At 31.6% G+C, this 121,896-nt stretch overlaps 5 protein-coding genes across 18 annotated transcripts; 1 reads left to right on the forward strand and 4 right to left on the reverse strand.

Moving 5' to 3' along the window:
• Positions 1-50,949: 50,949 nt before the first annotated feature.
• Positions 50,950-51,942, reverse strand: LOC139906622 (piggyBac transposable element-derived protein 4-like). Its single transcript, XM_071891801.1, has one exon. It carries the CDS (start codon positions 51,940-51,942, stop codon positions 50,950-50,952), a length of 993 nt encoding a protein of 330 aa, XP_071747902.1.
• Positions 51,943-76,206: 24,264 nt separating this feature from the next.
• On the reverse strand, positions 76,207-79,903 carry LOC121128988 (uncharacterized). 2 transcript variants are annotated; one of them, XR_005868326.2, is made up of 5 exons: positions 78,964-79,224; positions 78,383-78,898; positions 78,185-78,321; positions 77,659-78,057; positions 76,207-77,348 (listed from the first exon to the last, which is right to left on the reverse strand). XR_005868326.2 is itself a non-coding variant. In XM_040724621.2 (4 exons), the coding sequence occupies exons 1-4, from the start codon at positions 79,138-79,140 to the stop codon at positions 77,889-77,891; spliced, it is 999 nt and encodes a 332-aa protein (XP_040580555.1). In that variant the 5' UTR covers positions 79,141-79,903; the 3' UTR covers positions 77,521-77,888. The 2 variants fall into 2 exon arrangements, 1 of the variants encoding a protein (XP_040580555.1); XM_040724621.2 differs by lacking the exon at positions 76,207-77,348 and having other exon boundaries at positions 77,521-78,057; positions 78,964-79,903.
• A 3,147-nt stretch (positions 79,904-83,050) lies between these two features.
• Positions 83,051-86,911, reverse strand: LOC121128999 (TATA box-binding protein-associated factor RNA polymerase I subunit B). 12 transcript variants are annotated; one of them, XM_040724654.2, is made up of 5 exons: positions 86,725-86,911; positions 85,888-86,131; positions 85,438-85,800; positions 83,745-85,359; positions 83,051-83,682 (listed from the first exon to the last, which is right to left on the reverse strand). In XM_040724654.2, the coding sequence occupies exons 3-4, from the start codon at positions 85,596-85,598 to the stop codon at positions 84,945-84,947; spliced, it is 576 nt and encodes a 191-aa protein (XP_040580588.2). In that variant the 5' UTR covers positions 85,599-85,800; positions 85,888-86,131; positions 86,725-86,911; the 3' UTR covers positions 83,051-83,682; positions 83,745-84,944. The 12 variants fall into 12 exon arrangements, with proteins under 12 accessions (XP_040580588.2, XP_071749157.1, XP_071749145.1 ...); XM_071893056.1 differs by having other exon boundaries at positions 83,741-85,359; positions 86,725-86,898; XM_071893044.1 differs by having other exon boundaries at positions 85,871-86,131; positions 86,725-86,868.
• A 1,518-nt stretch (positions 86,912-88,429) lies between these two features.
• LOC121129042 (uncharacterized) lies at positions 88,430-89,967 on the forward strand. The gene is made up of 2 exons (XM_040724712.2): positions 88,430-89,009; positions 89,076-89,967. The coding sequence occupies exons 1-2, from the start codon at positions 88,712-88,714 to the stop codon at positions 89,507-89,509; spliced, it is 732 nt and encodes a 243-aa protein (XP_040580646.1). The 5' UTR covers positions 88,430-88,711; the 3' UTR covers positions 89,510-89,967.
• Positions 89,968-90,045: 78 nt separating this feature from the next.
• On the reverse strand, positions 90,046-100,718 carry LOC121129032 (uncharacterized). Of its 2 annotated transcripts, XM_040724699.2 has the most exons (4): positions 100,615-100,718; positions 100,278-100,540; positions 93,042-93,145; positions 90,046-90,402 (listed from the first exon to the last, which is right to left on the reverse strand). In XM_040724699.2, exons 1-4 carry the CDS (start codon positions 100,662-100,664, stop codon positions 90,046-90,048), a joined length of 774 nt encoding a protein of 257 aa, XP_040580633.1. In that variant the 5' UTR covers positions 100,665-100,718. The 2 variants fall into 2 exon arrangements, 1 of the variants encoding a protein (XP_040580633.1); XR_005868338.2 differs by lacking the exons at positions 93,042-93,145; positions 100,278-100,540; positions 100,615-100,718 and adding an exon at positions 90,942-91,020 and having other exon boundaries at positions 90,262-90,402.
• Between the last annotated feature and the right edge of the window lie 21,178 nt (positions 100,719-121,896).

A 121,896-nucleotide genomic window follows, 5' to 3' on the forward strand; every position in this document is an offset into this window, starting at 1 on the left:
GAGAGTATCTTGTTATTCAAGTGGTTGACGAGAGAGAGAGAGAGCGAGACTACTGCATTCCAATAACAAAAAAGCAGCAGTGGAAATACAGAAAATGAAAAAAATAAGAATAAGACCATACAATGTGGGTTTGTGAGATTGCAATTTCAACCAATTTGATCCCAAGCAAGTAAGCAAGCAAAGGCAAAAACTGAGTGACAGCAGCACATTGCTCTGCTTTACATACATGTATATATATGAGTCAAGGGATCGCAGATGGTGACCACAAAAATGGGAAAGAGTATGTGACGAACTAACAAAAAGTAGGGACCTATGAGAAAGAACAGATGTACATATGTACATGAAAGATCCTTTTTTTGTACAACACATATTTGGTATCTTTTCCCAAATAAGGTTTATATTCATAACTTAAGAATACTTTTGATTCGATGATGGTTCTATCCTCTTGGCTAGGGATTCTCAAACGCGGCATTTCATAAAGCCCTTGAAAATTATTAAGTAGCAGTTATGCAACATAAATGTTAGTATAGTTACCTTAAATTATACTACACTATAATATCGGTAAGGTGTGAATCAAATGCCACCAATTGTTTCTACCGATACAAGTTAATATCTAGCGATCAAAAAAAGAAACCTCAAAATGGTAACCTTAGCAATTTGAGGAATGTTTTGAAGGTCATCAGCTACAATCAGCTGTTAGAAGGGAAAATGGAGAGAATGAAATAAATAAGGAACATTGGAAAGAATTACTCCGATTTCGATCCCCGATACTACTCTAAGTCTCACTAGAACTTACAATTATAACTCTGCAACATTGAATCAGTTTTTGAATATAATTGAATCTATTTAGGAAAGGACGTTCACGACTCAGGAATTAAATAATAATGACAAATCCGAAAGAAAAGGAAAATCATTGTTCAGATTACCAATTCCAAAAAAAACGGGCCAGCTAAAGAATAAACACGATTTACATCAATACTAATATCCTCTTTTTTCATCGAAAGTCTTTATAATTCAATCAACCACCATGAACTCCACGCTAAATTATCCAATACTAAAATTGATCCAATGACCCATTTCAGAGTTCCCTGGTTTGATCCTATATTTATATTTTTTTTAAATAGGCACAATTATAATTATACTAATCTCAATCATGAGCAATTAGATCAGATAATGAAATTGTCATAACTAGTCTTGATGCAAACTTTAAAAAGAAAGCTCAGAATTCACGAGTAAATTACAATCATGAGAGTTCCGATATATGTACATAAAAATATTTAAACATATCTGATTTTTATCACGTTTATATTATTGACTTTGAATTAAAAATAAAGCAAATGTTTCATTATTAAGGCATGCAAGATGATCTCTTCATAACATTTCAGATAGCACTCAAAAACTGTTGAGAACCCCTGCTTCCATATTCCCAATCATTTAGTATGCACAGTCAAGATTGGTCTTTTGACCACCTCTTTTTTAGTTTGTCGCTACACTAATATCTAGCTTTCAAATTTAGAATTATTGTAAAATAGGAAACCTAGTTTTAGAGGTCAACTGCACTAAGTCGTCACTTTTTCAGTTTCCTTGCCAGTCTACTTAATACAAATTTTACTAAAAGTATTTAACTTAATAGTATATATATATTAGTTTTTCCTCTTTCAAAACAAAACAGAAAAAACCTTGCAACCTTTCTTCTAAAAAGAAACAGAAGGAAAGGCCCACTTTGGAATTTAGTCAATTCTCCCCAACTGTGAAGTTGGGGAGTAAATATTTTTTAAAGAACTCGTTGTTCAAGGGCTAACTTTAATTCAACCAATCAAAGTTCAGAACACTAATTTTAAGATGAAATGAATTAGAACATTCGACAGCTTTCAGCAAAATACACTCTAAATTTGTGTGTTAGTTAATTAACGCTCTGGCAACTATTGAATTATTTTTTTATCATTGTTGAGGAATGTTCAAAACTTAACAATGGCTTATTCAGATACAACAAATCCATTTTTATAACAACACTGATACGGGAAAAAGAAGCAAGAAAAACTGACATTCAACTACAAAATAGAGTGTAATTGTTAATGAGATAACATCCTGTATGAATGATTTTAAACTAGGTACATATAATAAATGGAAAAGACTCAAAAAGACCAAGACCGGCACTAGAATTTTCTTTGTGAGGGTTTAATATTATTCTCAAATTTTCAGACTAATAATTTTTCCTGACTGACATTTCATTTTTTCCGACTCAAATATGAAATGAATTTCTTGGGAAAATAAAATTTGGCCCTTGTATTTTTCTTGGAGAATAATAAGTGCCTTTTATAACATCCTTTCTTTTTTTTTAATATTTATAGAATGGCGTTATTTAGTAGTTATTTTTTTATTCAATCTTTAAAAATCAAAAATTTAGACGTAACACCCCCGTTTTCCCCCGACTCTAATAGTCTATGGGGGGAGACTCACAAACACCACCCGTTTCATCGGCCCCTCCTTTGACGTCACTACTTCGTAAACACTTCCTTATTGTTCAATTTCATTTTTCTTCATACTCTATGATGCTGTGTTACCTCGCTAACACAAAAATTTAGATAGTATTTTGTTCTCAGTTGTGAATTTTTCTGCTTCTTTCCCTCTAAGTAGTTGAACGTTGATTGGTTGAATTATAATTAGCTCTTATTAAGCTGTCAACAATTTCAAAGAATGTTTGAATTATAATTCCATAGTTGGGAAGAATTGGCGTACAACCAATTGATTTTGGTTCTTCTTCATTTTTTTAAAAGAGATTGTGAGATAGAATAAAGGTAAAGACGTAATGAGCCTTCCCATCTAACTAAAACCCAACTTCATTGTAAAACCACTCTCAACCAAGAAACATATACATAATATACATAGGTATATAAATCTAAAATAAAAAGGTGTCCAATTATATACACCATGAAACGTTCTATCAATTATTTTTTTATATAAATTCCAGGAGAGATTGTATAATGTACAAAATATTTATTTCCTAATTACAGACTGTCAGAGCCTTAATTTACGTCATTGTAAATGTTTTAATAAAAATAACAGCTTCTAAAATATTAAAAAAAATTAAAAAGATTAGAAAATCTTAGTTATACAGTATACACTGTTCTATACTTCATTTACTTACAAATGTACACTGTATTTTGTTATCAGCTGTATACAGTATTAAGTTGTGATCAATTCCCAACTTTTAATTGAACTATGGTTCCATAGTTGAGAAGAATTGGCTAACTATAAATTTTGGAGCTTTTTCTCTTTTTAAGGGAAGGTTGTGAGGTACAATTAGTTAACGATGTGTTAATATGGCGTTTCCCCTGACGTCAAAGATTCCCAGATTTAAAAAAAAAACAACGCCATGTTGCTGATATACTAATAACTTATTAGTGCGTTGTTCAATATCACCAAAACCGAAATTTTGTGGGCTTTAGACAAAGAGAAAATTATTATAGGTTTTTTATTTTTTAGAAAAGTAAAATTTTAGTTTGCTTTGGACGTAGAGTTCATTATAAACATGATATCAAGACAAAAAGAATAATTTGCAGAGTCGAGACTGAGACTTGACTATGAAACCTGCAAAAATTAACCCGAATCTGTATCAATAACCAGATTATAAATAATGATTAAACAATAAAGAATAAAAAAACTAAACTTCCTTACAGACACATTATAATATATTATGGTATTCATTCGTATAAAACTTGGTTATTTTTGCCTCTTTCAAGACTTATAGAACGATGGCACCAAATCAAAACACATCATATGTACCACAGCATTACTTGACTTACTTTAGGCTTACATTTTTCAATTATTTGTCTATTTTGCCTTTTAATTATCAGTTTTTAAACGTTGATTGTTTGAATTCAAATCAGCTCTTGAACAGTTAACAACACTTATTTAGTAAAAACTCAATTGTTTGGAAGAATTAGCTAAATACTTATATTGATACTCTATCTGAAATCGCTTTTTACTTCTTTCCCGTTTCAATTGAAGATCTTGACCGTGGTATACGAATACGAACTTTCTTTTCTAAAATTTTGATGGTGGGACTGATACATACTGATATTTTTAGTCTAGCCTTAGAAAAAGAAATAGCAGATTGTTCTAGGATTTCTAGACTGAACTCCAACACTACTAATTGGTTTTTGGAACTTTTTTCCCTGTTTATTTTTGAGAGGAGGAAAGGTTGCGAGAAACAATTGTGATGAAACGTTAAATAATTCAATGAAACTCAAGAGATTTTAAATAATATGTATGCATATGTGTTACCAAAATATATATGCAGAACAACTTTATCATTACACTAGATAATAATACCAAATCTTGTTCCATCACTTCAGCTTCCGTATTATAAGCCCTCCCCCGGAAAAAATAAAATGTTTATTAGTTTTAGATTAAGATCTTGTCAAAGTCAGTGGCTTAAAATTTTTCTGTGGCTGCAAGGTCGGAAATACCAAACACCAAAAATAATTTAAAAAAAAATAAAAAATCCATTGCTATCTTTAAAAAATTAAATCTTGGAATTTTTTTCAAAAATCCAGAATTGTTCGAAAAAATTTTGAAAAAAAATTTCAAGTATAAAATTTTAAGAATCGATATCAATTCACAGATAATTAAATTTTTGGAAAAAAATTGAAAAATTTAATCAAATTTTCTAGTAAGAATCAAAAATATCTTAATTTGGGGGAAGGGGGGGGGGGCTACATCCCTACAGCCTTCCAGCCCTCCCCCTGCGGATTTACGCTCTAAAATTGGGGTCAAGAGCTAAATATCTAATATAAACACTAGTTGCAATATTAGAAGAAGGAGTCATGTTTTTTGAGAGTTTATAGAAAGATGTTTTATCATATCCTTAGACCTACGATACAATACAAAGATGTGAGCATCAAAAAATTACTCCACAAGAAATAGATGAGAGAGGAAAGAACAATTTTCTTCGTATTTGATCTTTTTTTTCCTTCTTTGTCGGCGATTTTTTATGTTTTCATGTTTAGGATTTCTCATTTTTTTATATTTTATAAGTATATAGTATAGAATGTATATATTGTATAGTAATAAATATGCAAATCAATGACGTCATATTATATTGATTCTCTTTTTTGATTTGCCGAATCTTTTTACAACCCAATGGATGGTTATATATATTATTATTATAATAATATACATATTATGTATAGAAGAAAAATGAGATGCAAAATACCCTTTACAAAGCTCTAAGAAATATTGTATAATTTGTTTACATACCCACATAAATATTATTGAATAATAATGGATGAAGGATTCTCGGATCTACATAAATAATTATATATGGTGTGTTAACACAAAAACATCATTAATAAAGAAAAGTAGAAATTTTCAATTTATTCTTGTTTTAATTGATATAAACATACAATAGGGCCGGTTTAGATGATGATAGATGGCACTTACTACGGATTTCACACTAGATTGGGACATTAAAATTGATACTCATTTTAAACAGTTGAAATATATGTAGAGTGCAGACGTACAACTTGCTATAGCATGAATAAATTTAGCAAAACGTGATTTTTATGGAATCAAAAAATATAACTCAAAACCCATTTGTGATATGCTTAAATGCTATATTAAGCTATATTTTCTTCGATATATCCTCTTTCACGAGCAATAACAGCCCCGACACGCAGGCGAACAGATTGACAACTTTTTCGTATTCATGGCGTACAACGCTGTCATGATAACAGCTTGTTAAGCATCCAAATTTAGATTAAAGATGATAATTCCTTCTCTAAGACGCACAAAAATGCAAATTCCAGGGGCTGAGGTCAAGATTGGAAGAGGGGCACATGGAGACCGCCATATTGTTGCTACAGAAGTTTTGGTTCTTCTTGGATGTATGGGGCTGTATTGGACTTTTTGATCCGTCTGGATGGAGATGCAAACAGTCTCTGCAGCTTCTTGGCACTAACCCCATTGTGGAGGAGATGGCATACGCGTAGCCTTTTTTATATTGATTAGAAAAATTTATAAAAAGGATTGACTTTCCAAAAAAAGGTAATTTTAAAAAATTAATTAAAATATTATTTAATAAGAAAACGTTATTCGCTGAATATGGGATACAATTTCTATAAAAAAGGTCATTTGAAAGAAAGAAAACGAAAAAAGAGCCCTGCATTTTATTTTCTAAAAACATTGAAAATATTTTTTTATCTAAAAAGATAGAAAACAAACTGTCTTATAGACATATTTTGCTCAATTATAGGCTTTATTTTCAAATTTATGGGATGAGTTGAGATACCAAAGAATGTAATAATTTAAAGTCTTCATTTTATTTATGTTACTCTATTTAGCTCCAATATAGCCTTTTTTTTTAAAGAATAAAGTATATTAATTTATAATTATTTCTTCACGACAATGAATTTTGGCCGCATTAAAAGCAATTTGCTATACCAACATCAAAGGATTCATCCAAAAAATAATCCTATTCGATAGAAATGAAGGATTATAATTAGTTGGAGAAAACAAAATATGTTTGTAATCCAGCCTCCTTTTTGCTAGAAATATGTACTCTTCTAGCTTTTTTTGTGTTGACTGGTCAGATACCTATATAATGGCGACAAATGATAAATAAATACGAATCCTGAGAAATTCGTTCAAATGGAAAAATAAAGAGATCAAAAGAATAGATTATAATTATTGTTACTATTAAACAAGAATGTGCGTTAATCAGCTCTTTATTTCAGCTATGTTCGCTCTATCCGATTAGCTATTCAGATTGACCGATCAATTTGTTGAAAGTATACCTATATATATATGTATAATCTTTATACATTTCAACTAACTCTCATTCCAGGTAAAAGTATAACATAAAATAATAAATAAAAAACTAGAGTATTAATATAAATAAATATAAAAAAAATAAGTAAATATATTTTCATGTCTCGCTCGTTTAAATTGATAGGACTATATTATATATTTGAGTGCGTTAATCCCACCATTTTGAAGAGTAAGTACCTACAAACTATCAGGAAAAGGTAGAAAAGATGAGAAAAAGTGAAACAAACCAATTACCTCTCGGATTCCCTCATTTGTAAGGACTAAGGATCATTAATCATGAGGAATTTGTCAAAAAAAAAGAAGAAAAAAAGACTTAAAATGCAAAGTTATTTGGCATTTTTACGAAATGCAGAATAATTTGAATAGATGGAATAACGTGCATATCGTATAAGCAAAAATAACTTGGATACGTTGTTACTTTTATTATATCACGGAATCTTTCCTTGAAAAAGAAACACAAAAGGCTCCAAAATCAGTTGGTAATAGGTTAAAAAATGATTACAATTATGTCAATATTATTAAATAACAGTGACTAATTGTTCACAACTTACCTAGAGATCATTTGAGCTCAACCAATCAACGTTAAAAACACTAATTAGAGGGAAATAATGAGAAACATTGACAGCTGACAAGACATCAAAGAATGGCTTGTTATAAACAAAAAAAACGCAGTCAAGGGAATGTCCTATAAAAAAGGTCATTAAGAAATTTCTAAAAAAAGGTCTTCAAGGAATGTATTTTATTTTCTAATAAAAGGTCATGAATGAATGTTTTTTTGGTAAAAAACGTCGTCAGAAAGGTTTTATAAAAAAGGTCATTAAGAAATGTTTTATCAAAGAAGGTCATTAAGAAGTATCATTTCTAAAATAAGTTCAAGGATTTTTGTTTAAATACTGTCGCAAAGATTCCTGAAAAATTTGAATGGCTCCTCAAAATCTATACTTTCTATAAATGTATATCCGCTTCACTATACAAAAAAAGACCGTAAGGATTTAAAATGAATAATTGGGGATCAAAGAAGACCACGTGGTGAATGTCTTCATACAAGGATAATAAAAAACAAAAGAATAGTATTTAAGATGTTGTTGACAAAAATCTTCAGAGATTTAATCCAAATTACAAATATTTTTTCCCCATCGCGGATCGATTTTTATTAGGGCTATAGTGAAGAAAGGCTACATGATAATAATCACAAAAGCGGTAGTTGTAGTCACGAATTTAGAAGCCCTAATCCTCTGTCGATATTCATAAATTTTGATTGGAAATCATGCAGATGAATATAGTATTTTCAGTAGTTAGATTATCTGTTTCAAAATTTTAATTTTCCAAAATAAATTCAAAGATGCAATCTAATTAAATGCAAACTTTGACGTCATCATGCATATCAATTATTTATATCATCATCAATATATCTCGGATATCTTAGAATCAGAACCGGTGGTAGACATAGGCAAATGCTAAGGTCGCCAAAACTAATAAGAGATATTAAAAAACATTCTCCATAATTAAATATGGAATAAAGAAAAAAGGTCTTTATATAATTTCTAAAAATCTTACCAAGGGCGCCAAAGTGAGTAAGACACTGACTTAGACAATTAAAACATCCAATGTTTTTAAGAATGATAATAAATACTTTAATTAAGTCAGCTTATCAATTGTATAGTTTGCTCTTTGATGTTTTATTGATGGACTAAATTACTTTACTCCACTTAATCCAAGTAAAAACGAGAGTGTGTAGAATGTACATACAATAGACCTTTAATTGTAACGAGACAGGAAGCAATCGATTTTAAGGATCAGATTAAGGGAATGAAACAATTAGGCCCATCAAAACTAGGGGGTGCGAATGGGAAAAAGGTTGTTCCACTTAAAAAAAGGTATTTAAAAATTTATAGTTTATAGTTCTCAAAGGCAAAGATGAGATTTTTAAACTCCGGAGCGACCAATTAAGGGTGTCACTAAATAAATACAGTAGATATATATAGGGTCAGAGGAATGAATGTTCCCTCGCCCCAACAACCATCTGCCCCCATGTACCCTTTTTCTCTTGAAAATGTCATCTTTTTTTGAAATTGTATCCCCTCTTCATAAACCCTCTCAATATTTGTTCCTCTTAAAAAAATTTACTAGGTAGTGATTAAGTCTTGCACCATGTCGCATGTTCTTCTTCATTTTAATCTGAATTAATTCAAATGAAATCGGACATGGTAGACATCAAAACGATATTTATTCAATATATAGAAAGAAACATAATTTGCTATCTTGGCCGTCATTGGCGGTAATCACCGGCTCCAAGCAGAATCGAAAGACCATGGCACAGATGTAAGATGTAGCTGCAGCACATTTCCTTCCACTCTTTATTCACAGAGGACTTGACGTCGGTTATGTTGCTGTTAAGGGCTTCAAAAGTTTTGAACTCCAGTAAACACAAGATGCTGTAATTCAACAGGTTGAAGTCCGTGCTCTGAGGTGGTCAGAAGTTAATTAAGAAAACTCAAACAATGCTCCATACGTCATTGATTCAAGAATTGGCTCTCCTCAAATCTCTTGTGTTGCTGTTGATCATGAGCTACTTGTTCCTGTCTGAGGTGTCATGATCGACACGGTTCAAAGTTGAAATCTCCAACTTTTTGTGTTCATCTTTGCCCAAAAGTGAGATACATTCGTTTGAAAAGATAAAACAATAGCCTTATAAATGTGTCCAACCCTAAATGTTTGAAGCTCTTTAAACCTCTCAAAACTATAGTTAAAGAGGTGGTACAACATTTATTCACTATCAGGTATATGGTAGTAAGCCAATTCGTTCCGACCGTTAGACTGTTTTTCAATTAACTGCAAGCAACTGTTGGCAACAGTGGTACTCAAACTATTTACCGTGTATACCACTGAGAAAATATAAAGATCCAAGTATGAACATCATGACCGAACTGAATATGTAATAGCGGACCTATTGATGGCATTCCTCCAAGCATTGTGTTTACAGTTTGAAAACCACTAGTTTACAGCTTATTCCAGCCCAATGTTTAGAACATTAATATGCAATGACGAAGAGTTACAGAAAATTGACAAAAAAAAAATGTATGATTATAATTATTTTCTTCCACTCCCGACTTTTAAAAAAGTATGTTGCCCCTGGATGCAATTTTAGATTCTATTTTGGAATAATAGCACAAGTCAACAAATTTTAATTCTTTTTTACTCTTTGATTGGTGTGGCGTATTTCTGGGGTTTTTTTTGGTTTTTTTTTCTAAACATAAAAATGACCTCAATAGCCCAAATTTACTTGTTTTGTGGACTACAGAGTGATTTTTCGAAAAATATTTTTTTTCAACACCTACTGTCTTTGGGTTATATTTTGCCTTAAAAGATCTTTAAATAAAAGAAATAAACATATAACATAGTTTGTCATTACAGGTTACCAAACATAAAAATATTTTAATTATTTCTGTATCTTTTTTTACCCCTTATTTCAATCACACTAAAAAAATAATTTTGACTTTCCATTACACTCTAAAGTAATATTTTAGAAGAAGATCACCTTTTTTCTTACCTATGACCATAAATCTATACTTTTTTATTTTAAAATATTATAAAACCGCTGCTTGAAGTATAAAAGAGCTTCAATGATTAAGACATTCTTGAGTTTTTTCTTATTACTTTGAAAATAGACTATAAAATCACGCGTTCAGGGTTGAAAAAGTAATGAAACAAAGTAGCTCAATGGACAACGCACCAAGGAGAAATTATTCTCTTGAACTAAATGGGCGTAGATTCGTGTCTTGGTCATTCCTAGAGAAGAAAGTATACTTAAGGGATATGGACTTCAAGGACATATTCTAAGGTCAGATAAAGTAACTGTAATAGTATAATGTTTTTCTAATCTTGATGAGTGCAACTTTATCGAACCAATTAAAGGTATATAAAAAAATCGGGGATGGGGTGGTGACTGTTTGGCAGTCGTTTTTTTTTTTTTTTTTTTTTTTCAAATAATACTTAGAAAGGTGGACATTAGAAAAGTTGTGCTAAAATGGAATTATCTCATTATTTCCATAAATTAACACCTGTCCTTACCATATAACAAAATCAAGGGATGATGTTGTTGTGTCGTGTTTTTAAGTAAAATAAGATGGGATGTGTTACATGAAAACAGGGGATCCATTCCTCCTTGTTTTTGTAAATAAGACTTGACAACGTGGGAATTTAGTTTGAAAGTAAGGAAGGGGGAAAATGTTATACTAGTGTGCATGGAAAATAAAGATGAAACGCAAGTAATATCCCCCCCCCTTCTTTGTCCTCTTTTTGTTCTGCTAAAATCCCTTGGAGCCTCAGCAATACATATGAATAGATACATACATACTTAAAAAGAAAGTGCTTCATTTGTACAGTTTGTGTAGTTTATAGCTATATAAAAAGTGTATTCAGTCGTTACATAAAAGAATTCTTCAATATAAATGTATAAAAAATGTGCCTCTGGAGGAATAAATTCTTTATGTAGTGTAGTATTCAAATTGCTAAAAATACCGATTAATAGTAATCTATAAGATATTATCACATTATCATCATTAATTTTAAAAAAAATTACAGGTAATCAAACAAACCTTTTCCTTGGTATGGAAATCTTTGCTAAATGACGGCAAAAGATTCGTCTTGCGGCTTTTAACAGGACCATGCATGACAAAGAGTTTTTGAAAGAAGGAGGAGTACTTTTTCAAAAAAAAAACGTTTAAATATTAGTTGTACCAAAAAGAAATTTATTATTTTTAATGGATTTCTTTTTTCATTAATATTTATTTTCTTGACAATCAAAACAGTGCTTACATGAAGTTTGGACTCGACGATGTCCATTATTTTATCCACATTTTTAACAATTGCCCTTGCATCTTTGACATCAAAACTACCGGAACAGAATCGGGGAAACCAAAATACTTCGTGATGGGTTGTTACAGTATGAGAGCCATAAGCACTATTCAGATTTTCAGCCACCTGGCTTGCGTTTTCGCCCTTATAGAAGAAAAAATGTTTAATATGTAGTAGTTTTCTTTGCTGGCGTCCACATTTGAAGTGTGCTCAAACAATTTTGATCAAAAAGTCACAAAACTGTTTGCAAATTTTTTTTAGAACAAAATTTTATCTTTCTAATGGCACCTGGCGTAAACCGATCTCACTTATGCAACGTGAGATACATATTACTAAAGCCATGTATTGGAAAAATAATGGATTTATTTTTATTAAATCTAAAATATCAATAATTTTTGATAGAATTATAAAAATAATATTGTATGCTTACATTATAAATGCAACTAAATAATTATTTAACAACTAGGAATTATTTCAAGTAACGATAAAAAATAAAAATTTTAACAACAACAAATCACTGTATTTCAAATTGGAAACAAAATTTTAGTCAGAGAGACGGGCGTACTTCCTCCCTTCACATACATACATCTATTCACGGGCCTGGTATGTAATTTCCATGCCATAATCGTATACCAGTCAGAGGTGTAATACACTATTTCGTACTTGAGCTATTTTTTATGGGCACTGACTCGAAACCCTGTAGGGATGACATGGACACGAAGCATCATAATGAGGACTAGACACGAAACCATATGGATTAAGTCATGAATCTATAGATCCTGGAATAAAGACGACATTTTTTATTTTCCCAAATAAGTCATTTTATTCATTTTTGTATAATTTTTTTAGACATTTTTTAAATATCTAACTAGAAATTTTCTTACATATATTTATTTCACATTTTAATCTTAACAATTATTTTTGACAAATTTATTAATTCTTGAAATTTTAAATAAAAAATTCATTATCACGGATACCATTTAGTATGTTTATTTCCAAAGAATTACTAACAAAAAATGTAACTAAGTATGTACAAGTTATGCACTAAGAACTGTCAGAAAAAAAATGACGTTGATAGACTTCCATGATTTAGTACACTTAGTGGTTTTAGAATAGTAATTCATTGATTTGGAAAAAACCCCGAATAAACTCTATTCCTCTTAAACTATATGAAATATAGTGATTGGTGATGTACAATACAGATTTTTAATTCAAACTCCATTAAAAATATGGGGTTTCAATAGGCCAAAAAGATCTCTCAAAGGATTTTTAAAATGGAGCACATATGAATCCTAATGTTTTAGGAATTTATTATTTGTAGAACAAAGAATTCCCAATCTTTTAACTCTATTGCAATGAAAATTAACGATTTATTGCATAAAATATATGGATATTTGTACTTAATATTGAATAAACTCAGAGCGACTATGCCTAATTAGTACTCAATGCTGGAATCTTTCTTGATTTTTTTATTTTATGGATTTTGATTTAATTCCGACTCAAAAAAAAATTAGAATCAAATCAAAACTGAAATATACTTAGACAAGATGGACTCGAATCTATCCACAATGCCCTAATTAACTACGTTTGATAGAGGTTAATAAATAAAATATTCCATATTAGTCTTCTGGTCTTTGATCTACTGAACTTAAATTCTGCCTTGATAAACTATAAACGTATCTAACTACAAAATCAGCATGTTGAAAGGGCAGTAACAACTCAATTTTCGCAAAATAATCATCCTTCTTCATATAAAAGCTATTACATAAGATTTCTTTTAAAAAAAATTATGCCACTAACCTGATGTTTCTTTCGATTTATCAAGCAACAATTAAAATGCCTAATTGTCTCACTATTATTGTTGACATTCTTGAATAAAAGGTTGAAATATTTATTGGGCATATTGCCTTGTGACGGATATCGTTAATGTTGTGTCAGTACTCATTTAATTATTTTAGACTATAGTCAAATCAGTAATCGGACTTATTGACCGGAAAAATAATGCTTAAAGATGTCATAAATAGTTTTATCTTTTCTTATCTTCAAAATAGTAAAAAAAATATATCACTGTCTGCCTTAATCTAAATCATTTTTCAATTATTTAGACTGTTATTTGTATATTTTTTTTAATTTAATAGGATTTTGATTATGTATCCTAAGTTAGGGTTTGTAAAGTTATTAGATATTTACATTATTTGATAATGTTGTAAAGTGGGTTCAAAATTGATAATAAAATTGAAATAAACAACCAGTTCCAATTGATTCAGCTTGGATCATAAGGAAAAAAGTACCAATATTAAGGATATGTTACTATTTTTTGACGGGATTGACAATTTTGAGATCGACCTTACACTGAATATATTGTTACACTAGAATTAAATTAATTATACCCTAGCTTTAGGAACCGAGTGATGTGAATTTTTTGAATATAATATTTTTTTAAATTCATATAATTCTTTATTTCTTTTTAAATTTCAACGCCATTTTTGATAAATATAATTGCTTTTTACACAGCTAATTCTGGGCCTTTTGTTCTATTTATTTTTGATAAAAGGGTAACAAGATACAATAAAGATAACAACGTATAAGATAAATAAGTTTATGGATAATTATAAAGTATTTTTGTGGGAACAGTATTCATTAATTAGGAATAAGAACAAATGATTTAATTAGTTTTATTATCCTTTCAATAAAGTCATTATTACCCCCCCATAAAATATTTACATAGAATGTCTGAATGAATTATATTTTATAATTCAGCCACAAGCTTTGTAGGAAATAAACATCTTTGTCGTAAATGACATACATCAGAGGGAAGAAAAACGAATTATTTAGTTAAATAGATAGTGATTTATATCTCATCCTTCATAGAATAATGAAATTAGAACCCCAAATAAAAAACAGAAATTTAATATATTGATAGTTCATTTTTTTAAATTGTCAACATAAAGACAATCGGGTTTGAAAAGTCTTGGAATGTTAATAAAATGAGAATTTTAATTTGTTTCGTAGGATTTTTTTGTAAATCTCCGGTTCGAACTTTTTGGTGCGATAGTCTTAGAAGTTATATAACTGTCATGCCAGTGACAATTTCTAACCTTGATTAGAAGTTTATACCATAACGTGCGTACAACTAATGTTTGACTTCCACCCCGCTTTTAATATTGACGTCATAGTAGATGAGTGGTAGTGTGTTTTGTCAAAATCTGTCTGTCTTGCCTAGCAGTCGTTGCAATACATCAGATTGAAAATTCTAACAAGCCAGATTACATGATGGTCTTACCTGGTATATCTATTAACCTTGCTTGATTATAAGAAATTGGCACCCTGCACTGGGTAGATTATTTAAATGAAAGACTATATATTCAATTTACTATATAATTTATAGAAGTCTTTCTTTTCTCTTCTTTTTAAGCAATTTAATATTTTTCTTTTAATATAAAGGAAAGGGCCTACATATTTATCTTATCTCTAGGCCCACTGGCGTTGTTGCTCCATGCCCGTTCTTAGGAGATTTATAAAAAATTATATCATTTATATTCTGACAACTTTTTAGATGTATAAAGATCCTAACTAGGGCTCCTTTTGTCACTCTATAATTTAATGCCTATTAATTATGAGTTGGTTGATCCATGAAATTTTGGGCAAATGGAATTCCATAGACGAAATTTTGTTTTCCATTTTTTTTTTCAATTGAATCATAGATCCTTCTTTTAATGTATAATTTATATGGTTTTTCCTTTGGAAATTTTTTAGAAATAAACATATTAAATTATATCCGTAATAACTAATGATTCTTTTATTTAAAATTTAAAAGAAATAAATTTTTTGCTAAAAAAATTGTTAAGATTCAAATGTGAGGAAGGCCAATCTTAGCTGAAATTTGTAGTTTCACATTTGAAAATGTTAAACACAATATATTCGGGTCTTATTAGACTCTTGTATATTATTGTATATATGAAAATAAAAATATTTTCCTTACTGAAAGTATCTAGAGTTCCATGAATAATATATGAAAATTATACGATTATTTTTAAATACATTGGTAACTTCGTTCCCCAGAGAATATGTTTGATTGATAGAAGGCGATATAATATAAATTTAAAGATTAATTCATTCAATATATATCAACACTTTCATCTATTTAAAAAGTAATAAATACATGATCCAGTCAAAATTTAGATATTTAAATATCAATTTTGAAGGCAAATGATTAGTCACTTAATTTCATTCTTACTCATAAGTTATCAATGGAAGTAGTGAAAATGAATGTAAAATATGAAAACCTACTTCCTTTTAACTTTTTTTAAAGCATAAAATGATTTGTTGGATTGTAATATTAGCAATAAAGTAGTGGACTAGGTTAAAATATTAAAAAAATCATGAATTCTATCATGAATCTGATAACTACATATAATATTCCTAAACAAATGAAGATTTGCTTAAGATTAAGAAAAGTTGTTTATATATTTATTTTCTATTTTTTTGAAGATCATAAGGAGTTGAACCCTGACATTATCAATTATAAATTTGGTGATCTAGAGAAATTCTTGGATAAGATAGGTAATATTGAAATCTGTGAAATTTTATTAAATTATTTTGAGTACCCGGCTTTGCCCCGAGTTATAAGGGTCGACAAGCATACAAATTTTGCTTTAATAATATAGAAGATCACTCCCCAACAATGCCTTGGTGTCACTCTCCATTTCTCATAAACATGCTCACTCGTAGCTACTCACTCAATACTAAGACGATCTCTCCTCAAAAATAAAAATAATACCAACTTGAGAAATTATATTTAATATAATTTGATAGGCTCGTTACCAAACCTCATCTAAAGTCACATTCATATTTAGATTTTATGGAAAGTACTTCCTTTTCTTTTTCTTTTTTAATATGAGTGTAACTCCATGCTTGCCAGATTTCCTTCATTTTGTACAGTGCTTCCTGTGTAATAAACTCCCTTCTATTCTTTATGTTTTTCATACATACAGTCATTCTTACATACATACAGATACTCTGTGCTTTACTAATATACATATATATTTTATAAAGAAAACTAGTTTTACCCATCTATTATTGAAAAATCATAAATCAATCAATAGAAGGTGAAGTTGCAATTAAATAACTATTTTACGGATTTGTTTGTGTAGGTCCTTGTTGGGCATCCTTTCATCCTGAGGTAAATTGCACATCATTCGCAAAGCAAACATTATTAATAATATTATTTCTAGTAAATTTTCAATACTTTTTCAACTTTGATTCATTTACTTAATGAATTATACAAGTCAATAATAAAAAATCTGAGGAATTCCACTTCATATAGACGTTTAACCTATAAATTGCATTTTCTCAGGAATGATCATAATAGTAACACTTCTTTGTAAAATAGCAAGAAAATTTTGTTAAATGTAAGCAAATTATTAAGTATTTTTATTGTTTTTTTTTTTCATTTGCAAATGTTGACTCAAACCTGTTAAAAGGGTAAAAATACTCAAAAAGTTCCAATAAAAAATTCTCGAAAAGAAGATTACAGATTCGTAATCAACGACTTTGGTACTACTATGATTGAATATAAAATACAAAACATTATTGAATAAGACATATTTTGTTAATTTGAGTCCTATTAGGAAATAATTTGTGCAAAGGCTTTCCAGGAAAAATCATGAAGATGGCAATCTGTTCGACAAACCCTTCCAAATATATAAATAAAATGATGTAAATCCAGTGTGTTTTTAGCTGGCCCGTTAATTTGTAATTAGTGATATATAGAAGGATTTTTTCCCCCTAGCAGTTGTCTTTATTATTTAATTCCTGAGTAGTGAGCATCCCCTCCTAAATATATTCAATTATTTTCAAAACATGGTTGAACATGTGTATATGCTTATAAACAACGGAGTATAACCCAGAAAGTTTGTTACAGAGTATTAATTTTAAGTCCTTGTTGTACTCAGTGTATAATTAAGAATCGACATCGGAGTAATTCTAGCAAATATTATTTTCTCCTTCCTAGCTTGTCACAGCTGATTGTAACTGATCTAATATAACGGCAAGAGCATTATTTTTCTCTCCTCCAAAACATTTTTCAAATTGCTTCCGGTTTCTTTTTTCTTTCACATATCCGATAAGACCAACTCGACAAAACTTTTAACTATGAATTTATGAAGTCTCAATGTAGTGTGTATTTAACCCTCTGTTTGTGAACATCCTTTTTTGACCAAGTTAAATATTTACCGAAATATTAAGCAAACTTTATTTCTTTGAAGTCAGTTGAAATAAACTCAAAATTATGCAAATTAATCATATCAACATTAGATTTGGGAATCAAAAAGATATAATAGGGGATTATTATAATTGAAATAGTCTCATTTTAATTCCTTTAAAAACTTTTAACAAATATTAATTACTTATAACGAACTTTTGCAAATCAAAGATGTTGTCCTTAACTTTGATGAGATTGAGTTATGATCTATGGAATAACATCAGATATTACATTTGTAGCAACGCTAATTAAAAGTGAAAAGATTAATCAAATTAACCAAACCTTAATTAGAAAGTGTGAATAGTGTCAAAAAATATATTTATGCAACATCAAACATTGCATTTAATCTAAAAGATGTTTCAGGAGCATATTAAAAATTTCCATCATTAAAGTCTAATTCAAGGCAATTTTATCAAATTTGGGGTGCAGAAAATCCCAGTCAACTAAAAAGGATTTAGCATACAATTATTTAAGTTTAGTTGGTGCAAAATAACTATATAATTTGTGACAAGATACCAATGACAGCGGGGGCCACACTTACATTTTTGGTCCCTACGCAACGGATTTACAAAAGTTTATACAAGGTACAGCAAACAAAACTTCATTTTTTATAATGTGTGGTAATCGAACTCCAGAACTAGTATCAGTATAAGCGTGGTTTACTTTTTGAGGCAACATTCTAATGTTTTCTTAGAAATACAGTAAGTCACTATCATGCAATGGTTTGACAAAATATTATTTGAGATCTAATATATTGCAATTTAGTTTTTGAGTTTCATTCGTGAAATTTATAAAAATTTGGTTTGTTGCTTCAATTTATAATATTCTGATATTTTTTCAATTCATTTTCATAAACTGAAATTTTCAAAGTTCTTTGAAAGAAAATAACTCTACTGATAGCAATGTTAGAGAGCTAAAATTGATTTTAAATTAGTATAGTTTGTTCAAATCAAGCCACTGAAACTGGATTTATTCCGGAAAAAGTCACATTTATAATATCTGTGTATAATTGCCAATAATCAATTACTTAATCAATCCATTATCTTCATTAAAAATAAATATGTCGTCAATTAAATTTTGCAAAATTTTGTATAATATTATCTATAATTACATGAGAAACAAAAAACTATTAAGTGCCTTGTTTAAATCGGATAAATGAACTTAGTACATTCCGAAAAACCATACTTTGAAGAACTTTGCAGAATACCCCATAACTAATTATTTAATCTACTAATAATCCATAATTATAAATCAAGATATGTTGCTTTTCAATTAATTTATTGTTTTTGTATAAAAATAATTGTCCTTCGAAAACCTCTCAATGAAAAGCTATTTAAAGAAAAATGAAAAAATATCCCGGTAATAGAATAACGACGTTTGGTTTATTCAGTTTATTTACAAAAGGAGAACGTCATCTCTCTGATATAATTTTCAAAACTTGAAGTCTAAAGGTGTACTATCATATGTAACAAAATAAAAGTTTTCTAATTTATAAAACTAGTTTTATTGAATTTAGAAAAAAAGAACTGATGTATCCGCAAATTGGAGTTCTGTTATGGAAATTTAGGATTTTCTCATTCCTGTAGAAAATAAATTTCATATATCTTTTTTGGATTCGGCAACCTTTTTATTTGTTAATCCTAAGACGACTGATTTTTTTTTTGGTAAAAAAATATTCGAATCTTGTTTTTTTCTTCTAAAAAACATATTTTATTACTTGCTTTTAATTTTTGTCATACTTTGGCGCCCTATTTTTCTTCAGGGAAGGCCACAACCAGTATACCCTTGGAAAAATTCATTGTCTTCTCTAATGTCGTATGAGGTGCTTCTATATTTTTCGCACAAATTCTTCTTTATCAATCAATTTCACAAATTACCATCGAAAGAGATTCTTTTTTGACTATAACGTTGATGTAGTTACTCAAAATGGATGGAACAGATCAAATATGATGGAGATTTCAGTTGAATACCTTTATATAATTTATGAAATAAAGTTCTGATTTGACATAGGTGAGTTTCTATTAATTAAATGTTTTACTTTTTATAGAAAATATGCATTCCCCATGGTGTGTAATTCCTTTACAAAGGCAGAAAATGAGAAGATATCCACCGCTCAATTTCATTTTCCAAATGTATTACAAGTATAGGTACTTAATTCGATATTGATTTATATCAATTTTGACTTTACAAATATAAAAAAAACTTTGTTGGATTTTATTTTTTTTCTTTATCAATGGACCTCCCAGCAAAAAGAAATTAAAAAGATCTATAATTTGATATTTTGACTAATTGAAAAAAAATGCAAGAAATGAAATCAATGTTGATGAAAAGAAAACTGATCATCTCACTTCGATGTATAACTTTTTCTTTTAATTATCATGATTATACAAAGAACTTTTGTAGGTACATACAAATATTTGTATACCGTAACACATATACACATTATACTGTACCGTTGTTTGTTTTTTTGGCTAATATTTTTTATCCGTTCACAAAGACCTATTCAGATGGAAATACTTAAAAAACTGTCATTGGTAATGTTTGAGGCCTCTCATGTCATTTTGGCGCGGTAGAGGACATTGTAATTTGGAAAAATAGGAATATTTGGTCGACATGGGGAATTTTTAAGACTTTTGAATCTCGAGTCATTATATTTATTAGTAATTAATTTATCAGTAAAAAATAGTATAAATTTTTTAATTGATTTAAAAGGTCTAAGACGAACTCAATGATTTGTAGTTTTTGTTGTTATATCAATACAAGTGGTAGTACTGGCATTAATCGGAGTAATCGAGCGTCGCCTAAAAGACAAATATTGCTTTAATATAGCTCCCAAGAAATCATCAGTGTTACTGCCCGTTTCTTATGAGCACACTCTCACGTAACTACATAATACGTAGTCACTATTATATCAATTCATATGTATTCTGTCCTCAAAAATGAAAAATAATAATAAGAGTTTGACAAAAAAATAAAATAATGATAATGGATGACTGATGGGTATTTTAGTCTTTAGTTCACTTATTAACAAATAAAAAATAATATTAGCATACCTGCCTTTATAATTTAATTTTACTGAAAATGCACCGTAATTATGATTTATGATATATATAAGAGATGAATAACAAAAACAAACAGAAACATTGCTTTTATTCTACATGCAAACGCCTGCAATATTTCAATAATTCAACTGTACACTGTTATTTCTTAGATTTCAAAATGCACTTGATATACATAAGGGTGCCCTATATACAGTAAAACCCCTGGATACATGTTCGATACTATATGCCCATATCTTCAATACTTTATCAATACACTGTTATTTCTTAAATCACAATATGTATTTGATATATATCAGGGTGAACTAGATTTAAATTTTTCTGTATTACTTCTCTTTATCTGTGGTAAAACAGGGAGGCTGCAAATCATTGAGCACAATTTCGCATAAAAGGGTATTTTTGAAGTGTGTTTTTCAAAGTAATAAATGTATTCGTTTATTGAATACTAGGGGTAGTACTCGGCATTATCTAGAGTTATTAGGAACCAACAGACAGACAAACTTTGCTGCAATAATATAAAAGATAATTCCCTGTGAATTTCTCAGTTATACTCTCTATTTTTCATGAGCACACACACATAGCTACTGAATATGCGTTCTGCTGTTATAAGCTTATTTAAACATCGTTGCAGATCTCTCGAAGATGCCCACATTAACGACATCCAAAAACTGCCACCACACCGAAAACCATAGAAGATATCCATAAAATGTGTTGGACAATGGATGAGTGAAAGATAGTGAGACAGGTGGATGCCAAAAATGGTGAGAAGAGACCTGGCTTAAAGAAGTAAAACGTCATATTTTACCAGGAGAACGCACCTAAACACACAAGTGTGTTGGCAGTCTTCCCTTCTTAGAAACAAATTTTATTTTCTAATAACAGCCTTGGAGTATTTTTTAATGAAATGATGAGATAGGGAGTACTTTATTCTACAGACTTAAGTACTCTGTAAATATCTACTTATTTTTTTTATTTTCCTCTTAATATTCGTTTCCCTTCTCTCTCCTTCTCTCTGTCTTTTCAAACTTCTTTTCTCCTCGTGTCTCTTTATACATATCTCTCTCTTATTCTAAATTCATTCCTTGTTTCTTTTCCCTCTATTCAGTCTCGTAGGCGCCTTCCACTAGATACAATATATTTTAAAAGTTGTATAAAATATGAACTACTCTCCCAATTTGAACACTTAAAAAACTTCTGAACCTTAGAAACTTTGAGGCCAAATTTGGAATCAGGGGATCAAATTTTAATAAATTGAGCATATGCTGTTCAGTGTTCTTGTACCATTTTCGCTGTTCAACAGTGTTATTTTTTCAATCAATACTAAAACCATCGTATTATTATTTTATTATATTTTAACTCCTGTTTTCAGTAAAACAATTTATAATTAGCTAGTATGGGAAACATTTTATAATTTATTCATTTATTTGGAGATCATAGATCTTCGCAAGAGTAATTCTCCAATAAAGTGACATCAATTTGGCTGTTTAGAAAAGGCGTGTCTGTTCTCCCAGACAGAGGCCAAGGGGTCCCACTCACTCGACCGATGCACACTGTTAGATCAGAGCTCGTTCAGCTCCCCACCACGTCCCGTAGTTTATACAGGCAGCTGAGCACATTTCCCACGAGAGCCATCGGACTTCGGAACAGAAGTCACTCATAATCTGATACCAATTGATTGCACAGAGAAGCAAACAGTCTAATATTAAGTGGATTTGTTTTTATGTAGTTTACAATTTTTGATGCAGTGTCGAGAACATGTTTAAGGCCTGGTTCAAGAGTTTTTGAAAGACAAATTGAATCATTTCCACTACGACTATGTCGAAACTAAACAATTTCTTATGGATAAAATGATGACAATTATTCAAAGTAAATACCCTAATGAAACTCCTAAAGTTATAAAAAAATTTATTTATATACTCAAACATTTATTTAAATCAAATATGTTAATAATTTGAACAAGAGCCGTATAAAAAATAAATTAGCTAGGAAAATAAGAAATATTACTCATTTTCTCTGTTAACTTTTAAAGTAATTAAATATCAAATTTTTATTTTACTCTAATTTGTTTTTATTGCAAGTTTTGAAGTAATTTATGTTTTGTTTTTTTATGTTTTCGAAATATAAATAATTTCCCTCTATAATATTTTATTTTTAAGGTATATTTATTTTTAATAACTTCAAAGCATTTTAGTCTTAATTATTAAGATTCATAATAATGCATGAATTTAATAGGTTATCGACTCTGACGTCATGTTCCATCGACAAAGGAAGAAACGAAAACGCTTGGTGGAAGACACACATCAGTCCAAATATGCGTAATTGACATACCTTGTATTTCTAGTTACCTTAAGTCAACTCATATTTTATACAACATATGCTCCTTTCCTTTTATGTTCGAAGGAAGGTCAGCAATACGTGGACTATTAATGTTAATGTTTCTTTTCTCATTACTATGAAAAGGTTTAGTTATTATTTTTTATAGTCTGTTTCCGCCGTCCTTTTTCCATAAACAAACTATACCAATCACTCATTCATTTCCTCATCCTGAGCGAGCAACAATTAAAAAGGTAGCACATCTCCGATCTTCTAGGTACTGGAGTTGTTATGATGAAGATTACGGACATTGTTATGTGTTCTAGAAGCCTGGTTTTTTAAGTTGGCCAAGATGAAAAAAATGGTAGAAGACCACTCCAGGATGTCAGGAAGTGGAGGGCATAATTTAAAGAGGGATACGAAGTTCTTCTTAAGTTTGGAGAAGAATATAAAGGAGATCCCACTAAGTCGATCCATCACCTCGCCAAAGACTTCTCTGTGGCTCCTAGGACCATCAGGAGGGTTATGACTTGGGATTAACTTCATTCACAAAGCCTCTACGCTACACTTTGACATAAGGCATGAAAGCTAGGAAGCTCGAGATGTGCAAGAAAATCTCACATGGATCAAGGTAATTGGGTCAATTTTGAAAATTTTCTCGGAAAAGAAGATTTTCACAGTTGATCAACTCCACAACCCCCGAAATGACCACTGGCTTGGGGTCACAAAAGGAGAGTTCCAAGGGGTCTACCACACCAAATATCCGCCACCAAACAATGGTCCTCGGTGTTGTGGCCTCTGATGGAAAGAAGATGCTTCCGTTCTTTTTCAAGGCTGGACAGAAAATCGGCCATGAGGCTTACTATAAGGTGCTTAGGTACACAATCTTGCTATGACTGAAGACCAACTACCCGGAGGGTAACTACGTGTGGACTCAAGACGGCACCCCCTCTCACACTTCCACCAAGTTCCAAAAATTATGCGCAGATAACATGGCTCGATTCTGGTCCAAAGAGATATGACCCCCTTCCTCACCAAATTTGAACACACTTGACTTTTCTGTATGGGGCACTTTGGAAAGGGAAACCAACAGGATCTCACACCCAAATGTGGATTCACTGATGTCTTACATAGTGGCTGCATGGGACAACTTGTCAGAGGATTTTGTTATCCACTCTTGCATGACCTTCAGGCAACGTGTAAAGGCTGTGATTGATTATGAACGTGACCATATTGAGTGAAAAAAGTTTTGCAAAAACCTTGTCTACATGTTTTGTTAACATTATTATTATTTTTTTTTTTTTTTTTTTTTTTGCCTATTATTGAAAATATAAAATTATCGATGTATTTCTTAATCCATCTTTCGAGTACACGTTTTGCTACACTATCCTGTAGTGTATATATAAGACGGCACACCCGACACTTTAAGAAAGATTGGACAATTAGAGGAAATTCATTAATTAGTACATATACACATACAGATGAACTTTGTCTTATTAATATAGAATAGATGATATCCTGTATAACATCCTACTAGGATAGTACATTGCTCCGGGACAGTTTAATTGTATTCCTCTTGGTGGAGTACCATCCAAGAATATCAGATGTAATACTTAAAAATCCTAAAATCACTACATGTCTTTATGTCATCAATAATTATAATATTAACAAATCGTATCATGACAAAAAGAAATAGAACTGTACATATGATTAAGCTTGTATTTTTCTTTGTACCATTTTTTCACTTATACGATCTTATGTTATACATAGAGGACAAAAAGTAACTAAAAAAGGTATTATAATTAATTATCAGCCTGACACAGAGATATATGCTTTAATCGGTAAAAAATTATGTTTCCTACTCGGTGGAAGAGTGATAACTTTTTTGGCTAGTTTCAACTGGTTTGCTCAAGTCGTATTCGTATTTTTTGTTAAAATGGATTAAATTTAATCTAGCGTAGTTATAAATTTCTTCGTTTTGAATGGACAAATCCCTTAGGAAATTCAGCCTAAGTTGGCAAAAGTTTAGAGAGACTCTGCTCCTTCCTTGTAAAATATTAAAAAATGGGAAGCTGAATTTAAACAGGTGTCAGAAATGACCCATGAGTAGGACAGGAAAAACTACAACCACAACGGAAACTATCCAAAAAGTGCATGATATCGTGTTGGACAATGGAATAGGGAAAGTGAGTGAGACATTTGGACGCCAAAATTTGCGAGAAGAGGCCTGGCTTACAGAAATAAATAGTCATCTTGCACCAGGATAACGCACTTGTAACAAGACTGCGTTGGTAAAGGGAATACTGCGTGATTTGGCCTATGATATGCTCGGTCATCCCTTATTCTCCTAAACTAGCACTTTCAGACTTCCGTCTATTCACAAACCTAAAGAAATTTGTTATTAGGAAGTGTTTCGCATAAAATGAACAAGCTAAGAGGACTCTTCAAAGATTAATATTTTTACAACCTTCCAGATTCTTACTTTTCAGGAAAAAAATCTGATATTGGAGAGGCGCTGGATACAGTATATGGAAGTCAAGGGAGATTATGTAGAAAAATTAAATCATTTTTTAATAAATGTCGTAGTTTTTAATTGTCCAGCCGATAACTTTTTACCTTACCCTCCTAACAATTCTTTATTTTCTAATTTTTTCATAAAAAAAAATCAATTTAGGGAATAACTATTTTAAAATTGTTTAAAGGTTTTTTATTCATCTAAAATGTGTTTTTGTACAAAACGCTCTATTTCGACTTACATTGACTATTTTCAGGTAAAAGTGATCACTTTTATAAAAGTTATAAAATTAACAAACTTTAAGCACAATACGCGTCACCTCTAAATATTGACCAATATGCCTTAAAAATACTTCTTCATCAATTTTTACAAAAAGGAATTTTTGAAACTAGTTACTTACTCCTAACATTGTCAAAAGGCATATTTAAGAACCAGTCTAATGTATATATATATATATATAGAGGTATAGTCATAATGTTTTTGACTAAAAATAAACCCGAATGTCTTTTTTTAGCGGTATTTTTCAAATAGATTTATTTATTTAATTTAATTTAATTTTTTTTTCTTGTTTTCATGGTTGAACTGTTTTCTGAAGTAAAATAATAAGATGGAAATGAAAAAGAAATATTCCAATTTCGTGAACAAAATGCAAATAATAGTTTTAGTAGACATATTATATACATATATAATTATGTTAAGTTTTTGGATATATACATTCATATAACATTTTTGTATGTATGTATTCGCGAGTGAAAAATAGAGCATCTTATAAGACATATGAACGTTCCTCTCCCGTATTTATCATTAGGTAGGGGGGATTATAGATAGTTGCAACAAAATATACTCTAAGGAATTAGGGTAGAAATCGGTAGAAGTAATAATGAAACTACTAAAAAACCAACCGGGTGCTCAAAAATTGTTAAGTGACGTAACAATTACTGGTAGTAAGTACCCTTGCCTTTAAAGTCTAAAAAAAAAAACACTCGTCTCGAGTGATGATGTAAATGCATCCTGAATTATCTTAAATATTATGGAAACAGGGTAATTTTCTTCAGTGATAAAAAACCTTCAGTGTGCATTCTGTTATTAACTGGCAAAATGATAAACATAAAAACTTTGATAAATCCAGAGAAACCGGGATCTCGAGTGATAAACCAGTTTATTTACATTCCAGACCGTCTGGTTGCCGATTGAGAGCAGGTTTTTTTAGGAAACCTAATATATTCAGCACCTTTTTTAGGCAAATAATATTTGGATAACCCTTTTTTAGAAAAATGCATAGCTATATTTTTGTTTTTCAAATAAATTGTTTAATTTGGGCATACAAAATATCAAAATCCATATCCACGGATCAGTTAGGTATTATGTAGCAATACTACAAAGTTAGAACCCGAAACTTGGAGTAGCATTAAATTACGAGGTTTAATTACACAACAAAACGAGAGCTGAAACAAAAAAAAACGCATGTTTTTTTTAATCCCAAGTCTGTAAGTGTAAAAATGTCTGAGCAGCAACAAAAAAACCAAGGTGTGTGCAATATCCTCCGTAGCAGTGTCAGTGCCGAGTAGGTCGCCGAAACTGATCGCGATCCATTTCGCCTACAACATCAAAAAGTCTATAACAGTACCATATAACCAAGAAGAATCAAACCTTAGGTAGAAACAATATGAATGACTTCTGACCTGTCTCCACTTGGCGGTCCTCCAGGCCTGACCTCAACCCTTTGAACTTTGCAGTTTGGGGTGTCTTGGAAAAGAATGTCCGTCTCATTTTTCATTCAAATTTGGATTTGCTCTGAGGTGACAATGTGGTACCCCCATGGACTCGGCCTTCACCCCCAAAAGCTTCCAATCTGTTTGCCGGCGTGTTGAGGGCGTTTTTAGATGTGAAGAAGGCGATATCAAATAAAAAATATAGCTAAACATAGTATTTAAACATATCAAAAATTGTGGATTTTCTTGATTCCTTAAAAATTACGTTTTTTGTGACTTATGCATACTACTGGGAGTGCAGAGTCTCCATTCTGTAGTATTTGATTATTCTTCCTTTTACTCACATCTCTGGTTACAATAATTTTTGTTTCTGAATTATTTTTAAGCCAGTGCGTAAATATTCCAAATTTTTCAGACTGATATCTCATTTTTCCGACTCCAACACTCCATAGGGGAAGGGGTCACCCCTTTCCATTTAGGCATCAGCCCTGTATCTAGGACTACAATGGTCAATTTTTTTCATTGAAAAAGAGATTGATGTGGTCCGTAATATGGAACTCAAAATAGATCCAATATCATATCCAGTCCCAGTACCTTATAAAACGTTACAAATTATAATGCACCCTCTAAAATGCTCCATTTTCTTTAATATTATAGTAAAGTACAACTCTGTTTATCAATTGAATTAATTCAGTAAAACAATTAGTATCTTTAGTTCATGAAAATAGTCTCATATTATTCTTAACTTAGACCTAATTTAAGTATTTATTTGCTTATAAAAAATGGATTGATGATGACGTCAATGGCCGATAATATGATGACGTCGTTTAGTATGGATTGTTATGTTTGACAGCTTTTGCATCCGATTACGACGAGTCCTTTGTACTTTTTTGGGCACTACAATAACTAATGATACGCCACAAGCATAAAGCTCGTCATTTAGTACTTTAGTTTATAAAGTAAGTAAAAAGACACCAAAAACTCGGCTTGTGTACCTAAAAGACTATTATTTACTCATAACTCGTTAAAAACTCGCAACTTGTGCAAACTTGGGATTCCTCTTTCTTTCTTTTCCGAGTACATTATACCATGTAATTCTTCCTAGAACGGTTTGGTTTTTTTTTTTTGCTGTGCAATTAAGAATTTATTTTTCCCATCAGGTAACACCTTGCCAAGGTATGTTGATTGTTGTACAATGTTTACTTTTAGGCCCAAGGTTGTGCCCTCAGCGTTCTTGCAGATCAAGCGGTTCTGGTTCTTGAACTGCTAGAACCGGAACAGACAAAGTCGAACCGAGGCCGTTATATATTATGTCGCCAGGGTAATACAGTTTTATCTGAGTTGCAAATAGCTAAGGGCTTCTTATGGATCCGTAAAAGCGGTTTTAGGCACCAGACAGTGTAAATACAAGAGATAGGGGGGAGGGGGTAGATTTTTCATCCAGGTCCTCTACTAAGCTTGTCGGTGCCCTATAATATGATCCCAAACTTCACTATGCCCAACTTTCCCTTACATCTAGATATTTTAAAAGGAGGCTCCCTTTATACGAATTTCGGGGACCCTGTTTGAGCTTGAAGCACTATGCACTCTGTGTATTAGGAAGCTACGGCCCTGTTTGGATCTAATATAATATTCTGCGCCCGAATTGCCTAGCAGCAGCCCTTTTTTAAGTGTATGTTACCAAAATGAGCCTGTATAAAAAAGAACCCAGACCGATAAAGTTGAACCGAGACCTAAACCGTTGAATTGAAAGAACCGATACTGGGACCAATAGAAACGCTGAACCTGAACCGAGCATAACCTTACTTAGGCCTAATCCAAACGGCAACATTTTTAAAACGATGCAGTATTTATTTTATTTGGATTCAAAAAGTTAGGTGTTATGTGGGAGTAACGAGTATGGCTCGTAATTCCACGAAGTTTTTTTAGAAGCTCGACGATACTAGAGCAGCAAAATTCAGCTTGCAGCACATCACTAACTTTAGCTATATTTAGGATGCAAAGTTTGTCTGACTTTAAAGCCTCCTCATTTTTTAGTTTAAGCTTAATAGCTTAGAACTGTGTGACTGCTTAATCTAGGAAATAACAATGTAGAAATGAGTGTGTGTAGCTCAACCTCAAGGCGTCGTATTGAAAAAAAAGTATCCATCACGTCATAAATATTCTATTCTAAAATTTGCCTCATGTTGGTCAAAAAAAAAAAAGTGAAAAAAAAAGTGTGCAATGATTGAAAATTATGTTAGTCCTTTGTCACATATTATGTTACATATGTTTATTTAGTGTAGGCCTATATATGTAATAAGTTTTATTAAGACTATATACTACCTTAAGGGGTCGTCCAACTTACTTTTAGTAAGACAATTATGAACAAATAACATGAAGATGCATAAATGATATAAGTCGATCTTTAAATGTGTTGGCATCTAGAAGCTGGTGAAAAATATAGCACACAATAAAGATAAAAATAAGTATTTCTTAGTTTGTCAAAACTAGAACTGAGGAGTTGATTCAAAGTTTTGTAACTTTACAAGGTAAAATGAATCTCTTTTATGGGTTCAATAGGATATGATTGATATTAGTATTGTTAGTTTACCAGACTCAGGTTATTTGTTCCATTTTGCAAATGTTTTGTTAGTTTACTCAAGCCTGTAGAAGCAAATTTTGTAGAGGTAAAGGAAATGGTGGAAGAGAGACATATAATTAGTTCCTTTTCGGTATAAATAATTTTAGAAAGAAACCTAAAATAAACATGGTAACTCTGACGATTCGATTTTTTTTTTAATATATATTTTCACAGTTCAATTGTATGTTAATTCGTAAAACTGGAGCTAATATGTATACATGAATAAAGATTATATTTTAAATTTTTATCTTCGGGGTTGAACATACATCAAAATTCTAGGTTTTGTACATTTAAAAGTAAAATCTGGATAAAAATACAGAAGTAAAACGGTTTTTAAAACTAGAATAAAATTCATATCACAATGTAAAATTAAAATTTCAGCAACGCATTAAAAAAACAAAGCAAAAAACAATCAAGCAATTAAAAACATAAAACGGACTAAATGGGTTTGTTCATTTCCTTTTTTAATTTTCCTTATAATCTAATGGTATTGCAAAGGGAGAGTTGGGAAGTATTTTATCACTATCCCAGCCATTGTCCAGAAAGAATCGTTTCCCAGAGCAGGTATTTTCGGGGATAAAGCTGTATATCTTGTTTCAGCTGCTAGTAAAATACTCCTCAATTGGTCGGGATCTAACGGTTCGTACGTTGTCATCGTCTTTGCATTAAGACCCTTTGCATTATGAATGGCGAACTCTATTGCTTTAGCATCTGAGGTAGTCCCGTTTCCTCTGAGTACAAAAAGGATAATACCCTTCAAAGCATTGGACGTGCATTTTGAGAGGTCTTTCAGATTATATGTTATAAAACGTTTTAAAATGCTGACCGCTTGACATTTAAAAAACGCATGGACTGTCGAATTGAAGAATTTGTCACAAACTTTACACGGTCTTATGAATTTGATACAGTCCGCAGAGATCTGGAGTTGTGTCGTAAACTTCCTTCCGTTATTGATTTTTGCTAAGAGCCCAACGATATTTTTTTTTCCAATTTTGAAGGAGACTAAGTAATGCTAAGTATTTTTTACATATCCTATCAATTTCGAAACTGTAGTAGGGTCTGGACATTTTTAGATGCCACGGCTTCGACAACTTATGCTCTTTCAGAGATTTTAAAAGAGGGTATCTGAATCTACCACCAAGAAAAGGTAAGGTTGTGCAAAATCGTGTCAGGTAAAAACTTTTATCCCGATTTGTGTTAACTTCTAGATCTTTTGGATTTGGTAGATTTTGGAAGAAAAACTTTTCCCCAATATTTTTTTTTGAATCACATCAATCGCTCTGATAAACTGAAACGCAATTCTAAAGGATTCTTTACCCTGCACCCCAAACTTGGGATATCCTGAAAGAATATAGGGAGGAATTAGGTCTTTGTCAATTTACAATTATACAGTGATTCCAACAAGGACTAAGACTTATTACTCCTCAACAATTTCCTCAGTGTCACTTTCTATAATTCATGGGCACACGCACTGGCGATTAATTTTACTTAGATGCTCTCTTCAAGAATTAAAGAATAATGACAGTTCAGCTTTAGAAAATAAATAAAAAACACTCTTTAGGTTGCCAATAACAACAAAACTCACAAACTATAAAATGTTTATGATTGACGAGTTATTATGATACAATTTATTTAAGATGATCAGAGGGCTAGAATTGTTGAGAATATGCTCAAAAAGAAACCAAAGACAACTTAGTTATTAAAACAATTTGAATAATGTTTAAAAGAAGAACAGCTTAGCTGTCATTAATTTTTTGATGATATTAGCTTCAATAAGCAATTAGAGGAAGGGAGTAAGGACAAGTCCCACTTTTTATCTTGTAAAGACATAGGCAGGAATTACTCCAATGTCGATCTTCAATTCTACTCTGAGTCCAACAAAAACTTACGCTTATAACTCCCCAACAAATAATAGATAAGGAACCTCATGAGAGTTAAGCTGCTCTCATACTTAATATTTATTAAATTGTCATGTACAAGATTATTTTTTTCATACTGAAAGTGCTTAGAATTTAAGACTCTGCCAATTGACGAATAAAAACGCCACAGAGATTTTTTTTTCTTCTTCTTAAATTAACTACCTTCTTCGAAATTACATAAAATTGCATAGACAACTATAATTATTATGCCTGCTACGTGTTTATTTATATGGTCATTACTCATTAGTCATTATGAATTCCTATATCAGTTATAATAGGAATTCATCATTTTCCACCTACCTTCTACTCCTTCCAAAATAAAGAAGAAAAAACAACAACCAAAAAATTACATGTGATATGAAACCGAAGTAATATATCCCATTAATAAATGTAATTCAAAGCACATAAGCAATAGACACACTCCTAAACAACCACAAACTAGTTCTAAGATGTAATTTTGTAAAAGTAAGAAACGAACCTTGACAAACATATGTATGTATATATTAGTGTTGGGTCTTTGAGATTATTATTTTTAATGGACCAATCTAATTCAGTCCTTTAAATAAATTTTATGTGGACTGGCTCAAAGACGAATTCGGAATGGATCGGTCTCACTTAAATTTCGCTCTAGATGTTACATGTGTTGCATAAATCATATTTGTACAAATCATAAGTGAGGAACAGGGAGACAATCTGTTCATTGATTGAGATCGAAAGAAATCGGTCTATATATTGAGACCAAAAAATTTGGTCCACGATTTGAAAACGATTAAATTTCGGTCTGAGATCGCAGTTTGGATCGGAATATTTGTCCAAATGAGTCTAGAAAAAAAAAATCCCATAATACTGCACCGTAAAAAAAATCGGTCTCGGACCAAGTCTCAGCACATACATTTAAAAGCTTGAATATTAGTGCATGGAATAATGAAATAGGAAGTCGTTTCTATTTTGTTGGTTTTTCTTTGTTAATCATGTCCTAAATCATGTCACATCGTTACCTTTATAGTATAATTTAAATTAATTGAAATTGCTAGATCTGAAAGATTATTTTTGAGCATCATGGTCTTCCCAAACAGGGCACAAAGGAGGAATTTTGTAAAAGGGTCATTCAAGCTTATCTTGAAGATTACTGTGTTGAGGAGGAGTCGAAAAAGAATGATATGTTAAAGTTATTATAAGCTATGATGGATCAGGCTTCAACTAAGAGGTCCGAGTCCAATGAGTCTCATCTTAGAAGGGTCGTTTAAAAAGTCCGTGTAAAGTCCGAGAAAGGGCACTACTGGTGCGGATCTAGGTTATGTTTAGTTATTAACATCTCTTGGAAGAATATAAACCAACTTTCAGCAAGATCCGTTTATTTATCTATGTTTGGAATTCGTTTGAATCTTGGAATCGGTCCGAAAGATTATGGCAACTATCTTTTGGATTCGCAAGGAATAATATTCATCAACTATCGAGAAAAGGGTAAATAAGACTATTACAGGTGCATATTATTCTTCCTTATTGGACCATTTCAAAACCAAGCTGGAAGAAAACGCCCCCAATTGGCCCACAAAAAGTCCTTTAACATCATGACAATGCAACTGCTCATCCTTCAACATTGTGGTCGCAAAATTGATTGAAATAGGGTTCCAACACGAGATGCTCAAAGCATTCGCAATCTCATGCACCTTCACTCAATGATTTCTGGAGTAGTCACCTTAACAGGGCGTACAGAACGTTTAGCGTCATTTGTGCCCAAATGGTATCTCCGAAAATTTTGAACCCGCTTCTAAACTGTTCTAATCAAAGGTCCAGAGTCTCCATAATGTTATTCAATCTTCTTTTTAGTCTCCTGAGGCGTTTTACCTTTCCTAAAGTAATGTTAAATCATCACACGAAATTCTTTTTCATCTATTTTTTGAAAATCCCTCCACTTTTTCTATTCAAGCAAATACCAAAAGAAATAGATTAATCTGGCTGAAAGTTGGTGTGTGTTCTTCAAAGAGATACTAGACTACTAACAAAACATAACCTCGATACGCGCCAGCAGTGCCATCTCTCTACTTACCCTAAGAAAATTTTCAAACGACTCCCGTACTTTGTCAATCACTCCATCTATTTCATGGAGATGTTCTGGAATTCCCTGTTTGGTAGGAGGAAGTTGACACGCTCGTTTATTCAAACTAAAAATTGAACACTTTTTATAAGTATCAATACCATAATCAATCAATGCGGGGTAAAGCTTCGCATTGTTTTGAATCACTTTTTCTTCCTGCAGACCACCGAAGATGACATTTGGTATATTATGGATCGATTTAGGGGGAGTCAAACAATACTTTGGAGTCTAGTGAAGGGTTTTTCTTGATATGAAATCCATTGACTCAACAAATCCAAAAAATAGTGAGATCATATTTCGATGTTCCTTCGGGTCGTCTTCACTCCTTAAAGTTGTACTTTTATTACATATCCAAATTGTGCCAAAGGATCAAAATAAGGAGTAATATACATGCCTAATCATGTATGAAAGAAGTGCTTTCGCTTTGCCAATGAGCCTACCTCGTCTTGCTGGAAAATACAGAAGAAGCAACAATTGTGCTTTCGATGTTTAGAAGAGTTCCTAAAATTGAAGAATTCAAAAGGGAAACTTATTTTTCGAAATGTTCTCCGAATCCTCTTATTTGATAAATTCTTTTGATCTTCATTTTGGCTGACCAATTAATTTTCCAATTATTTATTGATTGTTATTCAATAATAGTTTATGAATTTCCATTCATTATCGTATATAAATGTCTCAAGGTTAGGAGTGTTGATGTTCTTGGCTAGCATGTTTGACCTGTTTGATTAATTTTCTTATTGTTTTCCCTCCTATTTCCTTTCTTTTTGTTAGTTTATTTTTCGTAGACTTGCTCGCTTTGGTGTACCCCTGCATTTATTTGAAACTATTAATTTTTATAATAAATCGAAAGCTTTATTCTTACCATATTTGCAGTTACTTCATTTAATTCGTCAAGAGTAATGTTTAGGCTCCATTAATGTGGGGTATCAGAACAATAGTATTACTTATTACTTGATTGACTTTATTTTGAAAAAGGACTAAAATTAGGCAATGTAGCTAGTTGAAACTTTGAGTTGAAGTATATTAGGAATAGCTGTGCCGATTAAGGCAAGACTAAGAGTATTGTGGCTCTTGGGCACCCTTCACCTTCTAATATGTAATCCAGGGAAAACACGAATGTTTATACTCTTACAGGCCAGCTTTAAGCACTCTATTTTTTTCAAAATGAACCCAAATGTATTCCATGACACACTATAAAGGACACGATGAAAACATCTACCAAACTAAATACGAGATAAGGCACTGCGATATCATCAAACAAAACCTCCCAAACTGATCAAATACTCCTTAATTAAGTAGTAGGAAACTGTTGACAGCTTAAAAACAGCAAATTAGAGGTAACTAAACAACATTTGGAACACTAAGAAGGGATATCAAAAATGTAGAGATTATAAAAATATATAATATATATAGATAAATATAAACAGTATAAATAAAATAACAGTATATATACAGGGTGTGCAAGCTATCTGTGCCGCGAAAAGGATTTTTTCCAAACTCAGTTTTCTCCTCAACCATTTCTAAAAGTAAAGAAAAAGAAAAACAGATTCTAAAAACATGATAAATTGTAATTTATTTTTATTGAATAAATCATCTCTAGCCTCAATTGCAGTCCCTATACGAGGCCGAAAGCGCAAGCAGGCCTTTGGCACATAGTTCCAACTCCGGCTATTCTTTCTTGATCGTACTGATACGCTCGTCCTTGGTATTGGAGGGGGCTCGGTTGGTTGGTCGTTCGATCGCACACCACACACAAAAAAAATCCATCTAATTTTGAAATGGCGTGTCTATAGGCAAAAAGTACAGCAAGCCAGGTTGTGCCCTTATCGGCTTAGCAGTTTTCATTTTTGAATTGCTAGAACCGAAACCAACAAAGTCGAACAGAGACTGGAACCGAGACTCCAATATATTGATTTTCGGTCTCGGTTCTTGTGTTTTTGTTCCTATATGAAATTTATAAAGAAAATACAATATATAATAATAATAAAATAGGCTTAAATCAATAAGTTAATTTTCTGAGCTTTTTTTTTGTGTGTAATTGCAGCGTTTTACAATAATTTTTCGCCGCCAGGGGGATACAGTTGTACCTGAGTTCAAAAAAGCTAAGTGCTTCATATGGATCAGAAAAAGTTATTTTAGGCACCAGGCGGTGTAAATAAAATAGGGAAGGAGTTAGATTATGGATCCAGGTCTGCTACTAAGCTTGTTGGGCCCCTATAATATATCTTAAGCCAGGGTTTTACAAACTTTACTATGTCAAGGCAAGTCAAGATACAGTAATACATTTTTAGATGAGGGTCCCTTAATAAGAAACATGTTACTAAATATGTGTAGAATGAAAGCAATGCTCAATTCTCCATCTTCCTGTGACCCCTCTAGCCTTCCCTAACAGCTCCCACTTTGAAACCCAAAGCCTTAATCAATCTTAGCTTTCGGGGCCCCTGCTGGAACTAAGGGCACTCCTAACTCTCCGTATAAGGTAGCTGCAGCCCTTTTTGTCAGTTCTTGGTCAATCAAAATGTGACGACTAGGTGACTCACGAACTCTAAAAATGATTTTCCCCTTAAATATGAACAAATACAACAAAATCAATTATTCACTTTCTGTGCTATTCCTTTGTCTGCGTTTTTGTAAAGGTACATAAATATATATTACTTATTTATGTATCTATGTAACATATATTTTGTTTTCTCCGCCATCTTTTGCATAAACATGATCAAAATAATCGTGAGTGAACAGATATTTGACTGCATTACTACTGATACATTCACATAATATTTACATACATATGATATGACATGACCATTGTCAGACATTCCTCCATCTCAAAATAAACAAATTGTTCCATCAGATCCTTTATTAGAAAAGCCAACCGGCACCTCTGAAATCACAACATACAACAAGTAAGAATGATTTTTGACAAAATCGAATCTGGATCACGTTGTATTCTTCAACGAATTATTATCGTTTATTTCTGTCAAAAAATTAACCTACATAATTCTTAAGATATCCAAATTAAACCTAAAGTAGCCAAATGGATCGTCATAGTTTAAGAATAGGAAATGGATTTGAAGGAGGCCATGTTGGTTCGAATATAAGACTCTTAAATAAAATACAGGTTGTTATGTGTAGTTAAAAATTCTCCATTCATACCAGCAGTTTATATAACCTATAATTGACCAAAATATGTCTATGATATATTGGGCTGTATTTATAGCTATATGATGTAAAAAAATAAATGGCCTATTTCTCCTTTTCTTGATTTATAATTCAAGATTGTTTTGTGAAATTCATCTTAAATATCTTTCGAGTAGGAATGGTTTTTTTCGAACCCAGTAGACAGAGATAATTGAACTTTAGACTCGGGTAGAACAGTATCATCTCATGTACAAATCCCACAAAAGCATCTACTCCTTGAAGGCCTCCATCATCAAGTAGTGGGGAAAATCTCCGCCGCGGACATAGTCAAGGTCTGCAAATCCTTTAGGGCTCGTATCGAGCGAATGATTGCCAAAGATGGCGAACAAATTGAATGATGTTTTTTCTTTTGTATTGTTAGAATTTTTAAATAAAACTTCAAACTTCTACTTACTTCTAGTACCCTTTTTCCAAAATATTGGGTCAGTAGCTGAGAACATATGGGGCTGACAACAATGGAATTCAACGACTTTAACCCATCCAACCAGGGGAAAGGAATAATCGTGGTTATGCTTATTCAAGCCTGTTTTAAGGACTGTAACATCATAAAGGGCTCCTAAATGGCGAGGAACACAGCAAAGACCATGAGGGACATTTGTCATTTTTTGTTTTTTTTTAGCCCACATGTCCCAGATTTGGCTGTCTAAGAACTTCCAAGATTACAACAGCCCCAACAAATGGCCTCCCAACAGCCCCAACTGCAATCCCTGTGACTTCTACCTATGGGGTGCAGTTGAAGATGACACCAACCGAACTTCGTGCAACACAGTGGCCGAGTTAAAGCAACAAGTTGCCCAGAAACCAGGTTGAGCGCGGCTGTAACTGGTTCCGATCCAGGCTTGAGAAGGTCATCGCCACTGAGGGTCCTTACTTTGAGTAGAGTCGAACACAGAAGCCAAACCTTTCAAATGGTTTTTGAATTTTTTGATTCAAAAAATTATTATTAAAGATTTTAAGCATTCTTTTGTAATTTTTTTTTTATATGTGTCAAAAGGGTTCAAGGTACACATTGAACCACCAGCTTTTTGAAGTAAAATAAGAATGAAAAGTTGTGTAAATTTGATGGAAAGCTATAAACGTAGGTCTTTGTTGGACTAGAATTAGAATTGAGGATCAACTCAGATTAATTCCTTGGTATATCATTGCCAGATACGAAGTGGGGTTTGTGTTTATTTCCTTCATCTCATAGCCACTACCAGCTAATTTAATGAAACAGATTGTCATGACAGCTAAGCTGATCTCTTCTTAGAAATTCTTGAAATTTTCAGTGTGAACACGTTCATTTTTAGGTTGTTGTTTTTTTGCAAACATAGCAGCATTTAATATTATTTAAATCTCTGAGTATTACCCAGATCAATCCTTTGTACTCATTTAAAAGGGAAATTACTAAATTACCTGTCCATAGTGTTAGATTTAGAACCAAGAACCCGAGAAATAAAATATAGACAGCCACCAATAAATAAAGATTAAAAAATAAAAACTAATTTTACCCTGTGACGAATAATTACCCACAGGGTTCCTATTTTACGAGTAATATGCAGCTATATTTTAAATTTTGTTCTGTGTAGGGATATTAACCGGACCCATCACTACTTTTAGGAGAGAGAGGAGGGGGGGAAGATAAAGCTGAAAAGGTGCTTGATAAAAGATATTATAATATCAGTATGTAGTTACCTACTAAAAAGATTGGAAATACTTTTTGTGGAATTAAGAGCAGAGCTGTTTTTTAGAAGAAGACAAAATTGATCAAAGGTTCTATTGTATACAATGAATGTGAGAAAATTATGATTAACAATGAAGATTTTTTTTTTTTTTTTTTTTTTTGTTACTTCAGGGGAGCCAAACTCCCTTGTGTTCATGTCAATCAAATCGTATGTACATACAGCATTCATACTCGTACATATCGTATGAATCTATGTTATGTATAATCTCAGGGTTTGAAGAGATATCATAACTACTTTTTGTGTCTATTTTTTTACGATATACACTTGAGAAACTTTCTTTCCTATCTATATAGCCTATAAATATTTGTATATGAGGTGCGTCAACTCAAAAGCATTCTTGAACAAAAGCCAAGAAGAAGAGAAAAGCCCAGTATATTTTTTTTACTTCATAGATGAATATTCCAAAGGAATGAAGATTGGGGACCCAAAAGTTTCAGTGGAATTTAACTTTTAACTGCGTTGTTTAATTGCATAACTAAAAGAGCCCTGAAACAGAGATAAACAATTTTTTTTAATCCCATGCCTCCAAGTGTAAAAATGTCGGAGTCACAATAAAAAAGTGAAGACAAGTGAGATCTTCTCTGCGCCGATGTCAGTGACCAGAATGCTGCAAAGGCCGTTGGCATCTCCATCCCTACTGCATACAATATCAAGAAATCCATTAAGAAGAGCCAAAACTTATCTAGCAACAATATGGCAGACTTCTAGGCTGCCTCCGTGTGGCCCTCCTTCAGCCCTGACCTCAACTGACTCTGTATTTTACAGTTTGAGGCGTCTTGGAGAAGAACATCTGTCACACTTCTCATCCAAATTTGGATTCGCTCAGAGCTACCATTATGACAGTGTTGTACGCCTAAGACAAGGCCTTCATCATCGATAGCTACTAATCTGTTCGCCGGATTGGGTAGATGGTTATGAATTATGAAGAGGACATATTATTAAATAATTTTTTTAGTATTTAAACATATCACAAATTAGGCTTGAGTTGTATTTTATAGATTCCATAAAAAATCACATTTTTCGTAATTTCGTATGTATGTAAGGCGTTGTATTCACGTTTGTGGAATATTTTAAGATATCAAAGAGTTTTAAATATAGTTTACTACCTTAATTTGATTTAAGAGACTTATATTGGCCCTAATATGGCCCTTTCAACCATAAAATCTATTAGTTTCTCATTTTGCGGCACACCCAAAGGGTTAATAAGAATAATTTGTAGGTAAAAATTACTATGTAATTCGTTGAAGAATACAAATTTAATCCACACTTATTTTTGAGGAATAACGCATTCTGTTGACGGGCCACGAATATAATATGTATACAGAATAGGAACTCAACAACGGTAATTTTTATGAACAAGTAAGTAGCTCCAATCCTTACACCTATTTAACCGTATGTTGTATAAGAAAAAAATATGAATGAGATGAAATGAAATAAATGGCTATGCAGATGGATCCAGGAACAAAAAAAAAGGTTGGGATAATGTGAAAACCATGTGACAGAATATTTGTTTTTTTTTCTATGAATTTCAAGTGGTTTTTGAGGATGGGTTGAGAAAATTTTTGGTATTACATACATCACATAGAGACCTTCATCAACCCTCTTTTAAAAAATCTCCTACAATAGGATATTAGAAAACGGAAAAATAGCTTTACTGCAAGATGGCACCATTGTGCTTTGCTATATTAATAAACAAATAAGAAAATAAGCCACTCATAAACAAAAGCAAATTATTCCAGGAAATGTTTCGTTGGCATATAGCGAGAACCATAATTCATAAAACAGAATTCCCAAACAATGGACAGTTATATAGATTATATTGATCAACTGATACCCAATCATACAGAAGTAGACCGAATCTAAAGATACGTAGTTGGTTGGGGGCCCTAGTTATTCAACCGTAAGAAAAAATAACTTTAGTGAGGATTATGAATCTCTTATTCACAATAGTGTTCAAATGATTTTCTAAATATCCAGTATCTACTCCTAATCAGCAGTGATTTTAGCCATCGAACAACGTTTCGTTTTCTGTATACCTCCGTTCGTGAACATTATTTTTATAAGGCAGTTTGTTTAATATTTATCAAATATTCATTATTTTATGGGAGTTTTTGGATTAAAATTAATTATTTGATGAGGTTACGTGTACTATATAAAATATTACATTTATGTGGCTACTATTGTAATCCCATTGCAAAAATTAGGCTCCAAGAAATCAAAAGGAAAAACTAAGGAACAACTTTTAAGCCAAATAGTTAATTACATTCGCTAAATCTCAATTAAAAATTGTTAAATATATTTTTAAAAAGCATAATTAAAGAATTGCATATAATTTAATTTTATGTTTAAGGAGCACATTGAAAAATAATGGTGCTAAAATGTCGATTCAATTTTTTTTTATAAATCTCGGAGTGTATAATATCCCCGTTCACTAAAAGAGTGAAAAGCAATTGAAAATCCACAATATTATTCAGGAAAAAACAAATAACTTCTCAACAATAAAAAAAAAACACGGATTTTATACTGGCTTAGTGTAAATTCAGCTAAGCTCTGCAATTTAACATGAAAAATAATTTTTTATAAAAAACAAGGATTCTAAATTATTTTCTATAAAAAATAAGGATTCTAAGTTATTTTCTTAAAATAAAAATTCAAAATTTGTAATTAAATTCAATAAAAAAATGGAATAGAGCGTCCCACATTTATCTTCACCAAAGCAATAGTAAAATTAGCCATGATTCTAATATTAATTTCTTAGGATATTGTGTCTTCTACCATTTTGCATTAGGGTATTTTCTCTTAAAGCCATTTTTCCTCAAGGATAATTCCCCGTAATATATAAATAAATGAGATTTCTACATCTATATTGAATATTTTATAAATCAAAATATGTAATGTTTATTAATATCAAACAAATTAAATTGTTGTTTTCTGTTGAAATATTGATAGAATTACGCTCTTGCCAAAAATTATGCATGTGTGTCAATTCTGAGTCTTTTCCAATATGAACATCGCGTCTAAAAAAAATAATTAATGGAGAAGTAATTAGAACTTTCATGTCGTTGTGGGGCTTTTTATTATTCTTATTATACTAATTGTATTACCACCTATTTGGTTTCTGTTTTGAACTCAATACATAGTCAGACTTCAATAGTATGAATGCATTAGAATTTTGCCGCATAATTCCATCATTTTTTCTATAGAAAACAACCATTGCAAAATATCCCGGAGAATAATAGTTTAAAACAAAAGTATTTAGCAACAATATTAATTTTCCTTGATATTAAAAGCACTTTGACTGTTATATTAGCTCCCACGGCTTTTAAGATAATCTCTCCACGATTGTTCTTTCTTACGAGGAAAAATGGGTTTTGAACATAAGGTTAATTTCAGATTCTCATTTTAATCCGTTTGTGAAAAATGGAGCTATAAAAATTATGTCAAAATTCAAACCTTGTCAAATCTTTTTAGGTGCCCATTATAGCCTTGAGTTCCTACAAAAATGTTATTGGCATTTTTTTCTTCCTCAATACTATTGCATTTCCGGTCAACAATGAATCCAATCATAAATAACTTATCTATGAATAAGAAAAACAGATTCCCGCCAAACTACTTTTCCATTGTACTGTGTGTCCATATTAACATAAGTTGAATGTAATAGTAATAGTACAACAACTGTCCATCAAATGCAACAGTACCCTTATAGAATCAAGCGAACTTAAAAGAACAAAAATAAGGACACATAAAGATTAAAAGAAGTATTTCTTGAAATGGAAAAAATATATAACATAGTACAAACGTTATGAATCTTTTGTGTACAAAATGCAAAGGAAATAGAGATGACAACAGTGTTGCTCCCCCTACGTCCATTTTTACAAAGTCCCTGGATCACTCATATTTAAGTGTAATATGAGTTTCTAAATGGACGCAAATCTTAGTACAGTTTAGGGATTATACATATTAAAATAAAGCAATCTACTTTCATCTTCCATTAAAAACATTGAGAGATTGCAGAGGGTAAATTCTCTTGGAGTTTTAATTGATTTTGGCATCATCTCAGGGGTGAAAGAGAAACAGAATACAATCAGCTTACAAATTAGTTGTTTGTTTGTTTGTCATCCTTAAATTTATAACTATATTTTCTTTTGTTTTTTTAATCAGACAAAAAATAAGTGTAAGGCAAGGAAAATGCAGCATATGTCTAAACTTGTGGATGGTGAAATTTTTTCAGGGAAGAATATATTCACTCTTGATCAGATCATAATCCACCAAAATGAAAGATTCATATTAAGATCCTCCGAAGAGGTTAAGGGGACATTCCGAACAAATCATCGACCTGTACAGATAATGCACCTCGAGTCGTAGCTAGTGTTGTGTCTGTCCTTACTTAGTACCAATGACTACGATACATTCCACTCCACATCTGCCGATAGAAATATTCCTAAGACTTGACTGGACCGAATAAATCAGGACAGACACAACACTAGTCGTAGCGTCAGATCATAAGAAGATGGACCCATATTTCTTCAAATATAATGAAAAACTCAATGGTAATGTATACTACGTATAAGATTTTTAACTGGACTGTCTTGTCAAGGTTAAAATCCCGATTATCTATGAACTAAGAATGGGGATCCATCTAATAAATCTCCCAAGGCCCAAAAGTTTTGCATGAAAAACTTTTTTCTCTTTCTAGGACAAGTACGTTTGGCTCCTTCCTCACCAGATCTCAATCTTCTAGACTACAGTATGTGAAGCATTTTGTTGGCCAAGGTTGCTGTGGTATCTCACCACAATTTAGACGAGTTGAAGGCCAGTATCATTGAGCACTGGAATCAAATGTGCAAGGAATACATAAAAAAAATAGCACTAAGTTTTTTTCTCGTGTAGAGAATGTGATTGTTTCTAAGAGTGGTCACATTGGGTAATGGTAGTCATTACATAGATAAACATTTTGTAAAAATGACATATATATATATATTCCATACTTTTTCTAAATTATTAAATTTTGAACCCACGCCCTGTAAATTATCAAAAGAAAATTAATGCAAAAAAAAAAAAAAAAAAAAGATTATGCAACTCTAAATAGTAAGGCTCTTATCACAGAAAAACTGATCAATTAGAAAGCTTTAAAAGTGCATCGCTTATGTGGGGTGATAATTTACTATACTGAAATAACATTTAAAATTCCAACTGATTATATTTCAACTTGGAAATTTTTCTGGAGCTCTAATAAAATTTCACTCTCAGGTAGACATTTGATGATTTTGAATAAAAATCTTGCGATTTTAAAAAGTTCAAATTTTAAAATCAAATTAGTTTTTGTTTTAATCTTGTGCTGTTTAATTTGTAGGTTCTTTTTCCCGAATATCTATTGATTTTTATCTAATCTCTATCATTGTTTTATTGCAATTTGTATCATATTTGTGATTTACTTGAGTGCTCTGTTGTAACCAATTTCCTTTTTTTCTAGTAAAATAATGTTACTAGTTTAGTATACGAATAAAAATATATGATACATTAACGGGTTCCAATTTTATTCATCACCAAAGGATTGTTTCGAGGAAACAGCCTTATCACACAGACATCAACCAGTACGATGTATACTTTCTTTCCTTTGTTGAAGTCTCTCATAGGTGCCAGAAAAGGACCATTGGCATACATATGTTGAACGGCAATAACAATGAAAACTTGGGTGATGAAGTTGTCATCAATAGAAAACGTCAAATTTTATTTAGCTGTATCTCTCTACTTTTGAATTGATTTTGGTACCCCTGATGTATCTACTCTTACAACTTGTTTGTAATATGTTCATTGAGTTGTAAACTTCTTGGCCAATGAATGTCATTGTAAATCGTAAGTATTTTGGGCATGTAAAAAAGTCCCAAAAATTAACGAAGCAATCTTGAAAATTTGCAAACTTTTGAGAGGAGAGCAGATTAGTTGAACTGACTTTATAATAGATTAGAAACAATCAGCCAGGAGATTAAGGAAATATACAAATTTCTAACTCCATATCAAGTTAAAACATGGACAGGAATTGCACTGTGTCGTCGACCCTCAATTCTGCTTTAAGTCCAATGAGGACTTCCATTAGACCTCCCCAAAATATCATCAAGATTACTCTATACTATTCATGAGTACACACAATCCTAGTTACCCTTTGCACATAGATTTTCTCTCTACAAGAATGAAGGAATAAGAATAATAGCTTTAGAAATTAAAAAATTTGCCAGTAACAACAAAATTTGCTCACTAAAAGTGCTTAGGACTTACAACCCTATCAATGAATATATTCCCTGTAATTAACTAAAAACCAATTATAATTTCGGTCTTTTTTTTAAATAAAGATTGAAATACAAAATATGCGATAAAGAATTATTGAATTTGATCTTCCATAAAGTTGAGGGATGGATCCATAATCACTGACAAAATTTGATTTCTCAAAAAGTGGACTCTTGATTTATAGAGAAGGAGATTAATATTTTGAAATTAATAAACTTAAGAATAAAGTATAATTGATTCTTGTATTTGTTTATTAGAAAAAATAATTATTTCTTTAGAAAGTATTTTGGATTTTGCCTTACTTCATTTATTTATGTTTTCTATTTTAGTCAATTTTAACTAGGGACATTTGTCTTTCATAAAGCTGCAAATTTCCTGAATTGATAGAAAAAAAAGTGCCTGGATTTTCTGGAGAGGATGTAAAAAGAGAAATATATCCGGAGAAAAGAGTCTGATTGGTCACTTTAATATAAACGCCTTTCAAAAGTTTTGGGACTGATACAGTCCCGTTATTAATTTTAAGAAGACGTTCGAATCGGACACAAAAGTTGTCCCATACAAAGATGCCACTCCTTGGGATTTATCCCAAGATCTGGGGATATTGACGTTACGTGAGGGATTATTCGTATTAAAATGCCGAAATCTTGGGATTTTATACATGCAACAATAATGGATTACTCTCATTTGAGTAGATTAATTATATTTTTAAACTTTGTTTATCAATACATATTAAGAGTTGACTTCTTGTTTAGTCGTTTCAGCTTGTTCATAATTCGTTCTCGTTTCGTATGATTTTCACTGCAGCTAAATATTATATTTTATAAAAATAAAATATTTTTTTGGAACATGTTAGAACTGGAATCCTCCTCGGTAATGACGAAGCTTGAACAGGGGAATGTTCATCAACGATACAAAGATACAAAGCTTAAAGTGCATACATAAAAAGATTTTCTATACTTATCAGCAGATATTATTGAAGATAAAAAAGTATATGAAATTTAACTGATTAAAGTTGAGTTTTTAACTGTATTAATATTCTGTGAACTATTATTGTTTTCTTGGGATTTTAGTGTTGATTCTTGGGATTTTAGGGATGTTATAAAATTCTGAGGTGCACGCTTTGTCCCATCAAACAATTTTGGATAAATGACGTTATCATATGTATCTACCCGTTTTATAATCATAAATCAATCTTCTATCATTTTAATCAGTCTTAACTAGATCTTAATCTGTTCTAAATTAAAAATTATCCGAAAATATTCACGTGTTTTTTATGATTCTCACAGTTTTAATTAACGAATTAAATCGGTTAAGTAAAACACTTTATGTATTGTAGAGGATGCTTTAAAATTTGGGACTTTTTCAAGGAGGTTAACAGGAACGAGATTAATTTTAAGTCCCGTATTAAAGACCGAAACAACAATACTACAAAGTATATTTTTTTATTTGAAAAAGCCCGGGAAATCCACTAATTTCTTTAGTACTACGAATGGATATGTTGTTCTATAGTAACCATTGCAAATTGAGTACATTGTATACGGTCTTATTGCTGCTGACTATACGTACATAGGTTATAGGTACATCAGAAAATGTTCCTTCCTCGTTTCAGAGTCAATGAACCATAAAAATGGAGGAGAAGAATAAACAAAATGAATGAAAAATGGGGATTTTTACGTTATATTATTATTATTATTTCAATCAATGGAAATTATTACTTTTTTTTTTTTACAAATAAACGTACCTACATATTTTTCCTCTTTATATATATCTCTCTCTTCATTCATTTCGATACGGTTTACAAGTTTACAATTATTCTCAAGTCTCAATGAACAGAGTTATTTCCCCTTATAAATCAATTATATAGAACATGGGTCATTCAATAGAAAATGTATTATCGAATTTTTTCCCCATCTTATTAAGATAAAATTTGGTATGTCAAATTTAACTATTACTGGGAAACTCAAAAATGAAATTTCAGATATGTAAGTCAATCTACGTCTGATTTTTCAGTTGTTTTTTTTTCAGTTTGAATTGACTAAAAAATCGTCGTCAATATCTTTGTGCTGGGATTGTAGTGGTTAAATTACTTATTTGATGTATATAACTAGTGATGAAAATCGTGTCTATAATGGGCATGGTTAAAAAACGACGATAAAACGGAGACTCCAATTCATTTATGGATAGAGTGTGTGATGCCCTGGAGAGTATAAGGAGGGAAATATGGAAGACTCGTTCCCATCTACGTACCCTTAAGGCCTGTATTGGTAAAAATAAAAATATTCAAGTCTCAAACATTGTAAAGATGCAATTACAATCATAAAAAATAAAAATAGTGTAACTTGTACAATCTGCTTGTAGAAATTGAAAAAGTGTTTCATATTATCACTATTATACCGTTCTAAATGCGTCGGTATCCCGGTACCACTACCAGAAGGGGTATACGAATCAACCCTTGTACAAACTTTGTACTAAAACTCTAATTGTGTCATCTCTTCCTTTGTAGCACAAAGGAAGACAAACCATAGAAAACAAGGTTTATAAAATCGATTTCTCCATAAGTAATGATACAATAAGAGCACTTCTAGGAAATGACAAAGAAGTGACTCCATTTACTCTATGGTTATGAATCTGAGAAATAAACATGTATAAGAATATTGAATTAATTAATTTCGTGTAGGAGGTAACTACTTGTACAACATAAGTAGTCGTATTATGTAAGTAGTGTATAAAACAACTACTTGAACAGGAGAATTGAGACAAAGTTAATAATACAAGATTAGAGAGCAATAATTTTCAGTCCTTAATGAAACTTTATATGACGTCATTGCCACCCCAAAATTAGGAATATAACGATAGAGAATAATGTAAATATAGTGTTAATAAATAAGGAATTAATTGAAAAAAAAAACAATTTAAATTACTACATATTTTTTATTTGTAATGTATTACATTCAATCAAACAAATGCGCCCAATGTCCTCAATATAACGAAAGAAAGAGAGAAACTTACTTCATAAATGAGTTTGCTCTACAATTGTCTTGCTGTCTAGCCTTGATCTAATAACGTGTCCATAATGGGCATGTTAAAAATCCAAAAATCAAAATGGTATTCCTGACAATTTGAAGAATGTTTTAGAGGAAATCAACTACAATCAGCTGTGACAAGGGATGAGGGGGAGAAGGAAATAAAGAAGGAATATGGGCACCTTCATTATCAATCACAGCCTTTACACGTCGTCTGAAGGCCATGCTCTTCTGACAAGTTGTCACATGCAACCACTATGGAGGACTTCAGTGAGTCCACATATGGGTCTGAGATCCTGTTGGTTTCCCTCTCCAAAGTGCCCCATATAGAAAAGTCCAGTGGGTTCAACTCTGGTGAGGAAGGGGGCCATATCTCTTTGGAAAGGAATCGAATGTTATCTGTGCAGAACCTCTTGAGAGAGGCCCTGAGTCCACACGTAATTACCCTCCGTATAGTTTATCTTCAGTTATGGCAAGAGGGTGTACCTAAGCACCTTATACTAGGCATTCTTCCCAATTTTCTATCCAGCCTTGAAAAGGAACGGAGGCATCTTCTTTGTATCAGAGACCACAACGCCGAGGGCCATTTTTTGGCCCAGATATTTGGTGTGGGCCCTCTTTTTTGTTTCTACAAGCCAGTGATCGTTCCGTCTTTGTGAAATTGATCAACTGTGAAAATCTTCTTGTATGAGAAAATTTTCACAATTGACCAATTTGCCTTGTTCCATGTTTCTTGCACCTCTCGAGCCTCCTAGCTTTCATGCCGTCTTTCAAAAGGTGGCGTTGGGTCTTTGGGAAAGAAAATAATACACAATGGCGCTTTATGGCCCTTCATCACATCAACTTCAGCATCTGGAAGATCTGAGATGCGCTGCCGTTTTGCTTGTGTCACGCTCATGATAATAAAATGACTAAATGATTAGTATAGTTTGTTTATAAAAAGGACAGCGGAAACAGAATTTCAAAAATATTCACTAAACTTTTTCATAGTATTGAGAGAAAAAAAAACATTAATTAACAGTCCAAGTTTTGCTGCTCTACCTTGTATACCTAATGAAAGTACTCGTATATATATATATTTTTTTTTAAATATTGATTGATTGCTGATTACGTCCCTGGCTGATGTCTATGATGACAACATTTAGTAAAAAAATCGTATGTGGGACAGCTTTTGTGTCCCATTCAGAGGCGTCCTTAAGATTTGATACAGAAAATTCAGAGTTTGTGACAAGTACATCATTAAAAGTTTAGGACTGAACAATTTAGAGAGTAATTTTTGTTCTGTTCCCTATGCTTTTAATTGTTATTATTGTGTACCTATATGTGTGTTGTATATACAATAAACGAAGAGGTAATGAAATTCTATATACTTAATAGGGTTAAGAAACTAAGAATACTTAGTTTAATCGGTTTAAATAGTATCTTTCGTCGAGCCCTCATGGGTGTATTTCCGTTTTTTGTTTTTTTTGTTGTTTCACATTTGTGTCATAAAATTGTGGAGTAAATGTCGTGTCGATTGAACATGATACGTAAAGAAATTTAAGAGCATTTTAATGGGTCAAACGTTTTAGGGATACATTTTTATGTTGTTGTTTTTCTCAAATAGTGACGGAAATAATAAAGGGACTACTCTGCTTTTTGAGAATTTACGATTATCAAATAGCTAGGTGACAATTAGGGCTGAAAATTTGTTTAAAAAAAGTAGCCATCTATTTTTTTTAATTTTCTAACCCATAAAATTTGTCACGTAAGACTTAAAGATCATAAAATAAATGTCCTAAATGAAATTAAATGTACAATCAATGAGTTGTAAAAATTAATTGATTAAAATTATTGTCGGAAAATGATGATATATTCTTGTTGGTACTCTTTTAAAGAAATGTTAAACTATAACCAGTGCACAAAAGTACTTCATAAATTATTCATCGAATCATCATTAGTCATGAAGGATGGTGGAAGGGAGGGGATCATCAGATATACTAAAGCTGGACGTTTGTAAAATATCAAAAGCGTTTTTATCGATTTTTTTTTTTTTTTTTTTTTAAATTAATATATATTGATTATTGTTGATTAACTGCTAAGCCCTAATTGAGTTCACTTCTCCACTGCTGCTTCCCTGAGCATCTAGAAATCCTCATAATATCCCAAAATATACCTTGGACCTCAGGTTGCACTGGTAAAGTAATGGGACTCAAAGGAGTTTAACCCTTGGGTTGTCTTCATTTTCTGTACACAGCTTTTGCCCTTTGGGTCAAAATGACCCGTCTATACTTTGCTATAAAATTATTGGACTTTTTTGAATATTTTAAAGACTACAATTCAGTTTGCCAGAAGGACCACTTTTTAATTCACAAAAAAATATCATTGAATGACTGCTTTTACCCTGCCCAAATCAACTTTATAGCTAAAATAATAATAAAAAAATATGGGAAAGCAATTTTTTTCTATTTTTGTTTTCAATTTTCCTCTAAACAATTATAAATACTTACAAAACAATGACAAAATAATAGAAATAGTAGAATAAATTCATCTATTGAGCACATGATGAACAGTATGATAAGGAACAGCCTTTGCATATGTATTTATTGCATTTAAAACATGTATTATTCGTCTTATTGTCCTTCTCTTTAGGGCAAAACTGGCATCTTTTTCTCTTGCTTGCTTTGAAAGTAGAAGTTGAGGCTTGATCATCAGGTCGATCCGGAAGTCTAGCACTCTGAAAAGCTTTCACAATCTGAGCTGAGGCCTCTGTTCGGTGGACGTTTTTCCTTCTTTCAATGAGTGAAGCTACAAGTGCCTTTCCTAGCTGTTCCAGGAACACTCTTCTCTTGTGGCTCTTATGAGACATCCAGGTCGGATTGATCTCTCTCCAAATTACAAAGGCATTGTAAGAGGAAACGTCAATGATTTTGTGAAAGATGGCCAGGGGCCAGCGGGAAGTCATCCTTCTGCAGCTGTATGCTCCAATTACCATGTCTAGATTGTCCACACCTTTTTTGTTTCGATTGTAGTTCATAATTATGATTGGCTTTCTATCGTCACGATCACTAATGCTCCCGTCTATGTGAAGTGTGCTTAGAAGAACTACATTTTTGTTTTTCTTCGGTAAATAAGAAACTAAAGTGGTAATGGGTGTGAAGGCAAATTTTGATGAGAAGACTTCTCTCTCTTTTGATGCAAGCAGTGCGGGTGGGAGCTCAGGCTTGTTTTTACGAACCGTACCAAACATGGTAATCTTCCTCTTCAGGAGCTGTTGCCCGAGTTGATAAGAGGTAAAAAAATTATCACAAGTCACATTGTTACCCCTCAGTCCCTCGGTCAGATCAAGTACAACACGCATCCCTTGGTTTTTCTCTGAGTGTCCGTCGGCCAACTTTCCTGTATATACATGGATTTTCCGAGCATAACTTGATTTGGCATCGCAAGCCACCCTCCTCCAGCCGTCCTCTCCTTCCAGTTCGGCATTAGAGTTTTCCTCAAGAATGAGATCGAAAGCTTCTTCAGAAATATCACGCACACTCATATTGAAAAAATGTAAATGCAGTGAATATTAAAAAATCAACCACCTTTATACCCCCTTGAAATGCACAGACAAAGAACAAATATTGCATTGTCATTATGCTATTACGCATAAGAAATTGCGTATTAGAGAGACTAATCAAACAAAGAAACATTTTTTATTACGCAACTACTTTTGTAACTTTCAATTCTGTTAAAATTTTATCATGGGTCATTTTGAACCGGAAGACAATCTTTGTGCATTTTTTTGTACTGCTTACACAGAAATTTTTTCTGCGATTTTTTTTTTAAATTTTTTAAATATTCGGGACAAGTAAAAAAAAATCAGGCCAAAAAAACGTTATTTTATTGGTTTTTATGGTTAATTAAACTATGGGTCATTTTGACCCGAAGACAACAGGAGGGTTAAACTGCAATACTATCCCATTTCTAAGCACCACGTAACCCTTCCAATATGTTAGAATACACCCCTGCCTACGGATTGTGCAGGTAAACTGCTGGACCCGCGGTAAGCGGCAGTATGGGCCGGAGTCCCATCCTGCTGAATACATACGTGGCCTTGTTGGATTCTTCATGGTCTTGGTGATCTATGTGACCACATTTTCTTCAACACCACCAAGTAGTTGGCCGTGAGTAACCAGTATCCAACAGGAAACCAAATTGGAGTTTTTTTTTTTTTCAGTTGATGCTACAGCCCCCAACATCATCACAGAGACCGGATATTTGATCTTAGTGACTATCCTTATGCTGTTGTCAGCCTTGCCAATGTATGCCACTCGATTATTTTGCTTGTTGTAACGGGATCAACGGTAAAGGTCTTTTCATCAGAGAAAAAGATTACCCGGTTGCTGTTGTGCTTCAGATCGTTCAAGAGTTGTTGAAATCCCAAAAGACGGAGTTCTTTTTGACATTGGGAAAGGAGTGGCCTCTCAGTTCTTCTAAGTGGCCTTCCTCCAGCCTTTCAGATGGCCTTGCCCACCGTAGACCGATGCAACTTCTTTTTCTTGGCGTACTCTGACATATTCATCGTTTGGGTTGATCTTAAAGGCCTCCAAGATGTATTCAGTCATCACTTTGGTGGGTTTTCTACTTTTGGGTTTGCCCTTAAGGTTGTCCCCATCAGCCTAAAGATTTCTGACCCGACAGACTATGGCTTAGCTGACGTATAAGGCCTTCATGATGTCCGAGGTGATCCTTTCGGAGTGGATTAAATTACTTATGATGGTTCTTCTTGCCTCCATCGCAACATATGCAGAATTCTTGTTTAAAAAACATGTAAATCAATCAAAGGCTTAGAATCTGAGTTATTCAAAAATAATCGGAACTTTAAGATTTAATCAACAACAACTATTCAAGACTGTATTTTTAGAAGGTATCATTACTTTTTCTACAGCCGATATTACCCAGACTATTCATACGAAATGTTGTTTCCCAATTAGGGCTGAGCGTTTTACTTTTATTAGTTTGTAAACTATGTGACAGAGAGTGATGTCGTCATGCAGAAAGATTCCCTAGATGATAATATTCTTTCATATAAATTATAGCTATGTTACTCACATAGAGGGCCCAGTTAATTTTTATGTTATTGAAAATTAAGAAGGAATACCCTTTTTAATTTATTTATTTTGGACTCCAAGCCACAGACTGTCACAACACATTACGGATAATATTTTTTTTAGCTTATTCATTCCTTATTCTGCATGTATGATCGAGGAAAACACATTTATTGATACAAAATAAGTTTTCATTTCTTCAGGAATCTTGTAATTCATAGATTCATAATTAAGTTAATGATCTTATATCTTGCCAAGTTCAATAGCTTAGTTCTTAATCTTTCATTCTGTGGAATGATTTTATAACCATTAATTACAAACTAATTGACATTATTAACAAATACTTTTGATAATTTAAAACGTTCAAATATAGTCCAAAATGACGATATCTCAAATATTTGATTTCAAGTCTGAGTCCTTAAATATTTTAGTGAGTCCAGCCTGAGTCTTCAGATTTGCTTGGAGCTTATTTCAAATCTATAATTTTATATTTGTTGATTTGAGCCTTAAAACTTTTTTTGAGATATAGATAAATTATACTGTGTAAGAGTATTTTTACCCGGTAGCCAAATATTAAGTGTTTGTATTTATTACAGATTAAGTCATCTAATCGACTGATTTATATTTGATTTCGTAACTTTTCACGTAATTTTTATTCATTTAATATTCCAAAAGACCATTAAAATTTAAAATGAAAAAAAAATCAAAATTTACCATTTTTTACAGCTGATCTTTTAAAGTTATAACATTTATTCTTAGTTTTACCAATAATATAAAGAAATTAAAAAAAAAAAAAAGATATGAAAAATCCAAAACCTTCCAAATAAGACCTTTCATTTATTTGAATCCTTAGACCCATTTTGTAGGAACTGCATTCAAAATAATTTCATAAATCATTTATCTTTCGAATTCTGAAATGTTTTTGTAATGAGTATTACCTATAATATTAATCTATTTATTTAACTTCGAAATATGACTTTGAATCGCAACTATACTAAAAAAAAATTGATTTTTTAAAAAGACTGTAAAGTCCAAACCTATTGCACTTAAAGGTTTTAAGGATCAATAACGTGTTCTACGCCTTAAAAAACAATATTATATATAAGTTTTATCCGGCAAGCATTTTGTTTCATAGTGTTAAAACAACATATTTTCTCGTTTTTTGGAGGAAACAAATAATAATTTCTAGTTTTTGATGAGAAAATGCTTATAGTTGAACATTAATATGTGAAGGGAATTTTTTAGCAAGCCAAGTATTCCATGTTGCACCGCTTGCCCTGCATCACTTATCATTTAAGCTATAAAACCAAGTAACTAAGCAAAGTCAAACACGATCAATTATTCTAAGAAATTATAATAATATTTTTTGTCAACTAGGGCTGCTGAGAGTAGGACTAATTACTCTATAAATAAATTTGGAACCTCTATGAATTAGCCATATCAATAAGGTATGAGCAATCTAAAAAATATATACTATCTGCTTATTGTTTAAACTAACTGTTTAAATATAATGGTGTATGTTATAAAGAAAATAGGGAGTTTTGCAGTATAATGGGGTCACTCTCTGTCGTTTTCTTTACAAACTAATATAGCTAAACAACGCTCATGTACCATTGAATTCAAAAAATTAATCTTAAAAAGGAAAGGAAAATTCTACTTGTCGAAGTTTATAAATTAAAAATTTAATATCCGGGTTTGAGGGCCAAATTTTCGTCTCTCCAAAATTACAAATATGTGTATTATTGCCTGAATATCATCCTAGAAATCTAATATTGAATATGTAAATGAATTTTTCAGATCCATTTTATTGTACAAAAATCATAATTCATAATGAGTTTCAAAGCTTAATTCTGTAGAGTAAATACTTAAGTTAGGGCAAATTGGATATTACCCAACGATATTTAAAATAGAGGTGGATTCGGTCTAGCCCTGCACCCTAAAGCCCACTCTCCCAACCTCATTTTTCACAAACAAAAAATTCCGTGACTCGAACCTTCCATGCCGACATTTATTTAGAATGTAGAATAACTTCTTTACTACTAATTACTGACGTCATTTTCAATTTGACGATTTTCAAGATGAACTAATTTTTGTTTTTTACGGGGTAAAAAAAATGTGAAGTTATTTTATACAAAAAATTGGTGATTCGACTAATTTTTGTAGCAGAGCAAAAAATATTTGACTCATCAATTATTTAATAAATTCTGATTTTTTAATTATATTAGGCTCTTATGAATATATATTGAATACTTTTATTGAATAGATTATTATATTTTGGCCCGAAAGCTGGACCAAAACCCGACACCTCGTAGCCTGACTTTGTCTGAAGCTCGATATTTTCTAGTTTGACCCAACTCTAATGTAAAATACAGTGCTAGGTAATTTTGCCTTAAACTATACTCTCAATTGACATTTTGCCTTAAAATCATTTTGTCGTAAGGGAATTAATTATGTTTAAATGTATTTGATGTATTTTCTGGTTGAAATTGATGTTTTCTTATAATTTTTTAATCAAAATATTTAATGTCTATTATCATAAAAAGCATAAAATGGTTGTTTTCTGTTAGAAAAATTATGGAATCATGCCTTAAAAATTCGATGAATACACCAACAAATCTCACTAATTGATTAATTCGAATCAGAGACAAAATAGGTAATAAAATTAGTTTAAGAAAAAAAATATTGCTAATCACTTCTCTGTTAGTAATTATCATTAGAGATGATGGATTATCTATAATAGACGAGACTCATGGATTGACAAACAATCATAACATAAGCTAAAGAATAATTTCATCATTATTTTAAAAGAGAACAACCATTTAATTCGTTTTATTGTAACCTATTTTGATTTATTAAATGAAAGGAAACATTGATTTCAACCAAAATTTGAAAATTAACGCATTATGTCTGTTATGCTTAGAACAATCCAATAATGATGAAGACTAATTATTATCTTATTTACAAACTATATTATATTATAACACTCTAATAATCAATACATTAAATATACAATCTCATGGTCAATACCATATTAATAATCATTCTCCTCTCCCAGTACCTAGAACTAGAGAGAGCAACGTTCTAACTGGTTTAGAAAACTACTAAAACCCCAACAATGTCCAAGTGTCAATTTGGGTAACAACGATTCGAAATAGAGAAATTACTGACAAGATCAAATCTACATAATATTTTGGGATGTAAATGGGATATATGAATTATAGCTAACATAACTGGAGCTACCTTGTGCTGCTAAAGAGTACCTACATTAGGGTGAGGCTGGTACAATATGTTCCTCTTTTTTACTTCATATTAACTCTACTTTAGATGTGGATTTCCAAAATAATATAGGCATATTCAAAAGTCAAAAAATTAGATTTGATTAGTTAATTGACACTTTCTCTAAAAAAAATTATCGGCTATCTGCTCAAAGTATTAGTAAATTTTAATGAAAACTGCAGAGATGTTTTCATTATGATTGTTAATACGAAGTCTTGGCATCAGCCTCATCCTAACCAGCATAAAGTAAAAATGACTCACTTATCATTGTGAATGCTGCCACACCTCACTTTTGAATAAGAGAAAATAACGTTATACAAACCTTTTTCTTTCGTTTTATAGTCACAAGAGAGAAGACATTCATGCCAAATTTATGCTCAGAGTACAAGGATTATGAACTACCACACCTACAAAATAATATAATTTGGTTTATTTCAACCCTTATCAGGCTTCAAATGATCATATCACAAATCTTGTTTTCCATGAAAAGTATAATTTATTCGCTTAACAATCTCATTATATTTGTTATGGCTCCCGCTGAATATTAGATAGGTAATATAAGCATATGCATAAGTTAATATCTTCATCTAATGCAAAATATTAAAAAAACATGTAAAAATGGAGCCTAAGATCTAGGTATTATCTACTAAGTGTAAATATATATTCATTCCATACTTTAGGGGCATTGGCGTCAAGTAGTTCCTTGGCTGGCTACTATTCTCATGCTTGAGTATTAAGCGTAAAATGTGGTCTTTCATTTTTCCATTCAATTTGTTGCTATTTATTAATTGCCCTCCAAAGACAGCTTTTACTCAAAAATCAAAATCATGTGGTGAAACGACGATCACGTGATCATTTTTCAATCAATTTAATTGCCTACAAGGAATATTTATTGTTTGCTATGGGGGCTGAGAGTATCGTGCATTACTTTATATCTAACAACGCAACCTCCATGAAATTTCAAGGTGAATTTTGCAATGGGAAGCAAAAATTGTAGACGTCAAATTATTTGTGGGACCTCAAAATGTATATATTTTGAGGAAAAAAGTTATAGCCAACTAAAAAGGATTACGTGTTCATCATTTTGTTTGTTTAAAAAATGAACGCCTGAATGGTAACTTTTTTTAATGAATCTATACACGGGTCTAAGCCTGATTATAATAAATGGAGAAGCCTCAATATCCATCAAATCAAACCTATCAACCTAGACTATAGCAAAAGTTATTAACATTATTACTTGTATTTCAACAAATTTTGGATCTTTGACAGCCTGTACATATTTTAAAATTCAATTAAAAAATGCCTCAGTCAAAAAATTGTTACAAAGTTTTTAGTATTATCAATTGTTTAATATTTTGGATATAGAAGGATCTAATCAAATTAATTACTGCTGGGAACCTTTTACATTTAAAATAGCATTAGTGCAAGGAAAATATTATAATTCCATTTAAATTCAGATATGTTTAACTTAGGAAAAATTGTTGATGCGTCTGAATCAGTCTTGGGGGTGTTAAAATCCCCCTCTAAAAGAAGAATTCTATCTTTATCTTAAATTGATTTTAAAATACATAATAAAATTAATATATATAAATGAATTTATAGCTAATTACAATATTTTCCCTGTACAAATGTTATTTTAAATGTAGAAGAGTCTCTCCTTAATAGCAGTAATTTATTTTCTTCCTCCAAAATCATATAAGAGGCACCTGATATTAACAAAGGTCTTAATTCGGGCGTAAGCTTTTTAAGAACAAAGGAATCAGTTCTTCTCATACCCATGAAGAGACATTGTCTGTTGAAGTGTCAAAGGCCGGTAATGGAAATAGAAGGAAGGCTGCTCGTACTGTATAATATATAAGTATGTAAAATTATAATATTACTTATTTATAGATATCTTCAAATCCGTATCAAACTTGATTTATTGTTGCATACCTTTAAAACAGGTTTGATTGTTCATCAGCATCGGTTGGGGATAGTAGTAGTAGGCATATAGCATATACCTTAGTAATATGTGCTTTTGAATAGGGAGGGAGTAAAGTATCTTGATTGATATTTAATTATTTATTCAATTAATCATAGAGTATAAACTACGAGTATATGTACTTACTTATATGATCTAGTTTATTTCATTTTGGACCAATTTTAATATTTATTTATTCTTAAATTACGTTAAAAAAACTCAATTTCGTTTTGTTTTATATAGCCTGCGTTACCATAAGTTATTAGGTTTTGACGAACACACAAACTTTACTCTAATAATATATTAGATAGCGCCCCAAAAGTTGTCATCGTTACTCTCTGTTTTCATGAGTACACTCACACGTAGCTGCTCAATACTTTTATCAATTCATATATGTTCTCTGCTCAATAATGAAAAAATTATAATAAGAGTTTGAGGAAAACAATTGAATATGTTGGGATGACTGATGATGAGGCAAGGAGTATTTTAGTCCCTCGATACAGACAAACTTTGATTTATTAATATAGACTGGTGGTAGTACCTACCATTACCCGGAGTTATTAGGTGTCGACGTAGAGACAAACTTGCCTCTAATAATATAGAAGACAACTCCTCAGAGTTACTCTCCGTTTTAATTAGTGCACTGACACGTAGTTACTCAATACTTAGATGGTCTCTCCACAATATTGAAATAATAATAATAACTGCTTGAGAGAAAAAATATAATGACATGATGAACCAGTGAGTACTTTAGTCTAGAACCATTTCTTCCCCTCTATCTCTTTCGATATGTATCTCTGTATCTTTGTTTTTACCTTCATTCTTTGTTTCTATTCCCCTTTATTCTCCCTCACAGGCACCCTCCGCTGCTATACACTATATGTTAAAAGTGTTATAAAATATAAACTCTTGGTATGCAAGAATAAATAAAATCTTGCAGGTGTTTAGGTCAACTCATATTTTATTCTACATATACTCCTTTCCTTTTGATATGACGGCACATTCCACTCATTAAAAATATAAATGTACACTAGACATAAATAGGTACTTACAAATGAACTTTGCTTTATTAATATAAAAGATTTTTTTTTAAACTAACAAAATCCCTTAATTTAAAAAAAAATCGATCGTTGGACGTTATTTATTTATTTTTTTTTTTGAAAAGTTGACCCACATATCTACAATATCCCGCCTCAAAATGGCATTAAAGGCTATCACAATCCTCTTTTTGAGAACATTGACAAGGTACTGAGACCAATATTTTCGTAAGGCGCTTCTGCAAGGTTAAAAATTTCAAAAAAAAAACAATTCAAAAGATTAGAAAATTAACTATTGATAAATGTACTTTTACCGACTGTTTTCTATTTTTTAACCATCTAGGATGTTTCCTTGTACCTGTTTCAGATGTAATAGACGCCCAGTTTGTTTTTGTTAAAATTTTCTAATATTATTTCAATGTTAAATTAAATAGAACTAACTCGACTCAAGCGGGAAAATTCAAATGTAATTTCTACTAATCATATGGCTCACCCTGTACATGGAATACCAGTTCCACTGTAAATACATCCTTACTTACATATTAAATATGTAAAATACATTACAATAAAAGTTGATTTATCACTTAATACCTTGATCCCATCATACATTCCCTATTTAATTATTCATTTATTTTCTCTTTTGTGCCTCTACTATGTAGGTCTATTTATTTAAATCGATTTGAGCAATCTATATTAGGGTGTATCCAATGCCCCATGATTTCTAAATTTTTGATGGATTTTCTTACCTATTCTCTCAAATGTCACACATGACAATTGAAGCATGTATGCAAAATGTCAACAAAATCTAAGGTAGTTCTTGGTGGCCACAGAGCACTTATAACACAATAACACATGGGGTGAAAAGTCCAATGCTTGGCTTAAACGGTATTTTTCTACTACAAAAGCAGTGTAAAATTAAAACACCGAATTATTTTTGATACATTGCTTAGGAAATAACAAAAGTAGCGTGACACTTAGCACAATGACTTACAAACTAAAGTACAAACTGTCATGAATTTTTGACAGCTGTCTTTTAAAGGTTCGTACTAACTGGAAAATGAGGTAAATTTTTAAAAAATAGTACAATATATTTGTGAAGCCCGGGAGTCTTCAGTCCATGTGTTATACGAGGGCGGGCTGAAAAGTATCTGACATCAATGTGAAGATGGCAGCACTTGTTAATAAAAGCTAGTCACATCACCTGCTGAAGTTAGCTCACCAAAGTTTCAACCATTTTTGAGGGGGAAAAAAATTTTTTTTTTTTTTTAAACATAGTTTATTTCAAGGTTAAGAGGTTAGGTTACAAGGTTTAGATCAAGGTTAGAGCATTATGTAATTAGGCTTAATAGAATTTCTGAATTTTATGTACCGTCGTGACTGTTGGGCAAGACCGACAGATTTTGACGTCATAGAGTATAACAACGGTATATTAATAGCATATAATACTAGAAATTATATGGTTAATGATAATAAAAAGCGTGATGGAAGTCAAACATCAGTCCAAAAAGCGTTATTATAGAACCTTGTATTTCTATTAACCTTGGTTTCCTTGTTACTCTAAACACTTCCCCAGCAATGTTCCCATTTCTGTAATCCCGTCCCGTCTGTAACTTTGCTGGTAGAAGTGTGTAGAGTTATAATGAGACTATGTTGAAAAATAAAAGGAAAAAGTTGTTGTAACTCAAGTGGTTATATAAGAATTGAGGGCAATCTATAGGAGCTGAATTAAAATATCAAGAAGAAACTCATTCAAAAGGCTTTGAAGCATTGGCAGTACACAATAAACAGCAAAAAAAAAAAAAAAAGTTCTAAGAAAGTGGAATGCTTACAAGCCTGATTTTTATTATGTTATTTTATTAAATTTGAAAGAGCTTTAATTCAGCTGTGAGCAATTACCGGGAAGTATTGAATAATAACAATTACATAGTGAGAAATAATTGGCTAACTTTCACTTGATTTTTAGCATTGTTTTTCGTTTCAATTTGAAGAAAAGGTTACGAGGGATATCAAATTACTAAGGTGTTATCTTTCAATTTCTTTCTGAATTGATTATTCAAAGGTCTCAAAATTAATTCGGCATCTCAAAAATTACCATCAACTTCCACCCAGTACCGCGTTTGGTGTTAATTTTGTATTAGAACAATAGGTTTATGTTTAAGGTACAACGCTTTTTTACGTGATATAAGGCCACTATCTTATTATTAGATTTATGGTATTACTGCATTAAGCCCCTTGCTAACATTAGCTGCATGTTATATGGTTTGGGGGGGAGAAAGTGAATTACTCAGCTTCTACTTTTATTATAGCATTGGAAAATACTCAAGTTATATTTAAATATATGTATATCACTCGGCCAAGGAGGAAGCGGGACATCACATTGGCAAAGGTCAAAATAATGGAAAAAATTATTAAGAACATATTTCTACAATATATCCCGAATTATTCTATTATACTAATAATTATGATATGAATGTTTCGTTGTTATCAAGAAAAAATCCTGATAATTCTAATTTTAATTCTTTTGCGATCCTAATAAGGATGGAGCAGGAAATTGACTATATTTTATGCTACATATACTAATCACACTATATCAATCCGGTTAAAAAGGGTAATCTACAAAGGTCTCATCATAGCTCTTGTAACCCATAGTTCATAGAAATACAAGGTTAGACCATCATGTAAAACACGCAACCAATCATATTATATGACGGCACTTTTGCTAGAATTTTCAATTTGATGTATTGTACTTACTCCTTGGTAAAAAAGACAAATTTTGACAAAACATTCAACCACTCATACGCTATGACGTCAATATTAAAAAGTGTGGTGGAAGTCGAATATCAGTCTTACACGCGTTATGGTATAACTTTGTAATTCTGTTAACTTTGTTGTAACCTTAGTAGTGTTATTATGAATTTATTTAAAAAAAATTTTTTTTTGTCTTTATTATTCTTTTATATATGTAGATATATATATGTAAGGTATAATGTATTATTTTTAAAGATTTTTGTGTTTCGTTTACTTTCATTTTTCGACTGGGCTCATTATTTGTTATAAACTCCAAATAACATACCAAACATAACATACAATACATCAAAAAAGTGTCTAGATGAGAATTCCATTTTTTATTGATGTCAAAAAATTACCAAATCGAAATTCGCGAAGAAAATCACAAACAACTTTTTTGTACTATTATTGAAAAAAAATAAAAATAGTTAATAGCATTTATTGGTATTGTAAGAAGAAACCAAACCTACCAATATTTTCCTGCACTTACAAAAATAAAAAGAGTTATGCATATTAATGTTATCGAAAAAATAACTCACGATAACTGGTTCATTTTTTAAAATATTGCAAAAATTATTAAATAAAATGTTTGGGAAATTGAAAATACATCCTAAATACATTAAGGCTCAAAATTTTATGACCAAAATGCATCGTTTTGTGGCATTTCTTCTTAAAAAATAGAGCTTTTTAGATTTTAAATAAATTTAGAAAACGTAATCAATTGTAAAGTTGTTTTTTTGAGACGCCAATCACTTTTCGATTCTTAACTCAACCCGATTTTATTCTCCTTGAGGTGCAAAAAAACTGTTTTGGGTATAGCATAAGGCCCCCTTATATGAACCTTTCAAAAAATCACACTCCTGTCTTAGCCTGGCCAGGTGAAAAGAGGCACCCATGCAAAATTTCAGCTCTCTAGGCCCAACGGCGTGGGGACGCATAAAGGACACACACACACACAAAATATAACATATATATATTCGGGGTTTTTTTTAAATACACCATAGGTAAGCGGGAATTCTTCCTTAAAAATAAATATTAACACCAGTGTGATCTTTTTAAGAATGAACCAAGAAAAAGTACCAGCACCAATCGTTTTTCCTTTTTTGTGTTTTTCTACATATATAAACGAAATTTTTGTTCTTTTTTATTATATGGTACATGATGATTATGTTAGGTATGTCATTTTATTTTACTTTTATGATATGATATAACAGATGGAATGAATGTCATAATATTGATGCAATACTTTTTAGTCTCATTTAATTAAAAAAGTGGGGACATTCTTCCCATTGTATACTCCTTACATTCTCTACCAATCGGTCGACACGGTTCTATTATTATGATTCCGTCATTCGACATGTACTTATATTTCAAAAATTCGTGATATAAAATATCGTAATATTTTGCGATGAAAAAAGGTATGAACTAGGGGGCTGTGCCAAATGAAATATTCATTTAAATAAAATTTAAGTTTCATTCACTGAAACTACAGAATTGTCACCACATTCTGTAATATTGAGCGTAACAATAGTTGAGTTGAACAAATGCCTTAAAAAAATTGTATTTTCTCAAAAAGGTCATCAAAAAGGTTTTTTTAAAAACAATTAAGAATGGCATTTCAAGATATTTAACACAATTTTTAATAAAAATTCTGGTCACAGTCCTGACTTCTACTAGAATTTGAAGTACATATCCTTGGATATATGTCCAGGTTTAAATGGTAAATTGTGTTTGTCAACGTCAAATGATTTTTATCAAAAATTAGTTTTTGAATATTGTCGATTTCTATCACCAACCAAAAGTTTTTATATTAATCTTAGGAGGCACCGCTAATTGTACATAAAGTAGCCAAAATTGATCGTCAAAATAAAAGAACGCAAAATTGACAGATTTTATTTGAAATGCAGCTTTTGAGCCAATATGAATTTCTTTAATCAAATAAAAATTCTAAATTATTGCTAAAATTATTTGATATCTTATCTCATCTCACAAATTTGAACAGAGAAGTGCGGGTTCAACTGGGTGTGTGTTATTATTCAGTCCATCATTAATCATTTTGAAATATTATAATCAAAAATGTAATAATTAAATCTAGCCCCTAACTACAATTTCCTATCTAAATGTATAAGTTTTATTAAATTATAGTATTTATATGAATCTGTCATGATTAAAGTAAAGATAAAGCTTACCAATTTATTTAATATCTTGTCATTGATGTCTTGTAACTTATGCCCCTCCTTATATGGTTTTAAAAATAAGATAGAGGACCCCGGTCTATACCACAAATCTGCCGCTTTTCTTTATACCTTTTATGTAACGAGAAATAGGTTATTGAAGTGTATGTATTATGGTTTAAAAGGCAATTCTTTTCTTTTTTTCTTGCATTTCACAAACAATATATGTAAGTAGTGGGTATGCCCCTACATAAATCCTTTGCAAAAAGTGAAGAAAAAAAATCACAAAAAATATTGAGAATATTTATTAAGTTTTTTTTTGTTTGTTTTATGTGGTTTTGAAAGATTAATTGTTTAGATATAAAAGATTCATAAGAAAAAAATCGAAAAAGAGACACATCAATAACCACTTGAACCGCCCAACACTTTAAAAATACATAAGTGTGCCTATATGGCATGCATAGATAGGTGAAATATTGCTTTGCCTTTTGAGGAAGGTTGATGATTGATGGAATTGAAGTGCAATTATTTAAGCATCCGTTGATAGTTTTCCCATTTGCAAAATAAGATAACCCTCCTAGTTTCCAAAATGGTACACGGGATTTGTGTTGGATAACCGTGGGACATCAAGACATGTTAAAAACCACCACCTTCATTTACCTACAGAACTGTATATGCTTCAGGTTGGCGAGTTGTGCAGTATAAGCTTGGAGCATCACGACAAATTATAAAACCATCACTCCCGCTTCAAGAACTATAAAAGATCACTCTAAATATCCTATCTGTTGGTGGGGAAAATCAGTTGAAGGGAGATGGTGAATCAAAATTTGTAGCCCATCAAGTAGCAAAAATACTTGTCCGATTGAGTGTATCTATTATAAGGGATAGGGAATGCAATATAGTTTAGGAATGCCCTCAGCATTAAAAAAAGAGCCAATGAAACATAAGATTTTAAGGCTAAATAGGGTACCAACATAAAAACTCCTCTTGTTAGAACACATTTAATATACTGTAAATGGGTTTAGGAAATAACAAGACGGTATCCATATTCAGGTCGTTGAGAAATGTTAGGGATTAGGGTGTAGAATTGTCCTATCCCACATCAACTACAGTACACTTTCCTAGCCACTATTTTTCGGGCAAGGAGGTAAAAATAGATGATCCATTGCATTTTTTTAGTTCATTAAAGATGAATAAGTTTGGCTGCTGGCGTCAAAGGTTTTGCAAATATTTTTAATTAGAAGAAAAAGTATGGACGTTCCTTTTAGGGCCACACAAGATGGGAAGGACTATTAGAAGGGGCCTGCTCTGCGTTTAAAGAAGCTGATATTTGTAAGTAAGAAGAAGGGGCAATTGAAAGATATAAAGGGTGCGAAATATCATTTAACTATATGTCTCATGGCGAATAAAATGAAAAATATGAAGATATGGAGTTTACTGGATAATACTTTGCTAAGAGATTCCATGAAATATGGATTGGAAAATAAATTTTTTGAAAAAGACACTTCCTTTTGGGGAAGTGGAAACGCCTCTAATATTTCAAATTCAAAGGTTTCGTTTTACTCATTTTTAGTTCATTATAGTGTTTTTTAACTAATTTATATATGTTAAATAGGGATAAACAGAATATTTATATAAAAAACTTAAAAATGTTTGGTATCTAGGTAAGTCGCTTTTGAGAAACAGTATCAACAAAAAAAATGCTAAATTTACTACTTTTTAAAATGATTGAAGTTTATTTATTAACTAGTCTGTCATTAAACATATATTTACCTATACTTAACATATAAGTAATATATATTAAGTTATCCATGAATTACCACACATTTATAAGTTTTGAATTTGTCATCATAAAGGTTCTAGGTAGAATTCATCCCTTATCCCAACCAATTTTCAACAAAAAACTATTAGTTGCATTAATAAAACCAAAAAGGAAACAATGAAATTATGCCACCTCTCAATAATTAGACAATTTACGCTAAACTATTGAAAGATTTTTATGAAATTATAAATTTTGAAATATAATTTTATTTGAACTAAATGAACTACTCATATCTCCCAAGCCATTAAATCTACCGCTCTAATTTTTTTTTTTTTTTAATGAGATTTTGATTTGATTTTGTATTGATAATTTTTTGATTAAAGTCAGAGTATTTATTTCAGTTACTAAAATATTATGAAGGCCAATTATACTTTTTTATCAAACAATAAAAAAAAAGTTAGTATTTTGGTTGCTTAATTCAATCACTATTAATTGATGTAATGTATGCGTCCATCAGATGAATGGCTTACAAACTGCAATCCAAAATGCAAGGGTCTTCAAGTCGATTTTTAACGAAATCATAATGAAAAGGAGATCATTACTCAGAGCTGGGTTAAATTATAGATAATAATAAGAGTCTTAATTCAGTAATACCTTAGGCTTCACTCCTACCTTCTCCTTGTGATTCCCAGTAATCCCATGCATATATACACTGATGCATAATTAAAGATGGGATATGTGTAAAGAAAAAACGAAGTATAGCGATTAGAAAAGAAGAAACGGTTAATGCGTGTGCTCCTTCTTCTTTTTTTGTTTGTTAATTATTTAATTAATCGAGGGTATGTTAACATCTTCCTTTAAAACAGCGTTTCCCAAAGGGGGTGATATCGCCCCCTTGAGGAAGCTGCGAAAAAGTGGTGATTATATATTATCACATAAAAGAAACAAGATTTAAAAAAATGTGATGTCCTGGTAGCAGCAATGAATATGTTGAATATTATCCGGTTGATGGAATAGAAGTACGTAATATTGAGATCGTATTATTGTACTTCATTATTGGTGCCTTTATATTTACCCTATACTCAGTATACTATTACTCTCAAATGCAAACAGACTACTTAGGGTAAATACTTAAGCTTTAGTTAAAAACGAGAAATTACAAAAAAAGTAAGATCCATAAGCTACAAACCAAGTTATATACCCTAAAAAATCAAGCAAGTACTTAAAGGATGACCAATAATTATAAAACTGTATCAAAATATTTTTTGCATGAATAATCTTTTATTTCTTTAACTATTTAAACCAAAAGTGCCTGAGAAACCTATTTGTGTTCTGCTTCGAGAAAAGTTTGAGGGACGAAAAACGATTGGAAATATGATTTTAATCAGTTCACAACAATCCACTAACGGTTTGTGTGCTTCCTACAATATATCTTTGCAGATTGCTAGATCTGGTAAGGCTTAAACGATGGGGTAGTAAGAAAGATTATGCACACAATGGTACATAAGACACTAGGCTACATTATAAATTATATACCTCTCACTAATAACTTAGTTCAACGAAGAATAGATTAAATGGCTGAAAAGATAGAAGATAAATTGTGCATCATTCTTGCTGCAACATAGTTCAACTGCAGTTAGAGGAGTCCATTTTACTGGGAAATGAATATGTGCTTCTCGCTTATGTTTGTTTTTGTCAAAGATGAAAAGTTGGTTCAAGAAGTGGTATTTGTAAGAAATCATATAATAAATACTAAAGGAGAGTCGGTATTTGATATCATTGATATTTTTTTCTAAGAGAAAAACAACCCCCTTGCTAACATTCTTGTGCTTCAATAGGTAACACACCATCCATAGGTCGTCATCAGTTTCTTGAAAAGCCATCTCTGGTGTACTGGCAGTGCTTTGTGCAATCCACAGGGAGCATCTGATAGCATAAAAATCTTAGTTTTCGACGTCGCAAATCAATTAATACTGTTATCACAGAAGTAAATTAGATCCATGCACATTCCTTTAATTCCAGACTGTTTCTACAGCTTGGCTGAACAGTTTTAAATTTTATTCCCACACACAGAAGTTACATGGCTATAAAAAGGAAACTTCCTGAAATTTTTTTATTCTTTTTTTATCTCAAAGACTGGGCTTTGTGATGATCTAAAAACATAAAGGATGAAACTGCTTATTGTAAGATATATTCACAGAGTTCAATTAAATTAATTTGTAATTGCAAGGAAATTATACCAATCATTTCTAAGTTAGATCTGTTATCTCAACCTTCCTATCTTATTATAAGTTATTGAAACGAAATTTATCCCGCCATGAACTTTACCAGCTTCCAAGTCGCAGTGAATTGGATAAATAAAATAACATATGAATCACCTTCAAGTGTATTGTGCTCTCATGGAAGAGTAGCAAATATACATGTCTGAACAATATTAGGATTTTTATGGCTAATATTACTAGAGTGGCTTGCCAATCCATTCTTAGAAGTCTGTAGTGAGGAAACAATAATTATTTTTAATCAAGAACGGTTGGTACATTGTATAAGTTTGCTCACAGGTCATACTTTCTCTTTCTATCTTGAAATTGGAGACAACGACAATGGAAAGTTGAAATTCAGTTATTGCAACCTTTTAATTTAAGGAAATAACTTTGCAAAGCAAAAAATATATTATTGGATTACGAGGAGAGAGATCTCAACTTTTTCTAGACATTTGGACAATTAGAACTTTGGGGGATCATGAAAGTTCGTGGACAGAGGGATGAGGCTGCAGGAGATCACATCTAATTAAGTAAAGTACTACAACTTTTTCTTCTATCTACCATTAAAGTATAATTACGTAATAGATATTATAGAGAGGAACTTCTATGTCACCAAATAAATTAACTCTTGCTAGAGAAAATTCTAGCAACATACATTAATAGAAATATACCATACAAACTCCAATTATTGCCTAATTCTACGTAGAAACTTATTCGAGCAATGGTGATCGATTGAGTCGATTTGACGAGTTAGTTTCTTATTATTAAAAGTTTGCAATAATTTAATTTCAACTATCCACTCTCGCTGTCTCCAATTTCGAAAAATAAAGAGAAAGCAAACTTATACAATGTACCCAAAAACTACAATTAGCTCAGCCTAAAGTTCACGATATTTCACCAAGATTTTTACCATTCAAAAACATCCATCCCATTGTTTTCATTTTGGAAGATGATTTTTTTTAAAGTGTTTATGGTTTGGGGGGGGCTAGAACTTTATATTGAAGCCAAAGGCCGCCAGTCTGAAAAAGTTGGAAAAAATCCTGCACTAAAAGAATCATTCTTGCTTATCTTTGGTGTAAATTGATATAAAAATGCCTAATAATATATATATATATATGAATTTATTTGTAATTACAATATTGTTACTGTACTAGTGCTATTTTAAAAGTAGAAGGTTATCTTTAATTGATTTGTTACTTTTTAACTTAAATATACGATTTATATATACACTTTTTTCAAATGTACTTATTTATTTATTTATAATAAGTAAATAAAATATATATAGAAAAAAACTAAAATATAGTCTGCCGCTGAATAATAATAATTAATATATGTAGAAAAAAATTAAAATCTATGTAGAAAAAAATTGAAATATAGTATACTGGCGAATAATAAAATATCTACATGAATTATTTCTCGTCTAGCTCTTTATTTGACATTAACAGGAGCTGCTTCTCAAAGTTGTTGTCTCTCAGCCTCTGTCTAGTCCTCCTCAGGATATGTTTAGCCTTGGAGAACAAACGCCCTCTTCTGGCACTGCTATTTCTAAATATCGGCCGAAATCAGTTCCCACGACATTTATAAGGAACGAGACCAAGGTTGTAAAGTTTGAGACGAAAATCAAGACCGAGACCAAGACCGAGTTTATTAGAACCAATACCAAGATTAATACTTTGATATGTCGAGACTTAGACAAGACCAAAACCAGAAAAAAAGACAGTCTCAAGACAAAGACAGGTCTCGAGAACCACAACACTATTAAATTATATATAATTTTGTACAAATTGATAGGATCACAATTTTTTTGCTATTTCTGTTGTGATATAGCGATATAAGGATAAGGACCGATTGCGATACTTCTATCAGCGATATAATATCGCCACATCGCAACTGATCGCCGATCAGAAAAAACTCCGATCAACTACCCTACTTATAACTGCCGAGCTAAGTGTTACTCTTTGTCTCTCATGAGCACACGCACTAGTTATTTCTTTCTACTTAGATGTTCTGTTTTCAAGAGTTAAACAAAAATGACAACAATTTTGAAGATTAAAAAAGTCTGATCAGATTGCCAAATAAAAAAACTTTTTGTACTCTTTCTAGGTCATATTTTATACAACTCCATAGATAAATAAAAAGACTCAAAAGAACATCCGCTTCACATATATTACAACATGCGATTATAACTTAAAATAATAATCAATCGAGTTGATTGTACATAATTGAAGGCTATCTGTTGTTTAAAAGTAGTTTATGTACATGTACTTTGATTGTTTGTTTGTTTATATACAAATACTATGAATATTTTTGACCATTCAAAATTATGCACTCATAAACAATAATAATAATAACAGAAATAATGCCCATTTATATCCCATTTATTGAAAACGATAATAATGGTAGAACATTATTTTATGTTGTACATAGAGTGTAGTATCCACAACAATGTTTGATAAAAATAAAACAAAGGTGTTTTATGGTCATATAAAAATATGTAGTTACTATGTAACTTATCCATCAAAAAAAAAAGGATAACTTTTATTTTGTTAACAATTAGGATTGTTAATCCTAAGCATTTTGCTATGTACAAAAAACAAAGAAACATCAAAATAGTAACCCTAACCAATTGAAGAATGTTCTGGAGGAGAGCAGCTTAACAATCATGACGTATCAATAGATCAGCTAAAAGCAGGTGGGAGGGGGTGAAAAGAAATAAAAAAGGATATAGGCTAGAACTACTCCGTTGTTGATCCTCAATTATAGTCTGAGTCCAACAGAAACTTATACTGATAAGCAGTCATTCTAATCGTGAGCATTCTGAACATGTTTAAAAAAAATAAATCAAATTATGGATATGAAGAACAAAAATTATTGATGTGGTCGATAACATTTTCATGAGAAAACGTTTGGAAAATATTTTTTTTTGTCATTCAATCAAATTATTATGCTCTGGAGCAAAAATTTAAATCTTTGAAAAAAAAATTTAAATTCTAGGAACCCCTCTCCCCCTCAAAAAAAAAAAAATATATATATAATCCTGCAGACGCCCCTGACATGGTAACCTGACAATTGGAATCATGTTTTGGAGAGAGCAGTTTAGCTTTCATGACGTTTCATTTAATCAGTTACAAGTAACTGTGACAAGGGGGGAGGAGGAGAATGAAATAAATAAGGACATGGGAAATAATGACTCCGATCTCGATCCATAATTATACCCTGAGTCCAACAAGGCGTTACAATTATAACTCTGCAACAAATCCTCTCCGTCTTTTATGAGTACACACAATTTTTTTTATCAGGCTTCCAATATAATTGAATGTTCCAGGAAAAGTCCTCACTCCTAGGGAATCCAATAATAATTATAAGAGCTTAGATAAAGAAAATTCTCCCTGTAATATCCCAACTCCAAAAAATGGACGAGTTAAAAAATATACCCAATGTTCATCACTACTTAAAGCCATAGATGAAAATAATACTATATTGAATGAGGGCCATGCTTTTTCAGGTTGCTACCTGAATGTATGTTTTTTATTTAATTTTCATCAGCTTTTCTCGCTATACTTTCATTCTATAGGAGAATTGAGACTCGACATCGGAGTAATTCCTACATATATCATTGCTAGATACGGAATAGGATTTTTGTTTATTTCCTTCTTTCCTCTAAAAGCTGCTTGCAGCTAATTTACTGAAATTGCATAACAGCTAAGCTGCTCTTCTCTAAAATATTCTTAAAATTGTCAAGGTTACCATGTTAATTTTCGGTATCTTTTTTTTTAACATACCGGTGGAGAGTATTATTTTCATGCATGGTTATTAATTATTAAAAATAGTTCAATTTGTCGTTTTTAGACAAAAAAAAGACTCTCTTTTTGGCGAAATTTTTACTCTGTTACACCTTCCCCCTCTCTGTGTTCAGAGTAAAAGTTGAGAGATACAATGAAAATTGTATTGTTTGTTGTGTCAACACAAAAGCAATATTAAACAATAATTAAGAAAAGAGACATTTCCAATTTATGCTTATACTTCCCAAATGTGAATGGTCATTACTTAATTGACTTTTTTCGCTCAATTATAGGCTTAATATTATAATTTTGTGGGGTGGCTTCAGATCATAGAGAGAAAATACATGTAATCAATGTTAATACAAATACAATGCTATACCATAATGTTTTTCAAACTGATATTTGACTTCCACCATGCTTCTTAATAGTGACGTCAAAGAGTATAACTGTTACCAAGAGTAGCAATTTATCACCTTCTTTGACTGTTACTGTTAGAATACCGCTGTTATACTCTATGATGTCAAAATCTGTCTGTCTTGTCCAGGAGTCGGTATGGTACATTAAATTGAAAATTCTGGGAAGACCAATTACAATATGGCATTACCTTTTATTTTTATTAACCTTGCATTAAGTGATGATGCTAAACATAGCAAGGGAAATTCTTTGACGTTGGGACAGCAGACAAGAGAAAATAGATAGTTGACCAAAACAATCGAAAAAATAGTATTTGGCTCTATAGTTAAGCAAAAAATACTACTCTAGTCTTCTAAAAACTAAGTTATTATATAGTAAATTAGTATAGCCGTTGCAAAAAGTATTAGTTTTAAGAAAAATAATTAGGCCTTCAATCCATTAATAATCATGTCTTTGATTCATTCACTGAATCAAATATTGCATATAGTGTTTAAGTAGGTTTTTTTTTTTAAAGGGATAATTATAAACTAAAATGTTTATTTATGTGATCTTTTTACGTGATCCTTCTTCCTTCATTTATTTCTTATGTAATTTGTTCATATAAAATGAAAACCTCAATAAATAAATTAAATAAAAATCTGTATGTTAACACTAATTTAATCTATTTCAAAATATTATGCAGGCATAAAATTATATCATTTCGAAAAACTTGAAAGTGAGATAATTCTAGCGAAAAGAGTTTGGAGCATACTCAAGAACCTTAATTAATGTAAAAATAAATCATTTTTGAATTGAAATATAGTCAGAATAATCTCACAAATCCATCAATTAATATTTTGAAAACTAAACAAAAATTACATTTAAATTTTAAAATTGGAATAAAACTTAATATAATTCTAAAAGTAATCTGTTTAAAAATACTTTATTAACCTATTGACATCTCTAAATTCATATAATTATGGTAATATGTTATTATTATTACCATAAACATTTAAAAAAAATAAAAATATTTGAAGCTCCATCTATGTTTTTAACATACCGAACTATTATAATTACAATATTTTGGTTGACTATTTCTTCTTTTTTGACGGCGTCAACTACTTCTTTACCTCATCACTCTATGTATTTTATCTTTATGGTTCAGATTAAAGGACTCTAGACAAAGGGTGCAAACTCAAGACAAGAAAGGTAAGATTTAATAGTTCTCAATTTTGATTGGCTCAAAATTAGAAACTGCAACATGTTTCTCCAGCTAGGCATGCAGCCTGTGTGTGGGGGGGAGAGTCGCCCCTAGTGAAAAGAAGTCTAAGGCTTACTACGTTAGCAACATATTCTTCCCTGTGTTTTAGATTTAATTAGACATTGCATTTTAAATATTTTTATCATATATTTAATCTTTTTTCAATAACTACTAGATAATTTTTTACGATATTGAAGTGCAGTTTGCGGTGCCTACGAATGAGTTTATCAAAATAAGCGTTTAGTAATTTTGTCTTAAAATTTTTCGCCTTAGGATATTTTGCTTTAAAGCCATTTTCCCTTAATATACAGGGTAAGGTAGCAATACGTGGACTATTAATGTTAATGTTTCTTTTCTCATTACTATGAAAAGGTTTAGTGATTATTTTTGATATTCTGTTTCCGCCGTCCTTTTTACATAAACAAACTATACTAATCATTTAGTCATTTCATCATCATGAGCGTGCAACAAGCAAAAAGGCAGCGCATCTCAGATTTCTTAGATGCTGGAGTTGATGTGATAAAGATTACGGAAATTGTTTAGTGTTCTTGGAGCCTGGTTTTTAAGTGAGTCAAGATGAAAAAAATGGAGATCACCTCTCCAGAATGTCAGAAAGTGGAGGGTATAATTTAAAGAGGGATACATAGTTCTTGTTAAGTTTGGAGAAGAATATAAAGGAGGATCCCAATAAGTCTATGAATCGCCTCACCAACGACTTCTCTTTGGCTTCTAGGACCGAGGGTAACTACGTGTGGACTCAGGACGGCAACATCTCTCACACGACTGCCAAAAGTTCTGCGCAGATAAGATGGCTCGAATTTGGCCCAAAGAGATATGGTCCCCTTCCTCACCAGTTTTTAACCCACTAGACTTTTCTATATAGGACACATTGAAAGGGAAACTAACAGAACGTCACGCCCAAATGTGGACTCACTGAAGTCCTCCATAGTGGCTGTATGGGATAACTTGTCAGAGGAGTTTGTCATAAGCTCCTAAATGGTCTTCAGGGTACGTGTAAAAGCTCTGATTGATAATTTTAGTGGCCATATTGAGTGAAAAAAGTTTTACAAACACCTTGTCTACATGTCTTGATGACATTATTTTTTTTGCTATTATTGAAAATATAAAATTATTGATGTATTTTTATATCCAAGTCTCGAGTCCACGTTTTGCTGCCCTATCCTGTGTAAATAAATAAGATTTATAAGTCGTTTTTGTTATTTTTGGCTAAAATTGCTGTTCCCTTTGAAATTTTGATTCAAAATATTTAATGCGTATTATTATAAAATGCATTAAATGGTTATTTTCTGTTGGAAAAAGGATAGAATCATTCCCCAAAATTTCGATGCATACACCAACAAAATCCCATTACGTAATGAATTCCAACCAGACAAAGTAGGTAATAAAATTAGTATAATAAGAAAAAAATAAACATAGCAACGATTCGAATAAAAAAATTGCTAATCATTTCTCCGTTAGTAATTATCATTAGACATGAGGGATTATTTATACTAAAAGAGACTCATGAATAGACAAATAAGCATAATTTGAGGCTAGATCACAATTCCATAATTATTCCAACAACAAAAAGCCAACATTTAATTCATTTTATAGAAATAAGTATTGCATATTTTTATAGAAAAAACTCATAAGTTACATCAATTTCAACCTAAAATAAACAATAACATCGTACATATAAACTTCATTTATTTATACATTCAGACGAAATCTCCTCGAAGCAAAATGGCTTTAAGGTAAAATTACCGGGCATCATCAAAATAATTTATAAGATATTTGTAAGATTGTTTTGTGTTGACAGGTCACATGTATCTTCTAGGCCGGTTCTAGCGTACACGGGGCCTGAGGCAAACATAAATGTGCGAGGCCGTTATATTTCTTTTTTTTTACAAATTTATTCTCAGCTTATATACTTTTTTTAAATTTTGAAGTACCCAGCACAAGGTTCCAAGTCAGGGCACTTGCCCCCTAAAAACGGGTGTTGCAATAAATAAAAGTATAAAATAAATTTTATATATAAGTAAAATATTGTACTTTATATATTTTTTAGTGTACAGTTTATCAACTTTGATAAAACAAGGAGATTGCAAATTATTGAGCACATCTTAGACAATTTTTGACTAATAGCATCATATTCAATCATAAGCCTTAAAATGATGAAATTTAATACAAAAATTAACGTGATATCACAAATTGGTTTAAAAAAATATGTTAAATGTAATCATTGATATCCAGCCATAGAGATCGATGGAAAAAATAAGGTATTAATATACGAATTATAAGATTGTATAAGTTGATAAAACTTTGGAATTCTTCGTGGTATTTGTTGATTCTTAGATATTAAAAATTTTAGGTAAGTAAACGTTGTCCCTTTTCTGCTAAGTTTTCCAAAATATCGAGCTCCATTTCTATATGTATTGGAATCGAAACCTCATGGCATCTGGCAGATTATATTATTTATTTAATTTTGCGTAGAATCGGTTCTACTTTGAAAGCATTTGGAGAATTATTCCTACGACCCAGTTAACTTATGCTATTCTGGCTACCAAGTTTTTTTCTATTTTTAAAATACAGAGTTTTACTACTGGTGTTACTTTAGGACAGTGATACAGTAATTGTACCTAGGTTTCAATACTGTCTTGGCAGAAGGAGCAAGTTTTGCTACTTCCTTCAGTTCACGACTTGTTAGTGAATAGAGACGACGTTGCAATTCGATAACGCAACCAATTCTGTTTTGTTGTAGTAAATGGATATCTAATAAATGTTTGTTTTTTAAGACCTAGTCTAGTGAGCCAAGAATTTGCAATCTCAGTCGGTGATGTTTTCCCTTTTACTGCCATACTCCTCCAAATTTGTTTGTTATTTATCTCTTCCAATGCAATGTAAAAAGGCGTCGATCGTCATGTTATTTCTCTCTTTGATAATGTTGTGAGAATATTCACTAATTAAAAAAATTCGATAACAAGGCTTCCTGTATTCTTTCACATCCTTTGTTTGGTACGCATTATATAACTCGTCCCGAGTTCTAAGTCTGTGATGGCAGTTCAAAGGTTCGTATTTAACCATGAGTTTTAGCAACTGAAAGGTTGGTTTTTCGCAACATTGTGTTATCTTTTTCCAATACAAGCTAATATCCTCTGTGAAAGCTGCATGAGCAAAGAGAAAAAATATAAATAAAAAAAAGGGACAGTCTACTCCCACACACGTCCCACCTTAAAAATATATTTTATGAGATTTATTAAATGTATTCAACTCAGAATATCTATACTTTAATCTCCATAATCCCCCAAACCTTTATTTCAAATAATTCATAAATCAGAACTTATTTCAATTTAATTCAAGAATAGTTATCACAACTGCGAATTAAATCATATATTTTAATATTTTGAATTATAAGAAGTCAACATATTATTTTTTTCGGTGTTAACCGTATATAGTTGTATTTCTTCAACCCACCCTTCAATCAGAACATTGCCCGATTCGATGTATGTCCCATATATGTTGTTAAAAATTGTACAATTAAACCAAATTCGGGAAATTTCACATTTTTCACTAATTTATCCAATACAGAATCAGAAGTAAAAAAACTACCACAACTTATTTCCATCAATTGGCTATTCCAGAAGGCATGATAACTAAAAGATGTGCCCCATTAGCATCCTGGTGCTCTGGAATCTTATCGTTGATCATAATTCTTCGACTTTTTTGCTCGTCGTTTCGGACATTTTATCATTTTCATCTAAAACATCAATAGCTAAAACATTATCTGCAAAAGCTCTTTGGAGTGTTCGAATTGAAGGCAACGGATATCCTTGATCAATTAGAGTACTATAGCCAGACAGTCCACAAGTAAACCTAAATAAAATATTTTAAAAATCTTTAAATAATAATGATCAAAATGGTATTAAGGTTTCATTCATTTTAATTTCATACACTAGACTCAGAAATTTAATAATTAATCATTAAATTTATAAGCTAATACCTTAATTTCAGAGCTTTTTTAATAGTTGAGATAGTCCAAGGCCTAGTTGTTTTTTTTCCATTCCGACATAAGAACTTGATTTGATCGTCGTTAAGAAATTTTTTGACTTTATCTTCATTTGTGCTAAGACATTTTGCCTAAAGAAAAAAATATTTAAACGTTTTTCACACTTTCATGTATTAGCAAAACAAAAAAAACCTTTTTGGATATAAAGTTACATCGTTGTTGAAGGCTAAGCCTAGCAACTTTATAAGACGCTTTGAGTCTTAATATTTGCTTATGAAGATCATGATTTTTTGCTACAAGAGCTTTATTTATAGTTCCCATATTTTGACAATTAGAGCATAGCACCGAGGTATTTAGAGAATCATTTTGTATTACAACTTCCTCAGAGACTTCTTCCAACGCTAAATCATGGAAGGTAGATAGTTTCTCACAAGGTTGATCAATAAAAACACTTTCTTCTTCTACTTCTTCTTTATCATGATTCAATGTAGTTGTAGTTGTCATTGAAAAAGGCTTGTTGTATGAATGATCTAAAGCAAATGTAGATTTATTTCTTTCAAACGCTTCCTCCGCTGAATTCCTATTCAATGGAGGCTTCCGAATGTTCTTTCTCTTGATATGCCCGAAAAGAGTCGGAATTGCATCGTGTTTCAAAAGCCATCTTCCCTCTACAGGTCGACGACGGAACATCCGCTCTTCGAAGTGAGCCTAAAGAAAATACATTTCTAATTATATAAAAGCAAAAAAAAATTAATTTACAATACAATACTTACGTCACAAAGCCTGGAATGATCTGTCGGAGTCCAATTTGCACGTTTAATAGTGTTGGCCCACACTTTCCTCCTAGTTTTGTCCTTGGGAAAGCTAAACATTCGTGCAGGAGAAGAACCTGGTGTTCTTTTGTGTGTCGCAGACTTATTTTTACAATTAATAGCACAACACATAACCATGATGATGATTGATAAGTGACAACGAAGAAGTTTCTCTCCCTCTCAAGAATAACAAATAACAATGTATCACAATATTTAGCTAGCTAGACGTTTAAGTACACACAAAGTGAACTTAGCGCAGCTTTATTAAAGTTTAAACCAATCATAATTAAGGATGAGATAAATAAATAAATATAGTGCGCAAAAAGCGTTGTTCAACTGTTACAGAATGGGCAAGTACCTCTCCCACTACTAGCTTTTTTATCGACTCTCTCAACCTCAACTGTCAAAAGGGACAGGAAAAATTTAAAGAAAGCTAGTCTTTAGCTAGTCTTCTGTATTTCTCTTCTGGCTAACTATTCATTATTATTTAGGATTTTAGCAAAAAATGTCATGAAAAAATGGCAGGAAAAGTGTGTAAGTGGAAAGAATGGCAAGATTATTTTAAACTGATATAATAACTATCACCAATATACTATATATTACTATAAAAGTAAAATAAACAAACACGGTAGCGGTTCCAGTGGAAGAAGTGCTAATCACATAATTCCCATTATCAATTATAACATCATTAGAATTGATGGATTATTCATATTCGATTGGGTTGACGAACAAGCATTTGCATAATACTAGGCAAGAGTAGCGATTTCCACTTTGTTATGATCAGAGATGTGTTACGACTAACCACTGAGAGGATTCGGGGAGGTAGTCAAAGGTCCAGTCGTTAAAGGGTGCGCTGAAGACTGTAAAGCTCAGTACAGTTGGATATATCTGAAATTGCAATAGAATGGTGGTCTTTGTCTCTTCGTAAACCTTATTTCTTGTCCAAAGAGAACAAAACAGGCTGCATTACGTAGTTACCTAAAAGACTCGAAGTTGTTTATCTAAGACTGGGATGTTTATTTTTCAAAAGAAGGGATTCGAGATACTTTATCCACAACAAGAGATGCTCGAATTATAATATCTACCGGAATGATGGCAGATTGAAACTTTATCCGAAGAAGAAAACCAACCTAAGCCTCAAAAGAGTAGGGTCGACTCCTTCGTTGGCTGGGGAATCCTATCAATCCATAAAGAACAATTGAATCGATTCAAGAATTGAAACTATGAAGGGATCCGTTCTCGGACTGCTTGTAATTTAAATATTTCAAATATAGGATTATTTATTTCGGGATCATTTTAAGATATTGAAATCGTATATAATAAGATAATTTTGTTTTGCGTTTGCCTGTACAGTCCCATAAATATAGGATTACTCAAGAAATAAAAAATCGAACTTAAATCTTAGAAGATGCATGTTTTTTGAATATGGTTTTCCAAAAGACCACCGTTCTATTGAAATGTCAGATTGCTCCAACTATACTGAGCTGTACAGTCTTCCTCGCACTCTCTAACGACTGGACCTTTCACTACCTCCCCGAATCCTCTCAGTGGTTAGTCGCGTCATAGCCAACTACCATTTCTTCTGACACATCCTGGATCATAATAAAGTAGAAATCGCTGCTCTTCCCTAGTACTATGCAAATGCTTGTCCGTCAATCCAAGAGTCTTGTCGAATATGAATTTGTTAGCAATGAAAGTTAAGATAAAAATATTTCCACGCGTGTCTCCTCCGGTGCAAGGTTAATATAAATAACCTTGCTCTGCTATATATTTATTTCTATATGATAGCAGTTTGATATTTATTGATTCGAATCTTGCGTTCCATGATTGTATTCGAAAAGTCCATTATTTTAATAATGATTATTAAAATCAATAATATCTATACCATGTATTGCATTCCCAAGATCAGCAATTTATGTATCCAACTGGTACTTAATTTTTTCTAGCATTTTAATTACTCTAGAACTTTCTATTCATACTGAAGGATCATTGTTAAAATATATTTCAGTTGTAAATCATGCCGATTTAGTAAACTAGAGTTGCAATATAATAAAGAGGGATGAAGCACAGAGATTGAAATGACCCTTGTAAACTCATTTTTGCTGGGGGGACCTTTCATAAATAATATTTGCATTATTTAGAGACAACACAAGGAACAAAGTGGAGATTATGTTCGTAAATGAAGTATAGAACTTCAATAAAGCAATATTCATAATGTAGAAAATAATTTATATACCTAAACCAATAATACATTGAAGAATCCAGATTTGAAAAAAATATGCATATGATTTTTTTAAATGCCCTCACAGAAAGGAATTTATACAGTAAAAATAATATTTCACCATGAATACAAAAATGAAAATATATTTTACTTGCTACAATATTATAGATAAAATTATAATATTCAATACAATAATTTTTGGATTTAGACACATACAATAAATTCAAGATATATTCGACAGTTTATCTACTTCCAGATCAGTATGTCTTTTGGATTTCTTATTTTCTTGCAAATTAACAGAGGGACCATAGCTTTTAATTATGAAATTATACGTTTTCCAAGTTATTAATTCAATCAATTTAAAAATTATCATATACTTTTATTTATATAAATATAAGAAGAAATCAATTCCTCGATTTTCATAATCATTTCTTTTGGTTCCACATTATAGTCTGCCTTCCTAAATAAGCTATGGCATTATAAATCGAATTAACAATCTTAATTTTATTTGACCTGACAATAGCCACAAACTTTGACACTGGAAGCTTCTTATGATTTTGATAAAATTTGCCGAATTTAAAAAAAAATACAATCACTCTTATTTAATGTCATTCATTCGGTTAGTCTGTGTTTTTTTTTTCTTTTTTGTATTAACTCTAATTTGGTTGGTATCACAATTAAGTATTCTTTAAGTGTTAGATAGTAACAATATTTACCTGTTAAAGTTATTTAATAATACTTAAATGGCTAAAATAAAAATTAAAGTTTTAATAAATTAGTTAATAATAAATATGTGTTGTTTAGACAATGGCGATAACTAGCTAATTAATAATTGCTAACTTTGGCTACAATGAAACATATCCGCTCTTCAAATTGAGCCTAAAGAAAATACATTTATATATATATATAAATCAATTTCAATCGAATGAAAACTAAAGATGAATATTACCTACTCAGTACTGATTAAATAAGTCAAAGTGTAAAAAAATCAACATCTATAAAATATACTTAAAAAGAGCATTCTATCCAATGAAAAAATTGAAATGACATAATATATTTCCTAAAAGAAAATATTTTCAAAGTACATAATATTATTTACAATTCCAATGTATAGGGTGACATGGAGAGTACTTTGTATACTCTTTGAAGAAGAAAATTGAAGCAATTATGAGAAAAAAATTTAAAAAATGGTCTGAAATTCAATAGTGAGTACTGGTCTTAGCCTTTGACGGTCCAAGTTAAGTTTTAGGTCTTCAAATTATTATTCCAAGTCAAGACTAAACTTTTGATTCCAAGTCCACGCCAGACCGTAATGATTTTAAGAGGTCGACCTTCTCCAAAAAAAAAAAGTTATCACTGAAAATTTGAGTTCTTAGACTCAGACTCCATAATAGACTCACACAAAAGTTTTCAGGACTTTAGAGACCTGTTGTTAAACTTAAACTCCCTGCTTTTACCATTATGCAATTATACCATTTGCTTTCATCATTGGGTGTGCTAAAATCATCAACACATAATCGGGTTGATTTGATATATATATGCTTTTTTTAAAGGGGACGGGAGCTCAAGAGAAAGGGGCTAGCGACGCCAGTACCACTCTGTATAAACTAGACATAAAATTACATAACACAACATCCATCATTGTCGTTATTACCGCTAGGAGGGACACCACAATCATTTTTTTTAGTAGTAGTATTCCTCATACTATTAATAGTGAGTTTTCCATAGTCCCTCCAATAAATAAATAAATCAGCCTCACCCCCAATAACAACATCTTGATTACAGTATTGTACATAAGTATGTTATAAAGAAGTTATCCACAGAATGTAATGTATAGATATATCATGGTTAAGTACTATATTTACTAATATATGATTATAAATTTTTATAAGTGGACAATTTAAGTTACGCTATGCATTATCGTTCAATTTGTTAGCTATCACATCATCAATGACCTTAAGGATTTTCGGCATCAAATCTTTAGAACCCTTCTTAAAAAAATTCTGTAGAAGAATACATTTTTTTACCAAAATAATTCTTGTCCGCCCTCAAGATCTCTTTTTCTACATATTCCACGTCTGAGTTGAGAAGGGCAGGAGTAGAATAAATGTAATTCGAAAAATATTGTAAAATCCACGAATAAGAATCAGGAAGTTCCATTAACATTTTTTCATCAGAGCCAACAGGTTTTATAAATCGCGAGTTTGATTCCAAGACCTTACGATCACTCATCACTAATTTGTAATATCTCTTTTCCAAACTATATTTTTCATTGGCATTGATAAGCTTAATAAATTCAGAAGAATCTTGGGTATTTTTAACGTATTTTATAACACGTAAACGTGATGTCTCAACAATAGGAAGTTCAATGGGAATAACGTATTCGTCTTTAATGAGTGGGTTCTCCATTCCAAGGTTCTTCTCATGCATTTCCAAAAGTTGTCGTAAAGCATCTTTTTCTAAAGTAGAAAACATGAGTAAGGAGTATTTGAATAATTAATTAATTATTATTATTACTTACTATCTTCCGATATTGGCTCAATATCGCAACTATCCGAATCTTTCCCACCCAGAACATCCGTCGAAAATTTGTGCATGGGTGTCAAAGTCTCATTTATGTAAGACATGGACCGGGAAGGGAGGTTTTCTCCGTATATTCTTAGTATAAAGTCCCCCAATCTGTCAAGTTTTTTCCTCTTACAACTATTTTTTACATAAATAGCTTCTTTTTTTTAGAAAAGATTCTTCCATATTTCTTATATCTGTTATATAAGTGGAATGACACATCCTAGTCCTCGGTAGTAGCTCTTTGAATTTGTTAAAGAATGTTGCTGAGTGACGCATCATCAACAAAATTCTAGACCGTGAGAGTCTAACCCAATCATCAATCACAAACTTGCACTCACTCGAACTTTTACCTTCGTTCATCTTACGAATTGTAGATGAAATGTAATGCTCAGTGAAATCATCCAGCCCGTAGATATATTTTAATACAACCAATATTATGGCACAAGCACGAATAGATACGTCAGGAATCATACTATTTTTTAATTCTGATTTATGGCAGTACAAGTTATCAATAAGGTTTGTATGTTTGAATGCGTTTCTTATCGTCTGGCTCAGTACTTTGGGAAGCGAAAATTCTTGAATATAGCGTTCGATGATAGAATTTGGATGATCTGAGCCCAAATCCATAAAAGGTCCACCAAAATTCACATTCCCAAGCTCCAAAAGAGAAATCATTTGGTACATAATAACTTTAATCCCTTCTGGTTCAAGTTTACGATAAGCTCTATGTCTCGAAAATCGAAGTATGTCTTCATTACCTTGTAGTCTCATGAATTTGGGGATATGAACAAACGCATCATAGAATGAAATGGAATCACATTCAATGAAAAACAATAAATCTGCTATGCATACTCTACTATCGTCTTGTAGGATGAGAGCAAGAGAAAAGAGGGCAAATAGAACTGGCAATGCAAGGTGATAAGCTCTCTCCGAAACGGAAATTGGATATTTCTTCTTTTTCGAAAAAGACTTCCAAATACGCTCAAAAATTCTGTTTTGGTCTTCCAAGAGCTCATCATCAACACTACTTGCAAGGCTTGAAAACTCAGATCCAGTTTCTAACGAATCAGTAATTACAGAATTCGTACCAGATTCTCCAAAAGATATATCATCATTACCATCACTCTTGCATGAAGATCCAGACAAAAAGCTATCAAAAAGCTTTTCTCTTCTTTCTTCTCTTTCTCTTGGATACACTGGATGTATCATCTAAATCCTCCATTTTCAAATCTCCCTTCTTTTTAATGTACGTTGTTCTTTTGTGTAATGACCAACGAAGGGTTTGAGCACAACACAATTTACTTCGTCCAGTTAAAGCAACTTGTACATCCCGAAAATTAGGTTTTATTCCAAGATGTGGCTTTGAATTTTTATATAAGTAGGCGCGACCTGTTTTCTTTAGATAAGTAGCAAACAATTGATGGAGTAGAGGTTGAAAGGAAGGTCCAGTTAGACCCAATAACATTGCTTCCTCTGACCATCCTCGAAGGATAACGGAAAAACCATCTAAAGATGTAAAGGAACGATAGCAATCCTCTTTTTTCCTACGTTTTTTTTTAGAGAACATTCTGAAATAATAAAATAATGGAAGCGTTTTATTTTTGAATGTCAAAGAACGACAAGTATCAATTGAATATTTATTTTACTTGGTGCTTTTCTTTTCATGGGGTTGAGATCCCATAGTGATCTCATCCACCACTGTTTCCATACCATGCTGTTGGGATTGAGTGAGACAAGTAGTACAGTAACGAAGTCCCTCTTGGAGATGAAACTCTGTTCCAGAGCAGACATCACATTGGATTGTCATTTTGATTTATTTGCCTTCTTTTGGAAGGAAGAGTCAAGAGAGAGCTCCAGCCTGGAATGTCGTGAGTTGTTTGAGAAAGAGTAGCAATTATCAAGGGACAAGAAAATCAATCAATGTATTGCTCCAGGATACCTCCCAATTCCTTTCCAACGGTATCTATTTGATGTTCTGCACGCTGGAGATGGAGTTGAAGGCCCCTTAACTGAAAGTACAAGGAAGGGATATAATTAGACAATAAAGAAACTTAAGGCTTTAGTAAGTGCCGTCATTACTCATTGGTCCTTCCTACCTCTTGTTCGTAGTCTATAAGCCTATAAAATTTCAAATGTCGATGATAGAGACTTCTCACTTGGTAGAGAAGAAAGCTGAGGAGTAAAAGTCCCAAAATCACGACCACACTTCGAAAAAAGGAAAGGGATCTTTTCTTTACTTTGCTTGAGCACACGGGAAGAAGCATCCTCACTTCCTGGCAACGTGGATTGCTTGTGGAGTGAGGCTTGGAGATATATGCTATCAATAGTAGGATGACTCACCTTGGAAACGAGAAATGCAAGGAATAACGAGTAAGTAACTAATAATAAATATTGAGTTGTACTAGTAATATGACAACTAACAACCCACTGCAAATCTGATCTTCTTAAAGCTTGTTTTTAATTTTTCACACAGAAATTCAACAAGATTCATTACTCATTAACAATAACATAAATATATATTATTATTTATTTCCATACCCCTCTCACTTCTCACACACGTCACACGTTCAATGAAAAATGCGCGCTTTCAGCTCATCAGTAGTGTTAGATCGGTCTATAAAGACTTAGTCCTATCAGTCCGGCTCCAATAAAATTTGTCATACTGCTCCCATCGGTCTTTTATCTCCTCACTTGTTCCTGACTATCATTCTAATATTATTTATCCACAATTTTAAAAATGCATATATATAATTCATAATAGTAAATCCTAAATAGTATTTTATTCGATACTGTATTATAATATAATATTAAATAGTATTACATTTATGTTTGTATATAATCGCCAAAATTTATCCATAGAAATAATACAGGGGGGTCCGCAGGATTTATATATACTTTTTTTTTTCTAGGGAATATAATTTTGAAAGAATGACCTTTTTTTCAAGGAATTTTCAAAAAATTCCTTGATTGAGGAAGGGGATACTACAGTCCCTTCAGATACACAACATGGTAGTGATGGTAGATTTTAGTAAATGTGCCCTTATGATGATTGATGATACTTCAGCAGCTTAAATGACGAAGTTAGCAATATTCCAGTCACATTGAAACTTAGTAGTAACTACGTCATTTCAGCTGTTGTATTTTCCATAAAAGATCGTTAACACGTCGTTCTCTTTATTCTATCACGCAACGCTATTTATATCTTTTATAGTTGCAGACTATCACTTTCATATTATTTCTGCACCAATAAATTTCATAGTCATATAAATGACAAAGTTACCAAGAGGTGAGCATTTATTGGTATGTGAAGCTGTTGATAAAGTTAATTAAAATTGCCAAATGAATTAGAAGGGAAAGAAAAAATTATTAGCTAAAGAGAGAAAAGCTAAGGATTTCTACTACAAAATACAAGTATAAATAACTTGCAAGGAAATATATATTGCATCTCTCTCTGTAAAATATTGTAAACCTTTCTTTCTATGGAGAAAAGTTGTATAAGTGATGTAATGTTTCTTGTCCATATTTATCTATATATTGTAATAAGAAAGCGCCACCGCGTTCAGTTGATCTCTTTTTACAATGATTAATAAGGGGCTAGCTGCTGCAGAGCAAAGATACAGCTGACGAGTAATAGTACTTTTATTATATTAGTGTTGTACTGCAACTAACTAGCAGTACTGTGAATTTTAAATCAAAGAAAATATATAATCTGTGGTAATAAGGATCTCTATTTTTTAGCTCTAAAAGGAAGAGTATTTAGCCATTAATTTATTAGTCAGAGAACACTGAAATTAATATGGAGCGACATCTTTAGTTGGCTTGCGCTTATTTTGACTGAAGTGCAAAATAATTTTCTCATATTTTTAAAGTAAAAGCATTAAACAATAATTATTTCAGACATAGAATATGTATTAAATATTTTTAATTTTAGGTAATTTTTATACTGAAACACAAATATTTACAATATGCAATTTTACACTGAAGATAAAATGGATCTAATTCATAATTTCATTGCACTTTTAGGGGAAAAAAATAGCAGTTGAAGAATAGTTTAAACATCTTTCCTTATTTTATTTGAATGGGATGGACGGTTCGCTTCAGAAATAAAATTGTATTCGAGTATTGAAGAATTTTAATTGGAAAAATTGTTGAGAAGCTGGCTATTACAGGAGAACGAAACTATTCGAAACCATGTTACTTTGATAGAAAATTGATTTGTTCCTGCTTATGTATTTGCAGAAATTGACTTATATGATATTATTGTGTAATAATGTATGTAAAATGTTTTCATTAACTTCATAATTGAAGAAGACGCCATTTTTTAGGCTCATTCTTGATATTTTTACTACATAAAATGGAGAAATTTTTAATAAAATTTTATAAAACTCCATGAAATGGATTTATGAATAAAAAAAAAGACTTAACACAAACATTGACTCCTACTCGATGGCACTGATATTTGAATTAAATCAAGGTATTATATAATAAATATCCCTAAAAATAAAAAATGGGTTAAAATATGAGCTGTTAATGCTTCCATTTACTGACTTTACTTTATAGAGAGAAGGAATTCTTTTGTACTTCCGTCTAGCGCGCAAAAAAGAGAGGGTTCGATATTTATTTGTGTGTTGTTGTTTTAGCCATGAGCGGGCTATCTCCTGGCTATGTTCTCCTTGCCATAGCAGCTCATTATTATTGAATACATATTTTGTGTTGAGCAGCTTGTATTTGTAGTCGGCATTTATTTCTCTCGCTTTCATATTACTCTCCTGCACTTCTAGCTACAATTTGTTTTTGTCGTTGGAAGGAACTCGATTTTTACCTTCTACATTAGCATTTAATATCGATTCCTAGTTGTCCATTTTCTTTGGACAAGCTCTGTGGCCTTTGAGAGGAGAAGCAAGTATTGTCCAGTTGAGAATGCCTACATCACGCTCAGAACTGAAGAAAAAGGTGACGGAGATCCTTAAGGATGCGGATTTGGAGTCAACCTCTGCCAAGAAGGTGAGGAAGCAGTTGGAAGATGATCTGGATATGGATCTCACAGATCGAAAGGAAGAAGTGAACGATATAATTCAAGAGGTGATGGACGAAAACGAAGAAGACGAAGAGGATGAAGGTGGAAAGCAGAGCTCCGACTATGAGCCTGAGGCGGCGCCGGCACCACCCAAAAAGAAGAAAACCAATAACTCCTCCTCTTCCTCCAAAAAACGCAAAGGTAATCCACAATTATTCACATTTTAAAGATTCCCTCACTTAATACCCCAATCCGCATTCCTTGCAGATGAAGAATCAGATGCTTCCTTTGAGGAGCAGGAGGACGATGCCTCCGAAGAAGAATGGGGCTCCTCCAAAAAACAAAAGCCCAAAGCGAAAAAGCCCTCCAAGAGCCGCAAACGAAAGGACTCTGACGACGACTCCTCTGACGAGGATTTTAAGCCCACCAAGGCAAAGCGCAAGTCCAAAGGGGGTGGTGGAAACACAGGATTTACCAAACCTCTTAATCTCTCAGCTGATCTCGCTATCATCGTTGGCAAGGATATGGCTCCACGACACGAAGTTGTCAAGCAAGTTTGGGCCTACATCAAGGAGAACAAACTTCAGGACCCCAAAAATAAGCAGTTTGCAATCTGTGACGAAAAGCTCAAGAAGGTTATTGGGGAAACAAAGTTTAAATGTTTCGGAATGGCTAAGTACTTGAAGAGTCATATGTCTTAATGTGTATTAATTTCCTTCTCCCTTTATATATTTCTTGATATTTTAATTTGTTTTACCTTTATTTCGATATTTGTATAAAACTAAATTGTATTCTTATTATTCAATTTGTTCCCCCCCCCCCTCGATATCATATCGTGGAGGATGATGATGAGGAGTTTAGCAATGTATCATTAATTAATTAATTAGTTGCAATCGTTGCTTTCAAACAAATCAAATTTGGCATTTATAATTTTCATATTATTTTACGTCAAAAGTGAAAAAACTGTATCTCTTTTCTACAATTAATTTATAAAATTTAAAGTTGCTAGAAAACTTTGAAGATTGTCAACTATTATTTTTTTTGTATTAAAATATATTATAACTATATACTCAGTAAATTAATTAATACGTTTATATTTAGTATTATCTCATTTTTTAGGGAAAAAATAATTATGAATAAAGGATTGCATAAAATAATACATTCATAAATCCTTGCAATTATTTCCGTTCAAATGTAAACTTATCATCATGGTTTTTTAAGGTGAATGGAAGGAATTTTAATCTCCTGTATCTGTTGTGGATATGTTTCCGGATGTTGTCGTAGCTGTGGTGTTGGATAGGATGTCATCTACACCCCCACTGCTATGACTGAAATGATTAATAATTGAATTACTATTGCTGCCAGAAGGTCCATGGGGTGTTGGGAGGAATGAATGGTTGAAGAATGCTACTGGAGGAGGTGGAGGTACAATGGCAGGTAGCAAGCCTTGTCGATGTGCTAATTTTAGACGTGCAGCCATTTGCTTCTTCCACTTGGTCCTCCGATTCTGAAACCAGGTTTTGATTTGCACTTCGGTTAAATTCAATGATTTCGAGAGTTCCAATCGTTTTGACACAGATAAATATTTGTCCGTCTAGAAGAAAAAAGAAAAATTTTAGTATCTATTTTGCATTTCCGTTATTTTTTTTTTTTTTTTTTTGTTGAAAACCAGTAGGGCCGTTATAGACCACTGCGGTTATTGTAGTTCCACTTTCAAATAGCCCCAGATATTAGGGAAGGAATCTTCTCCAATAATAAGAAGTAATTACTTAATAAAAACAAAAAAGGTAATTAATCACTAGAACGACGGCGTTCGAGCAATTCCCTTTGTGGGCCGCTGGTATCAATAAATGAGCCCACCTGTTTCTAAGCAATGATAATTTGCTACAAAACTATTTAAAAATTTACAAAAATATCTTATTAACATTCTACATTTCTTTTTAACAAGTAAAAGTATCTGTTCGCGTATTGTATATTACCATATATGGCTAAAACCCGGCATTGAGTACCAACTAATTCATATTTCAAAGACTTTCCTTAAACTTCAACAAAATTATTCGCTAACGCCTATATTTCGAAGCTTTTTATTTATTATCAGAGGCGTCCCCAGGATTATATATATTTTTAGAAAACCTCTGTTTTCCCATTTACACATTTTATTACAAAACGTTGATTTTTTTCTTTACCAAGGCAAGAATTACTTTATTGGGAGTGAGGAGGGAGGGGGCTACAGCTCCTTCACCCTCTCTGCGGACTGATTATATAAGAATGATCTTTTTTTTTAAATTCTTCTTATAAACAAAGATTATTCGGTCAAATCTTATCTATCAAAAAATTTTATAAGTAAAATTTTTTTAATAAGTTGTTTGTCAAACTTGTCTCGCCTTTATTTGTCAATTTTGTCTTTTGCACTTTTCTTAAATTATGTTTATCAAATTTGGCATTTATAAATAATAAAAAAATCTCAAACATTTGTCATTTGCCTTCCCCATGCCCTGAAATAAAAGATAAATCCTATTGTTGGCCATGTACACAAACACCATTGAACAGACTCTGTGATTTTGTTACCTATTTAGTTCAATTTTGCGTGTTCACTACTTCAATTGTTTTGTTACTCAATGGGGAAAAATATAAATAAAATCACTGCAAATAATATGTCACAGGATATTATTTTTATTTTTTTTTGCAAAAATAATAAACAGTAAATATTGCTGTGCAGGCCGACCCTATCTAGGGAAGGAATCTACTAGGAGACATCAATATATCTTTAAGGTTACATCTTGGTGACGTCATTACTAAATGATGCTAGAATTATGGATACGGATAAACAAGTACTAGGAAAATTGCACCTTGAAGATTGTCCTGGAGAAAATTGCCAGTTAGGAAAATTGCTCGTATTTTCTTCGAACTTTATGATAAATAATAACACATTAAAAATTCGCTTAATATTATTTAGGACAAATATCTAAACATATTTGTTTGTTCCTTCCCCCAAGGGAGTACCTTCAAGTGTGAGTAATATTATTGTAATATAATCTTGCAATTTTTTAAAATAATTCCAATATTCTAAGAAATTGATTAAGAGGATTGGTAAGGAGTGGGAGGGGGGGGGGAGATAAATAGCTTAGGGCCTCTTTAAATATGGTTAAATACCCAAAGAAAAAATTCAGTGCTCAGATTGCACTGAAAAGTACATTGAAGATATTATTTATGTGTATGTTGAAAACAATTCCGTTTAGAAATTTATCATCATGAACTAGATATAAGTTCTCGGATTTTGTGGGGGTAACGTGAGAGTCACGGAGGTGGTAAAAGGACAGGTTCTGAGGTAATGCCATAACCATCTTATGGATTGAAGAAAATATAAAATACCCTCCCCACTCCACGAAAGGGCCTCACACTGGTAATATTTAAAAAAAAAATACATAATGATTATTTGCATATGCCATGAAGGAGGGTAAAAAATGTTAACAATATGTGCGTACTGAAGTAATATTACAGAAGTATACATTCAACTAACATAGTCTATAAGTTTAAAAAAAAATATGTAGCGAATGTGAGACGAACCTTGTTGATTCAGCCCATGCCACTTGGTTTTTAACGCTACCAAGACTTTCATGCCTAACCCAAGGGCTTGAAACTATTTTTTGGTATTAGACGGGTTTGTTGGATGTATGTTATGCTTTGGTGGTGGTTTTCCCTATCCCACACTACCCCCGGGCCCCTGCCCAACCCGAGGACTTCAAACTAGTTTGTGGTGTTAGAGGGGTTCCTTGTATGTATTGGAGGTGGGTTTTAACAACCCCACACTACCCTCGGGACACTGACCAATCTGAGGGAGGAAAATATTCAACCATATTTAAAGAGGCCATAATCTATTTACAACCCCACCCCACCCCCTCCCCCTCCTATATTGCAATAATATTACTCACACTTGAAGGTAATTTATAATGTGTTATTATTCATGATGAAGTTTGAACAAAATGCGGTCTATTTTCCTGACTGGAAATTTTCCACGGGGCAGTTTTCCGCGCACGGGATAAATGGTATATAACATAGCTAAGAAATATATTTTTTTTGTTAATGAATAGTCAAATATAATGTTTTATATTATTGGGATAAAAAATGACCCTTTGGTAGTTGGTGGATGGGTCAATCGGTCGGTCGGTAGTTATGGTGGTAAAAGAAATTAAAATATATTTAAAAACTTTTTTTGCGTGTGTGTTATCTTACCTTAAATTCATTTTCCAATTGTTCGAGTTGTTTTGCACTATAAGCTTGTCTTGGTTTTCTATCTATTCCAGGCTTCCTGGCTCTTCGACCGGGAGGTTTTGGAGCTAAGAAATACAATAATAATTGTTTGAAATTATGTATATTGAAAATATTGATACTATTTTGATATTTAACTTGGGATTGATATGTGTTTAAGATAATTATATATAGAATTTACATCGATTGATTGAATATCAAATATAATTTACCAAGTTTCAGGCGATCAAGTTTGGAATTTTGGGAGAAATAAATATTTTAAATAGTGAGCATTACCTAAGTCAACTGTATCAATGTCATATTTTATTATGAACGTAGCTATACATTTATAATTCTGTCTCTACCTTATCATCAATCAACAATCTAAAAAATTAACTGTTCCCTGTTGGTATCCCATATTTAAAAATTCACCCGCCAAATATATGAATTATTTCTTGCTTTCTCTTCCTCTACTTGAAGTATAAAAGGGGTGTAGGGAGGGATTAACAGAAAATATATAAAAATTTAATAAAGAATTAAAAACATGAAGGGTCTACAGAATGAAAGGAGATAGCATGAGAGAAGACGAAAAATCATCAAATTAAATCGTGGTCCATGGATTTCTCAACCGCTGGATTATTAGAAGGGACTAGTGATGTAAATCGTGTGAATTTGTAGCTGTCACCTTTATTTAAAATTTGTAATCTGAAAAATGAATTTTATTTCCATAACAGTGGGCATTACTATTTAATTTCTGAGTAGTGAACTTTTTTTCCTTCATAGATTAAATTATATTCAAAACCTAATTGAACATTCGTATGTGTTCATAAAAGAAGGTGAGTAATCTTGAGGATTTGTAATGGATTTGTAAAATCCGTGTTGGACTCAGAGTAGAATTGTGGATCGATATCGGAGTAATTCTAGCAAATGTCCTTGTCTATTTCCTTGTCTCCTTCTTCCCTTGTCACAGCTGATTGTAACTGATCTCATCCAAAATATTTTTCAAATTGTCAAGGTTACCATGTTGATTATCGTTTCTTTAACACTATTTTCTTCGCTAATAATTAGACTCAATATATAACCATGCAATTCAAAATAACACTAACGATAACAATGCATTTTAGAAGGATACTCATGAACTCGATTTAAGTTTGACTTTTTTCCTGTTGGTAGTGCTCTTTTCAATTTAAGTTTTTACATTTCTTTTTAAAAAATGAAAAATTATTCATCATTACTTCCTAAAATGTATTCCTGATTTTGGTAACAAATAAAAAAAAACAATAGCTAGATTTGCAAGTGATGGATAATATTTAACAGGACAGGGCATAACAATATCTTCTAAGCATATACTGAAAACTTTTTGAGGGGACGTACTTAATAACAAATTTGTCAAGAGATGATTTTGTTTGACAAATTTCATCTTTAAGATTGACACTTCGCAAACAGACAAGATGAACTAAATCTGAAGAGTACTATTCTAGTAACTATATAAATACTTTTCGATTTATTGGCGGAAAAAAAAATATGTTAACTCATTCAAATAGGTTCCACTTAATTTTTATCGAATTAAAGCTAACTATTAAAAATGATATAGAATCATGGCATGGCATGGTTTACTCTTCCCCTCAAATGTCGTCTAATAGAGTTTTCTCCATTAATTTAGTTAAAAACTTATCGTTAATTAGTATACTTGGGTCCGTTTAATACCGAATTACTTAAGAGACTTAAGAGTCGAGATAGTGCTAACAGATAAACCCATTAAGCTTGCTAGATATTTTTTTTTCACATTCATGAGTTGTTCAAAAAGTTTATAACGGTAGGAGTTGGGTTGAGCAGTTTACTCTGGAACCATTAAGTAACTTTTTAAATAAATATTTCTTTTTTGTATGTTCGTGGAATAATATTGTTTATAACAGAACTGAAGTCGAGTCCACATTTTCTCTGTCGAGTTCGAGTCATCAGTCTATCGGATCCATAAAAAACGAGTCTAGACTTATAGCACCGGCTTATACATATTTCAATTCATAGGGCAAGCATTAAAACTCAACTTATAAACTGGACACCATTTAATCTCATGTAGGTCGAACCAGTTAAACAATAGAAAATAGCCAAATATTTTATTTTGATCAGTAAGGTAGTTGAAATTGGAGCAGATGCCAAGTGGCGAGGAGACTTACTTTAAATATCTAACAAAGGAGAGGGGCGATATTTTCTAATATGAGCCATATGTATAATAGCACATTTTTTTTCCTATCCGTAATTAATAAAAAGTTAAAGATTAAAAATTTATTTGTTTATGAAATTCCTTTATACATAATAAGGAATCGGAATTGTCTATAAAGATGGTACCGGAATCGGCTGAAAACTTCGTATCAGTACATCCGTAATTAAAATCGAATTTGTCAAAGACCAATGCTGTTTTGGGAAAGTGAGAGTTGGCTAACTAAAGAGTGGGGAATTGTAGAAAAGTTAATAATCTGCAGTGGTTTAGACAGTGTTTTTTAAAACGTTTAAAAGTGGAAAAGTTGGTATTCTACGTCGAGTGTCTAACATAACTTAACACCCTCTCTACAGCTTCTGTTGAATTTAAGTTTATACTTGGATGTCAAATGAGCCTAGAAACTAACAAGTCCAGGTCCAGAATTTTATCCTGCTCCATGATATGTCATTCTCCTCGATGCCTGAACTCTATATTGTACTTGGCTAGTAGTTGCAACATATGATACTATCGAGCATCCGTCTAATTCTGGGTCATGAGTATCCCAGGGGATACTACCTATGTCATAAATATCGTTAGACACTTTTTTTTAATGTATAACTATTGGAAAAAGAACCCTAGGGCTCTCCATATTACTGAAAAAGAGTCTACAACAAGCACTTATTTGTCTGGAGCCAATATACATAACCTTCGCAGTCGTAAAACTCTCGAGAGGCAAAATAATTATCCTCGGTTTGGAGTACCGGGTTTTAAAACATTCAAAATCGATTGTGCGAGCCCGAATTCCAACAACTGAATGTTTTCTATTGACAGAAAGTCTGATTGAGTATTATCAGCAAACGGAATCCAAGTGATATTACATTGACTTCCCACACTCTTATACCTCTCTTTTTATGGGTATCACACATCAAATGAGTAGTCCTTTTTATTACCAACATTTCCTGCATTTTGATGTGTAATTTTTCTCCTCTGAAGGCCGTTCTTCCTTCTAAAATATATCTTCCGAAAAAGAGACGTCAAACCCGGACGTTGAAGTATCAGTATGAATTTCTAGAGATGGACTTAGATAGGAGAGTACGAGTCTCCTAAATTGGGTAACCATTTATGTCACTCATAATCTGAGATAGTAATCTTATATATTTTTTTATGCAGGGCTTATAATTTGTAATGTTCTCTGGGGTCCAGGTGTGCAAACTATGCTACAGACCTTACACTCTTCAGTATTCACAGTACTGAATAAAGATCTTGGACAGTGACCTCTTCCATAACGTTAAACTCAAGGGACTTGTTTCTTAATTTCTGGACTTTATCAATAGGTACTCGATCGACGCAAAAAAACAAAAACAAAAAAAAACCGAAGCTACAGATAAACCTACTCCCTCGTCCTCGTTATCTCTCCAGCTTAGTTAGCTAAATGATTTTAGACGGATTTTTTTTTTTTGGGGGGGGAGCACCCAAACTTCCGTCTAAAATCATGCTTTAACAAGAGTCAATTCCAGTTTTTTAAGTACATGGCATTGGTCAGAGTTATTAGTCGTCGTTGAATATACAAACTTTGCTTTAAAAATATAAAAGATAACTACCCAAAAAATCATCAGTGTTTCTCACCGTTACTCCTGAACACGCTCAAACCAAGGTTATTAGAAATGCAAGGTTATACCAAAACGCGTGTACGACTGATGTTTGACTTCCACCACGCTTTTTAATAGTGACGTCAAAGAATATGATTGGCTGCATGATTTTTCAAAACCTGCCTGTCTTGTCCTGCAGTCGGTACGATACATAAAAATTGAAAATTCTATCAAGCCCGATTACACTTAATACACCCAAGTGTATGTTTTCAAATGACAAAAAGATCAACTCAATTTTTTTTTTTCTTCCCTTTTGGGAAAAAAGGGGACCCCTTTTTTCCCTTTCGAGAATGAGACCGACGTCAGGAACATCACATGAGGTCTCTCACGTGCCTATGCTTTGAAGCCAAAATAGCAACATCATGAGGATTTTTTTAGAGGGCTCGAAAGTTAGCAAAAATGGTTGCTTGACCGATAAAGACTAAAAACCATCTATTAATATGTTTAAAATACAGTATAATGATTCAAAATTCCTTTGATGACGAAAAACATAAGACAAAAACTTTTTTTAATGTTTGGGCTATTCATGAATTTCTAAATAGTTGATAAATCTAATGATTAGTTAATTAAATTTTGAACATTTTCGTCCTGACATTTGAGTCCTTTAGTCAACAAATTTTTGGATTTGGATTGATATAGTATGTTCCTGATTGCTTATATCTCAAGAAACATTTGTTTGATCTTTAAAACCCAATTTTTTGGTTTTTGTGGCTTACAAAGAGTAACATTATATATACCATCAATAAAGCAAAAAAAAAAAAAAAATTATAGCAACAAATATTATATAACTTTTTTAAATATTAATATTTTTAAGTTGTTATTTTTTAATTATAAAGTTGTATGTCTTCACTTTACAACAAACTATGATTTTTGTTATTTTGATGAAAAATAAGGAATGCATTAGACTTTCAAAGAAAGGGTCCGGTCCGTTTTACTTCAATTTATTCTACTTACAAGGTATTTTATCCAATTCAGAAATAATTAAAATATTTTGTACGTCATGGAAGCATATATATTTCAAGCTATTTTGTCTGTTTTTAGATCTTTCAAGGCAAAAATGACACAAAATCATGAAATGTTGACAAAAAATACTTTTCAAAAAAGAAAAAAAACCCAGAAACTTTGGTTTGTAAAGGTCAATTTTTTTGTTTTTTGAAGTAAAAAAATTCAAGAAATATGATTGACTATTGTTATCATGAATTGAAAAAATGTATAAAATTTTAAGAAGGTGTCTTAAAATCAAATTTCATATTAGCCATAATTTTCAGATGCAAGAGCATACTTAAAGCACTCTAGATTATTTTTTTTCAAGATATTTATCAAGTATTTACCATATACTGTCGATGATATCGAAGTTTATTTATTCCATGAATCAAGAAGTAGTTTGTACTCCAGGCTCAACTTCATCGGTGGGCTATGGGGTATGACTCCTCACTTCTTTGCAATTTATATAGTTATTAAAATCTTTTTGTAACATATAAATTATATTTTTGCTCAGACATAGGCTCCAAAAGATAAAAAAAGTTCCTGAGGACTGCTTCGAGCCAAAACTATAGCAGGGCAAAACAGTTTAACAATTGTATCAAAAATATTTTAGTCCTGATTTCTACTATAAATCATAGAATCAATTTGTCTGTATATGAACATAATTTGAAGTTTGGTATATCGTTGTGCTGTAATTATGTACCTTTATTTTTATGTTTGATCATTTCACTCAAGATATGAGCGTGGCACAAAATGTCTTTCTTGCATTATCATTTGGGAAAGTTGATTTTCTCTAAATTGACATTGCAACGATATGTTATTGTTGCTACGTCTATTCCATTTCTTTTGAATCAATCGAGGAAGCGAACTTTAATGAAACCTTTCCAATTTACCATCCTAACTTTAAAATTAAAACCTCTGAATCCCTTAACAAAAAGATAATTTTGTTTAAAAAGTAATTTTCAAATGACAGTAGAGGTAACAAGAAAGGCCTTTAAAGATTGAAACTTTTCATCAATACTCAACAGAAGATCAAATTAACGTACAACCCTACAGAGTGACATATTTTGTTAAAACAAAAGATTTTTGAAGGCTTGGAACAAAGACTTAGGAAGTTTAAATTTGCAAGAAAAGTCGTTGACTTTTCTTTTCGGACCCACTGAAGGAGGGAGATGGAGGCCATCAAAAGAAATTTTTTGAGCAAAAAAAAATAGATAAATATAATGTTTTATAATGGATGGACGAATATACTGAAGAGCCGTTTTATGTTTTACCTGTTGTCAATAAGCTATTTTAACGAAGAACTTTGCCTTCTAATGAATACAACAATTAAAAACATGTCAACTCTAGTAATAAGTAATGTGTGTCCTCATTGTATGTAAAAATGAGGGTTGACTCGGGCGTTATAAGTGTAAATCCTTTTTGGACTCGGAGAAGAATTGATGATCAACATCAGAGTAATTCCAGTCTAGATGCCCTTGCAGAGTGGGATTTGTGTTTATTTCTTTCCTCTCACCGCTACTTACAGCTGATAAAACGTCATCACAGCTAAGCTGCTCTCCTCCCAAACATTCTTCAAATTGTCAGGGTGACTACGTTATTTTTCTGTTTTTTTAATTTTTATATACCGACGGGACATACATTATGCATCAGTGCTAATAGGATTCCAAAATTTAACACAATATTTCCCGAGAAATGAGAAACTTTAGTACTAATTTACTACATATGTAAGGAAGTATTGGATTTTCATATTTATATTGGAAGTTCTTCCTTAATAGGATATTTATCTACTTTATTGCCTAATAGGCTATTTAAGCCTTCATTTCTGTGAAGAAATAAAAAAGAAACAAATTGATAAGAATTAATAATGATTAATATTGCAAAATATAGAAGGAATTATCTCAAATTAATGTCTAAATAAAGGTGCTTTTCTCTTGAAAAGAGTCATTTTTGAAATTAAAGTTAAGACTTTCAGCGGTCAAATGAGACATTTTTTTGATTACTTCTTCTTGGAGCTATGATCCTGTAAAAAAGATCGTTAATCTTCAACTATACAAACAAAAACGACGCTAGTTCTAAAGTTGATATAGATTTTTTAAAAGTGGTTTTGGAATCTTTCAATATAAAATATATATATATATATATTTATACCCCGTACGTCTATTTTCAGCACCAAGTACTTAAAAAAGCTTTGAATCTTACAAACAGTGACAAATACCAAAAAACCTTTCTGCCCTCCATCGGAAAACTCTGAAGCGGATAGAGAAAAACACAAAGCTTGCATTTGGAATCTACATACAAAGTTCAGCGTATTTCGTTTTTGGTACATTTTTGCTCTTGAGCCGTGCTATAATTAATTGATGACATGACACAGTCACACACACGTACCTTGGAGTCCAAACAATGCATTTGTATTCCTTGCGTTTAACCATTGTGAGTAAAGGAAATGAGTAGTAGATGACGGAGCAAGGGATTGATAGAGTAGTTGAACACTCGAAGGAGATCCTGGAAGGAGGAAATCTTCCAAATCCTCTTCTTCATCTGGCTCTTCGTCCAGCTCCTCATTCTGACTCATTTTTGGAAGTAGATGTTTTTTATCATCTTCGATCTCGGTCCTTTTACCCAAAAGGCTATCAATGCTAAAATTATTTCTTTTTTGGAGGAAAAATAAAATTAAAAAAATATGTAGTTATGAATTTGGGGAGTCAACTAATGTTCTAATTACTTAAGCGTTGAGGGAATGTCATGAAGTGAAGTGGATTTCTCTGAGGTCATGATGACCACACAGCAAATGAACACTCTTTCGTCTGAAGGGTGTTATTAGAATGTAGATGTATAAGTTATGAAGGAAATCAAGAACAAGAAATGGAGAAAGGGGGTTGTTGGTGATGAAGAGTGCGTTTGTGGCTCTTTTATCCCTTCTTTTTCGTAAGAAACGGACAGAGAAAGTCTATACAGCTAGTTCTTCTATGACGATATTATAATATGTTGGATATGAAAGCCGCAATTTTTTATTACTTTTTTTTCCCTAAAGGAGAAAAAAGTATAGTATATAAACATTAAGAAATCAATCTTTTAAATCCTACACGCTTAAAAATGCTTCATTGTTTGAAGCCTACATCCAGTAATATGTAGGTGAAGGGCTTGTACCACGGAGTGGGGGATTATAGACCCATGGTGGATTATAGTCGGACCAAATGGGATGCAGTAGATTATTTATTCAGTGACTTTAAAAACAGTACTCTTACTAATAAGTAATATTTAAAACGATCTAATAATGTCAATGTGAAATGTCTATAATTAGAGTTGTATTAAATATGACCTTACGGGGTGCAATTTTTTTTTTTTAGTTGACAATTTGACTAGTATATTTTGTCCCCAAAGGTATTATACTGATTATTCAATTATTGAAGAGAAAATATCTAAATATATAGTAATCATTAGTGCTTATTAATGTCAGATAGTAACACTAGTGAATGGGTTGTGTGTTAAAAGTGTATGTCTTTGTTGGACATTGTCTTTGAAGACCAGGACATGGAAAGCATGACTTTATATTTGAATGGATTCTCTTTTACAAACACTTACTGATTATAGGATAGACTTATTTGGTGCTTATTTACATTTTTTATTGAAGAGGTATTCACTCGTTAATATATGATGTATATCTATACAAATCTACTCTCATAAAACACATAGGGAATCTCACTTAATCCATTCGTGTGCAGTATATGTATAAGTGCCGAGGTAATTAGAGTTCATCATATGGGTTTGTATTTGAGTGAATACCCCATTGTTTATAAGTGCTTACTAATTATGACCAATGTGAATGTTAATCCATGTATTTGAAATTTTGTTGAGCTTATTCGTAATTACCAATTATTAATTTATATATATTTGTGTATAAGGTATGGTACTTATTACAAGCAATAGGGCGGAGGGGCAGGAGATGCGTATTCTCTGAAGTCCCATCGATAAAATAAGTTGTTTTTTAATTACTTCAATTTTACCCCTTAGCATAGGACCCTAAATAGCCACAAAAGGCGGTACTGAGAATACTCATCTCGGATCCTGCACATACCTAAACAATAAAATTGATGGTTGACATTGGAGTAATTTCTACATCTGTCCTTGCTTGATATGGAGTAGAACAAATGTTTATTTAATTCCACTCACGACAACATGGAGCTCATTTAATGAAACGCCCTGACGTTAAGCTTCTTTTCTCCCAAGGATTCTTCAAATTGTCAGGGTTACAATGTTAATGTTTGGTTATTTTTTAAATTATATATTCCAAAAATATTTAAGATTTACTATGCTAATAATGCATATGAAAGATTAAACTGCCTTGAAGTAGGATGTAAGAAAATTAAGAACTATTGTTGTGACAGACTTCCGACATATAAATGTTTTCGTTACCATAACGGGGGGATTTGAGAGTTATTTCGGAATCTAACAAAAATACCGAGAAATTATTATTATCCTAACAAAAGTTTGTTTTTATGTCAAGAAATGGAAAAATTCAGGATGTTAATAGAATGTAACTTATATATATATTCTTAGACACAGGTATTCATTTTTTACATTTGTAAAAAATAAAATATATAATAAATGTATAAATCACAGCAATTGTGAATGAAATATCATTTTTACAAGATCCAAAATTCAATAGTTTAGTTATCAATTAGTACTAGATAATATAGTTTTTACTAGAATTATAGTTGTCCTTGAAATTGGCCAGAAAACACGTTAAACAAGCTCACAGTCTAAAAAGAAATAACAATCTGCCGATAAGATATTTCTGATTTCACAAATGTGAAGGGATTTCAATCATCTTTTAGTTCCATTAATTATAATTCCTCTTTCTATTTATATAATGCGTAAATGAGTTTTTATATTTCATATTCATGGCAATATTTCATTTTTTAATATATCCTGATTTTTCAGGAAAATAATCACAGTTGAAGGGGGGGTTTTTTTGTACAAATGAATTGAAAATTATAATTGAATGTATCCATCAGTGCAAAATCCAAAACTGATCTCAGTTGTTTCTCTCAGTCATCTGAAATATCTGACATCATAGTAATTCGGGATCATTATCGTTCAGTCATTTTTATCCTTTAAAACAATCACCAAATTAAAAGTAGAATTAATAAAACTTATGTAAGTGTTTTTTATGATTATGTAGTGTTTTTATTGAGGCTGTATTTTATTCTGAATTCGATATACTTTCTATTTTTAGGCTGAAAAATGATAAAAAACGACACCCCTCTTTTGGCCCTTATAACTTATTCATAATTGATAGTGAAGAGGAATATTATAGCTTATATTATCGAAAAATATTCAACGTATAATTTAAAAAAAAAGAAGATCTATTTAAAAAATATGTATCTCCTATAATCTTTGTTCCCTTTTGTCAAATAGTCAACATTATTATCATATTTTTTTCTGATTTCAATGCCAATTTTGTTACGTCATGGCACGTAAAAGGAAGATCGAGGCAATCGAAGGAAGATACTTCTAACTTGATCATCAATCACAAGAGATGTTCGAATTCCAAATTCCACCAAAGAGGACGGGAGGATAATTACCCCGAGGAAAATTTGTTCCTTGGGAATGAGATACCAGGATCATGACAATAATGCTATCCATTCACGATGAGTAGAGAATTTTAATATTGCAAAACTGGATCAATTAAAAAATACAAAATTTATTTTCTACGACAGTTATAAACATTTAATAGATCTTGGGAGATAATCCGTAAACGTCATATAATTTATAAAGTATAACTATAGGGTTGTGAATCCTAGGCATTTTTTTAGTCTGGGAGTTGTTGTTGGCAACTGGATCAGTGTATCCTAAATTTGTCATCATTATTCTGTCATTCTTGAAGAGATACATTCTTTTTAGGTACACAGTGTATCCCCGAGTTGAGTATCTATGCTCTTGAACGACGGAGAGTAATATTGAAGATTTGTTGGTGAGTTATAAGTGTAAGTCCTTGTTTGACTAACTAAGAGTAGTATGGAGTGACTTGTGTTCATTTTCATCCCCTCATAGCTGATCTAATGAAACGTCATAACAGGTAAGCTGCTCTCCTTCTTAACATTCTTCAAATTGTCAGAGTTACCATGTTGATTTTCAGTTTATTTCATCTTTACATAACGAATATGCTTACAATTTACAACACCATGTATCAATACGAAATCAAAATCAACGATGTTAGAATAAAGTTAGTCAACAAGAAAATTGTAGAATTAACCACTTTGTTCTCTTTATTGTATCACGTACCCTTTTCTCCAAAAAGAAAAAAAAGCCCGAAATACTATGTCAGTTATCCAAATAAGTCAATCATACCAACTGATATTTATCTCTTCAGTAATCTCAAACTATTATTGTATTTTTATTCCTCTACAATTTTTTAAAATTAGTTACATTCATAGTTATATATATCTCATAATATTAAAATCCTACGTAGTATTTTATTCGATATACCTATTGTATTAAAAGCGGAGCTATACATTTGTATTTCTGTATGATTGTCAACATTTATTCATAGATATAATAAAATGGCCTATATATGTATATGGTCAGGGCTAACAAGAATTGTATTCCTGTCCTTTTGGAAGCAGAGCATAAGTATACATAGTTAAATATCGGATTTGTCTAAGAACGCGAGGAGAAGGCGGTAGTAAGACATATGATATTATTGTGTTAAGTTTCTGGTTAATATCAGCTGCTTGTTATGTTATTTTGAGGGAGAAAAGGAATACTGCTATAAAGAGGAGAAAATTCCTTACTTTAAAATATTACAGTTATATTTAAATTTAAATATATTTATTTTATTATGCATTTTTAAATTAATTTACACCAAAGAGAGGCAAAGAGTCTTCTATTAGAGGGAATTATTAACACACCCACGACTTATTAAATAATGAATGAAAGAAAAGAAAGAGTATACACATCAACCGTTTTTTCTTTTCTAATTGGTAAACTTAAATGGTTTCAAACGGTTTTCTAGCTAATCGTCAGTTACTGGCTAATGGAATAAGTACATTTATGCCGGTCCAACTCGACGATTTCCATTATTTAATCTACATTTTTGATGATTGGCCTACCAGAGCCTTACCGATTTCGACTCCAGTATTTTTAATGTCACTGAGTCCGACTCCAACACACATTATTTATTTTTTAATAATATCTTTTATAGCCAATATAAGTACTATTGAGTCATTTGAGTCTATATACTTGAAACATAGATTTAATTTATAGCTATAGGTAGTTATAAGTTATATGTAGTAAATAATTGTGATATATTTATAGAAAATATTTGGAATATAAGATATTTAACAAGATGGACAAGAAATGAAATGGATCAAAATCTTATCTATTGCTAATGCATTAATAAGTTTCGGAAAATAATTTATGAACTCGTGACCAAGGAACGACAATACAAACAACGTCTATGTTACACTTTTCTTTGATGACATTGGCTATTCACAATTCTAGTTAATGAACTAGCATGGGTAGTGGCTATGCTCTACCCAAGATAATGATTTAGACTTTAAAAGTGTTTGGGAATTGTGATGGTATGGACTATAAAGCACGTTGGAAATTTGTGAAGTAAACTTATAAATGAGTTAACTTAATAAGTTTCATAAATTAAGAGTACTTAATACCCATAATTTCTAACCATTTAGAAAATAACTTTACGAATACTCTATATAAGACTTCGATTATAAATAAGTTTTGATCATATAAATTATAATAGTTTTGGTAGCCGAAATCGGAGTCGGTAGGAATGTTCCGACTCCTGACTCCGACTTCACCAAAATGGCACCGACTCCTACTCCACGACTGACTCCGCACCCCTGGCCTCATCTTCGACATCCATTTAAAAAAGAACAGGATAAAAAAACCAGGACTTAGTTCTTGAATTCGATACTTTATTGGCTAAACTAAGATCACATTTTTTATTTGGCCACTTGCTCCACCTCTTCACCTTGGTCGTAGTAATACAGAAGAATGTATCGAATTTTTTCTTCTTTGACTTCCATTTTAGAACGCTGTAACACACAAATGGCTTCACCAAACACAAATCTATAAATGAAGTTTTTTAAGTGCACCCTTAACCTTTAATCATACTTTTAGTTTTTTTTTCATGCAATATTTTCATCGTGAGATTGTTGCTCATTAAAGATATCTAGTAAAAAAACACTGAGAACTTTTTACTCAACCTAATATTTATTAAAATTTCTTATTTATTGCCGCTATATTTAGATTTTTCAATTAGTCTGTATTGTTATATTACTGTATTTGGTGTCCCAATGACGTCATTCGCTATCTCAGTAAATTTTCAGAGAGAAATGAAAGTCGTTCCTGACAAGCCTTGTTATAATAACATTGATCAAAAAGGACAATACCTTTTTACCTTTCACACAACCTTTTATTCAAAATATTAAATGGAATATTCGCGAATCGAATATAATAAATTTAGAAAAATCAGTGTACTCTTTATTCGCTTAGTTTATCTAGATAGCGATAGGTATCACTTTATTACACTACTAAAAAAGTAGTAAAATTGGCAAAACTCGCAATGAGGTTTAATCCATTATATAGGTATATAAATATTGGTTTGTTTGACGTAGTAGGATAGAAAACAGTTCACAAAAGAAATGCAATTAAAGTTTATGATGCAGGGAGGGGTTGTGTAGAGAGTAGTAGCAATCATAATAATTATTCCACATAAATTTGAGTGTATCTAATGCTGAAACAAAACTCAACAAAACGTATTTAAACTTTTTCCAAAGTACATGGTGCATTTTATGTACTCTTTTTGAATGAAGCAGCAAAAATAAACAAACAAACAAACAAAGGGCTTCCTTCTTCTATCATAAATTACAAGTACATTTGTTCATGATATTTATAACCACTTAAGATGAGTTCAAAATGAATCCATATCTTATGTACCATAGAGGATGGTTCTAGACATATCAAATGCTGCCTTTTTAGAACAATAATAATAAGAAAATATACACAGCAGACTTTCCCAAAAACGGTCAAATACAGGCAACCAAATTCTTCCCGAATATAGAATCGTTATTCAATAATTGTTGGGATTTGTTCACAACCTAGCAAGGTTCAGAAAACTGATGAGAGGGAGGGACGCAGAAAATGCAGCAGCTGACAAAAAATTACATACTAAATTTATATGTTAGTAGTGTAACCAAGGCCAGTTTTAGTGTGAACTGGAAAACTGCTGCCCAGAGCAATTTTCTTCATTTCCTTTTTAAAAATTGAGTTTTATATCATAATTTTATAGTAAATAAATTTGCGAGCCCTTTAAAACCTTTATTTTTTCAATAGCCTATTTTAAGTCTATCTCTTTAAGTCACTCTGACTCTAATAACAAAATCCGACCCCCTAACTCAAAACCGTGATTACAACACTGCCTTTCTTAAAATATTTATAAATAAAAAATCTATTCTAATCAGACGCGGGCCCATGTCAAATGTCTCCTATGCCCTCTTTCTAAAATTGGAACTGGAGGGAATGCTGTTCTATCCAGGCTACAACAGTATGACACAAATTCGATTCATTATACAAAAATTGCATTATAATTGAAATAGGCGTCATTTTGGCACTCAAAGTTAATATTTTAATTCAATACATGTAATATGTACATAAAATCCCTACAATATGGCTAGATTTCTACAAATAAAAGTTGTACCCAGTTCAGGTACAGCGTTTCTATCGGTCCCGATCTCGATTCTTTCATTTCAACGGTTTTGTTCTTGGTTCAGTTTTATCGGTCTCGGTTCTTTTTTATAGAGGCTCAATTTTGAAACAAGCACTTAAAACAAAGGGTGGTAGTATACAATTTGGTCCCCGGGAAATTATATTTGATACAAACAGGGATGTAGCTACTTTATATGCAGAGTGCGTACTGCTCCAAATTTTCCTTAGTGGCCCCGAAAACCATGGTTGCTTAATATAATGGGCGCAGGAAATGGAGAATTAAGGATTGCTTCCAGTCTACTCAAACATAGTACAAATGTTTTGTATAAAGGGGCCTCAACTAAAAAAGTATTAGTGTAAGGAGCCTTGACATAATAAAGTTTGGGAAGCCCTTGCTTAAAAAATATTATAGTTATCATTTTTAGGGCCCGACTAGCTGAGTAGTGCACCTGAATCCATAATCTACCCCACACCTTCCCTCTTTTATTAACAGCATCTGGTACCTAAAACCACTTTTCCAGATCCCTAATAAGTCCTTAGCTATTTGGAACTCATTTACAGCTGTATCATCCTGGCAACGTAAAAAATCTTTGGAAAATTTTGAGATTGCACATAAGAAACTCATAAAATTGATTTGTTGGATTGAAGTTAATTTATTATTTATAATATATGTATATTGTATTTTCTTTATATATTCTATACAGGTACAAAAGCACAAGAACCGAGACTGATAAGCAATATATTGCATTCTCAATTCGACTTTGTCGGTTCTAACGGTTCAAGAACCGTAACCGCTAGAACTGTTAGAGCGATAAGGCCACAACATTGGTGCAAATACTATTTTTTTGATCTATTAAGTACTTTTATTTGTTGGTGCTATCCTGATATCCAATAAGGGTTTTTTTTTTTTTATAAAAAATTAATTATTTAAGCCTCCAAAATGTCCAAAAATAACAGTGCTTTTTTTGTGTTTTTTGCTGGAATTACTCGTGGCTTGTTTGTCATCAATAGTCAATCCAATAAGGCCTTTTTTACTCCAATGCCTTTCTTAAAATATTAATTAAGATAAAATAATACAGTTTATCCTGTGCTGGTCCCTAATCAGGCGTGAGGCCCGGATCAAATCCCTTGCAACGCTACAAAAATATGACATCGATTCGATTTATATTGCATCAATTGCATAATTGAAAGAGACGTCAGTTTGAGGGCTCAAAGTTAATATTTGAATTAAATCAAAATATTATTTTGTGAAATTCCATAGAATATGGCTATATTTGTACTATTATTATTTTTTCGATCTATTAAGTCCTTTTATTTGTAAACTCCCAATATAACATCCAATATTTCACTATATTCCTTAATATGAATGACAAAAGGGGTTTCATTGGTATAAAATTTGGTTGTTTAGGGGCCCAAAATGGCCAACATCAATAATTATTGTTTTGTTCTGAGCACATTCAGTCGGGGCTGGTTTGACTTAAATAGGCCAAAAGTTAACACAACATACTTAATATATATATATATATACAATAAGCATTTTAACGAATTTCATAAATTGCATCATAATTGAAGAATACAGCATCTTGGGGGCTCTTAGCTGATATTTTTATTACATAAAATGTTTAAATTTCCAAAAGAATCTTTATAAAACTTCATCAAATGCTTTTGGGAATAAAAAAAGACTTCGCACTTGCATTGAATACTACTGGATGTCAATTATAGGCACTGTTATTTAAATTAAATTAAAGTAATAGGTGGTAAAAATCCCTATGATATGGCCCGAATTAGCCGTTGGTAATTTTGATACGATGTAATTTTGCTGCATGACATATTCCCAGTCTTTTTATGTTTTTTTTATATTATTGGCTCGAACTTTACTGTTGTACTTCGATCAGATTAATTTTATAGCTAGGATAAGAAGAATAAAACAAAATAATATCAATATGATTTACTTATCATTGATTAACCATGGATTAATGAATTTTATAGTCACCATTGTACTTCGTTAATTTTGAGTTTAGTCAATCCATCATTTTTGGGATTTCAAATATTATCCCAAAATTGAAGAGTTGCTTAAAATATAACGTAACGTTGAAATAACATTACAACGACGGCAAATATTAGAGCTTTATAATTGTAGCAAGTTCATATGAGTTGAACAATAGGAATTTCTCATCAGAGAGGATGTTTTTCACCACAACAGGTTGGGTAATTAGAGATTGTGCTCCTCAAGATATAATTATAATTCACTAGCTATTTCCTTTTTATTGTTATTTTTTAACTAGCGGTAGTTACCCGCATTTTACGGAGTTATTAGGTGTTGACAAAAATAATTTTTTTCATCTAATAATATAAAAGATAACACTCTAACAAATCTTTGCTGTTACACTCTGTTTTTTGAGTGCACACTCACTCACACGTAGCTACTCCCTCAATACTTAGACATTTTCTCCTCCAGAATGAAATAATTGTCATAACGGATTGGGGGGAAAAAGTTTAGATGATTTGATGAGCCAGGAAGTACTTTAGCTCCTTTCTACACCTCAACTAAAGTACAATTCCTCTTTTTAAAATTTTATATAAAGTACTTCTTACTTTTTTCATTTTAAAAAAAAATAGTTGAACTAAACACTGTTCTCCGTATATTATTATGATTTTTTTTTCTTTACACTGTGAATCAGGGAGCACTATGTACAGTACACCCAGTGAAGTGTTATAATTAGCATATAAATTATTTTTTACTCGATCGATGTCTTTTGAGTTAAATCAATGTTACTTTTTAAGGACCTTTTTATGAAATTAGGCAGATGTTTTGTAGAAAGAACATGTGTGTCACTCAATTCAGTCAAGTTTTATTAACTCACTCAACACTTAAATAGTATTTCATGGTCACATAATGAAATGCCTTAAATTCCTTAGTGGAACATCCTCTTAGATTGAAGGAAGCAAGAGTGGATGTTATCATAATAACTCAGGAGTATCACTTTGCTTTATCAAAAGGGACTTTCTTTTTTTCTTCTTCTACTAAAAAAAGTGTATAATTAATATGATCGACTAACAACAGTAAAGTTCGAACTGATAAAGGAAAAACATAAAAAGGAGGTCAATAAGTCACGCTGCAAAATCTCCTCGAGTCAAAATTACCAGGGGAAAAATGATTTAATCTTTGTATTTAAATGTCTTTTTGTGAGGTGGCCCCCATGGCATGTATAGGGGACACCCACTTTGAGAAACCCTAGTTTAGGTCATCAATAATCCTGACGTCACCAGATAAGGACTCTACAACAACATATTTATTTATAAATAGATAGCTACGAAGTAAACACATTTCATATCCTTTAATCAATTAATGTATGTTTATCTACGTATTTATGGATCCCCTGCTAGGTGTAGGAGGACTCTTTCTCTTCCCATCTCCTCACACCTCTTACATTTCAAACTATACTATTGTTTGCTGTTGGTTGTGAGGAGAGAATAAGAAAGGAAAGTAGGAAAAGTGTAAGATAATTGCAATTATGATCTATTACTTCATAAAATAAAAAACGAGGGGATATTTCCCATATTTTACTCGGATTTTTTTCATCACTCTTGCTAAAGTACTTAGATTAAAGAGTGTATTAGAAATGAGGAGATTTTTTTTTGTATGTACATACATAGATTCTTCATGCCTCTCTCCTTTTTCTCTCTTTTTTCACACACCAACAGAACATCTACTACTAAACCCATTATTATTACTCCTTTGAGTAATGATGTGATTTTTCTCAATTCTTTATTTTTTTGAAGATTATAAATGTGAGCCATTATCATTCTCAACTAACTAAATATATAAATTACATGAATAATAATATATATTCCTTGGATATATGTTTAAGGACTTTTGCGTCTAAATTCTTTGCCCCTTTTTTATCTCTTGAAAAAATGATGAGCAATCGGCATGACACTTAAAGTTAGGGTGACACTATTTCCATTATATCAAAAATATAATTTTTCTACATCATATCTTTTTTGTCGAAGAATATTCTATCCTAAAACTAGAGTAGTACATTCTTGGATTTATTAGGCGTCGACTAAAAGAGACATTCTCATAGCTGTTTGTAACTACTTTAATAAAGCAAAATAACAACTAAGCTGTTCTCATCCTAAGCGTTCTTCACGTGACCTTTCATTTGCAATATAAAAAATATTACTCTTAGTTATAGAGGAGGACCATCCCAAGTCGCCGTTCACGACCATCTTGATAGTCTTAGCAGCCACAGAGAAGTAATTGGCAAAGCAATTTATAGATTTGCTAGGATCCACCTTGATCTTCTTCTCCACCTGTAATAGAACACCAGATCCCTTTTTAAATTGTGCCCTTCACTCCCTGCTTTCCTGGAGAGGTCTTCTCCATCACTCTTCATCTTGGTTACCTTGAAAACTAGGCTCTTGGAGATCTTTACAATATCCATAATCTTCGCCACCCCAACTTCAGTATCTATGATATCTGAGATGTGCTCCATTTTGGCTTCTTTCTTACTCATGATGACCAGATGACGAAATGTTTATCATTGTTTGCTTATGCACAATAGATAGCTGAACCAGAATGTCAAAAAATAATCAGTAAACTCTCCTAAATTAATGATACAATTAACACTATTCAAGAGTCCACGTTTTTCTGCCCAACCCTGTATATTTTTGGTTTTTTTGTATAAATACTGTGCTTAGAATTTACTACTCTGGCTATGAATACACGCCATTTTGAAATTGAGGTTGCGTTAGATATGTGTAATAATATTGCGACTATATTTAATGAGCAAAAGTTATATGAAGGAAGGAACATGACTTTTGTGTTAACAAAACCCCTACAAGAGACAGCTGAGTATGATTTGTTATTGACAGCCCCCCCCCCTCTTTTCATTTGATGGTTGTTTACTTGATGGTTTTTCTAATAACCCCCCACCCGAATTGTGTGAAACAGGAGAGCAAGAGAGGAAAAGAATCACGAATAGATGCTCTACAGAAAATAATAACAATAATACGTCTGCTGTTAATAACAAGTCTAAAAAATAAGATTTATGGCTCTTACCTGGTTTACTTACATTATTATATATGTAAACCAGGTGAATTTGACGTTCCGTTTTCTCACGGTAGATAATTTCCAAATCGTTATTATTTTTATTATATAAATATGTTTAATAGTAAATATATAATAGGTACTATATATATGGAAGTGAAAGGCTTTTCGCCCAATTAAGTTCCCTGTAAAGAGAACAGAATAGAAAGCATTGGTCGACGTCATTGCTATAAATCCGTCGACTATTAAAAATAAATTTTTATTGGGAGAAAGATATATGAGACTACATACATATAACCATACATACAGATACTCCCTCATCTCACTCTCTCTCCCTTTCACATCAAAACAGGGTATCTCCCTCCAATGAGTGAACAATTATTATAGATCCATTCGTTTCAAAACACTTAATCTTCCAAATAAATACTTAATGGCAAAATAAATTCCTCAAAATCATTATTCTATAGTATACAAAATTTAAAAGAAAATTGAGAAAAAGTAGGGGAAAAAAGCAACATCTTTCATATTAAAGGAAACAGGAAAAAGGTGTTATAATTTAAACTCTATAAACAAATATTGGCCTTCTTATTATTTAATGAATAAATTTGGGATATCATTTAGAAATGCAAATGTATAGCTACTCTTTCAATAACATATGTATTACTAAGTAATATTATAATACAGTATCGAATAAAATACTATATAGGATTTTAATATTATGAAATATATATAAGTAATTAATTTTAAAAATTGTGAAGAAATAATATGACAATGATAACACTATCCAACAAAATCACACTTTTTTTATGCACAAGAAGAGCATATGCTCAACTTAGTACAGTTAGATCCCCTGACTCCAAATATGGTCTTATTTTTTCTCTCATGGTATCGTGGCCTTCAGAAAAAGGCCATACATTTTTTGTAATTTTTGTCCATAGCCCATGGACAGCACGCTCGGGAGTTATTCTCTTGAACTTGATGTGTCTACGTTCGCGCCCCGGTGATTCCTAGAGAAAGAAATTTACTTGATGTAAAGGGATTTCACCAAAAGATTCCTAGGTTAGATGGAGTAATTGTAATACTATAATGTTTACTTATACTTAATCACTGCAACTCCATCTAACCAATATAAGGAACATTAAAAAATTAAAAAAACGTATGGCCTGTTTCTGAAGGCCACGAGACTATGAGAGAAAAAATAGTACCATATTTGGAATCAGGGGATCAAACTCTATTAAATAAAGCATATACTGTTATTGTTCTTGTTTTGCTGTTGGACATTGTAATCTATGAGTATACAAGAGATAAATATCAGTTAGTATGATTGACTTATTTGGCTAACTGACAGAGTATTTCGGGATTTTTTCCTGTTTCCAAATCTTAAATAAAGAGAATGAAAAACATTCTCTAATAATAGACCTTTTTTCTTTAAAAGAAAAATATGTTTAACGAGAAAAAAATTGATTTAAGTATCTTCACAAGAGATTGTAAATGAGACTACTCTAAATATTATACCAATGTGGTATAAATATATATGTTATTGCTCTTTCGATGTTTTTTTTTTACACTTTCTCCTGTGTTATACCCTCAAATTAGATACTCAAAATCGTTATGATGTTAAAACATGCAATACTCATTGAAACAAAGTACTTTTACGCGCCCTGCTGGTGGTAGTGATTATAAACAAAGAAACATTAAAAAATATAATCTATTTATTAACATATTTTGTAATTATACATCATATAAATATAACTACTTAGAATCGATTAGAAAGCTCTTAATGATCAACACAAATTCTTTTTAACTTAGAGTAGCAATTTTGACAAATATCTAAATGTGAGTTAATTTGAGTGAAAGTCATTTTTAAAATACTATTATGACCCTCTGTGTCGGATATATCAGTGTTTTTCAACCGGTGGGTTGCGGAGAGTGGATCGGAAATGTTAATACTCATAAACTTTCATCTCAAATATGAATGAAAAACTATCGCAACATCGATTATATAAATAAATTGAAGACATTCACATTCACTCTAGTTATGTAGTTATGGCTTTAAGTGATACTCAAAGCCATTAAAATACAAAATCTGGACCCGACCGGAAGTAAGTTCATCATTATATGAAATAATGTACTCTGCTTGGATTGAGAGGGAACACTATGCAATAAAATTAAGATCTTGGAAAAGATGCCGGCTAAATTCCACATTTATATTTTTGTTATTTAAGCCATAGAATATCATTAACACCTTGAATCCAAATAGGTTTGGACTTTAAAAACGAGATTTTAAATAAAAGACTCTAGAGTATAGTTACGATTCCGAGCCATATTTCAATGTGAGGAATAAATATAGATGAAAATAAAAGTTAAAATCAACTGATAAAAACATCGAACCATATGAAAGATTAATGATTTAGTATGTCTCTTGATTGCAATTCCCAAAAATTGTCTCTATCCACACAAATATAAAGTAAAATGAAAGATTTTATTTGGAAATTATATTCTTTGCATATTTTTTTAATTGAGTTATATTATATCTAAATCTATAGAATATATATACATTGGGTATGAAACATATCTAAATTGGGGTTCATCTCTTTGCCACTTTAATATTAATTACTTATTACAATTGATCAAATAGGTGATTTAATTATACTTAATTCCGAAAAAATTTCACACAACTTCAGATTGCTTAATATTATATATTATGGCCTTGTAGGCAAGCCGAATAAAATTGTTGCATTTAAGGTATTAGTGTTTTCCCGCTCCATATTTAGAGAAATAAATTAAATTAAGAAAGACACCAAAGGGCACTCGACATACGTGTGCAAAGTAGTATTAACAAACTTTACAGGGATCGTAATAATCTGGAATTGAGACGTAATTTTTTTTGCTTCGACAACTCCACACAAAGAATTCCCGATCTTGTTAGCTAAAAACTCGTACAGTTTCAATTTTCGTATGAAATTTTGACATATTTTGTACGAAATATCAGCACATGAATACAAAATCCTCATCTTCACGTGGCAGGGACTTGGATGTAAATGATGTCTTGCAGATTTTATAAGGAGAAACCGATATTTTCCATAATTTAACAGGGAGTTTTTGGTGCGGTTCATGTCATGAACAGTAATTATATTGTCATTTATTGCCTCCATTTCCAAGTCCATAGGATTTTCTATATTCTTTAAAAAATATCTTTTGCATGCATTTTGTCTCACTATATCCACTGTTGACGTAGAATCAAAGACAAGATCCCTGTGCAATATAATTCTTTGCACAGCTACCCAAGTTTGAGAGTTGGACTCCAAAAAAACTATTTGATTGGTCAGAGCTGAACTAATCCAAGAATATACTCTCGAATTTCAAACAATTGATCTCCATTCAAGACCGGATTTATTGGACATATCAATGGAAGTTTATATATATATTTTTTTTTGGGAAAACTCTGCTCAAGAGTAGCAATCCATCACCAATATGTTTTCTAAGTCTTTTAAGGGCCAGAATATAAGACTTGTGAAATACACACAAAAGCCATTTGCTCTCCTCTTTGACTGCCAAATCTGCCAATAATGGCAGATCTGATGCCTTGTACAGAACTAAAGGAATTATAAATGTATTATAAAAGTCAATGCGCGTCTGAAGATTCAAACATAGACAAATAGAGATTGTTTTATGATATTCTTTCAGCTTACATCAAAATTATAGGACTTACAAAAATTTGAAAGTAAATTTTTTTTTGTCATTTTCAACTCTTTTTAAGAAAAATTTCATTTAAAATAGGTCCAATACAGTCAAAATTGAAAATTCAATTTGTCTATAAAAAAAAAATTAATTTTCGTCAACTTACGGAAATTTCCAGTCAACCACGGGTTAAATTCGGGAAACTTTAGATTTTTATCTATCAAGCAGCATAATTTTATAAAATTAAATCCACTGATATAGCCATTATTGGACTGGTGATTTTTTTTTTCCTAAGCAGAATGACTGATAAACAAAATATAAGATATAAAAAAAACCTTCTGACATCATCAATATAAAAAAAAAAATCAATCAAAAGTGTAATGTCGTACTATAAGGATGTTGTATTTTTTAAATTGCACGCCATCTTCAGGGCTACTCTCCATCTTTTATGAGCACACACGTATGTTCAATCAGGTTTTGAATATAATTGAATGTTGTAGGAAAATAAGCTCACTACTCAGCAGAAGTTAATTAATTTTGACAATAGCTTAGGAAAAGAATAGGCATTCTTCATATTACCAACTCAAAAAAAAATTATCATGCATGCATGATAAGTTATGAAAATCTGATGTATTTTAAAAAGAAAAGTTTTTATGCTCGACACTCCCTAATAACTTCGGGTATGAAAATATTTTCGAAATTCCGCTCCTTTTCATTCTCTTTAGCTTTTACTTATTTACTTCAAAGAAAGGTTGTGATTTTTTTCCCCAATTATAACTAGGAGTGGCAGTTGTAAAGTTGACCTTGGAAGCACCATTTTGAATTGCAGACCTATTAGTGAACCGATCATCAATTCTCATAGAGGACACATTTATTAAATTAATATGTTTTGTAATGACAAATGAGTAAAAAATGCTACTAAATACACATTTTAGGAAATTGTTTTTAACTTAATTCTCGTGGAGACATGATAAAATGAATACTTTAGGATTAAACTAAAAATAAAATAAAAATAACATCAACTATATATTAGCTGACAAGATTAGAGTTGTAAGAAATATGACCAGTCAAAAAAATCGAAAAATAACGTGGTAAAAAAATCAATTTGAATAATTTTTGGGAGGATATGAGATTAGCTTTTATAAATATAGGTGGATTAACGCAAGGACAAACTAGACACTGGCTTACGGCCTCATTCGGAGAGGGGTCTAAAGAAGCGGGAAAAAATAAAAAAAATGCGGTAATATCATTTCTATAATATATTTCCGTTTTAATATGTCAATCTCTATTTTACAATATATACATCTTGATGTAAGTCCAATGTACAGAGAGTTAGGTGACCAGATTTCTGAAATGAAAATCGGTGACATTTAATCGCGGCAGTTAAAAAATCATAAATTAAATCCTTATGCAGTAAAAAATACTTTTTCATGTGTTTCAATCAGCTTTAATTACAGAAACGTTGCAATCAAAGAAATTAGTGACATCACCAACAATTCAGACACTAAGGAACATGAAATTATCAATATAAGGTAGGATGGCATTTTTGTTCAGAAGTTTTCTACTCAAAACTAAATACTGAACGAATATTTATGACACAAAAAGTGTCGACCAAAAAAAATGAGTTACATTACTTTGATATTCTCGATCACCAGTATGAAAATTGGGTGTATATTCGGGAACATATTTGACCAGCTACAGATAACCTCAAGGGGAAACATTTGAGGTTTACAGTTAAAAAAAACTTGCTTGCATCTGAGTTGGCAGGCCTATATAACAAATTTAAATTAATAAAATTCATGTTCATTGAAGTATATCTAATAGAAAGAGTGGACATCAGTGATTCAGTGTCAAATTAAGGAAAACAAAAAAAAACCAGGAAAGTTCTCAATTGCACGTGATAAAGAGGAAGAATGTATGGTAAGAGATACACGAAATACTAGCAGTTGTATCCGTTATTGCCCAAAGTAATTAGCGTCGCCTAAGAGACAAATTTTCTTTAATAATATATTTTAAATAACTCCTCAACAAATCATCCGTGTTACTCTCTGTTTTTCATGGGCACATTCACACGTAGCTACTTGATACGTTTATCAATCCATATTACGTACTCTGTTCTCAAGAATGAAAGAATAATAATAACAAGAGTTGACAATTTCGACTGATATTTTTTTAATAATAAATGCCCAATTTGACAAAAAATATATTTTTTTAATATATGTGGAGAGACTAAACTTGAAGGAATAAACATTTTTGTATTTTATTTAGTGTATGTCTATAACAATCCCGCAAAAGTAGGGATACCATAGGGGCCCCTAACGTTCCGACAGCACCGCTTATGATACAGGGAGTACACATTAGTCTCTTGAACGTTAACTAAAACAACAGTGATCCCTACACGATGGATGCTACATGCAAAACGTCTGCGAGATTTCATATATTAATATGACTACATTATTATTTGTTCGATCAAAAATATCAATATGATATACAGCAGATGTACTAAATACAGTAAAAGAGTTCTTCAATGGAGTTGAGAGAGCCCATATTGAATAAAAAATGACGATTTCAGTTATAATTCTCCGGAATTGAGCTTAATTTTGTGCTCACTCTGTTAACCAACTAGTTTTTAATCATAGTTGAAAAACAATATTCCGTGTAAACTTAAATATGACGCATTCGGGGTACATCTAACTTGTATACTTTATAAAATCATTATCCCTTCATTAGATCAGAACAAAAGGCATTTGCATAAGAAGAAAAAGGAAGAACCTGAGAGGAGAAGGTATTTTGAACCATATATCACAAATGATTTTAAGTGGTTTTCATGACAAGTACATGAATTAATAAATTAAGACAATTTTTCATCTTTATCTATATATTTTTAGAGTAATGGAATCAAAAATAAAAAGTTTTTTTCTGCTCTTATACTTTTTTATACATACGTAAGTATGTACATAATTTTCATGACAAAGACCAATGGTTCATACATGTTTATATATATATATGGTGTGGAAAGGTGATACCATTTAGAGAAATAAATAAATGAAAATATAATAGACGTAATTTGAAATGAGAAAATAGACACCTGAAACTTTTTATCTTTTCTCTTTTACCCCCTTCTCCTTTTTCTTTTCTTCTTTCCTTTTTTGTACGTCATGTTATATTAAGAATAAATATGTAACCTATATCATACACCATAATTTGGTTAAATAATGTGCACAAAAAATGAATGTCAGATGCTTTCAATGATTTCATTCCAATGAGTCGTTCAGACCAATGATGGGCAAGTTTACTTCTTTTTAATTAGTTAAGTTATAGCTAATTGCTATTTAATATTTAAATAACTGGTTGAGTTAAAGTTAATTTCGATTTCTATAAAAATTAACTAGTTAAGTTAAAGTTAAAAAAGTTTTAAATTTTGTAACGTTTAAGTTAAAGTTAATTTTGAGTTATTTTTTTATAACTAATTATGTTAATTAACTTTGGAGTAATTTAAGTTAAAATAAGTTATCGAACCTTGGTTAAGTTAATGTTAATTTCGATATTAAAAAATAACTGTTTAAGTTCAAGTCACTTGAGATGTACTAAAGATTATTCTGTTGGTCTGTTTGGCTGGGATTTTCTCTACTTCCAATTGAACGATCAAGAAATAAATACAAATCAAAAATATAAGAACAATGATAATATCTTTAGAAATAAAAAAAAGATATATTTAGGTAGCAACAACAAAAACCCATTTCCATGATAATGTTATTTTCATCTAATGGTAACCTTATTATTAGATAATAATTCAGATTCTTCCCATTCAAAAAATACCGCTTTATGTGACAATAATCGTCTGAATGTAGGCCCAGAACAGATAAATATTTTTTTTCTCACTGAACTTATTTGTTTTCACGGAGCCTTTGCCACCCATAGAGACGCTCTAATTATTTATTCTAGCTCCTTCAAATAAGTTAATAATTCAAGAAAATATTAAAACTGGAATTGATGGTGTTCATAAATACTCCATAAAATATATGCAAGATCTGATTATGTTTTTCCTTACAAAGAAGGTTTTGATATTAATGTGGCACAAAGTATAACTCAAGTGTGTTAACATAACAACAATTTTGAACAAAAATCAAGAAATTATCTCTTGAACTTAATCTGTGCGGGTTCGATACTGAATTATACATTATGTATAGGGACTTCAAAAACAATTCCATGGTCAGATGGAGTAATTTTAATAATAAAATGTTTACTTATACTTAGTCAGTGCAACTCCCAATTTTTGGGATGAGTTAAGATACCCAAGAGTTTTAGCAATAGACTCTTTATTTGATTGAAGATACTTACAGATATTGGCTCCAATATGTCTTCTATTAAATAAAATATATCTGTTTGTATTTCTTTTAAGGGTACGTTTAATTTTTGCTTATGGAAGTGCAATTTTTGGTGCTATCAAAAGGTTAATAAGCATAATTTGATGATAGAAATTGACAATAATTTCGTCAAAGAATAAAAATATAATCCACACTCAATTTTTAGAAATATCATCAAATCTTGCCTTTGTCTTCAAGGACCACACCTTCGGATATTGCGTTGACCAAGGCACATATGCTTATTAATCTTGCCAGTTTCTTTTTAAATGTTCTAATAGGTAATATGGTATATTTGTTAGTGCAGAAAAAAAAATTCTAGGCAGCTATAGTTAGAGCCTCCTAAATAAATAAAAAATCATATAATAATTTTAAGTGAGCCTATGGGTAAAAAATATTGAAATAATTAGGTAATTTTCTAACATATAAGATATTTCACGAATGATGTTAGATATAATAGTTTACAGATATCTTAATAGCAGTTAAATAAATCATTCAGATAAATTGGATGAAATCAGTAACTCAGTTAGGATTTTTATTAAGTGAGGGGACCATTCAAGGGTGTCCCTTCATAAATGATGTAAAATCTGGAGGAGGGAGCATTTTGAGATCACATAAAGACTCCCAGAATCTCTAACAGCATCTATTGTCGAATTTATCATTAGAAAGTGATATTCCTTTCTTATTTGTAAAACCCTTATTAAAAATACCAAACTATCAATTGGAAGTTCGAAAGGATAAGTAAGCCCACAAATTTGGAACTATTTATCTAATCATTAGTAGTGCTGACCGATGGTAGGATGTGCATTTTGTAGAGGCCGAGGAAAAGGTCTTAATTTAATAAATGGCATGAACATTAGCTTCCTTTTATAAAATTTTGGAGGGATCAATCATCATCAGATACACTATAACCCACAGTCGTCTTTCATTTCTATAATCACTTAGTATGCGTCTTTATCTAAAAATGGTGACCCCTTTCACCACTAATATTTGTAGATTTATATCTATCAGTTTGACCTGTATACACTCCATTTTTTGAATGACGTATTCAGTATTACGACGTCCCTTAACCATATTCTCAAGTTCTTAAACAAGTCTGTATAAATGTAGAATAATGTATTCAGGAGAAATACTTATTGACTTCAGATTAAACATTAAACAGGACTTGGGCTTG

This window comes from Lepeophtheirus salmonis, chromosome 1, assembly GCF_016086655.4.
Source record: "Lepeophtheirus salmonis chromosome 1, UVic_Lsal_1.4, whole genome shotgun sequence".
Classification (NCBI taxonomy): Eukaryota; Metazoa; Arthropoda; class Copepoda; order Siphonostomatoida; family Caligidae; genus Lepeophtheirus; species Lepeophtheirus salmonis.

Bases quoted from the DNA above. Each gene is read 5' to 3' on its own strand.
- LOC121128988 (XM_040724621.2), bottom strand. From the start codon at position 79,140: ATGGTTATGTGTTGTGCTATTAATTGTAAAAATAAGTCTGCGACACAC. The intron at 78,899-78,963 runs GTAAGTATTGTA...TATTTTCTTTAG, and splicing joins ATCATTCCAGGCTTTGTGAC to GCTCACTTCGAAGAGCGGAT. The intron at 78,058-78,184 runs GTATTAGCTTAT...TATTTTATTTAG, and splicing joins AAAAAAGCTCTGAAATTAAG to GTTTACTTGTGGACTGTCTG.
- LOC121129042 (XM_040724712.2), top strand. From the start codon at position 88,712: ATGCCTACATCACGCTCAGAACTGAAGAAAAAGGTGACGGAGATCCTT. The intron at 89,010-89,075 runs GTAATCCACAAT...CATTCCTTGCAG, and splicing joins TTCCTCCAAAAAACGCAAAG to ATGAAGAATCAGATGCTTCC.
- LOC121129032 (XM_040724699.2), bottom strand. From the start codon at position 100,664: ATGACCTCAGAGAAATCCACTTCACTTCATGACATTCCCTCAACGCTT. The intron at 100,541-100,614 runs GTAATTAGAACA...CCTCCAAAAAAG, and splicing joins GACATTCCCTCAACGCTTAA to AAATAATTTTAGCATTGATA. The intron at 90,403-93,041 runs GTAAGATAACAC...TTTTTCTTCTAG, and splicing joins AATTGGAAAATGAATTTAAG to ACGGACAAATATTTATCTGT.
- LOC139906622 (XM_071891801.1), bottom strand. From the start codon at position 51,942: ATGAGTGTGCGTGATATTTCTGAAGAAGCTTTCGATCTCATTCTTGAG.
- LOC121128999 (XM_040724670.2), bottom strand. From the start codon at position 85,598: ATGACAATCCAATGTGATGTCTGCTCTGGAACAGAGTTTCATCTCCAA. The intron at 85,360-85,437 runs GTAAAATAAATA...TTATTATTTCAG, and splicing joins CATGAAAAGAAAAGCACCAA to AATGTTCTCTAAAAAAAAAC.